Source organism: Tachypleus tridentatus, chromosome 6 (genome assembly GCF_004210375.1).
Source record: "Tachypleus tridentatus isolate NWPU-2018 chromosome 6, ASM421037v1, whole genome shotgun sequence".
Lineage (NCBI taxonomy): Eukaryota > Metazoa > Arthropoda > Merostomata > Xiphosura > Limulidae > Tachypleus > Tachypleus tridentatus.
The window spans coordinates 55,185,027-55,314,109 of record NC_134830.1 but is presented as its reverse complement, the minus strand read 5'-3'; the positions used below and the strand labels follow the sequence as shown (position 1 = coordinate 55,314,109).

Sequence of the window (129,083 nt, the reverse complement as noted above, 5' to 3'; positions counted from 1 at the left end):
AAATATCCATATTTTTGTAAATTTATTCTTTACAAATCAGAGATTGACCTAGTGGTTAGGACATTCGATAAGCAATCTGCGATCCACAAGTTCGAATCCCCTCACCAATACTGACATTATATAACAGTTTTTTGTGACATGAGAGAAATTTTCTAACTTTAGAAACAAACAGTGTCGTTCTTGTTTTTGTGGAATTAGAGATAAAACATCAGTGATGAATCCAAGCCAGAAAAGGTGTTTACCACAACCTGAAGAGCTTTATTGAAAGTTAGCATAATATAAAAAATGATCATCACAAAAGCAGCATTATCGGCACAATTGAATAAGATAAACATTAGCAACATGAAGAATATTCAATAGAATGAAATCCAGAGATACTCAAGAAGAGAAATTGAAAGAGAGAGAAAGATATTCCTTTTAAGAGAAATAGCTGATCGTTTTTTTCATGAAAATGAGTTGATGATTCGGATGTAGGTGAACAGGAGAATTAAGTTTCGAAGATGTTGGATCATGTTCTGCACATTGAATCCAAAATGATAATCATTGTTCTCTATTACGTAAGGAGTTTCCATAAATCATTGTATGTACTTTTAAATATAGTTTTGTACAAACGTGTTAGAACAAAGTCAAAAGTTAGATTTCAGGCTACTTTCAAAGAACAGTTGAAGGTAAATCACAGATAAAACATCACTATTTTATTACTCCTTGTATTTAGTACAACAGTAACTTAAGACATTTGAGTTCAGCAAATGATTCTAATATATTTTATAAAGTTTCTCTGGAACTAACTTTTGATTTGTAAAATATTTGATCTATCAAATCCCTGGTCTGATCAATTGAGTTGAGATAGGGGCTCTATGGGGCCATTGTATTATTTGAATGCCTCCAGCAGCTGCTTTCTCAGCTAAATAATTTTTGTATAGGCTGGATGAGTGTTTGGGGGTCATTATCTTCTTCGTAGTAGAATCCTGTACCAATAATACCCAAATAAATGGTTACACCATGACAAATCAGTATCCGATGGCACTTGCGCTGGTCCATTATTTCATTTATTTGCAAATATATCTTCAGCAAGAAAATACCCCCAAACTATCACACTGCCTCCCCAATGCTTCATGATAAGTGCTATGCATTGAGGTAAGTATTTTTCACTTTTCTTCCACCGAACATACAATCTATGCCTTGAACCAAACATTTCATACTTGGACTCATCCGCCCATAATACTCTTTTCCAGTTAAAAACAGTCCAGTTTTTGTACTCTTAAGTAAATTTAAGTCTCTTAACAATATTTGGAGATCGAAATAAATGTTTTATAACTGCTACACAATCAGATGTTTCGTTATCGTTGAGTCTTCTTCATATCTGTAGATCTGGACACTTTTCTGTCATTTGGAACATGGTTGTATATCTCTTGCTTGAGATCAATGACAGTCTTCCTTCTATCCTGAAGGCTGAATAAACAAACGTATTTAACATTAGTATCAGCGAGTTTAGGTGTTCTGCCTCTTCCTTTCCTATTTTCAAATTTACCTGTATCAGTATCACTGTCTAGGGTGGTCATGACAGTGTTTGGGGAACATTTTAACTCTGCGACAACTTATCGGAGAGTCCAGCCAGTATCACGTAAAACATATGTGCGCAGTCTCTGCTCTACTGATAATATATACCATATATTTCCGACATCAGAAGAAAAATAACCAACATTTAGCAAAAACTTACAACAAATTATGATTTTATTCTAAAACCAGACACATAACTAAGGTCTATACTATGTAAAAACTACACTGACAAACACAACACCAACATTATTTATAAAATACAATGTGATAACTGCCACGACGTCTATATTGGAGAAACAAGTAGAAAAATGGAAACCAGATTCAAAAGCATAAAAAGTCACCTTCACACGTTTTTGAACACTGCAAATCAAATAAACACAACATAACCATAGAAAACACCCAATTACTAAATAAACAAATATAAACAAACGCAAAATTAAAGAAGCCTTACTTATACAACAACTCAAGCCTAAAATAAACCAATACAAAGAAACACCTTTATACCTATATTAATAAATATAATCCAACATCTAAGCACGCCCTCTACATTCCTACACTCAATTACACAACCACCCTCAAACATGTGGTCAGCTATCGGTCAGTTACCTCTTTCTTTCTTTGTGAACCTGATGATGACAGAAGAAGGTCAAAACGTTGTTCGCTCCTCTACAAAGAGTTTTCTCTAGTCATACCAGCCGTTTTTACATATATATTTTTCTCTACAAGTGGGATTTCTCGTCATCACGGATTATTAAATTTGATTAGAGTATGTACGTATATATATATGTACACACACACATATATGTTCATTCAAGCAGAACCATTATGACATGCCCTTGGTACAAGTATATGCGGCCCAGCATGCCCAGGTGGATAAGACACTCGACTCGTAATCCGAGGGTGGCGGGCTCGAATTCCCGTCACACCAAACATTCTCGTTCTTTCAGCCGTGAGGGCGTTATAATGTTACGATCAATCCCATTATTCGTTGGTAAAAGAGTAGCCCAATAGTTGGCGGTAGGTGGTGATAACTAGTCTTCACTCTAGTCTTACACTGCTAAATTACGGACGGCTAGCGCATATAGCGCTCGTGTAGCTTTGCGCGAAATTAAAAAAAAAAATAAACAAAGAAGTATATAAAAAATCTAAAAAATGGTAAGTATTTTCACCCTGGCTTATTCATTTGTCAACAGGGATCAGTGAAATATTACCATAGTGTTATAAGTGAAAATAATGACAAAATATTCTCGTGTCCTAACAATTTTGCACAGTACCGTAAGTGAATCATTTTCGCTAAAATCGAATCACGTTTTATTATGTTTAAAATGTTGACAACCACTGGCTATATATTTCTCTTGACCAATCATGATGTGAGAGTCTCATCGATCAGTCTAAAACCCACGAAAAACACATCGCGAGTATATAAATGGTTAATAGGCCACATGGCGTGTCATTTCTGGATAATATTTGTTTGTAGATACACTTTGACATTATTTTTTATTTTCAATATTATTTCTTCGTCACTATGATAACAAGCGATTGTGTAAATGATCAAAATATGTTCTGTTATATATTATGCTAAATGTTTTGTACATTTGAACTAGGTAATAAGTTTTTTTTATTCTTCCCGGTTTGAAAAAAAAAATCCTTACATGATAGATAAAAATAAATGTGTAACATTTTCGAATTCTGCGAAGCTAAATTATGAAAATTTCGTCATCAGAACCAAAAGAAAGTTTACGAAGTTCAAATTCGTAGGCTTGTTGAATCAGTAATAGCGCTTTGGAGTCATTGAATTAAAAGTAAGCTGAAGGTTTTACTCCGAGCACTGTTAAGACTGTTAGGATGATAAGAACCAAAATAAGAACCAGAAAAGTAAAATAACAAGATTCTTCCAGGAATCGCAATAAAAAACCCAGAGTGAAAAGAAAACCAGAAAATAATAGATGAAAGAGAAGAAACATCAATGCAGCGTGTTTGGGGTGACATTATATGGTCTCATCTGGGCCATGAACAATGTTGTGCCAGCTCCTTAGGACCACTTAGATATCCTGCACTGTGACTAGGACATTCACATAACTGTCACCTAGGACTTGTGAAGTACTGTAAGTAAGTTCAAGAGAACAATTATCAATTAACATAAAAATATATTGTATCTTTGAAGTTGAGAGAAAGCAAAAAAGAGGTAAAGATATCAAATTTTCAAGCGATATAGTTGGTATATTACCATCATAAGTGAGAATTAGATATGTAGGGTAGCACTTTTATTCAGTCAGAGGTTCGAACCTGTTCAAGTATTGGGAAGAATTTCACGAACACCAAGACTGGTTGCAAACCTGGTGCCATCATTGCCTTTTTACTACTAATACATAATCATGGGAAGTCTGTTAGAGACTTCTATACAACACAGGCTTCACGACAGTGATGGTTTGGTTTGAATTTCGCGTAAAGCTGCACGAGGGCTATCTGCGCTAGTCATCTCTAATTTAACATTGTAAGAGTAGAGAGAGAACAGCAAGTCATCACGACCCACCGCCAACTCTTGAGCTATTCTTTGCCAAAGAATAATGAGATTGACCCTCACATTATAATGTTCCCACAGCTGAAAGAGCGAGCATGTTTAGTGTGACAGGGATACGAACTCGCGACCCTCAGATTGCGAGTTAAGCGTCCTAACCACCTGGCCGAAGTGTAATTGATAAGTTTTGATCCGTGAACACTTTTTGTTTCAGTTTGATTTTACAGGCTGTTAGTATATCACAGTTTATGCAAGTTTATCAGTTTGTTTTCAAATGTTCTTTATTTGTGTAAGTTTTATTTTTTAAAAACTTGAATGTTGTACTTCCTTTCATGTTGGTGAGATGGCAGGTTTTTTAGTTAATTATGTGGTATGATTTTTTGTATAAAATGTCTTTTTTAAGATAGTGACAGCAGGTTCATCTGTGTAGCGGGAAAGTACAAGGAAAAGCATTGAACTAATATATACAACATTTATGTACACAAAGTGTGTAAGACAAATATATTTAAAATCATAATACTTGAAGTCTTGAATTTCGCGCAAAGTTACACGAGAGCCATCTGCGCTAGCCTTCTCTAATTTTGCAGTGTAAGACAAGAGGGAAGGCAGCTAGTCATCACCACCCACTGCCAACTCTTTGGATACTCTTTTACCAACGAATAGTGGGTTTGACTGTCAATTATAATGCCCCCACGGCTGAAAGGGCGAGCATGTTTGGTGTGAATGGGATTCGAACCCGCAAGCTTCGGATTACGAATTGAGTGCTTTAACTACCTGGCCAATTAGGTTCCAAAACTTCTATGAAATTCTTCTTTACTCCATACCTAATTCCAGATCTTTGTTGCTGATACTTCCTTCTGGGGCTCACGACTCATGTGACTACCAATGTCTGATAGTTTTACTACTTTCATGTAAAAGGTTTACTTACTGTTGTCAAAGTTGGTCATTTTCATCAGACAGCAAGATAAATGGCTTTGTGTTCCCTATTCCAGTGACTCGTTCCGGAAATGATTTTGAACTGAGCTTGGTATGACTTCTATTATTATTCGTTAGTTTCTTTACTGACTAACTCTGAACTGGTCAACTAAATTCTACAATTGGTTTTGATAATGTACAGGAAGGTTCTTCTATAGCAGGTGCCACACCAGTAGTGTAATGAGCGTCCACCAAATAGGCTTTCTTAATCCATTTTTGGTAATAGATAATACTTGTTTGTTGGAACTGTTGGGACAGTTCAGAAAGAGGTGTAGCTAACTTAATATTTGAATTTAAAAATTAATTTTCCTGGTGTTTTGTTCTGTTACTGGTGTTCTTTTCTACTTCGATAATGGGTTATTTTAAATTGTGGTGTCGAAAATAATTCAAAGTATAGTCTACGTAACAATCACAAAGTAAATTGTTTCCACCTTTAACGTCTCTACATGAGTACATACTTGCACACTGTTATATTATAGGCCTACGTTACGAATTACGTTCAAATCACTCTCACAATACTAAAGTTAACACTAAATTACATATTTGTAGAGTAAAACAAAAAGCATAATAGCCAACACAGATCCAGATATTTCAATAAAACACTGACTGGTTCAACTATCTATCATGGTTCAACTCTACATACTACCCAGATATTTTATATTTATAACATTATTCCAAATGTACAAGAAAATTTTGATGTCCTTAAATTAGAACTTTCAAGGCTTTATAGGACTGCTTCAACATCGTGCGCCATCTAATATACAAACCACAACTCTATAAATATAACTCACAATTTACCTACAGGAATTTTGTCAGAGATAGAGTGATGTGACTGGGCAAAACATTAAGCAAAATAAATATTATTTTTGTTGTTGTTGATAACGTATCTTAACTTAAATGTGTTTTAATGGTTCCTCAGGCTTGTACAGCTTATAAGTTGTTTCGTATTTTGCAAAAGTAATCGAAATTGGTACTTATGTTTTATTTCGTATTTCATGTTAGCTGAACGAAATTCGAGTAGTTTTCTAGCTTGAACAACATGCTTTATTACAAAGACATCTACTTTTTTTACATTAGGCATACGAGTAAGGACAACCTTGAAAACTTCGATGTAAAGGACAGAGAGGAAAAGCTCCCACCCAGTGACAGAGCGACACGTCAGCAGATACACATCGCTAGAAACCGTGGAGGGTAGAGCACAGATAGCCAACTGTGTAGCTGTGTGCTTGATTTAAAAACAGAAAAAAATAAATTAAGAAACAAAAATTAAGGGAACACTTGTTTTAAAATATCGGTTAATTTGAAGCAAACGAAAGTATATTTTTGTTTCAAAATGTATGAAATGTTTAGGATTGTATGTAACAACAAGCGGAATTAGCTTGGTTTTCCAGTTTCGAACTGTCAAGTACAATTGTCTGTTATAAATTTCGCGTAAAGCTGCACGAGGGTTATCTGCGCTAGTCATCTCTAATTTAACATTGTAAGAGTAAAGAGAGAACAGCAAGTCATCACCACCCACCGCCAACTCTTGGGCTATTCTTTTTGTTAACGAATAGTGGGATTGACCTTTACATTATAGTGTTCCCACAGCTGAAAGAGCGAGCATGTTTGGTGTGACAGGGATACGAATTCGCGACCCTCAGATTGCGAGTTAAGCGCCTTAACCACCTGGCCGAAGTGTAATTGATAAGTTCTGATCCGTGAACACTTTTTTGTTTCAGTTTGATTTTACAGGCTGTTAATATATCACAGTTTATGCAAGTTTATCAACTTGTTTTAAAATGTTCTTTATTTGTGTAAGTTTTATTTTTTATAAAAACTTGAGTGTTGTAGTTCCTTTCATGTTAGTGAGATGGCAGGTTTTTTAGTTAATTATGTGGTATGATTTTTTGTATAAAATGTCTTTTTTTAAGATAGTGACAGCAGGTTCATCTGTGTAGCGGGAAAGTACAAGGAAAAGCATTGAACTAATATATACAACATTTATGTACACAAAGTGTGTAAGACAAATACATTTAAAATCATAATACTTGAAGTCTTGAATTTCACGCAAAGCTACACGAGGGCTATCTGCGCTAGCCTTATCTAATTTTGCAGTGTAAGACAAGAGGGAAGGCAGCTAGTCATCACCACCCACCGCCCCCACGGCTGAAAGGGCAAGCATATTTTGTGCGATGAGGATTCGAACCCGCGACCCTCGGATTACGAGTTGAACGCCTTAACGCACCTGGCCATGCCGGGCCGGGTTAATTTGAACTCAGGTGTTACAGACTACCATATATCTCACAGTTGTTACTGAGTCACTGTTTATGGTCAACGTAATGTTATTGAATAAGCATGCGTTTTGCAACAACGAATGGCTGCACACAGCCGCTCTTTCTGCGGATCATACAGTCCTCTCTAACAAATGTCGCTACTTAACTCTGAACTAACTTTCATTGGTATAATCTATTTGTTAGCTTTAGAGAAAAGCCATATTGGGCTAACCGCTCTCTCCAGTTCGAGTAATCGAACCCCAGATTTTAGTTTTGTAAACTTACCACTGGAGCACTTGTTATAATATTTGTGTTTTGTTTTACAATGAACTGCATTTTCGGTCAACCATAACAATACTTTTGGTACTTTGCACCTGATATTCACTAACTGCATTTGTTTGTTTGTTTTTCAGACATATTAATCCTAAAATCTACCAACTTGTTTTCATACCCTTCCCTATCGGCAATTGTATGTACTGCATCACGCAGTGTAAGTTATCTTTTTTCCTCCTGAACTATAAATAACTCACCAAAATCATCAAGTGAAATTAATCATTATCTTTATACAATACCTAAGAAATTCCATCACTAATTAATTGGATTAATTACAGTGCAGTGCTAATTTAAGAACGGCTAGCGCTGATAACCTTCATATAGACTTGCATGAAATTAAAAAAAAACTAAAACAAAACAAAATGCTCACCATGTTGTTCCTTAATATTATTTGAAAGTTCGCTCTCTCTTGTTTATATTTATTTGAAATAATCGTTGGTGTAGGTAATGTAAGGATTTTGGGATGCCGCAATGAGGTCTTGTTCTGACTTAAGAATGTGGGGTTTAATTATTTTTGTTTTGATCCTTATCTGTGTGGATATTTTAGGAAGCATATTTTTTTTACCACAGCAGCCAGTGACAACTCTACAGCGAATTAAAGACAGCTAGTAAATAAAAGACTCATTTACGCGCTTGTGAATGAAGATTTTGCTTTTTGTTTGTTTATTTCTGATAGCTGTTTTCCTTTGCTGTCCTTGTTCATTTTCGTGCTATAGCTGTGATTTTTTTAATGGTTCTTTGGACATATAAACTAGCTTGCTGTTCCTACAGCTCGTTTATAGAGTAAGTAGCTATACTACATTATAAAACGCCCCCAAATGAATCAGCGATAAGTCTAAACTAAACCCCTGCCAAAATTTCGTTTCAGCGGTAAGTCTGCGAACTTATAACACGATGTTTGTGGTGAACAAAGCACAGATAGCCCATTGTGTGACTTTGTGCTTAAGTACAAACAAAATCTTGTAAAACTTAGTAAATAGCATTCGATATTATTATTTATTTGATTATTGCTTGTAGTGTTATACAATATTATACCCGTTATCTACTTGTCTTCAATGCATAATTTAAAAAAAAATTAAGTTTTAAGGATTTAGATTTTGTAAATGGAACTTAGATATTGACAATGTTTAATCCATTGAAATTTGGGTCTTAGATTGTATCTGATTAACATAAAACCGAGAAAATGAAATTTCGGTGAACTCAATTGTCACCAAATCTATAATTCTTCCCCGATAGTACAGCGGTGAGTCTACGGATTTACAACGCTAAAATCAGGAGTTCGATTCCCCTCGGTGAGCTCAGCAAATAGCCCATGTGGCTTTGCTAAAAGAAAACACAAACTATAATTCTTGTATTTGTGTATATACATGTATATGAATATTCTGGTTGTTTCAATATTTCCTGCAAAGCTACACAAATTAATTTCGGCATATTCGTCCCTACGAGGCCTGACATGGCCAGGTGAGTTAAGGCGTTCCACTCATAATCCCTGTCGCACCAAACATGCTCGCCCTTTCAGCCGTAGGGGCGTTATAATGTAATGGTCAATCCCACTATTCGTTGGTAAAAGAGTAGTCCAAGAGTTGGCGGTGGGCGGTGATGACTAGCTGTCTTCCCTCAGGTCTTACACTGCTAAATTTGGGACGGCTAGCGCAGATAACCCTCGTGTAGCTTTGCGCGAAATTCAAAACAAACAAACAATCGTCCTTACGCTTAGACGGATTGACTAGAGATGATATAGTTAGTGAACAGTACCCACCAAGAATAGTCACGACATAGTTAATCAACAACACTCACCGAGACTAGAGATGATATACTTAGTGAACAGCACCAACCGAGAATAGAGTTGAGGTAGTCAGTCAACAGCACACAGCGAGACTAGAGACAACATATTCAATCAACAGCATTCACCAAGACTAGAGATGATATAGTTAGTGAACAGCACCCACCGAGACTAGAGATGATATAGTTAGTCAACAGCACCCACCCACAACTCTTGAACTACTCTTGTCTGATCAAGTAGTGGAATGTGAACGTCACTCTCATAACTTGCCCAAGACCTCAAAGTGCGGACTGCGTTTTTATGAAAACGGACACGAACTTTGAAACCTCGGATTCATGGTCTGTGTTTACTGAACACTGAGTCATTCCCGGCCATGGTTAGAATAGAATCCTGTTTGACTACAGCAACATTCATTCTCATGGAAAACAGAAAGTAGTGTCATGTTCCTGGGGATGCTCCTAACTGGTTACCCTTTAGCTGGTCAACAAACCTTAGATTCTAATATCTGATATCTACCTTAGGATCTGATATGGCAAGTTGTTCAATGTGATGTATAAGGTGTCAAATACGAAGGTTCGTACATTCTTGCTTAGGACTCTAGTCCCAGATCTTAAACCTTTTGTATTAATCCAGTCCGACAAGTTTAGTGGGTTTTTTTTAATCGATATAAACGCTCATAACTGATGTATTCACGTTAAGTTTCATGTTCTGATGAAATTAATAAAAAATATAACAAATATATTATTATCGTAATGTTTCGCATTTATTTGGGTCAAGGATTAACTTAACAGACTGCGAATCAAAGAGTTCTGAGTTCGAGTAGTGATGTCACTGAATAAAAATCTATACTTTCAGATAGGGTGCGTTATAAAAGTGACAGTCAATCCCATTATATGGTTCAAAAATCATAACAACATTATTGTGACAGCAGGTGCCGCTGCTGGCCACCTTCACTCCGATCAGGTCCGGCGTGGCTAGGTGGGTTAAGGCGTTCGACTCGTAATGTTAGGGTCGCGGGTTCGAATCCCCGTCCAACCAAACATGGTCGCCCTTTTAGCCGTGGGGGCACTATAATGTGACAGTCAACCCCACTATTCGTTGGTAAAAAGAGTCCAAGAGTTGGCTGTGGGTGGGGATGACTAGCTGCCTTCCATCTAGTCTTACACTAATAAATTTAGGACGACTAGCGCAGATAGCCCTCGTGTATCTTTGCGCAAAATTCAAAAATAAACAAACAAACACTCCGATCAGTAGTTCACAGCCATATGTGAATCCTAAAAATCTCTGATCTGGTCGCTTAAATCACATCCTCATAAAGCAATCGTTCACTTGAAAATTCAAAATCAGCTTTTTTGAGAGAATGTTTTAGTAGTTTCTTTTCGTATATCATCGACTTGACATGTCGTATCATTTCTGATATATTTCAGCTAAGTGATATTAGCCCTTCTAAGAACAGTGATCGACCTGACTAAAATCAACGCGTGGCCGTTTATAAAGTATGGGTTAAACTAGTGTCTTAAATACAATTGTAATAAATTTGACTGAGCTCGAAACACCTTCTCAAGGTCGTATGCATTCCCAACTTTCACACCTATATTATGGAAATAAACGAAAACCTCGTTATCAAAAACACTGCTGAAATTACGAACATTTTTTTTTAATTTTTGCAATGGCCTTTACAAACTGTATCATAAAATATTCAAATTTACTTCTATCTAACAGATCTCAGAGACTGGTTTATAAATATTCAAGACCGACCCACTTTTGATTTCGGTGGTAGTGACCACTGTTAAGGACTCCTGTCCATCATACTTCATTAAATAAATGTCCACAGTCTGTTTATAATTATATTTTATTCTTTATATGTCGTAACCATTCGTTTAACCGGTGTCTTGTGCACTGTCGTAAATATGCGAGAACACTTCGAATATTTTCGAATGCTTCGTGTATTACCGGTTAATCAGTGTGTATATATATATTAAAATAATGATTAACTGCTGCACTTACATTATTTTATTAATAATAACGAATTTTTCATAACCTTTATTATAGCGATATGAATGAATAATATTGATTTAAGTAGAACTGAAATGAGTTAACCAGTTAACTGTTGGGTCCTTAATCGAATATTCTCAGCTAATCAATTAACTTTTGAGTACATCAATCAAATATTCTGATGTAATTGATTCTACTACTTTCATTAGAGTTGTTTTAAAACAATCTCCAAGTTCCATTTATTTAATAATAATAAGACATATTGTTTCCGATGGCGGTCGCCATTTGTTCAATTTGCACACAACAGACCTGTTTTAGCGCAAACATTTGGCTTTGTTTATTTAGCAGTGTAAGTCTAGAGGAAAGTCAGCTAGTCATCATTACCCACCACCAATTCTTTGGCTACTCTTTTACCAACGAATAGTGGGATTTACCGTAACTTTATAACGCCCCCATGGCTGAAAGGGCAAGCATGTTTGGTGCGACGGAGATTCAAACCCGCGACCCTCATATATTACGAGTCAAGCGCCCTAACCACTTGGCCATGCCGGGACGTAAACTTTGGTACAATTTTTATTTTATTTTTTCAAAAGATGATCTGAAAGTTTCGTAGTGGACGAATGGTTGATGTAGAGACACCACGAAGTTTCCATTTCACTTGTTTTTAACACATGCAGTAATCCTACATTAATGTAGTGTGAATCAAACAAAGAAAACATTTCTTTATACTGTATTCTATTATTATCATTAAATGTTTAATGTTATTCTAAGTTTTTTTCGTATTCAAGCAGTGTACAAAACAAACTGGTAACTTAATCGTTTCTAATTAAAATCGTGATGTGTTTTAAACAAAAAATGAGTATTATTATAAATGTTAACTTTACAAAATATTCTGATGACGTCTTCTTACACGAATAAAATTTTCGTTGCTTTAAAATAATGACAATTTAAAACACATAGTTAACAAGTTTTACACAAAATGTTATCAAAACAGAATTATGATTCTCACGGATTAAATGGAAGAAGGGTGGGTGATTTACATGTATATTAATAATTTTAATAGTTAAAGTTCCTGATCTTAGGAATCGGTTTTTCTGCGAAAACGTTTTGGCGGATTCAGGATATAAAAATGTGTCGGTAAAGCATTATTCGTGGCATTTTTGGGTGTGACATTCGCTGATGTAACGCCATTATTACACACCTAATGATAATCTATGTAAATAGGTCGAAATGACGTACTTTGATAATGAAGGGAAATGTACCCTTGCCTATAAATTTACTTTTGTCGTTTTTCATTTATACAGTTAAACATATATGAAAATTGGCTAAATACAGATGACCAAAGGAAAAGTAAGACCATACCAGATCTAGCTAGCTAGAGTACTTAAACCTAAAAGATAGAGAAGTATTAAAAACCGATCGGTTCAAAAATTTGTGGTGCAAATCACGCTGTTTTTTTTACACATTCTTTAATTTTTCCATTCTAGATTCAACACATCATAAGTATTTAAAAATAGCGCTTTGAAGTGCACTTTTGTTATTTGTTTTGTTAATATTTACGCTGAAACCGAATGTGTTGCAAATACAGTTCGAAATGCAATACAAATTAAATTATAAGACAATTTATAATGAACCCAATATATTTCAGGTCATCCCGGTTAATGTCGTTAATTTTAATCGAGTACCTTAAACTTTCTCCTTATATTTTGATTTGTTACCATTCAAGGTAATTTGTAAATTATTTTTGTTGGTACGTATCTCATTCTTAACTACTGGAATTGTCCTCCAATGGCTCAGCAGTAAGTCTGCAGACCTATAAGGCTAAAAAGTTTTGGTTTCATTAACTGTAGTGGGTACAGCACATATAGGCCATTGTGTAGCTTTGCGTTTAGTATAAAATTAAATTTCATGATTTAATCCATGTTTTGATGGGATAAGCATAATATTTATTCATAGGTAATAACGTTTATTCATTATGTTTAATAAGTGTCTCACTGGAAGTTCTTAGTCAAATATACATGTTAATTGTTTAAACTTTATCTTTAATTAGTCTTATTATATGCTTCAGAATATTATTTTATGATTAAATAATTGGAATTATTTTTGTTGAGGAACTTTTAGGCCTAAATGAATTATAACATTTAGCATTACAATTGTTTCTTTGTTTCGTGCAAAGCTACACGGACAATCTGCGCTAGCTGTTCCTAATTTAACAGCGGAAACTAGAATTAAATTAGCTAGTCACAACCACCCACTCGCAACTATTGAGCTACTCTTTTACCAACGAACAGTCGGATCAACCGTAGCATGATAACACCCACAGCTGAAAAGGCGAGCATCTTGGTGTAACGGGGATTCGAACTCCCGATCGCGAAATTACGAGTCGAGCGCTTTAACCACCTGGCCATTTCGGACCTGCTATTTTAAATTGCAAATATTTTCACGTATTATTATTATCTATGCCCTCGTTATCATGAATACAGAATTTCATATTATTTTCATTTATTTTCATATTACTATTTAATTCAAAATGTATAATTGTAGTTACACTGATATATAATTTGCTTTCATAAAACACAATTTTTTGCTATTTGCTAGTCGTTTTTTAGTTTGAAGTTTTAATTCTATATAAGTACAACTAAATGTTAATCTTCATCATCAAAAACAGTAATTTTACGACTTGAGCCTAGGTCATACAAATCGTTTACGGATACTATAAAAAAATGGTTACAGATTTATCTTTTGTCTCCCACAAGGCCCCCCGCTAGTACAGCGGTAAGGCTACGGACTTATAACGCTAAAATCAGAATTCAATTCCCCTCGGTGGGCACAGTAGATAGCCCGATGTGGCTTTCCTATAAGAAAAACACACACACACCCTCCCACAAATCACTACCGAAGAGGCCTCTCCTTTCACACCAGACTACCTTCTTGAGAGGTTCTGTTATTAAAAGAAAGGTATTTTGGACAGTGATATGTGGGAGCCACAGGAGAGATCTAAAATGTTACTTTTACACGCCTTTCATGTTGAAATCAAAATGGACTCATCTGCAGTGATAGTGGAGTACTTATGTTAAACATTTTTCACACGCCAAAAACAAAGATTGTTTTGTTTGTTTTTTGAATTTCGCACAAAGCTACTCGATAGCTATCTGCACTAGCCGTCCCTAATTTAGTAGTGTAAGACTACAGGGAAGGCAGCTAGTCATCATCACCCACTGTCAACTCTTGGACTACTCTTTTACCAACGAATAGTGGGATTGACCGTCACATTATAACGCCCCCACGGCTGAAAGGGCGAGCATGTTTGGCGCGAAGGGGATGCGAACCCGCAACTCTCAGATTATGAGTCGCACGCCTTAACACGCTTGGCCATGCCGGACCCAAAAACAAAGAACGGTTTGTTCATTAATAGTTTGTGTTTGAACAATATTTAAGTCATCTACTCCATCTAGTGAGCATAGATGTTTTGTTTATTCTTTCTACATGTATCAGTTACTATTGTTGGTCGAATTTCATGCATTCTTGAAAATAATTATATTTCCAACAGTAAATTGAACTGAGCAGATAGCCCAAGGTGGCTTTGCTATAAGAAAATATATACACACAAATACACTCCAACATTAAAAGATATGTTTAATTAACTGACACCACATGGAAGCATATGTTTCTTGTTGTTTTTTTTTATATTTTATTTGTCAGGGTTGTTTTAAGCTAATACAATTTATCAACTTGGTATAAAAGTTGTTCCAAGATGTCTTTCAGTTCTCTCAGAACATTAAGTTGTTATGATGTGTACATCTTTTACAAGCTAGTGAAGAATGACTACAGTTAAGCCTAATGCTAATATCTTATGACAAGTAAAATTGTTTGTTTAGAGCAAAGCGATATTAGGTTATTTGCAGTTTATATCACGATGAATTGAGCACCAAATTTTAGCGTTATTACTCGCAAATTTACCGTGAAATTGTAGAAGACTAAGTTGTTTAAATAATGTGCCAATTGATTATAAATTAGAAAAAAAACTAAATTTAACAGTGACTGTAACAGATTACTAGTAGACACGGTGCTAACATAAGTCACATGCATAAGTGTATCGCAAAAAGTAATCACGTGGTTAATGAAAAGTATACACACACGACTGCATTCAAACAATCAAACATCTGGGTACCAAGATTCTTCTTCGTCATACAAAGGAATGACAAGTTTACCAGAAGAAGAGATAATATAGATATAGAATTAATCGTTAGTTTATACATAAAAATATTCTAGTGCGAAGTAAGCCAATAATTTATTATTTTGAATCATCAAAATGTTGATTCCATATTTTATTTCCACATTAAAGTGCAAACAAGTGTGTTTACGGTAGGATTGCCTGGAAGAGATACCATTGCTTGATAGTTGTTGCGTATTGAAGCTGGAAAGTTACTTAATGCCGTTAAACCTAATAATTTATTGAGTGGCAAGACAAATATAGTTTGTAGTTCACTATTCCACCATATCTGGAGATTATTTCCAACTTATCTAGATCAGTCTACCATGACATCTTCCCATCAGAGTCATTTAAGGTCTTTATTGGGTGATGTTACTAATGATTTAGTAGTACCATGGTTGTAGCAGTTCTGGAAAGTTCTGCAGCCAAAAACTGCACACCTGGTGTGGACAAACCATGTTCTCCTTTTTTCTGTATTTTATAGCAAATACTGCTTTAGTTTGAAATCTTTGAATAGATGCAGAAAGAGACACAAGTGGCAGATCTGACTTTTGCATTTACCAATTCATTTTCCAAATGTATTAATTTTATCATTGGTTTTCTCTTCTACATCACTGGTTCTGTGGTTATAATCTCTTTGTACTTCTTTATATTTGTCATTAAAATCTTCGTGTACTTTGGTGACGTCCTTTTGTTCTTCGATACAGCCTTCGTGTACTTTGGTGACTTTCTTTTGTTCTTCGATACAGCCTTCGTATACTTTGGTGACGTCTTTTTTTATTCGATACAGCCTTCGTGTACTTTGGTGGCGTTTTTTGTTCTTCGATTCAGCCTGCTTGCACTTTGGTGACGTCCTTTTGTTCTTTGACAGAATCTTTCTCTTCTTGTTGATGTCTTGTTTCTATGCTTCTTCAATTTCATTGTTGTAATACCTATAACGTTCCCAATAGCCTCATGGGTCTTGTCTTCAATCAGATTTATTGTTGTTGTGGTGTAAACGCTTATCTAATATTGCGAAAGGGTTATTATAATTAATTTTCTTGTCATTGGGCATTATTAATAATTCTATCATATTTTTAACACTGCATTCTATATCTTGTCTCTACTGGAATTTAAAGAATTAGAAGTGTGCGTAATAACAGCTTCCCAACCACACTATATTGGATATTCATTCATTCAATCCAAAGGTCATCAAACTGGCTGGAACATAACAAACGCAGTGGGAGGTCGGAACACTATTTGTTATGACAACGATAGCTTAGTAATGGAACTTGGGGAAAAAAAGTGAAAAATCACACAAAAATACTAGGATGTAATACAAAATAAGTTTTTCAATGAAATTTATTAAAAAATCCAGCATGATAACAATAGAATAAAACACAATTATAGTTTAATATAAAATGATTAATGTAGATATGTTGCCTAAAATAATTTCAAGTTAATTCCATAAAACGTGGCTTTCATTACTAAACTTGTTCACACAAATAACAGGGGTGGAAAATCCAGTTACATCATCTAAACGTTATTGGAAGAAGTTTGTCTTTTTGTAGTTAAGAACAAAGCTACATTAGTCTACTTGTGCTGTGCCGACCACGAGTATCGAAATCCGGATTTTAACCTCATGAGCCTTCATATTTCTCTCTGTATTGATGTTTGGCACGGTGAAAAGGCATAAAACGTTTAAGGTCAGTGGTGGAACTGCAAAAACAGTTTTTAACCCTTCCGCCTTATGAAGGTTGTATAATAATCACAGCATGTTTATATACAATCAGTCGTGGAATACGTTTTATAATATTTTTCTATGTAAGTAGAATATATTAGAACATTTATGTCAAGCTTTTCCTTCGTTGCTTTAATAAAATGATTTATACTTCTTAATTTAATGCTATATTAATTTATTCATTTTGTTATTGTTTATTGAAAATCGATTGTTACACCTGGTAGTTTACTACATGGTTAAAAGGTTGCAGAGAGAACAGGTCCCTAAAAAGCGCGAGGGAAAGGTAATGTTGGTATACTTTTTTACTACCAACCAAGAAGCCAGGTAGTGTCTTACACCATTTGAAGAGAATATTTTTCGGTGTCATTGTCTCTATTTCAAGAGCTTTAACTCATTTTGCGAGCTGTCATTGTCCCTGCTACACACCACTGAACTGAATGAAATATTTTATAGCTATATTGTATAATTGTTTTTACTTGTATCGTTGACTTACCATGTGGACTTGATTAAAGGTTTAAAAATATTATTCGTGTCATAATCAGTTATCCAACTAAGAGAGTTTATTTGTTATTACGCACAAAACTACACAAAAGGTTATCTGTGGGAGTAACGATCATATTATAATGCCCCCAGGGCAAGCATATTCAGGACGGTATCCGAACCTGCAACCCTCACGTTGAGAGTTCAGGATCCCATCCATCAGTAAAGGAAAAGATTCAGAATGTAACTTACAAATGATAATTATAACATTAATTTAACAATGACTGACTCTAAATTTTTAAAGAGTTGGTATATATCATTTTGCAATATTAATTTATTGCAATTTGGAAAGAAAAAATAATACAACTTTCACTTCTGCCCACTTCAGAAAAGTCTCGCCAATAAACAACGCATTTATAGATTTTCCTACAAAGTATAGATTTATATTTGCTAAAAAACTTTCTATATTTTGTTTCTCAAGTGATTTTCGTTTCATATCAGATGTTTCATCATGTGACGCAACAGTATTTCGTATGAAGAGTTAATTCCTCAGAAAGCTGAGCTCTGATAATAGGTTAAACAAACACATTAGGTGACAGTAGAACACTCCAGTGAATCACATCTTTCTTGATTAAATACCAGCTCACTAACCTATTCAAAGAAGGCAAAGGAGCTCCAAGGTTTTACGTAGGGGTCAAATCTAGTCGTATACTTCATCAGAAATGACAATTTCTTTCTTTAGTTTTAATAGCAGAACTTAATTTTTTCTTTCTTGTTTGTGTTTAATGGGTTCTTTATCTAATACAAAATAAAGTTTATTTTCTCTATGTTTGATGGGTTATTTATCTAACACAAAATAAAGTTTATTTTCTCTAAGTTTGGTGGTTCTTTATCTAACACAAAATGAACTTTATTTTTTCTATGTTTGGTGGGTTCTTTATCTAACACAAAATAAACTTTATTTTTTCTATGTTTGGTGGGTTCTTTATCTAACACAAAATAAACTTTATTTTCTCTATGTTTAATAGGTTTTTCATTTCACACAAAATAAAGTTTATTTTCTCTATGTTTGGTGGATTCTTTATCTAACACAAAATAAAGTTTATTTTCTATATGTTTGACGGGTTCTTTATCTGACACAAAATAAAGTTTATTTTCTCTATGTTTGTTGAGTTCTTTATCTAACACAAAATAAATTTTACTTTCTCTATGTTTGGGGGAGTTCTTTATCTGACACAAAATAAAGTTTCTTTTCTTTATGTTTAGTGAGTTCTTTATCTAACACAAAATAAAGTGTATTTTCTTTATGTTTGGTGGGTTTTTATTCAACACAAAACAAAGTTTATTTTCTCTATGTTTAGTGGGTTATTTATCCAACACAAAGTGAATAAAGGTTTTATTCACAATAAACAAGACTAACATGGTAAAATCGATGCTATCTTAAGTGACTCCAGTGCGTTTAAAATGTGTCAAATGTGAATGGCCACCTCTCATTGTGAGGTAGCGTAAAAATACCTTATCAAAAAGCAGTAGAATAACATGAAGTGTATACAAAGTGCCCTGACGGATAACTTGGGTTACACTGAAACGCCAATCCCCTTTGTCATTTCTAGTAGACCGCATGCCAGTTTTGTTGTCAAACAAAATGGTTTTGGCAGTTATAAGCAACTGCATACTTGTGTATGTGTATGTGTGTGTGTTTTTTATAGCAAAGACATATCGGGCTATCTGCTGTGTCCACCAGTAGAATCAAACCCCCGATTTTAACATTGTAAATCCGAAGACTTGCCACTGACCCTGCGAGGGACAAATATAAGCGGTCACACACACAGACTGTTTTTCAAAACACTTACGGATGTATAATACATGTTTAACTATATGTAGTTATTATGTATAAATTGTTACCACCCAAAAATGTTGCTAGCAAAATAACCAGCATCAAGTCTGACAAAAGTAATGACGAAACCATTGTGAATGCTGTATCCTACGTCAGTGATAAATATTTGTCGGCTTATGTTATATAAATATATAATTTGTAATTTGAAGTAGTGATGGCTATGCAATAACACTAGGTAACAAAGTTTTTACTTTTTCTTGTTCCTGGGCATAAAGTGTTATTTCCCAATTGCTTATACCTAAAGTAAATGGAAAAGACTTATTTTTCTCTTCAAACTTTGCTTTTGTGACCTGGGAGCGTATGACGAAACATGACGGAAGACTATATTTAGCGGCTAATACGTGAAAGTGATTTACATTACAGTCAGAAATCTCGAAAAACTACTCACTTCTAAACATTTCTGTATAACTTTAGTATAAATATATGTAAGTCTTTATTCATATGTTGTTTTATTTAGACCTTATGTAAATGAAAATGTGCAAATTTGTCCATTTTTACACATAAAAAATAGGTTAATTTCTAAATTCATTATCCAACTTACAAAAGCAAAGTTTGAAGGGAATAATGGCCAGGTTCTGTACTTTTACAACATAAGCAATTAAGAGCTAACACATACTATCAGGAACAAAACTTGTGTTACATAGTGTAATAAAAATAATGTGTCAATGAAATATGCTAACGAACACAAATCAACTTGAAGCAGGCTGGATATATAAAACTACATTCTCAATTTCGCAATTGAAAATTTTGAAATTCTAAACCGAAGTGAGTATTTTAATGTTTCTTCAAAACCGTTTCCCACAACAAAATAATAGAATTTTCAACATCTGACTTACAAAAGAAATCTAAATCAAATCATGTAAACTATTAAACCAAACTTGTAAGTTGACACTAGTTTTCAAACAGTCCCCAGCTATGACAGCTGCAAGTCTTCGAATTTACAACGGTCGATTCCTCTCGGTGAACACAGTAGCTCGCCCGATGTCTCTTTACTATAAGAAATTACATGTAATTTAATTTATTTAAGTATATCTACTGAGAGAATGAATAAATTGGAAAATATAAGCGATATTCAGACAAGGAATAACAATACTTTCACGCTAATGTTTATTATTTTATTATGTAACTGGTAAACGTTACATAATAAAACGTCTTTAATGGCTGTTGTAATTTAACTTTATTATGTTGCCCTCTTTATTCCCCTAACTTACTGAAAGACTTTGTTTCTGAAAAGCCTAAATAGGAATCCAAACTTTCAGTCTCTACTAGTGCCTAAACTGTTAGACATTTAGCCTGATTGTTCCAATATACTAAGACATTTCTCTACGTCTGTGTGTGACGTCTAGATTTTTTTTTATTCCCAGTTTCAAGAATATTATTCTGCTTCAAACACTAAAAGTGCTCAGAAACAGAAAAATAAGTAAGTCGATCCCACATTCACTAACACCCGTACTATCTGCTGTTTTGTAATTATGAGAACTAATGTCAGCTTTATCACTGTGTTTATAGGGCTGATCTGCAACGTTGTCACTGTGTTTATATGGGCTAATCTCCAATTTTGTCACTGTGTTTATGTGGACTGATATCCAACTTTGTCACTGTTTTTATATGGGCTGATATCCAAATTTGTCACTGTGTTTATATGGACTGATATCCAACTTTGTCACTGTGTTTATATGGGCTGATATCCAACTTTGTCACTGTGTTTATAGGGCTGATCTTCAACTTTGTCACTGTGTTTATATGAGCTGATCAACTTTATTGCTGTTTTTATAGAAGCAGAGATTTAGTTTGACTACAGATAATTAAGAGCTGACCCCCTAGCTTTATTATTATGTACATATGAACTATTCTTCTGTGGTATACAAGATTATCACGAACACGAGTACTTAATTTAGAAAGTCGGTCAAGAAAGACTCCTCAGTTACTTTGCTCAAAGAACTAGGTCACTAAAGTAAGTCATGACATGTGCTTCCTCTTAGGAAGGAATCCTTAAGGATTCCGTATATCTTTTCTACTAGTAATTTAGTGATGCCTAAGGGATACAACAGCACTTGTTTTTGCAGTGAGAGTGTTCCGGTCATATAAATATTATCTTTCACACTACTAACATGAAAACCGTAAAACACAACACCGATAACTTGATTTAATTTCTTGAAGTATTTTATTTTGGTTTTTGCCTGTTTAACCTTCACAGAGCATACCGCCATATCAATGTGAACAACAATTTGAAGCACGTGTTGTTTCGATTTTACGCCCTAACTTTAAAATTCTCTATTCAAGCGTGTTATTGCAGTAATTACTTTAAACCTTTTTTTTTATTATTCAGTATGCTCTCCAGTGGCACAGCGGTGTATCGGCGGGCTTACAACGCTAAAAACCGAGTTTCAATACCCGTATTAGTTTGTACTTAACTTGAAATAAACGTAACAGTCCCCAGTGACAAAGCAGTATGTCTACGGAAAAATTGTGTTCAGTATTGTTGATATTAAGTAACAATATTGTATCTGTTAATAATCGATCGAACTGGTCTTGAAACAAAAACATTTTAACTATCTTTATGTCTTAAAATTGACGGAGGTTATGTAAATTCATAATTACTGAAAGATCATCGTACGACATGAAAAGTTGCTTGCCTTATATGTAACTGTAATAAAAAAAACGCCCATAAAAAACTGCAAAACACAAAATGTGAAACGCAAATCTGTATGTATCTCCTCATGGACCCAATGACCTTAATGACCTTTCATACTAAATTTTGTGAATGCTCATCTAAAGAGTGCAAAGAAAAAACGCCCATTAGAACCACAAGACGCAAAATTCAAAACTGATAGACCTAATGAATGTCATACCAATTTTGGTGAAGATCCATCCACACCATGCAAAATAGCTTCACGGACATACAACAGACAGTGCTGTTATATTTACACACATGATTATTATTGTAACTAAAAAAATCTCAACCCTTTCGAACAATGTTACGACATCGACATTCTTTGTTGTCACTTTCAAGAGAAATATTGTTGGTAATTATTTATAAGTGTCTTCGTTACCCCACATTTTTATTTATGCTTAATTTCAAGCATTGAGTAGTTAATAAACCGCTCTTGCTCCTTGTTTGGGTGTTAACGCTGATGTTAATTTCCTTGTGTTTGAACGCGAAACTGCATAACGGGCTATATGTGATGTACTCGTCGCAGGAACTAATCCTGAGATTTAGCATTATGAACCCTCAAGTTTATACGTGAGCCACTGAGAAGTTTAACAAATGTATTATTTATTTTCCTTTGAAAATTTAAATACGATGAAGAAAAGAGTTTCTAAAACATAACTCCTGGACTGGGCGTGGCCCAGTTGTCAATGAGCTAGACTGTGAATCGAAGGATCCATGGTTAACGTGTTAATGGAACAAAAACGACAGACTAGCGCTACCTACCATCTACTCGGGTCCCCCGCTGAGAAAACGGTTAGTTTTTAGATTTACAACGCAAAAATTAAGAGTTCGATTCCCCACGGTGGACACAGCAGATCGCCCGAAGTGGCTTTGCAATAAGAAAAGAAACACACACACAGACACTCTACTTGGGTAAGGTTAGTGCAGACAGCCCTTTGTTTAGCTGATCCCTTCTCCACAAATGGCACAACGATATGTCTGTGGACTTACAATGTTAGAATTCAGATTTCGATACCCGAGGTGAGAGGAGCACAGACAGCCCATTGTCGCTTTAAAAAATATCTAATTAAACGAACATGGATTTCCGAAACTTATGAAAATTTTTGTTTTTTTAAGATAGGAACACCACCCTTCAATGTTTCCCACCACATTTTTTTTGTGTTTCTTAAAATTTTTAAAAAGACCTTACACAGTTTTTCTAATCATATGGTAGAGGTATTGTGGGACTGGCAATTTATTTTTACATGTAGCGTAACCAAAAGATTTATTTCGAAGAAAAACCGGTTCGTGATTTAGTAACAGAGTTGAGAGAACGTAAAGGCTCACACAGCCCGAAAGTTTGGTTGTTTACCACTGTATAAAGCAGACTGCGTAGTAAGCGTTGGAATAGTATTTCGTTTTATTTGTCATGGCGGAGGATAACCGGGCTTTTCAGCTCAGTGTGAGTAAACTTTTGTTTTATCGATGTTATTTGAAACTTTAACTGGACCTCGATCGTTGCGAGTTGTCTTCGTAACTGTCGTGGAACATGCGTTTTGTGTGTTTTTTTTTCTTATAGCAAAGCCACATCAGGCTATCTGCTCAGCCCACCGAGGGGAATCGAACCCGTGATTTTAGCGTTGTAAATCCGGAGACATACCGCTGTATTAACGGGGGGCATGCGTTTTGTAGCACCACAGACTTGTACGTTAAATATGTCGTACACATTTGAGACAAATGTAGAGCTACAGATTTACAAACTTTCTGATGTTAAAATGTTAAAGTTAAAATGTATTATACGTTGTAGTTCACTCGCGCACACATTCTCTCAGAATTATTAATCACTTACCGAGAAATAGAAGGGTGGCACGGATGTTAATATTTGACCTAATTCAGTTTGTTGAGCTTTTCTTTGCCCTACTTCCTTACTCAGAGTAGCATGAAGAATGTATATCTAAATATCTATTAAGTATTTTCAACTTATCTGTAAACTGTTGTAATCGAAATTTATACACAGTAGGACAAGAATATATACCCAAAAAATCTGTCAAGCATTTTCAACTTATCTGTAAACCGTTGCAATCGAAACTCAACAATCCAAGTCGAGTTACTTGATGTACATTTTTAGACAACTTCTTGAATATAATGTAAGCACATGCGACAACTGCTTCAGTTATATAATAACGTGTTTTTCTTGAGTAATCTGGTATGGCAGTATTTATTTTTGTGCTTTGCTGTCTAAAAGCGACTTCACTGTTTAAAATATCAAAATATACTGAAATGGTGCCCCCGCTAGTACAGCGGCATGCCTCCGGATTTACAACGTTAAAATCAGGGGGTTCGATTCCCCTCGGTGGGCTGAGCAGATAGCTCTTTGTGGCTTTGCTATACGAAAAACACACACACTAAAATGGTAAAATAGTGTTTGTTTATTTTAGTGCAAGTGAAATGAATGGGCTACCTATACTTTTTCCATCACAGGGAATCACACCCTGGACTCAAGCCTTTTAGAAAATAATTAACAAATAGTTGTTTGCTTGTTTTAGTGTGAATACATATTGTTCTATGTGCTGGGTCAACAACGGGGAATCAAACATCAGAATTTAGCGTTGTAATTCCATAAACTTACCGAAATCCCTATCGGAGGACTAAACAAATCTAATTAAAGTATGCTGGGGGCACACAAAACTTTATTGTTCGGTTTAGGTGTAAAGTATTTTATTTAGGTCCTTAGTGAAAAGTAAAGAACTATACATCAAACCAAACAAATTTACTACAATCCACTCCTGTTCACTTCACTTCTTCAAGTTAGCAGTGATGAGACGTGAAGTCAGCGAAACTAGCCTGTTGCAGCATAAAAATCAAAGAACTGTGCATTTTCTTCAACGAAATTCACGTTTTGGGTGAAAGAAAGAGTACAAGAAATACGCAAGACATCAATTTTATTATCAGCATAGTTCTTGTTGTTTAAAGGGCAGAATTAGCAGTAAAGTTGAAGTGGGCAACCAATTTGGTTAGCTAATGAATAGACAACATTTAGATACAATGATGACACGTGGAAGTCCCATCATTGTTATTCCGATTTTAACAATAATTCTCTATATGCGCACTCTCGGAACATATTTCAGTCCCTAATCCAATAAGGTTTAAGACTAACTGAGATACATGTTTTGTTTTTATTTTCTATCTTAAAACTTTGCTATCGCATGGAGAAAATACCAAAGCTTTTCTGAATTTCTTTTACCGCCTATTCCACTGTACATGCAGATATAAGTTTATCTCGTTCAATTATAATCGCTACTACATTTTTATAGCGGGAAATATGGAATTAAATAAGAGTAATAAGAAATTAAGCAATATTAGTAATATAAGTTATCACATCATGATGTGACTGAAAGTAAAAGTAGGATAAAATATTTTTAAAAATGAAACAAAATCTTCTACATATGTATTCATACGCACACCTGCATACAAAAAACAGCAACAGCGAAAACATGTACATATACAGGGTGTTCGGAAAGTCACTGTGCAGTTTTGTAATCATATTTTATTCAGTCTATTTCTTTTATTCAGTCTATTTCAAGCCAGCAACTGATAGTGGTGTTTAGAAACAAAATAAGAAGGATCCAGGCCTGTATTGATGTCAACGGGTGTCACTTTCAACACAGTTTATAATTGTCATTCATATTTACCTCCTGTGTTCTATACTGAAACATGTCTGTTAATAAATATATAAGTGCACAGTGACTTTCCGAACACCCTGTATAAATATGTGGTAGTTTAGAATAGTCGTGATTAGAAATGCAATCTCACGAATCATGTTTAAAACACTAGAGAAATCAGGGTCAAGAATTAGAGGAAAAAGTCGCCAAAACTGGGAAATTGGGACCAAAAAAGCCCAACTCTTTCGAATTTGATTTGATAGGCGAGGTTTGGAACTGAAGTTCCCCACTTTCACCGGGTTGGCCCGGCATGGCCAAGCGCGTAAGGCGTGCGACTCGTAATCCGAGGGTCGCGGGTTCGCGCCCGCGTCGCGCTAAACATGCTCGCCCTCCCAGCCGTGGGGGCGTATAATGTTACGGTCAATCCCACTATTCGTTGGTAAAAGAGTAGCCCAAGAGTTGGCGGTGGGTGGTGATGACTAGCTGCCTTCCCTCTAGTCTTACACTGCAAAATTAGGGACGGCTAGCACAGATAGCCCTCGAGTAGCTTTGTGCGAAATTCAAAACAAACAAACAAACAAACAATTCACCGGGTTGGCGCTAAAAGTAAAAAATTTACGATATACGTTGTACGATTGTCATTTTATTTCAAGCTCATTCCCATGTACCTGTATATACATGTTTTCCACAAACAGTCAGAGAAAATATTATGCGCTTTCGTGTTTGTCCATACATACGTGTTTGTAATTTAAGTCTTTAGGGCTAGAAGAACCACGTAGGATTATAATAATGCATAAGAGAGTGGTCGGACTGTATAAGAGTACTAAATCACAAGATAGGATAAACAAAATTAATCCGCTCGGAAACTACTAATCAAAGCAAATAGTTCTTATGATGCTGGGGAGGCCTGGCATAGCCGAGCGCGTAAGGCGTGCGACTCGTAATCCGAGGGTCGCGGATTCGCGCCCGCGTCGCGCTAAACATGCTCGCCCTCCCAGCCGTGGGGGTGTAAAATGTGACGGTCAATCTCACTATTCGTTGGTAAAAGAGTAGCCCAAGAGTTGGTGGTGGGTGGTGATGACTAGCTGCCTTCCCTCTAGTCTTACACTGCTAAATTAGGGACGGCTAGCACAGATAGCCCTCGAGTAGCTTTATGCGAAATTCCAAAAAACAAACAAACAAACAAACAATGATGCTGGGGAGTTTGAAAAACTACGTTCCTTCGAAAATAGTGTACATAGTGCGTCTAACAATGTTCATAATTATATGCCGTTAAAGACACCATTGTTAAACGTTGCTTAGTCACACTATTGGAGCTGATGAAGTCACATGACATTACGAATCTCGAATATACATCGTGTAGCAAACACCGGGTAATTTCAAACTTACTTTGTTAACTCAGTTTGAAATTAAAAAAAAAAAGAGCTTTCTTTTAGTTTTAAGGGGTGATAATGGATCAGAGAAGCACGAATTACAAAACGTTATCTATGATGTTTTACGACACAGGTTTTCATAATGAAAAGTGTTTCATTCAATACTTTATATCCCTGATCGAAAAAATCCAGGAAGGGATATAATGATGGCACTGCCCTACGTTAGTCTGTAGACTTCTACTTTCACTTTCTGTAGAATAGCTAGAAATCTTAACGATATGTTTTAACCAAGTAATACTAGTCGCTTTCTTTGGTATTGGGAAATAACACCAGTGATTTAAAAGCTAAAAGACGAAAGTTCAAGGTCACCAAAGCCTAATAAAAAGCTAATGATCAGCCAATCAATTGACGTCTACTTTCAGTGAAACAGATGAGTAACGAGAAAAGATATTGAGCTACGTAGATTCTATCTTTCAAATACAGATAATCTTGTGATACGTTTGGTTTTAGGGAACTTTCATTAAGACAAAATTAGTAAGGAGATGAACACAGACAAAAGTTGAAAAAAAAAACAACTAACAGACACATGCTGTATAACTGTTATTAAAATGCAAATAGTGTTAAACTTAGGAATGGACAAAATAAATACAAGATAGAAGGTGGTTTGTTTTTTTTTAATTTCGCAAAAAGCTACTCGATGGCTATCTGTGCTAGCTGCCCCTAATTTAGCAGTGTAAGACTAGAGGGAAAGCAGTTAGTCATCACCACCCACCGCCAACTCTTGGGCTACTCTTTTAGCAACGAATAGTGGGATTGACCGTAACATTATAACGCCACCACGGCTGAAAGGGCGAGCATGTTTGGTGCGACCGGGATTCGAACCCGCGACCCTCAAATTACGAATCGAACGCCTTAATTCACCTGGCCATGCCGGGCCTCAAGATAGGAGAATGTAAGAAAACATTTAAATTAGAATTTCCTAGACATTCAGAAAAACTGTTATTTTTCGAAAGGCGGGGGATTATGGGAAATTATTGCAACGTAATATCAACAAAGAGTTTGAAAAGCGTTTTTTCTAACATCCCGAGACGAAATATGTTTGTTGGATTACGCGTAAGTCTATTTAACGTCTATCCGGAACAGGCCAGTGGATACAGCAATGTTATCCAAAGACAGACCCAATTCATCCAACTGTGCATGGATAAGAAGGCCAAAAGGAGCAATGACAGATCGTCTGTTCTGAAAAAGCATGGCCCACCGATGAAGGAAAACACAACCCCAGGTGGGAAGCTTTGGTAAGGAATGAAGTTTCGAAGCATACAGTAAAGACACTTGTAAACGGCGGAGGTGCAAAGAAGGTTCATTGGGCTTTCCACACTTCCCCAGTTCAGAGCCGAAGTCCTTGATGATGAACGGGGTCCAGCATCTCTAAGACCGAGGTCCTGGCACAGCCATAGACCAGTGATCCATAGCCGAGTTTCGATCGAATAAGAGCACGATATATCTTTAGCACAGAATATCGATCAGTGGTGGAAGAGAGGACACGGATAATGTTCAGTGCTCTTGTACATTTGACTCGTAGCTGCTTGATGTGTGGTATAAAGGTCAGCTTACGGTCAAGTATAAGCCCCAAGAACTTTGTCTCAGAGACCATAGACAGCACAACTTCACCAAAACAGAGTTCAGGATCTGGGTGAATACTTAATATACCTCATGTTCGACAACTGACATGAGATGTGAAAGTCGTTGACATAGATCCCGTTTGCAACAGTGAAAGGGAGTTGTTCAGTGATGGCATTAATATTTATACTGAAAAATGTGACACTCAAAACACAGCCCTGAGAGACTCCAAATTCCTGTAGAAAAGAACGGGAAAGTGTCGAACCCACTCAAACTTGGAATTGCCTGCCCATTAAAAAATTAATAAAAATGGGCAAATGGCCAAGTAACCATGTTGTATCATAAGCCTTCTCAATGTCAAAGAATATTGATACAAGATGATGATGTTTGAGAAAGGCTTCTCTGATTGGCGTTTCAAGTCGCATCAGATGGTCTATGGTGAAGCGCTGTCGTCGGTACCCACACTGGGTGGGCCAGAGGAGGATTTTTGATTCGCGTAACCAAACGAGACGAGCATTAACCATCCTCTCTAAGGTTTTACAGAGACAGCTCGTCAGAGCAATTTGACAGTAGTTTCAAGGAATCTTGGAATCCTTCCCAGGCTTAGAGAAAGGTGGGACAATAGCCTAGCACCAGGCATCAGGAAAAACATTATCCTGCTAGATCCGATTAAAAACAATCAGAATAATAGCAAGAGAAGCAGAGGGTAGATGGCACAGCATTTCATAGTGTACATCATCAGGTTCGACCGATGTACTGACAGACCTATGAAGGACCAGTTTAAGTTCCACCAGTCTTAAGGGACGACTATAATCATACAGATAATCAGCTCGAAAGAAAATAGGTGATCGCTCTACCCGAGTTTTGATGGCTAAGAAGGTGGAGGAAGTGCTAGATACCCAGCAAAAGCTTTCACCTAGAGTATCGGCGATGCTACAGGTATCAGCTACTTCCTGGCTATTAGAGAGCAAGATCGAGAGGGGGACAGAATTATATTGCCCATCAACCTTTCGAATCTTATCCCATGTGACTTTGGAACTGGTGGTAGAAGATATACTGGTTGTGAACTTAATCCAAGAGTCCTTCTGGCTTTGACCTCTTCCCAACCGAGCAAGTGCACGGGCCTGCTGGAAAGCGATGCTGTGCGAGATGGGATACCTACAAAAAGTATCCCAGGCTCGTTTTTCAGTTTTCCGTGTCATGTGGCAGGCAGGACTCCACCACGGACGAGGATATCGTGGAAAACGTGTCGAGGTTTTAGGAATACATTGAGCAGCTGCCTGTATAATACAGTCAGTTACTGCTGCCACACAGTCGTCTGTTGATGACATTTTCCTCTAATTTTGAGAGAGAGTGGCCGTGGTCGATGCCACCCGCTTGCTTTGGTGGAAGCTGGTTCAAGCAAACTGATCATTGCCTAGTGGATTATTGTCAATCCTCCATGAAAAGTGGGAGAATAGTGAAGGGGAGCAAACAGAGAGATCAATAGCAGTAAGGGACTGACTAGGTGCATGAAAATAAGTAGAACTGCTTTTGAAAAAAGAAAGGTTATGATCAGAGAGCATACGCTCTACAGAACGACCCCTCCTATCAATATCACCACTTCCTTAAAGGGGATGATTATCCATTAAAGTCCCCCAGGATTAAAAAGGGAGATAACAACTGTTCAATAAGAGCATTAAGGTCTCATTAATCTCTCCAGGCGACAGGTAGAGAAAACAAACAGTGATTGTACAACCCAAGGAAATACTGATGGCTACGGCCTCCAAGGGTGTGTCGAGTGGCAGACAGGATGGCCACAGGCTGATCAACCAACAGTGCCACCTCTCCATGCATTCGTCCATCACACAAACTGTCATTTTTGTACAAAGAAAACCGTCGAAAGGTGACTGTATTAGCAAATTTCATAAATGTTTCCTGTAAGGAAAAACATACAGGATGGTATGAAACAATCAGTATTTTGATGTCATCCAAATTATAACATAAACCTCGACAGTTCCATTGTATCAAGGTGACCATTTTTATTTTTGTGTAGGCGAATTAGGTGGAGAACCCTTCTGTTTACCACCACGTCTTTTTCTTTACTGTCTTCATTCGAGGGATGTCTATCGACCTCCATGGATCCTGCCCTGGATCGATTGGGCAGATCTTTGCTCTTGGAAGAAGATTCCAGCGACTGAGGACGTGAACGAATGATCGTTTTGCGTCTTGGGGTGGGAGAAGAAGATGTACCCGAGAAAATGCCAGAACCTGCAACCAAAGGAAGTGGGTCTTAGGATTTGCTGGAATGTATGTTAGGGACAGAGATGGATGCTGAAGTTGATTCATCAACTCTTTTAACCATGGAGGTCAAAAGACTTTTCATTTGGTTTGAGAAAGATTCTTTTGGAGGCACAGAGAGATCCGTATGCACTCCCACTGTAGTAGTGGAACGAAGTACAGTCACATACGTCCGAGATGAAGTGGTGGACAGCAACTTTCGAGCCTCAGGGTGAGTAATGTTTCGAATAGTTTTCAAACGCTGCAACTCTTTTTCTTCCAACCATTTAGGGCAAGAACGAAAGTAGGACGGGTGAGATCCATTGCAATTGACGCAATGTGTGTTCATTTTATACTCATAGGCATCGTGGTCCTTGACACCACAACGAGCACACGTCAAGGAACCACGACATGACGTCTTCGAATAGCCGAACCTCTGACACTGGTCATGCCGTGCAATTAAGATAACCTGCCTTGATGGTTGCAGGTGCAGGTGGTGATGTAAATGTCAGAAGGAGGACACTGGTCGGCATCGTAATTCCATCTTTGTGAATGGAGATACGCCTCACTGCAGAAACTCCTTGGGTGGAGAAACCAGCAAGAATCTCTTACTCTGGGATGTTCTTAAATTCCTCTCAAGAATAACTCCTGATGATGAATTGAAAGTAGCATGAGGTGTAACCTCAGTAGATATATCCCCAGTCGCCTTTGAATGCAAAAAGAGTTTACTGTGTTGAGATGTGGATGTTTCTACTAATATGCCACCAGAACAAAGCTTCTTTACTGACTTTGGAGAGCCAGCAAGTCCCTCTAGTCCATTCTGAATTAAAAGGGCAGACATTTGCTCTAAAGGTTTGTCTCAAAGTGAATGTAGTATACGAAAATGAGGTACAGGTGTTACAGATGTTGAAGATTGCTGCTCAGAATCTTCAAGATGTGGTCGTTTACTTATGGACTGTTTTTCACTATTGTATTTAAGCTTTTATTTGGAGAATCCATAGTAAAAAAAGAATATTTCAGTGCCTACTGACTCCATCCACTATGGAGCCGTAAGAGGGTACGCACTACAATGCCAAACAAGGACACTACAGCAATGCCAGGGTTTCGTGAGCGCTATACCAAAACACCAGCATCAGATATAATGTCCGCAACATCTGTTGAGAACATCCAACACTGGAACTTGGTTGACCCTAGCCCAAGTGGACCAGCCAACTGATTCAAGGGGAGCAATCCCAAAGCCGCCCGTCTACCGGAATTTAAGGCCAAAGTAGTGTATTAGGGTTGGACCCCTCAACCACCAAAATTCTCTCCTCCCTTCACGGATCACCACGCACGGCAAACACGTGGGTGGATGTTTAGATCCTAGAGGAAGTAAACTCAAAAAACAGAACCTTCCCTGGGAGGTCCCCTTACCACGTACAGGAATCCATACCGACGAGGTTTACAAAGGTCAGAAGTATTAGTCATCAGCTGAAGACACTAGTTACAAAGTTGAGAGGTATTGGTCAACAACTGGAAACTAGTTACGAAAGTAAAAGGTATTGGTCATTGTTAGTCTTACAAAATGTTATGATAGAATGAGATAAGTGGCTTTGCTAGTTGTTTTATTATGTTCGTTTTCACATTTTGTTGGTAACATTAGTCGCGAAAATCTGTTATGTTTAAGCTGTTAAATGAGGCTTAGGAGTAAGAAAAAAAATGCATTAATGTGCTTTAGTGCACTTCTAGATCACGTACAAGATAAATTAGCCAAGACAGGTGCAACTGTAAACATCCGTTAAGATATTATTGGAAAACTGAGAGGTATTAACAAGATGCGTTAGACTGAGATTAATATTTATTAAACTCCGGAAAGCTGTTTATAGTGGGTAAGGAATAATTATTAAGAATATACAAATTTAAGGTAAACCATCCTCCATCATAACATATCTTACATATAACGTTATTTTATCTTGCATTCTTGTGTTGGGATATGTACAATGAATTTGATAAATAGGTCGCTAGAGAACTAAATCAGTCTGGTTGTGGTTAGGCACAAAGCTAGGTAATGAGCTATGTGTGGTATGCCTACCATGGGTATCGAAACCTGGTTTTCAGCGTCGTAAGTCTGAACCACTGAGGACTCATAATATTGTGTATCAACATTTTCTTATCGTATCTGGTTAATGTATTGATCACCAAAGTGTAAACTGTCACCCAAAACCCACCACTATACTCTCTCATACGACATCATATTATTTTTATGTTTTCAGGAGGAGCCCTATTTACAGGAGAAAAAAACAAACGAAGAGGAGATAAAGGAGACGTATTGTTCAGGAGAAAGATCAAGAAAGGTCACTGTGTATTTAAACATTTTTATTGTGTGTGTGTGCATATTTTAGAATACATGTATTGTTCAAATATCTGAGTTATTAATTATTTGGATATAACAAAGTGTCTTAGAACACGTAATACTCGACTTCGTTTATGAGCAATGATGAGAAACGTTATTACTCAGAGACAAGAAGCTTACAATTTCTACCTAGACGACCTGTCAAACGAGACAAATTTTGGTCTTCTAGAGGTGTATAAGCTGAATAAACGTCACACATGTATTAGAAATTCTTTACCATAATCAAATCATCCCTTAACTTCTGAATTCTTAAGTAAAGTAAGATCATAAATTCCAGATAAAGTACATCAGTCTAAACTATTGTCTTTAGTCGCTAAAACTTTTCAAATTTTAACGGTCTTGTATAGACTTCTGTTGATAAATGCATTCAAGAATTACAAAATATACACTCTACAAAACTTTACGGCTATCTTCGTAGAATTAATAGCTTCCACACAGAATCATATTCATAAGTCTATACCGCTATAGGTTTTTGGTACCGAAAGTATAAGATGTATGGAATACCAACAAAACTGATTTAAACTGAACTCAAATTACCTGATCTTCTGAGGCCAAAACTAACCAAGCACTATTCTACACGCTCTTCGGATAATATTTTACACAGATATTTGAAGAGTGTTTTCTTTCCTTCTTTTTGATGTCAAATAATTGTAAATTTCATAAATTAATAGGTTTCTGTTGTGGAGTTACCTCCTCCGACAAGTGGCATCACTACAGATGTTGTCTACAGAGTCGACGAAACACCTCGTTGGTATCTTTGTATTCTTCTGGGAATCCAGGTGAGAGAGAACGACCAATCATTCCTCTCAACTCTTTCGGATACACGAAATTTTGCCTGTAGAAGGGATCCACTGTTTTTAATGCATTTAGTAATTGAGGCTAATGATTTAGAAATAAAATGTGAATACTTTATGCGCAATGTAGAGAACTGCATTTGAAGATTTAATCTTTGGTTTGGTTTGTTTTGAATTTCGCGCAAAGCTACACGAGGGTTATCCGCGCTAGCCTTCCCTAATTTAGCAGTGTAAGACTAGAGGAAAGACACCTAGTCATCACCACCAACCTACAACTTTTGAGCTACTCTTGATTGACTGTCACATTAAATGTCTCCAGGATAGAAAGGGCGAGAATGTTTGGTGTTACGGGGATTCAAACCCGTGACCTTCATATTACGAGTCGAGTGCCTTAACGACCTGGCCATGCCGAGCCAAGATTTAATCTAAATACATTTTGCGTTGCATAAATAATCACACAAATATTTAATTAATACGATGCTTTCCTACTTTTCATGTGAAATAAAAGTGCTAAATTCCACTTCCATACACTTGCTTATTGAACTACAAATTTCATATGTAGTTATTTGCCCGACTTTGCGTTTCTTACATGGAACTATATTTGTTACACTTCTTGTAGCTGGCCTTAAAATATCAGTTATGAGCTCTGTATTCATAGTTTCTGATTAATTTAGAATACCAAATAACACTGAATTGTTGAAAGCATGTCAAGTCATAATTAATCCACATGTCGAATAATGTTTATATGTAGTCGAAGTAGTTATATAAACATCAATAATATTAATTAATATAATTAAAATAATTTTATATCAATATTTCGAAAGCTTGGATTGATATTTTTGTACAGTATAGAGAGATAGGCCTAATCTACGTATTGCAAGCAAACCTAATTTCATGAGATTTTGCTTGGTTTAGGCCTATCTATAAAAACATAGAAGCGAATGTATTCTACTGATAGTTTAATAAAATGTAACCACTCTAAATGTCATACTTACCTTTACCGCATTATCTTTTGAAGACATTAGTTGTGTTATATTAAAATTATTTTTATGGTTACTTTAAATAATACAACTTACACTATAATTTGATCTATCCTAACTATAAACTGAAATTAAGTCTAACTTAATGTAAGACGTATTGTTTTTTATCTACTATTAAGTTCACTAGGGCAGTGTGAATCAGTGGTTGTAAGTTCGGGACTTCATCGTGACCTTTAGCCCGCTTGTTCCACCCCGCTGTATGATGGGAAACTAGCTATTAGATAGGGTTAACCTGAGATGGACTAACATCCCGTTATCTTTCCCACACATTTGTGTCATTGAAGCCAGTGTTTTAAAGCACTGACCTTGTTTGACTCATTTAACTAACTTTCTCCTTAAACTTTAGTTATAAATTATAATTATTTGACTGACTGTTAATAACTATACTCAGTTTTATATTATTTTCCAGGCACTGCATATTATTTAAATGTAATAACATGCATATAATTTATATTTATGTAAGAATGTTCATGCTTGTGTGTGTATATTTTAGTAATTATGTATACTAACATTAGCTATTTATATTTAGTTGTCGTGAATAAATAACAAATCAACTAAGCATTCTTAAAATTGTTTAAGCTCAAAGACTAGGCCTAGCATGGCCAGCTGGTTAAGACACTCGACTCGTAATCTGAGGGTCGCAGATTCGAATCCCCGTCACACCAAACATGCTCACCCTTTCATCTGTGGGGGCGTTATAATGTGACAGTCAACCCCACTATTCGTTGGTAAAAGAGTAGCCCAAGAGTTGGCGATGGATGTGATGACTAGCTGCCTTCACTTTAGACTTACATTGCAAAATTATGGACGCAGGGGAGTGCGGTGATTGATCCTGATGGGGAAGCAAAAGCATAAATTGTACAAGACGGCTAATAAAGTTATAATTTATTACTTGAAGTCATTAATCATATTTAATATTAAGTACTTCCAATTAAAGATAAAAACATTAAATATTCGGTTATTTACTTTACTTATATGTTAATTCCATCCTCTTTTCCTTTTGCCTGAATTAATTTATTACAACTTCTTATAGTTGTATCACTAGAGTCTGTTAATTGGGGCAATCATGTGGAATTGATAAATTTGTGCAAGATCCATTATTGAAATTACATTTAGAGGAATTGAGTGCTCCATCATGACCTATAAATGCTAATTGTTGCTCACCCAAATACCATACTACGCCGATTTTCATTGTGCATTTCCACATTTGTTTTATGCTGACAATTTAGTTGGAATTATATCCGTGATTTTCCAAATTTAGCTAGGCCTAAAGTTAAAAATATATGACTGGAGGAATTTTCATGCCTTTTAATTGCCTAATGCACGTTATCTAAATCATCAAATCTGATTGAGTTTCCTGTCCCAAATTAATTGTTAAATAATAAACACTGCTAGCAGAGAAGTTTTTACAAATTAGGACAAGCAATTAACCAAGATGTCCTCTCATATTGGTTTACCTTGAATTTTCGAACGCACTGCTTTGTTCTTCCAGTCAGGCGTAGAGCTGGCATCGGTCCACCATTTCTATTAATGCTTTCTTTATTAGTAAAATTCTTTGTACCAAACTTGTTCACTAATAACCTTTCTATAATACAGTTACAAGTTTTCCTATTATCTTTTGAATCCATATTTAAATCTAAATGGTGAGACTTCACGAAAAAAGTAACAGAATCATTTAATACATTGCCCAAAGTACTTGCAAGTCACGTAACATTAGATAACAAACAACCACGAGATAGATGTGCATATCATGAAAAAACAAAAGTTTCCAAATGTTATAAATTAAAATAGTAATTACGAAACGCTAACTTATTTATAAATTATTTATTTCGCTTAAACGTTTTTAGTGATTTAAATAATTTAATATATAGACTATAAATTGTCAGTAAGTTCCAATTTTGCGTGTATGTTGAAATAAGATGGACTAGTAATTGTTTCCTTTATGCCACAATGTCAATACAACATTCAAGTTATGTTGTTTTTTTTAAATACAAGTATAAATTTGAAATTTTATTAAGAAAATAATTTAAGTAAGAAGCATTTTATAGTTTAAAGAATATATTATGTAACAAAAATGTTTTAGTTATAAATAAACCCTTTTCTTATAGGTTAAAACTCAAATCAACTAAAAAAAAAGCATTTTATGAATTGTAGTTCAGATTCTTCCCATCAGAGCTTTCGCCCTACAAGATGATCACTGATTGTGTACGTTATAGTAAAGTGCTTCTGCATGAATCAGTTGCAAGCTCATAACGTCATATTTGGCTGATACTTAAAAATTAATTCTACTTAACAAGCCTTTGGAGCCATATTGGGCTATTTGCGGAGAATCGAACCCCAAATTTAGCTTTATGAGTCCATAAACTTACGCCGTGAAATAAACGTTTCATTTGTTTCGAATGACAGGTTTTAAGTAATATTTCTTAAGATAAAAAGACGAGTCGTTGTTTATCTTATATATTTGTTTTACTGATTAATTAGCAATATCTGACGATGTTTGGAGCGACTGTAGCATATCCTTACCTGATATCTCCCAAATTTTGTATTGGTGAGAATGACCCTGCTCGTGGCTATATCACATCTACAACGTTCTTTGTTTCAGGTCTTGGTACATTGATTCAATCAATTTTTGGTACGAGGTAAGTGTACTATATTTCTTACAATTCACAGAATAATAAATTTTTAGCTATTACTTTAAGTCTTAAGATAATTTAATGTAAAACAGTTTCGTAAGCACTGGATGTAACGAGGAACATTTCCTGGCTAAGCAAATATGTTTTTGGTTTTAGTCGTTATTAAGCAACTGAAGAAAAAATGATGAAACTGGTTTAGCTCATAATGTAATTAATTATTAGCAATGTATTTTGAAGCTGAAATAAAATACTTTGTTTTTTATCTCTCGTTTTACGTGCCCAAACACCTAAATAATTCCTTCATTCTATACGATACTGGTTATTACTATTATTTTCATTTTCAAATAAATGCAATTATAAATTTGAAACATAAAGATATTTATTTTAAACTTATTAGTGCTCATAGACAACCAGCGTAACAGTCATTTCCAAATAACACAAATAACAAGGTTAAGTGAGACAGATTCTTTTTTTCCTCAGGTAAAATCCGGAAATACTGAAACTTGAAATAGAGTTCGATCCTTTGTAAACCTTCAAATCTTTCAGTCCTAAGCATTTTTAAGGCAATTCTATCTTAAACACTTTTCGCTTGGAGAAGATTGGTTGTAACTAAAGGTTTTGTTTGTTTGTGTATAAGTTACGTATAATGCCTCAGGGTGTCTAGGTAAAGTTCTTGTACACTAAACATTAATGAAATACTACGATCAATCCATGGATGTGCAGGTCCTCAAATCTGACCTCTTGAAAGATGGATTTAAAATCAACTCAAAGTTTAAGTACACTAATCAAATTTTATATTGATCTATACATGATTAAGATAGGTGGCATGAATGAGACACAATCTTAAGACGTCCATCGTGTTTTTTTTCACGTTCATAACCACAATGAGTTTGGATTTGATATGTTGTGAAACATCTCAAACATTCACATAATCAATGCTACATCCAATAGATGCTTGTTTGTCAAGATCCACTCATCTGTGAACTGTCCTCACTCCGATGGGGGTATATTAGTCAAGAAACACAGTGTTAAGAGTTATTATGTTGCATTTATATGTTTCCTACAGACTTTAATCGTCTTCGCTTGTAAAAATGTATCAATGAAAAATATAACAGCACAATTTTTCATCTCACTCTAATGTTTGTTTAAAAAAAAAACTTCATACAAATAATTTATATTGGACCAGTCAAGAAGTATACAAGTATATATATATATAAATTTATATGAAGGTTTAATAGTCTGATTTTGACAAAATGTCCGTTCTAAAACAGGATGAAAAACTTTGAAATTACAAGGTCTCTATGTGTACTGAAAAAATAAAAATATTCTTACATATTTTTAATATTTTTGAATAACATACTAACCTGATCAAGGTAGATATAAAACAATAAATTGTCTCTTGAATTCATTTCCACTGCTATATCATACACAGTGCATCTTTTTGTTATATTTCTTATTATACTTTAATAGGCTTCCCATAATACAGGGTTCGTCATTCACCTTTCTAGTGCCTACATTTGCAATTCTGGGTTTACCTCAATGGGAATGTCCGAGTGAAGAGGCTATCATTGCCGCTAGAAGTCCAGGAGTTAGTAAGTCGTTACCCGTAACAGAAGAAGAGCTACGAGAAGTCTGGCAATCAAGATTAAGGGAGGTGAGGGACGTTTATATTTATTCCGGGTTCGAATGTTTGCATATTTCAAAACGTGTGTTCCGATTAATAAAATAAATTTCCTTTGTTGGGTTAGTTGCTGCTGATTGTAGTCAAGCACAAAGTTACACAATGGGTTATCTATGCTCTACTCACCACGGGTATTGAAACACGAAGTCTAGAGGCGTAAATCAGCACACGTACTGCTGTACCACTAGCCGGAGGGAGGGCGTCGGTAAGTCAGCGGAAAGTTTAACGAAATACAACACTAATATTCAACGCTAAGTTCGATTTTCGCCGGTGTACAGGTTGCAAAAAGCCCCTTGTCTAGCTATGTGCTAAAAAAACGAACAAACAAAATAAACAGCAAATTATTTAATTAAAAGTGAAACAGATGTTTGGCTTATGTTCAATCACAATCACAAAGTGTTACTCGCGAGTTTTAAGGGAGAAGCTTCTTGTAAACAGAGAGCAACATGTTTTAAGAAACAGATGAAAATACTGGTTACCTTCTTTGTTTGGCAATAAATACAATCCATAACTTTGGTTTTGTATGGAAACATCATGATTAATATAGAATCTTGGTGTGTTTTGAGATCTTGTTCACTGGTATGGTACAACTGTGTTTTACTTGAAAGAATCAGACACTGCAAGGAGTGACGTGTGTATTCCTTGGAGAGAACTAAGTACAACAAACCTTTACCGTTAATGTCTTTAAAAATATCTATAAGTAAAAAGTATAGAAAAGAACGATATAAAAGAGCTTTCAATATCAAATATACATTTCTGTGTAAAAGTGTTAAGACAAAGTAAAAAATCAAATTTCAAGCTACTTTTAAAGAACAGTTGAAGGTGAAACATCAAAGTTTTATTATTTTTCACACTTAGTACAACAAAAACTCAGTAGCAGTACTTGAGTTCAGCAAACAGTAAATATTTTCTGTGTCCCCTTTTTGCTTTAATAACCATGAAAAGTCTTTCAGGCATTTTTGCAAGATATTTAATTAAAGTGTCCTTTGCGATTTTACTCAAAATGTCATTAATACACTCGCATAAAGCTTCTTTGAAAGTTACATTTAATTTTTCAAGTGTTTGATCTATCAACTCCTAGATCTGCTCAATTGAGTTGAGATTGGGGTTCTGTGGGGGCATTGTACCATTTGAATGAGTCCAGCAGCTTCTTTCTTAGCTAAATAATTTCTGCATATGTTGGATAAGTGTTTGGGGTCATTATCTCCTTGGTAGTAGAATCCTTTACCAATAATACTTAAACCACTGGACGGATCAGTATCTGACTTGTCCACTATTCCATCTGTTTCTCAAATATCTCGTGTTGCCTCAGCAGAAAAAAAAAACACAAAATACAAACCATCACACTCTCTTCCCCATGCTTCGTGATAGGTGTTATGCATTGAAGTAGGTATATTTGACCTTTCTTCAGCCGGACGTACGTCGTACACTTTAAACCAAATATCTCACACTTGGACACATCTGTCCATAACACCCTTTTCAAATCATTAACAGTCCAGCTTTTGCACTTTTTAGCACATTTCAGTCTCCTGACAATAGTTGGAGATCGAAGTAAAGGTTTTTAAACTGTTATATAACCAAATATTCCATTCTCGTTGACTCATCTTGATATCTGTAGATCTGGACACTTTTCTGTCATTTGGAACATGGTTGTATATCTCTTGCTTGAGATCAATGACAGTTTTTATTCTGTACTGAAGGCTGAGTAAACAAACGTATTTAACATTAGTATCAGCGAGTTTAGGTGTTCTGCCTCTTCCTTTCCTATTTTCAAATTTACCTGTATCAGCCTCACTGTCTAGGGTGGTCATGACAGTGTTTGAAGAACATTTTAAGTCTGCGACAGCTCGGAGAGTCCAGCCAGCATCACGTAAAATATTTATGCGAAGTTTCTGCTCCACTGACAATTCTTTACGTTGTTATTTTCTGGGGGGCTGTGGCATAACAATAAAATTTAATATGTATTGTCAAGCACTGTTTTTATAAATGTTTATTTGTGGAGTGCTATTAAAACGATTTCTAACATATACCTGTGCCATATGCTGGCTCCTAGTATCTTCTTTCTATATAGTTAAAAAACTGCAGTGGGTACCAGAACACTTATTTCAGACCCTAAATTTTAACAGTATATATATATATGTGTGTGTTTTCATTTAAGCAGAACCATTTTAACGTGTCTTTGGTACAAGCATATGGGAATTCTAATGAATGACAAGTATTCTCACCTTATCTCATTCAATTATCAACAAAAATCAGTGATGCATTACCATAGTGTTGAAATTTACAATCAGTAATGACATGGAATAATTAGTCTTATAAACTGGAAAGAATAACAAAATATTCTCTTGCCCTAACGGTTTTGCACAGTACTTTATAAATAGAAAATATTAACGCTAGTATCAGTAGTAAAAAACAACACCAGATGGAGAATAACCATAACAAAGTAATGACCAAAAGATAGTGGATTTATAATCAGTAACAAAAAAATAAACCAAGTAGTAGTAAAGTTAATAAGAATAAGTGATAACTAGAAGGTAAAGAAGCAACAATGGACAAAACATTTAATAAGCAGAAGAAATCACTGATAAGATATTTATGACAAGTCAAAATTATTATTCTAAAATGTCAACCTTTCCGTTCGTTTTTTTTTTTTAATTTTGCGCAAAGCTACACGAGGCCTATCTGCGCTAGCTGTCCCTAGTTTAGCAATGTAAGAAGGCAACTAGTTATCATCACCCACCGCCAATTCTTGGGCTACTCTTTTATCAACGAATTGACCATGAGATTGACCGTCACCTTATAATGCCTCACGGCTGAAAGGGCGAACATGTTTGATGTGACGGGGATTCGAACCCGCGACCCTCGGACTACGAGTCGAGCACCTTAAACACGTGGCCATGCCGGGCCCAGTTTATAGTTATGCAAATATTGACGTTTCTAAATGTAAAACAAAGTGCACACCAGTTGCTTCCTATGCTAAATGAACGTATAAATCCTATATGTTTGCTTCTGAGCAAAGCCACAGTGGGTTATCTGCTATGTTTACCGTGGGGAATCAAACCCCAGGTTTTAGCATCTTAAATCTGTAAACTTAGTGCTATTCCATCAAGGAACAATCTTAAATGAATAGCTTATTCCATCATTGACTTAGTCTGACTTAAGAGAGTTGACGTAACTCGAAAATGTAGAATTTTACTTATAAAAAAAAAAACATTCTATACTAATCAAGATGTTTCATTATTTTAGTTCTCCTTTATCAGTTGTTTGTTTCCCACGACAACTTTAGGGCTAATACATACATTAATAACATATTTTTAACAATTTACTGTTTACTTCGAATTGCTTTCATTTGTTTGTCTTATTTTTTGCGCAAAGATTCACGAGGGCTATCTGCGCTAGCTGTCCCTAATTTAGCAGTGATAGACCAGAGGGAGGCGTTTAGAGAAGATCCCATCTCCGACTTTTTGGTTACTCTTTTACTAATAAATAGTGGAATTGGCTGTAGAATTATAACACCTCCACGGTTAAGAATGCAAGCATGTTCATTGATAGGGTTTGAACTCGCAGCCTGCAGACTGCGACCTAATCATCAAGTTCAAGTTGGTTATAAAATAAGACTTTCTACAAAAAACGTCTGATGGATTATACCTGAAATACTCGAAACACGTGACTCTGCTACCCTTGGAAACAGCCTAAACGTAGTTCATTATATCCCACACTTAATGTACTTTACACAGATATATACAAAACCGTGCTCAATAAAGAAGACAGTCCTATTTTTGTGAGCAATGAAATATTAGCTTTCCATCTAGTCTTAACAGATGCGATACGTTTTCTCCAACTTTCTGTAAGTTTGACCATACCAGTACATAGAAATATTTAAAGTTAGAAAACGTCTTATCTAAAAGTCAGTGTTTACCCAAATTATCATGAAGATAAATACGGTGTTTTCACTCTTTCAATGTCTGTTCTTAAGAGTTCGATTACAGCTTGTTTTGGTTGTTTTTTAAATTAATCTCACTCACAGCTACCAGTTTGTAATTGTGTTGCTTTTCCTAATCATCTGTTATACAAGGGTAATAGATGATGTAGTAAACAGCAGATTAATATGAGTTATTTACTGGTACCTAAAATACAGGATAAAAATATTGTGGCTATTTCTGAACATCTACGTTATTTGAGACATCTTAACATCTCACCCTTAATGGATTATTATTACCTGAAATTTCTCATGCATAAGTGCAATAATATAAGGCATCTTGCATTTGTCACTTGATGTGTATATATATAAATATATATGTACTCTATTTTTAACATAAAAATATCAAACTTTGAATGTTATTTTAATTACGACATTACAAACCGAATATCCTGTACAATCACTTGAGGTTTCCGGACTTAGTACTTTGTATTCACTGCTAATATGATTGAAATTGTATTTATTATAAACACCTATTTAAGTCCAAGGTGATTTGTATTGCATTTATTTGAACACCTATGTAGATCTGAGGTTATTTATAAATGTCATGATCACCTACTTAAATCCAAGGTGATTTATATTTACTCTGAGCACCTATTTAGACCTAACGTGATTTATATTTCATTTACCATAAACACTTGTTTAGATCCGAGGTAATTTATACTGCATTTATCCCGAACGCCTATTTAGATTCAAGGTGCTATCATCGTGGCATCTTTCTTTGAAGTGGCCATCGGATTCACTGGGATTATTGGATTTCTTCTTCAATGGATAACCCCTCTCGCTATCGTTCCGACCGTAGCTTTGATAGGACTCTCACTTTTTGAGGAAGCTGCATTTTCGGCTAGTAAAAACTGGGGAATAGCAATTCTGTAAGTACGAATATTGAAAGAGATCTTTATTGAAACTGATGTCGCTCTATTTAGTGAATACTTCTGATAAAACTGTTTATTTCTAACATTCTTGTATAATAATTAGTAGACCGGGTTTTACAAGGTTCAGTGTTATATGTGCAAGAGTTAATGTTTTTATTTTATCGTTTTCCTTTCAGATTTATAATAAAAATAAGAAGGAATCCTCAATAGTTGCAACTGTATTTAGATCTCAAATTTGTCAAGAGATAAAGCTATGAACTAAAAGTTTTCACTTGAAAAACAAATAAACTCGGAACTATTTTACCAGCCGCAGTGTCACATCTAGTAATGAGTTTAATTACGTTTCTTTTTATTTGTTTTCGGATATTTGGACATAATTGCTCATAGATGGTGGTAGCCATCCTTTATTTTCAACTAATAAACAAAGGTAAGGCAGGTAGACAAGAGTGCCCGAGTTTAGGGCTATTATTGTCTCAGTGTGAGAAGATTTGTCTGTCACCTTTATAAAGCACTCATGGTTCTAAAGTACGGAACGCACATTTTTTTTTATATTTGTTGATAACGGTACGCGAACATTAAATCCCACGATCCGTAATTCGGCACACTAACCAGTAACTAGGTTGTTCGTAAAAACAAGTTTCGTAGATTTAAATACAGGGTTATTTTAAAGTTTCTTCATTGACAAAATGAATGTTTCCTCATGAAGTAATAATTCATGACGGATACACCAATGAGACCATAGAGAATGTAAATTCTTGATAGTCAGAGGGTATAATCTGCTCCATATGGACACCATCCACGTCAACGGTGGAGTACATAGGTTTGCTTGCTAGTTGTTGTTGTTTTTTTTATTTAAGGGATTCCGAATTTTACTACTGAGTTATGAGTTTGTGTGTGTTACTATCACCTGTCCGTTGTTTAGGTGACAGTTTTACAAATCAATGTGTCGGTTGTCCTGGTAACTTACCAGAATATGTTTATAATTCTTAATTATCTAAACTATATTCTCACTTTTTTCTATTTGTTTTTGTTGTATATTTGTAAGCACTCTTCTTTTTTACATATAATTTCTGTTTATGTTATGCACAGCCTCGTCTAAAACTTTAAAATAGCTTAGTGTTATACAATTTCACCATTAGTTCGCGAGCTACAGGGAGTTTGAAAGGAGTTTAAGACAGAATCTTTAAAATAAATTAAAATTAGTAGCACTAGGTGACAGAAACTAAACTGAAGTGACAGCGATGTTTTGCCCTTGTCACCAAACGTACAATAAAGAAGCAACACTGCAAAATGCATAATTAGAGGAAGACATAATTGTTGTAGCTTTATCAAAATTCATTCATTTCCATTCCAGGAACGTTGCAGTGTTTCTAGAATGTAAAGCTGTTATTGTAGTGTAATATTGTTCTCCATTTATATCCTAGAACAATAATTCTGCTCGCCCTGTTCTCACAATACCTACGAAACATCGACATTATTTGCTGTAGTTACAGTAAAGATAAAGGTTGGAAGAAGAAAGGATTTCCTTTCTTTAAGCTCTTTCCGGTAAGTAACCCCAAATTTTGCGGTTTTTTTTTTCCTTTAAGCTCTTTCCGGTAAATAACCCAAAATTTTGCGGTTTTTTTCCTTTCCGGCAAGTTACCAACATTTTTTTTTTTTCAGAAACAAGTCATCAACTGAATTTCACACTGATGAATTTTCTTTCAATGAAATCCAGCGCTTATTAACAGTTACAAAAGAAGATTCAAAGCTATTCATATGTGTTTCTCTAGCATACTCATGTCTGGTGATCTATTTTATGTAATACTAAATACATACCACATAATTTTTCATCTTTCTCAGAAAGTTAACTTTCATAGTTTTGTTTGTTCGCCTTAATGGCACCTTGTGCCAACAATGAATTTAAGACCAGGTCACTGATCCCAATGGCTCAAGCACAGCCAAACTAAATTTTGAAATGTCGACCAATAAACAAAAGCCATTGCCTTAAAACTGGATGTTCTAAACGAAATAGTGCAATTAGCTGTAACTCTTATAGTACATACACAGATAAAATTGCAAAGTGTGCTTAGTAGCATAACGTCTCGAACCCTGGAACTTAGTACCTCGAATCCCAAACATGATAATCATCTTTAGAAAGGCAGCAATGACCTCTATGAGCGTAGTGCTTTCTGGTATACTATCGGTGATTCTAGCAAATACGAGGCCGGGCATGGCCAGGTGGTTAAGACACTTGACTCGTAATCCGAGGGTCGCGGGTTCGAATTCCCGTCACAACAAACATACTCGCCCTTTTAGCCGTGGAAGTGTTATAATGTGACGGTCAATCCCACTATTCTTTGGTAAAAAAAGTAGCCCAAGAGTTGGCGGAGGGTGGTGATGACTAGCTTCCTTCCCTCTAGTCTTACACTGCTAAATTAGGGACGGCTAGTGCAGATAGTCCTCAAGTAGCTTTGCGCGAAATTCAAAACAAACCAATCTAGCAAATATGAAACTCTAAACAGGAATTTAAAGCAACGTATTAATATTACATATCAAAATACAATATCAATCTTTTAACATATTATTCTTATCATCTTACTAAACAACTGAAACGTCTAGCAAGTTCCGAGCTTTTAACTATTTTGTAATGAAATATTTATGTATTTCAATCTTATTCCATTAGCCTATATCTTCTGCTGGGGCAGTGGTAAGTCTTCGGATTTACAACGCTAAAATAAGCGGTTCGATTCCCTCTCGGAGAGCACAGAAGATAGCCTGGTGTGGCTTTGCTGTAAGAAAAACACAAACAAACCATATGATGTCTGTAGCATTCAATGAAAGGAAAGTGTTGTGGTGGCTGCAATTAGTTTCTTATACAGTAAAACTGTACATTAGTAGATTTTACGCGATTTATTAGATCAAGAAGTACTTACAAGAAGCACTGAAATTACGCTTAACCCTAATTTCAGTTCGATATTTCACAGGAACAGAGAGTTCATGTAATATGAAGAAAATGTTACTCTAGAAAAAAGTACATGCAACTAAGAGATGAACAAAAATGCAACAAAACTTATCAGTTTATTATTTTAAATGTTGTCAACAATTATTCATGTTCCATAATCTAAATGACATATCATGCCATTATCTTCACATAAATAATTTTGCGTAAACCAATGGCATATGCAATATAAATAGAATAATATACATTGATTTATTATATTAAGAAGCATCATAATATTTCTATGCGTTTTCACGTAACTTTCAACACGTTTCAGTGTGACGATTTTTCGATATTTGTTACACTTTATACTTATGTCTCAACAATAAAGACCGTTATTCAGATAAGTTTCATACACATCAGTGTCAAGGATAAGTGTGGTGGTATATAATGTCAACTGATCTGTCTTGATGTCTAGGATAAGTGTGGTGGTATATAATGTCAACTGATCTGTTTTGATGTCTAGGATAAGTATGGTGATATGTAATGTTAACTGATCTGTTTGATGTCTAGGATAAGTGTGGTGGTATATAATGTTAACTGATCTGTTCTGATGTCCAGGATAAGTGTGGTGGTATATAATGTCAACTGATCTGTTTTGATGTCTAGGATAAGTGTGGTGGTATATAATGTCAACTGATCTGTTTTGATGTCTAGGATAAGTGTGGTGGTATATAATGTCAACTGATCTGTCTTGATGTATAGGATAAGTGTAGTGATATGTAATGTTAACTGATCTGTTTTGATGTCTAGGATAAGTGTGGTGATATGTAATGTTAACTGATCTGTTTTGATGTCTAGGATAAGTGTGGTGATATGTAATGTTAACTGATCTGTTTTGATGTCTAGGATAAGTATGGTGATATGTAATGTTAACTGATCTGTTTTGATGTCCAGGATAAGTGTGGTGGTATATAATGTTAACTGATCTGTTTGATGTCTAGGATAAATGTGGTGGTACGTAATGTTAAGCGATTTCTCTTGATCAAAACAGTTTCATTCTTTATGGTATTTTTGTCTTCTCTTGTACGACGCCTTATAAAAACAGTGAGCTAAACAAACAGGGCAATGCGTTTGTTTATTTGACTTGTTTCTGAATTTTGCGCAAAGGTACACCAGGGCTACCTGTGCTAGTCTTCCCTAATTTTGCAGTGTAAGACTAGAGAGAAGGCAGCTAGCTAGTCACCACCACCCACCGCTAACTCTTGGGATACGCTTTTACCAATGAATAGTGGTATTGATCGTAATATTATAACGCCCCTACGGTTGAAAGGGCGAGCATGTTTGGAGTTATGGGGATTTGAAGCCGCGACCCCCAGATTGCGGGTCAAGCGCCATAACCACCTGGTCATGAAGAACGCTGATTATTTGAAGTTAAGCACAAAACTACACAAAAGCTCATCTGTGCTCTGCAAATCATGGATATCGAAATCAGTTTTTTAGCGTTTTAAGTCTGTAAATATGCCGCTGTACTACTGGAGGACCCATGTCAGTGACCCTATGGTTCAAATTTAATCGTGAATGAAGTATTTCTCGAAATGTCTTTTTATCCATTTGTAATCCTATGAGCATTAGTTCGGTAAAAATCGACTTTTAGAATGGCCTTGTGTTGTAAGAAGAGTAAATAAGAGGTAGTAAGATGCTGATTGATAATGAAGTTTGTATTAATAAGTTCAGTACTGAAAATTTTGATTTTCTGTTTCAGTGAAAAACTGAAGCATTTGCAGACATGGAATAATTTTGCATTTGTGAAGCTAGGCCTATCAGTTGTTTATAGCTAACTAAGTTAGTTAGGCCCGGCACGGCCAGGTTGTGGTTAAGGCACTCGACTTGTAATCCGAGAGTCGCGGGTTTGAATCCCTTTCATACCAAACATGCTCGTCCTTTCAGCCGTGGAAGCGTTATAATATGACGGTCAATTCCACTATTCATTGGCAAAAGAGTAGCCCAAGAGTTGACGGTCAGTGGTGATGACTAGCTGCCTTACCTCAGGTTTTACACTGCTAAATTCGGGAAGGCTAACGCAGATAGCTCTCGTGTAACTTTGCGCGAAATTCAAACCAAACCTGTCCCGGCATGGCCAAGCGTGTTAAGGCGTGCGACTCGTAATCTGAGGGTCGCGAGTTTGCATCCCCGTCGCGCCAAACATGCTCACCATTTCAGCCGTGGGGGCGTTATAATGTCACGGTCAATCCCACTATTCGTTGGTAAAAGAGTAGCCCAAGAATTGGCGGTGGGTGGTGATAACCAGCTGCCTTCCCTCTAGTCTTACACTGCTAAATTAGGGACGGCTAGCACAGATAGCCCTCGAGTAGCTTTGTGCGAAATTCAAAAATAAACAAACAAACAAAATCAAACCAAAGATTAAATCTTCAAATGCAGTTCTCTACATTGCGCATAAAATATTCACATTGTCTTTCTGTATCGTTAGCCTCAATTATTAAATGCATTAAAAACAGTAGATCCCTTTTACAGACAAAATGTCGTGTAATTGAAAGATTTAGGAGGAATGTTTGGATGCTGGACAAACAATTAAATTTAGTTCATGAGTATCTTTGAAAACGTTTGGTTAACTCATTTTGTATTTCTTTGCTCACATTTTTACCACATAAGATGTCAATGAAATATTTTTCACACATTTGTATTTAAAACGTTATGATAATTGAAAATAGTCACTGAGCATTTAATAGCAAATAATTGATTCTAGATAAACTAAGAGAAATATTTCAGTTTTAAATATAAATTGATTTGTATTTGAAATTTTATGATGAATGTCATAGTTTTTTACACATTGGTTTTGTTGATTTTGTATATGTCTGTATGCGTAGAAACTAGGGTTAGTTTGATAATCAATCAGTGGCATCATTTAATTTTTTTCTTCTCCAATATTTAGCTGATAATTCTCGATACATAAAAAACTTATGCACCACAATCCTGTTAAATAGCAAATATTTATTCAAACACCTGTAGGTTTTACTGACAATTATCATCGCTTGGGTCTTCTGTGCTATCCTGACAGTATCTGGTGCTTTAGGTCCAACTGACCCAGCTAGGACTGATTTACGATTACAGGCCCTTTACTCCAGCCCTTGGTTTAGGTTTCCTTATCCAGGTTAGTTAACAATATTTGATAAAACAGATGTTATTTACAACAAAAATTATTTCAAATTCATCATGGGAATAATTGCATAACGATAATTAGAGTAATGTCATAAAATCCAAATAGATCTTAAATATTTGTCTACCAACAGAAACTGATCAGTAAGTAAAGTGCGTCTTAAAAAAGTTTGAAACATTTATTTTTGTATGACAACAAAAACACTTTTCATTATTCCTGTACCTGTTCTTATAATTGATTTGGTTGATTCAGCAAACTTTACTTTGACTTTGGATACTTTTATCTAACGTAACAAATCCTAAAAGAAGTCTCGAAACATTTCAATATGACCGATAACTACTTATTGACTTTATAAGACTGAGGCCTGCCATTCAAGGGTCGTGGGTTCGAATCCCCATCTCACCAAACATGCTCGCTCTTTCACCCGTGGGGGCGTTATAAGTTGACGGACAATACCACTATTCGTTGGTAAAAGAGTAGCCCAAGAGATGGCGGTTGGTGGTGATGACTAGCTGCCTTCCCTCTAGTCTTACACTGCTAAATTATGGACGGCTAGCTCAGATAGCCATCGTGTAGCTTTGCGCGAAATTCAAAAACAAACAAACAATCGTAAGACTGAAGAAACTTGTTATTAAACACAGATACGGAGAGCTTAAGACGTTCCCGTTTAAGAACAAAAACGAGCTTACTTTATGTAGGGACTTTTGAATATGTTGTCACATGCATTTCCAACATTTTGATCGAGATTTTAAAGAAAAGCATTAAAGATAAAACATTTAATAAATATTCCTCTCATTTTTAGAAATGTAAATTATCCTAATCTTCTTTAATGACATGTTATCTTTTATCCTAATCCACTTTAATGACGTGTTATCTTTTATTCTAATCCACTTTAAAAAATATTTATATTTCATAACTGGTGCGTTTTAAAGTGTTTTTTATTTCTTTTTCTTTTTTTTATTAATTTTTTCGCAGGACAATGGGGTTTACCAACAGTAAGCACAGGGGCAGTTTTTGGAATATTAGCTGGAATATTAGCTTCAGTAGTGGAATCAGTTGGTGATTACTACGCATGCGCCCGACTAGCTGGAGCTCCCCATCCTCCAACTAGCGCCATAAATCGTGGAATATTCGCAGAAGGAATTTCCTGTATTCTATCTGGAATATGGGGATCTGGCGGTGGTTTGACGTCGTACAGTGAAAATATTGGGGCAATTGGAGTAACGAAAGTAGGCCTTATTTTTATATATAATTTGATGGTTTAACTCAAGAACAATATATATGTAAAAACGGCTGGTTTAGGTTCAGAAAAGAGGAGCGAACAACGTTTCGACCTTCTTCGGTCATCGTCAGGTTCACAGAGAAAGAAAGAGGTAACTGACCGATAGATAACCACATGTTTGAAGGGGGTTGTGTAACTGAGTGTAAGAATATAGAGGGCGTGCTTAGATGTTTGATTATATTTGTTAATATAGGTATAAAGGTGTTTCTTTGTATTGGTTTATTTTGGGCTTGAGTTGTTGTATAAGTGAGGCTTCTTTAATTTTGCGTTTGTTTATGTTTGTTTCTTTATTTGGTATTTAAGTGTTTTCTATGGTTATGTTGTGTTTATTTGATTTGCAGTGTTCGAAAACGTATGAAGTTGACTTTTGTGTTCTTTGAATCTGGTTTCTTCAAATATAGAACCCCCTTCAAACATGTGGTCAACTATCGGTTAGTTACCTCTTTCTTTCTTTGTGAACCTGACGATAACCGAAGAAGGTCGAAGCATTGTTCTCTCCTCTACATAAAATATTTTTCAACCCAAACCAGACTTTTTTACATATATATTTTTCTCTACAAGTGAGTTTTCTCGTCATCACTGATTATAACTCAAGAACAGTTTTGTCATTACGATTGGCTAAATATCCAAGTCAGAGACATATCTAGGGCTTATGTATAGTTGTATCTAGTTTTGAGTAAAAGAAAAAAGGACAGCCAGCATTATCCGTCACAAGGTTATTGTTTAGTTTTTTCAAGTGAATAATAAGAATGTCTGTTACCTTTGAAAACTCGCAGTGTAAAAGAGTTTGTTTGTTTCTAATTGGGTTAAGGCGTTCAACTCTTAATCTGAGAGTCGCGGGTTCGAATCCCGGGCGCAACAAACATGCTCGCCTTTTCAGCCGTGGGGGCGTTATAATGTGACAGTCAATACCACTATTCGTTGGTAAAAGAGTAGCCCAAGGGTCGACGGTGGGTAATGATGACTAGCTGCCTTCCCTCTAGTTTTATACTGCTAAATTAGAGACGGCTACTGCACATACCCCTCGTGTAGCTTTTAGCGAAATTCGAAAACAAACAAATACTTAACAGATCGTCCTCTTCAGTTCTTCACGACAAGAAAGGTGGAGTCAATCAGTTTATAAAAGATATGTACAAGAATTATTCAGTCAGTGGGTTCCAAACGATTTTTTTATTTAATTTCCTCTAACTCATTATGTTGTTGGGTTTTTTTATAGTGTTTCTTGATTATCTGCTTGATTGTCCTATTGCAAAATTAATTTGTGGCATCAGGAAGAGTTTTTTTAGATGTTTTAAGGTTTCCCATACTCAACAGTATTTACATAAATTTTTCCATTAATAATTTCTATAGTTTTCCTATTGGACACCTATTGAGCTGAATTTTGTCTCATTGGTCTACAACACACAGTTCCACAAAGAATTTTCCTTGAGCACATAGAGGGAACTGTAGGCTGCCTTGCCTTTAATCTAGCGGTATTAAGAACGGCTTTTGTTTGGTTTGGTTTGAATTTCGCGCAAACCTACACGAGGACTATCTGCGCTAGCCATCCCTAATTTAGCAGTGTAAGACTAGAGAGAAGGCAGCTAGTCATCATAACCACAGCCAGCTCTTGGGCTACTCTTCTTCCAAAGAATAGTGGAATTGACCGTCACATTATAACGTCACCTCGGCTGAAAGACGAGCATATTTGGTGTGAAAAGGATTTGAACCCGCGATCATCGGATTACGAGTAAAGCGGATTTTTTTTTCTTTTTTTCTAGGTGGCCAGTAGACGTGTTGTCCAGTGTGGAGCAGTTGCCATGTTACTGTTTGGAGTTTTGGGAAAATTTGGAGCATTTTTCAATACCATTCCAGAACCAGTTATTGGTGGTATCTTTTGTGTTATGTTTGCCATCGTAACTGGTGTAGGGCTTTCAAATTTGCAATGCATTGATCTTCATTCTTCGAGAAACATATTCATTCTGGGCTTGTCCTTATTTATGGGACTTACAATTCCAAAATGGGTTAAGGCTCATCCTGATGCAGTGGACGTCGGTACGTACATTAATGAAGAGAGCTGTTGTTTAAATTTGTGTCATTTCACAAGTAACAGACGTATAAGGATACTCACTCATTAAATGAGATTTCAATGAACAAATGTCTATCAAAACGTAGTTTCACGTACAAGCTTTATTATTTTTAAACGATGTCCGAAAGAAATAATTCCATACAAAAATATGGTTGGAAATTATTCATGATCTGAAATATCTTTAGGTATATATTGTTTATTTAGATGTTTTTGTTTCTTTTAACTAAATAATTGATATATTTATTCTATTTTGTTTTAGAGAACATTTAATATGTTTCATGTACTTTAACAATTGAACCCATTGAACTACAAGTCTGTGTTATGCTGTTCTGTGATATTTTCCCACACTTCTAAAATGTAAGGTAGCATTTATAAAACGAATTAAAATACTCTTCTACTTGGCTAGTTTTTGTATCTATACTTTTTTGTTCTAGCTAGGTAGATTTGTTTGTTTGTTTTTGGAATTTCGCGCAAAGCTACACGAGAGCTATCTGCGCTAGCCGTCCCTAATTTAGCAGTGTAATCCTAGAGGGAAGGCAGCTGGTTATCACCACCCACCGCCAATTATTGGGCTACTCTTTTACCAACGAATAGTGGGATTGACCGTCACAGTATAACGCCAGCACGGCTGGAAGGATTCGAACCCGCGACTTTCAGATTACAAGTCGAACGCCTTAACCCATCTGACCATGTCGGGCTAGCTAGGTTCAACAAAATATAAGTTGATTCAAGATATGGTTTTAATCTAGACAACACATTAAATAAAAGTTTGCTATCAACTATCACTTACACGAAAGACGTAAAAGATATATTGTAGTAGTGTCCTATTTCACCCACGTTGATATAACACGAATATAATGTTAATTTCCAGGCTTAAATCATAAATAGATACTTAGGAGATAATCTTGAAGATATTAATTATCATAACAGTAGTGACAGCTGTTTGTGAAACAAATTACTTGCCTGTATGTACCTTTTAAGTAAATTTATATTACACTCTTTCTGTTGATTTCTAAACAGTATTGATTTAAATATTACCGGGATTACGGCCGAAAATGTCGTTAACAGCGACGATACACAAGTGATGAATTTGGGCATTTTAATTGTTATAAGTTTTTGGTTCTATGACACAGCATGCTCCCGGTTGAACCAGCTTGATAATCTAAAAAAAATTATTTATGTCGGTTGTTTCATCTCTAATCTATGTGGATAGCTTACATTTATCAAAAGTTATTTATAATAAAAAATAAGGCGTCTTTAGGGACAATGGCTAAAATAGGTCTATTTCTATATTATACATTCTTGACATGCATTTATTCTTGTAGTACTAACGCGTCTTTTATAAAATGAACCGTAAAAATACGTTACCAATTTACCAGAAAAAATTTATGTCTCCTGAGAACATTAGAAGTCAATGAACCTGTCTAGCCTCTTATAACTTTGTCATATTATATTCCTTGACGAGGTACTCACTTTTTTACAGTCATAATACGTATTCATTCCACATAGTGAGTACCGTGTTTTTTTCGTTCTTAGTTTCCACTTTGATCCATCGATCCATGCCCGGCCCTGAATTGGCCCGTTTGTGTATTGTTCATGTTTTATCCGGCCTGTTTTCGTCGTCTCTTCTCGTTTCCTTTTCAGTTCGGAGTTCGCTTTACCTTCGCTTTGTCGCCTGCCACGCCTACCAGACTAACATTTACGCGAATAAAATCACACTCATTAATCTGTTTATCCTAATTATCTATTCATTTAGTCAAGCTGCCTTTTCTCCATTTCTACCAAGTGCGGGGTTGAAGGAGGACTGTTTAGTCTTCGAGCACCCCAGGGGATTAATGTTTCGTTAGAAATGTTAATCTTATGCCTGAACATCTGCTGCAATTGTGTGAAACTGTCTATTCTTCAAAAATTTTTGCAAAATTTTTTTAACGCGATAGAGTTAAACAGAACGCAAATTTACGTATAAAAATAAAATTTATATTATTATTACTCATAATCTTTTTAAGTCTTTTTAGTGAAAAATTACAAATTGGTTAAACGCGCTTTGGCCAGTGAGGGAAATCGATTGTTTGTTTTGAAATTTCGCACAAAGCTACTCGAGGGCTATCTGTGCTAGCTGTCCCTAATTTAGCAGTGTAAGGCTAGAGGGAAGGCAGCTAGTCATCACCACCCACCGCCAACTCTTGGGCTACTATTTTACCAACGAATAGTGGGATTGACCGTCACATTATAACGCCCCCACGGCTGAAAGGGCAAGCATGTTTGACGCGACGGGGATGCGAACCCGCGACCCTCGGATTACGAGTCACACGCCATGCCGGGCCTTTTCTATTAATAAACACGGTCTAACAAACTTATTGATACTACTAAAAATGCTAACATTTTAGAAATATAGCCTCGTTGGTTTCATGCTGGTAATATTTAAGTGTATAAGTCCCCCCAGTGACACAGCAATTATGTCTACAGACTCACACTGCGAGAAACCGTGTTTCGATACCCGTGGTAAGCAGAGCACAGAGAGTCTATTGTGTAGCTTTGTGCTTAATTCCAAACAAACAAGTGTAGTAAAAAAAAAAGAAAAAATTGTGTAATTACTTCTGTTTGCTCTGCGGAAGTTGAGCACATTATCTGAAAACAATCCTGGAGCCTCACCACGTCGTAACAGTTCAAGTCACCGCATCCGGCTATGCTTCATCAGACAATAATGCAACTTTACAGTACACTTAAGACGTATTTTCCACTTTTCCGTGCCGAAAATGTCATGTGAAAAACGCATAACTGTTCCCTGCATGTTTTCCATTAACCGTATGGTGTACAAGATGACAAGGTTTTCTCGAAAGCGTTTGAACAGTCCAATCGCAAAGAAATCCATAGTAACTGAATCTGATGATTTGAGTAATATTTCTTCATACGGAATAGCATGAATAGCAATTTTATTCTCCAACTGCTTAAGGTACATCAAGGTTTAATGAATATGTTATGAAAGTAACTAGGGTACAAGTGCCTTGTGTCACTTTTCTAGATGGAGATCTTGCTTAGTCGTGTTGTGTACTGTTGTCTGGACTAAATGGATGGCTTTTGCCATTGACCATTGTACATATGAATTTATATACGTTATAAGCCACAGCGTTTTGCTTACCACAGCAGGCGTGCAATGTTTTGGTCTCTTTCTTGATAGTTCTGTTGACCCAAACTGATCCACATTCCTTTCTTTTGCACTGCCATTATATACAAGGGATATCCCTGTCTTGTAAATTGTAAATTCCTGATCAATACACTTATTTATAACCTAAGTATGATTATTTCGAGTCAAAAAGGGCTATTGTTTTAGCATAGCCCTTCCTATGAAACACCAGAAACCTAAAAATAAAGTTATGATACATCAGTTACCTCGCTCAGTTCCCTCGCATCTTTAGATCGGTGTAGTTGTCACGTGACTTCCTTCTTTATATATTGAAAAACAAACTGTTACTTATTTTCATCCTTTCATCCAGCTTATAGTAAACATTACTGCTTATTTCTATTCAAATTAATATAATATTTATTTGTTAATGTGTTTATCTTAATAATAAAAAAATATTATTTAAACAATCTTCGTGCGTATATTTCACGTTCAAGCTTCTTATAGTAACTCTTCTTACATAAGTTGTTTCGTTTCCTAGGAAACGACATAGCAACACAACTCATCAAGATTCTTCTGAACACCAGTATGTTCGTAGGGGGATTTATCGGATTTTTACTGGATAACACCATCCCGGGTAAGAGTAACAGCGCCATCTATAGTTATCATTGTTTACTTTATAGGAAAAGAAAAAGGGTGAGTGTTACATGAGGTTTATAGCCTGAGAAAAATTGTTGTTACTCCGTTTAAAAACATTCTATATCAGTTTGATTTGGCAACGTATCTAACAAAACCTTCAAGAAGCTGATCTTAAAAAATAAATTAATAAAAACGTTTGAAACCAAAAAGTTTTATTATATTTTATAGTAATCTTTCGCTGGTCTTTACGGAGAAGCAGATATATGTTTAGAAAATGTCATGCCTCGCTTTTTCTTGTTATTTTTCTCTCTTTTATCTCCGTGGTTTTTCTTTCTTTTCATATGGTAGTTTTGTTATTGATTGTTTAACCTGCTTGATAACATAAGTAGATTTTCTTTACATCTAAATAGATGAATTAAGAAGATTTAATCAACATAAGAAGGACATCTGGTTTTTGATATTATAATTATAAATATTATTTCCAGGAACGGCGGAAGAGAGGGGCCTTAATAGTTGGAGAAACGAAAGACCCGAAAGTAACACTTGTGATGTCGAAGGCTCTTCCTATACAACATACGACTTTCCTTTCGGGATGAAGTTCATCAGAAAATATAAAGTGTTTAGCTACATTCCAATAAGTCCTACATACGACGAAAATATCGTTGTTGGTAAAATGAAGTCTGTTATTAAACTTAAAGGACTTCTACCACAAAAGAAGAGCACAAAATACAACATCAATACCTAAATCCGGGATATTTATCTCTCCTCCCTTTAATATGGTTAAATGTGATAAGCTGTATTTGTTCTAGAGGTATAGGTACTTAGATTTCCAACCTAAGATTCTTTTACATGATAAAAACTGTTTATTTGCAGCCAGTGTCTTTTCACTCTCTCTTACGTAACTTGACAGTTTTTGTTTTTTTTTATTAACAGAGAAAATCTTAACAACCAGCACTATATCAGGTGTATGTTTTGAATTTCGTGCAAAGCTACACGAGGGCTATCTGCGCTAGCCGTCCATAATTTTACAATGTAAGACTAGAGGGAAGGCAGCTAGTCCTCACCGCCCACCACTAACTCATGGGCTACTCTTTTGCCAACAAATAGTGGGATGACCCTAACTTTATAACGCCCCCACAGCTGAAAGGATGAGCATGTTTGGTGTGACGGGGATTTCAATCTGCGACCTTCAGATTACAAGTCAAGTACTTTAACCAACTGGCCATACCAGGCCCTATCAATCTAAACTTACGTAAACGTTGATGAATATTTCACTCGTATTAATATAAAACGATATCTTGTACTTAACTTCTGTCGTTCATTATTTCATCAAAAAGCGCTAATCATCACATATAAAAGTGGCAAGTAATAATGTAAGTGATTAATTATATGATTGCGACAAGTTTCTTTCCGATATATGCCCCTCAGTGGCACGATGGTACGTCAGTAAAATCACACCGTTGAAAACCGGATTTCGATACACATAGGTGGGCGTAGCACAGATGTGCTATTAGACAGCTTTGTGCTTAATTACGAACAAACAAACTTTCCGATACGCGAGCAGAGCTACACATGCTATTTGTTAGCCCTCTATTGAAGACTTATACCGCTAGAAACAAGGGTTACGATACCCTTGACGGACCCAGAAGAGATAACCTGTTGTTTAGCTTTGCGGCTAACAACAACAACAACAAAAGACCTATCTGCGCTAGACAGTTCTAATGATGAACAGCTAGACAACAGCTCTTTGGCTACTTTAAGTAATAGAATGTCACACTCACTCTTACAACAGATTCACGGCTCTAATGCGCAGCAATAACAGAAAAAAAATGAAGTCTCTAATTCACGGTCCGACACGTTGCTATACAGGCCACATGTTATAATAAATAATTTTATTGGATTAATTGTTGTTGTTTTTATTATTTTCTGCGCTAGCCGTCCCTAATTTAGTATTTTAAGACAGTTAGGGAAGGCAGCAAGTATTACCACCCTCCGCCAATTTTTGGGCTACTCTTTCACCAACGAATAATGGGCGAGTATCTTTGGTGTAACGGAGAATCGAACCCGCAACCCTAACCACCTGGTCATGCCTGATTCTGGTTGGATTAATAAGGTACGCGATATATAGTAGCTTACGCCAGTCACCGTAAGTTTATCACTATAATCTCTCTTACACTTTGGTCGAGTGTGGATAGTACTTAGCGCGTTAGGTTGAGGATATGTGGATCTAATGTTCATATCCCTTTACTGGGGGAAGAAAAACAAAATTCTGCTCTGCATCTTGGGTAGTAGATGGGTTATAAAGACGTTATAAAGTTCGGTGTAAGAATCGGTTGTTGTCAGATTTTGGTCAGATCCTAAAGGTATTAGGGGATTATAGCACTCTAAGCCGTTAGAAAATTAGCGGGGGGTAGCATCCACTCTTGTAAGTTCAGCCCAGTTTGGAAGCTACAAGACTCAATATTATTACGGCATACATGCAAGATCATGAAATAAAAAGGCCTGTAGGCGTAGGTTTCTGAGACAAGGACATCAAGTTGGATAACATACTACTGTGAGTTGTTAAAACAAGTATTACCTCCAGCCGGCTTTCAGCACCATTTCAGAAAAATACTCCCAATTAGAAATAGGTCTAAAATGATGTATCTCAGAACGACTGGTATGGGTATTAACACTTTTAACAAAATAAAGCAGAGAACAACGTTTCGACCTTCTTAGGTCATCTTCAGGTTAAGAAAGAGATTTAAAATAAATTATTTTACGTTACTCTTTACGATGAGACAAACCTGGTTATTTTTTAAGATATTTTTCCGTCGTGTCATAACTGTCAGTGTACTCGTTCACTTTTGTTTAAAGATTAGCTCTTGGCACATTTCCATTAAATCATTTTAACGCTGCCTAATTGCCTAGAGCTACACAAAGGCTGTCTGCAGTAGATGTCCCTACTTTTGAAATGACTGGTTTGGTTTGTTTTGAATTTCGAACAAAGTTACACGAGAATTATCTGTGTTAGCCGTCCTAAGTTAGCAGAGTAAGTCTAGAGAGAAGACAGCTACTTTCTACCACCCACCGCCAACTCTAGGGCTACTCTTTTACCAAGGAATAGTGAGATTGACAGTCACATTATAACGCCCCAACGGCTGAAAGGGCGAGCATGTTTGGTGTGACGGGGATTTGAACCCGCGACCCTCGGATTACGAGTCGAGAACCTTAACCACACGGCCATGCCGGGCCCTTTTGAAACGATCGACAAAAGGGAAGCCAACTAGTCAACCGTACTCAGTGACGACGAGAAAACTCACTTGTAGAGAAAAATGTATATGTAAAAACGGCTTGTTTGGGTTGAGAAAATTTTTATATAGAGGAGCGAACAACCTTTCGACCTTCTTCGGTTATAATCAGGGTATTGAAACCTGGTTTTTAGCGTTGCAAGTAGTTAAATAAGAATAAGTTGAACTGGTACTTTTAAAGCCTAGTGTACATGAAATATTGGTACAGTTATTTAATATAATAGTAATAGCTTTAATATTTTAAAATATATGACAACCGAAGAAGGTCGAAACGTTGTTCGCTTCTCTACATAAAAATTTTCAATCCAAACCAGCCGTTTTTACATGTATAGTCAACCGTACATTATCTTCCAGTGGGCTGTTCTTATCAAATTTTAGGATTTGACCCTCACTCTTCAACGCACCCACTGCCCCAGAGTGCGGAACACGATTTTTTTTTTCTTTTGTATGTGTGTTTACCAAAACAGTTTTTGATCTACAGTTCGATACTTCAGCAACTGGATGTTAGTATAAAAAACGTATCGTATTGTTTGCAAAGTATTACTTTGCTTACATAAACCTTGCATTTCTTTTAATATTTCGGCAAACACATATACGTATACACATTTATATGTGTAAAGTTTGAAGGCAAAACGCTGAATAGTATACATTTTAAAACAATACATTTTGTACTGTTAAAATATAGAAAATTAATAAATTCAGATACACAAACATATATACAGATGTTTAAATCGGTAGCGTCATTATTCATATACAGTGACCTGGCATGGCCTAGCGCGTTAAGGCGTGCATTTCGTAATCTGAGGGTCGCGAGTTCGCACCCGATTCGCGCCAAAACATGCTCGCCCTCCCAGCCGTGGGGGCGTTATAATGTTACGTTCAATCCCACTTTTTGTTGGTAAAAGAGTAGCCCAAGAGTTGGCGGTGGGTGGTGATGACTAGCTGCTTTCCCTCTAGTCTTACACTACTAAATTAGGGACGGCTAGCACAGATAGCCCTCGAGTAGCTTTGTGCGAAATTCCAAAACAAACAAACAAAAAAAATTCATATACAGATAGCCCATTGTGTATTTTGGTGCTTAAAGAGAGAAAAAGAGAATTAATTTGAGAACAAAGATTAATGTGAACATAAAGTAGATTTTGAACTTAGTTTGATAAATTAAAGTATTTAAATATGACACGCATTTCTTCTTATAGGCCTGGTATGCACACAATGTTTTTAATTTAATTCATAAAGCACATTTAGAGATAGCTAAAATAATGTTTATTTTATAATCACGATAATAACAGCTGACAGAAAGAACTGTTACTTGCGATTTGTTTGGCTTGCAACACATCAAAATTACATATATATATATATATATACAATTACCATTACCAGTTTGCTTTTGTAACTAAACTTACACAGATGAAGTGATTTTTGAAAAACGCGATCCTCTGGTCCTCAAAGGTCGCGTGATTCAGTTATGTCACAATCGCTGCAAGTGAATTTCCCAGAGCTTGAGAGGTGAAACCCTTGGTTTGAGTGAAGGTTGTAATTGAGAAAGAACAGCAAACACGGTTTATTGACCTTAGGAGAAGGGAAACTCCTGTTCTAGTAAGTACGTTGTTGAAGAAAAAAAATCCAGGGTTTATTGACCTTAGGAAAAGGAAAAACCCTGAGTTAGTAAACACGTTGCTGAACAAAGAAAATGAAAACCTAATGAGTTTTTTAACAAACTGATGGAGAAATCATAAATTTCAGAGGAGTTATTATTTTTGTGAATGTTATTTAATTTTTCATCACTACAGAATTAATTTCAATTCTTTAAAATGCCTCCCTCTTTAAATAATGTTTTACTTACTCGCAGATAGGAATTATAACAAACGTTCCACATTCTATACTGAGATAATAAGTTGTGATAAGAGTTTTCCATGAACTCTAACGTAAAACTTTAAGTATGTGATATTCAGATATATCATGCGTTTTATATCTTCTTTAGTAACATAGAAGTTTTCCTTAATTTCAAATTATTTAGTTTCATCTTTGCCATGCAGCCACATAAGGTCCACAGAATTATTACCTTTGCTTTATTGTAGTCCCTGTGTTTCTTTATTATCTCCTCTGTCCTCCATAGGTGTTTCAGTAATGTATGTAGAAACCGAGCTAAACAGGTTAGCACCAAAAAAAACCTTGGCTCGCCAATTATGATATTGATTGAAACAGACAACCGATCAATGACATCAAGACTCAAGGAGACGCTGTCCACTGGATAAAGAAAGCGAGTTTACATTGTAAATCAAAGCACGTTTTCTCTATTCAGTTAAACTTTGATTTCATCGTGACTAATTCGGAAAAAGCCCATCTTGACAGAAGAGACTGATGAGTTATTCTCTAATTCCCCAGAAACGATTGTATACGTAGATATATTAGCTGTTTTATTTCTTTGTTTGTTCTTGTTAATATATCTAAATAAATATTGTTTTAATTTTCTTTCAAATGTGTCTAATCTCCTTACTTCTCTTGCAATTTAACATTCAGTTAAATTATCAACTGCAGAACACTTATGCTTAGACCTTGATTGATTTTGCTGTTATTGTAAGTTTACCTGTCGGTAAATCGGTTTTACTTAAAAAATACAAAAAGAATTTTTGTATAAGGTCCAAATATTTAAGTTTTTGCTGTTTGAAATCCTATAATTTATTCTTGAAAATTTAAAACGTTAAAACGTTTTTTATTTCTCTTCTATGGCCTGGCATGGCCAGGTGAGTTAAGGTGTTCGACATGTAATCTGATGATCGCGGGTTCGAATCCCGGTCGCACCAAACATGGTCGCCCTTTCAGGCGTCGGGGCGTTATAATGTTTCGGTCAATCCCACTATTTGTTGGGTGGTGATGACTAGCTGCCTTCCCTCTAGTCTTACACTGCTAAATTAGGAACGGCTAGCACAGATAGCCCTCGAGTCGCTTTGTGCGAAATTAAAAAGAAAACAAACTCCCTTCTATCGAAATAAAAAAAAAATACGTAAGTGTGGAATTTGAAATATCTATGCTACCAAATAGTAATGCTAAGAGTGTATGAAGTTCAATAGAGTTAGTAATATGGATTTTAAGTGTACAGTAATAAAACGCAAGAATAAGAAAATGATTGCCTTAAACTAGTTTACAAGGACTGCTTTTCATTTCTTCCCTCAAAGCTTTACATTACCTTCACTTGTTACAAAGACTGCTTTTCATTTCTTCCCCATAGCTTTACATTACCTTCACTTGTTACAAATTCTGCTTTTCATTTCTTCCCCCAAAGCTTTACATTACCTTTACTTGTTACAAAGACTGCTTTTCATTTCTTTCCCCAAAGCTTTAAATTACCTTCACTTGTTACAAAGGAATTCTGAAGTTATGCAATGTTTGCATCACTTTGTATTTCCAGAATCCAGTTTTAACATTCCCTTGCACTTTTTAACAGAGTGTTATGTCTAATGCTAAACAGCATGAAAGCCTGGCTCACATTTTTGTCATACACATTCATACAAACAACCGTTTATTAACACAGTGGCTTAGCAGTAACATTTAAGGTCTATAATAATGATAGTCACGGACTTTGTTAAACACCAAGTTTAATCACCAGTTATGTCATAATGAAAGTCACGGACTTTGTTACACACCAAGTTTATTCACCAGTTATGTCATAATGAAAGTCACAGACTTTGTTACACACCAAGTTTATTCACCCACATATAAATTAATAGAAGTCATGAACCTCATGTACACCAAAATAACTAATTAGAAAGTGTTATCGTCTTGGAGATAAAAAATCACATTCATGTCTAGATTTTTTTTAAATCATTGCTTTATTCTTTATTATTCAGCACGGTTAAGACTTCCACTAAAGTATATAAACTGTGAATTTACATTTATGTAGACTATACCTAATATTAAACTGAGAAGCAATTAAACTAATTTTGTTGTGTAAAATAAATAGCTTTTATTTCCCTTGTTTGCCTTCCATTCACTATTTAAGTTCCCAAATATAGTTTCCGAATCCAAAGCACAACGCTTACTTTATTCCTTAGAAATTCAATAAACAAAGTTGAAATACAAGTTCATTTAGATAAACGTGTTTATAGTAACTGCAATGGATGGATTTCTCTTTCTTTGATTATCACCGTACCTTTTAATACTTAGCGTTCTTGCAAATGTTTCAGGAAAGTCATAATAGCGATACAAGTACTATCTCTTCAATGGCCAATCAGAGCCTCGACATCGTGACTTCTATGATACAATGGTTTTGCTCTCTGGATCTGTATGTGCTGTGCTTTTAAGCGTATCTGAATTATTATGGTAGGCTCGAGTCACTTTTCAACACCATTACAGCTGTTATTAACAATTCCTTCTGTGTGTGTGTGTGTGTGTGTGTTTTATTTTGGTTATGCAGTACACGTGCTGTCTTCCAATTACCATCTCGAACTCCAGACCTTTCCATCCGCAGCCCGGACCAAGGTTTATGGAACGTTTGCTTATCTATAAGAGTGGAGGTATAGTTATGCCTTTTCTGTACACAGTTCTAATAAGCGCAATGATATAAACCAAATGATTAGATAAAATAAAAACTAAATATCACCATTTTCTTACGCTATTCGTTCTCCGGCATGACCAGATGATTAAGGCGCTCGGGTCGTAATCTGAGGGTCGCGGGTTCAAATCCCCGTCATAACAAACATACTTTCCCTTTCAGTCGTGGGGGCGTTATAATGTTACGATCAATCCCACTATTCGTTAGTAAAAGAGTAGCCCAAGAGTTGGCGGTGGGTGGTAATGACTAGCTGCCTTCCCTCTAGTTTACACTGCAAAATTAGGGACGGCCAGTGCAGACAGCCCTCGTGTAGCTTTGCGCGAAATTCAAAACATACCAAATCAAAACTCAGTACTGGTCGATAAACCACTGCCCTGAACTGTTTTAGTTGGAATATGGTATTTTAAGAGGATGCTACACGTATAAGTACATTTTATTACTGCTAACAAGACTTAAAAAAATAAATCTTCGTGTGAATTACCCCACCACACCCTGTGACACAGCGGTATGTTCGTGGACGTACAACATTAGAAACCGGGTTTCGATACCTGTGCTGGACAGAGTAAAGATAGTCCATTGTGTAAATTTGTGCTTAACTTCAAACAAACAAACTCACGTAAATTTTTATATTAATGTAGATTCTGCCGCGAAAACATAAGATTTGTAGAATAAAAACTGAATATAGTTAAAAACGACTGTAAAATTCTTAACTTAATATCTGTAAAACTTTTAACTTAATATCTGTAAAACTCTTAACTTAATATCTATAAAACTCTTAACTTTCTGGAGAAAATAACACCATTTTTGATTTTGAAAAGTGATATCAATATATCAAAATAATGCGATAATTCTTTATTTCCTATTAATATAGTCATTCTAAACGTTCTGAACTACAACGCTAAGATTAGGGGATTCGATTTTTCTTGGTCGACAATGCCTAGTTTGTTTGAAGTTAAGCACAAAACTACACGATGGGCTCTCTGTGCTCTCCTCGCCAAGGGTATCGTAACCAATGGCGGCGCCAAGATATTTTCGTTAGGGGGGCTGAGGTAAACTGTGGAGGAGCTTCCCCAAGTGCCATCAATATGAAGTATAGATGGTAAATTATAATAATGTAAATACCAAGGTACATTTCAAAAAGATGTGCTATTTTGAACTGCGTTTTCAATGCAGTTTTCATTGGAAACTTATACTCTGATTAATAATTCATTATTACACATTAGAAATAATCTGTTTATAAAAATATGCGTACATGTAAAAGAGGAAGCTCACCTAAATTCCACCCAAGGTAATACATAATAATAGAGAAAAGCAAGATTAGCTTAGATTGAACATTTAATATACCATTAAGAATTAAGCTACAAATCAGAAGAAATATAACATAAAGACATAGTTTACATAGCAGAAACGAATTATCCCATGTGAAGTTAATACACTCTGAGGAAAAGTAAGGTCACTATCAGACTAACTATCTTTTATCATGTTGTGTTTATAGTCAATATTACTTCAAAACAATGCGCCTATTCTGTTGTAACTTGAAATCAACGTGTTTGTCTAATTTTCATCAAAGCTAAAGATAGAATGGCATTACACAGGGAGTGGCAATACAGCGCATGAGTTTCAGGGCATTCAGTTCGTTGTTATGGGACGAGTGACACATACTTCCATCTTAGTGAAGACGTTGAGTTCTACAGATCTATGTTTCTGATGTTAATTGTTAAGCAACAACGACGATTATGTTTTCCATATATTATGAATATATGTAGGTAACAATAGTGGGGAGCTGAGGGGAACTTGGCTCATTTGGGGGGTTCAAGCCCCCCCTTGGCGCCGCCACTGATTGTAACACTGTTTCTAGCGTTATAAGTCCGCAGATATTCTGCTGTGTCACTTAGTGGTCACAGTGCCTAGATGATCCATTATATAGTTTTGCACTAAGGATATAAGAAAAACATGTATACTTAAGAAAGTCTTGAGATCCACAATAAATATATTCGTAAATGGTCCAAATGTGTTGACAAACGTATAGAATATAAGTCCATAAACTTTGAACCTAAACCAACATAACAGGTAATATAATTTATTCATCATTTTCGCAAGTTTCATTGCGAAAAGAAAATATAATATTATATACAATTACGCAAAATCAAACAGTTTTTTATTTTGATTTTTACAAAATAATGAAGACTAGCATTTATCATAATATATTAAAGCTCTACAATAAAATTATTATTAAATTTGTGGGAAATAATACATAAATAAATACCGTTAAAAACAACGACCCCTACTGGTTATAAAATAAATATATTTTAGTTGATGGGTAGTTTTGATCCAACAGTAACATTTGTTAACTCGGTAGCACCGAATTAGCGCTTGTTAAGCTTTACCAATAATACTTATTTAAACTTAGAAATAACGGTCATTAAACCTAAATAAAAACAGTTATATTAACAGTAACACTTGTTCTGTCTTATTAATAACCCTTGTTAGGCCTTAGTAATAGCGCTTGTTATGCTTCAGTAATAACACTTGGTATATTGTAGTAGTAACACTTGTTATGCCTTATTAGTAACATTTGTCATAACTTAATAATATTTGTTACCTCTTGGGAATAATTCTTAATCTTAGGAATCGGGCTTATTAAGTATTATCAATAATACTTACTGTGTTTTAGTGACAGCACTTATATCTCAGCAATAGCACTTGTTATATCTTAGTAATGATACTTGTTAAGTCTGAGTACTAACGCCTGCGTTTTAGTATCAAAATTGTTGTGCTTTAATAACTCTTCAATTATTACTGAAGATTACTTGCTAGTATGAAAATGAAAACAATAAGAGGCTGATTCCAGGATAAAATATACTCACAAAAATAAATATCTACACAAGAGAGGGCGCTACAAACATTCAATCGTAGAACGATAATTTTGATCACTTGAGTCTTCCAGCAAGTAAATAGTAGAATCCATGGTGCGATATCATGATGTCGGTTTGTGATAACACAGAAAAATGAATATTAGTTTTGTATTTAAATTGTTAGTTTCTTTTCTTCATGAAGATGTAAATTTCAGTAAAGGAAAGATGGCATTGTGGTTTAATCAATTTTTGGCTCTCTACTTCCGCTGTCGCAGCCGATTTCCACAGAATTCGAAACTTAACACAGATGCTTGGAAGGGCGAAACAAGTAAATAAAGTACGACACCTATAGCGAATAAAAAATATATTACGTCATCTTTCTTCACTGAAATTCACGGTTTGGCGAGAAAAAGATATTAACAACTCACCAAGTAAACAGTGAATCTGTTGAATAACAGTGAATGGTTATTTTAAATAAATAAATAATCCGCTGTATAATAATAGGATAATTAACTGTGACGTATGTCACCTGCTATTTATGTCACCTGTCGGAAATATTTTATGATATTAAGTAACGAAAAAATGGCCGTGAACACGAATTGATGAAAATATGATGACGTTATTTCACTTAGCAACCTGAAAAATACAACTTAATTTTCAGTAATAGAGGTACTTTGGTTCAACTATTCGTAAACTTGGCCTTAGAAACAGTGCTTCAGGTCTTCTCTCCGTATAACTGACTCTTAGAAACAATGGTTCAGCTCTTCCCTCCGTATGACTGACTCTTAGAAACAGTGGTTCAGCTATTCCCTCCGTATGACTGACTCTTAGAAACAGTGGTTCAGCTATTCCCTCCGTATGACTGACTCTTAGAAACAGTGCTTTAAATCTTTTCTCCGTGTAACTGACTCTTAGTAACAGTGCTTCAGCTCTTCCCTTCGTATGACTGACTCTTAGAAACAGTGCTTTAAATCTTTTCTCCGTGTAACTGACTCTTAGTAACAGTGCTTCAGCTCTTCCCTCCGTATGACTGACTCTTAGAAACAGTGCTTTAAATCATTTCTCCGTGTAACTGACTCTTAGTAACAGTGCTTCAACTCTTTTTTTTTGTTAACTGACTCTTAGAAACAGTGCTTCAACTCTTCTCTCTGTATGACTGGCTCTTAGAAACAGAGTTTAATGGACTTTATAAACTGACAAATATTTTGTAAACAATATAAACAACATTAAAAATATAATAATATAAACAACATTCTAAAATGTATAATGGTTATTAGAAGTTGAAATAAACCTAAAATATTTCGGAGATACTGCCGTAAGGGAAATAACTTGTAATTTTATTATTTATATTATCAAGAGTGTAAATTTTGTCTTCTTAGTCAAAAACACTTTCCAATAATTCATAGTTCTCAATTAGCGATATATATTTAGTATTAAATACAAAGTCCCTGTCATTGTTGTTAAGGCCTATTTAGTATCAAACACAGTCTGTCAAGGTCAGCCACAAACAATAGTTGTAGTGTTGAAACAGAACTTTTGTGTAATGTTGGCACAACTTTTATCGCGTTCTTAATATTATAACCTGAATTATTGGCCCTTGAATAACGTTGGATCTAACGATTTCAGTCTGTCTCCAACAAGAGTTCTTAAGAAATTTTGCACACACCCAAATGTTTGTAAAGTTTCGCAGTGAAACGTAGTTCCTGTTAAACGTGTTTGATGTCGTAATGTAACGTTCCTGCTGCATCACTCAGATACATAAATTTCGCCAGATGATTGGCTATGGTGTTTTTTGTTTGGTTTCTGATAATGCAAGGTAAAATATTTATATGGTATAGAAATATATATAATTTATTTTCCAATGTAAAGCTAGAATAATTTTAAGGTCATGCAACAGACAGTGAATGTCTAAAGTGCGTCGACACCAAAGTGTAATCTACAGCCTAGAAACCATGGCCAACAGGCAAAGTACGTGTTTCTGTAAATCTGGGTCAGGTGTTACGTGTCCTAGTTAAGGTTCTGCAACTTATTCTTCTAAAGTCATCAAATATTAAGTCTTTTATAGTGGAATGGAGTGTCAAACGAAACGAAAGCCATGTTTTATTTAGCTCACTTTCACTTTAGAGCTGTTTACACAAGTTAGCCTTTTAAGCCTCCAAACAGCACAGTGGACATGTCTGTGGACTTGCAACACTGAACACCGGGTTTCGATACGCGTAGTGGGCAGAGCAAACATAGCCCTTTGTGTAGTTTTGTGCTTAACTTAAAAATGAACTAATAAATTTAGCCTTTTGAAGAAAAAAAAGAGAGAATATACATAGCTTTTATCGTTAGAGGATATGTCATCACAGGCCAATCTTTCAATTACTTTAAAGCTATGGGCTCATATCTTTGTTTTTTTATAAATAATAATTTATATATTATTGTTTGTTTCAGAATTTTCGCATAAAACTAAATAAAGTACTATCTGTCTATAACCCTCTCTAATTAACTGATAAACCAGAGGAAAGGCTTACCGAATAGTGTGACTTTATATATAGTGAACCCCCGACCCCAAAAGAGCGGAGCACAATTTTGGGAGAGTGAGGTGAGAATCATAAACCCCAGAATTAATAACTCGATACGCTAAATACACACCGAAATTTTTATATTAAATTTTAAGAAAAACGTTTAATCAGTTATAAATAACTTTTACATTCACAGTCGTAGGCACATCTGGCCTGTTATGTTAAACTGTCAAAGAGAAAAGATAGAGGAAGCGCGTAAGGCGTGCGACTCGTAATCCGAGGGTCGCGGGTTCGCTATGTCGGGACTAAGAGATGGAAGTATTTTAATAAGGTTGTGTTGTTTTAAGCCTCGTAGCATTATAACTGAATGCTAATAAGCTACCAGCTAATGAGATAAACTTGCTGAGAAAGACATTTGAGACCTCGATATCATACGTTTTAACAGTAAGTGACAAAATAAAACAGTTCAAGCCCTTTTATTTTAGCATTAAATCCACTTGAAAATTAATTCAACTCCTGCTATTAGGTCGCATTATATAATGATTATGTGCATTTCTATTTCTAAATTTAAGCTATCAGGAAAATATTCCTTACGTACGATGACAGGTTTAAAAATCGCCATGAACAGTCTGAATTTAGTGTAGCTGAGCTTCTAACAACAATTCTGAAAGACATCAATGAAAAATCAGTTTATCAGGAGCAGATAAAGATATTTATTCATCCGTAACTCCATAGTGACCTCTTGAGAGAAAAAATGTGTTAGCACAAAAATAAATCAGTAGAATGACTCCTGATACTTCGAGACTGGTCAAATATAATGTTGATTACTAGAAAATAAGACTTTCAAAATCATATGAGTGCTCCTTACTCGTCGATAAGTCTGTAGACATATAACACTTCATTGATAAAACGGGTTTCGATACTTGCGATACGCAGACCACATATAATCGTTTCTCTAGCTTTCTGCTTAATAAAAGGTTCGGTATAGCCAGGTGGTTAGGCCACTCGACTCGTAACCTGAGGGTTGCGTGTTCGAATCCCCGACACACCCAACATACTCGTCCTTTCAGCCGTGAGAGCGTTATAATATGGCAGTCAATCTTACCATTCGTTGATAAAAGAATATACCAAGTGTCTCAGTGGGTGGTGATAACTAATTGCCTTCCCTCTAGTCTTTCACTGCTAAATTAGGAAAGGCTGGCGCAGATAGCCCTTGTGTAGCTTTAAGCGAAATGTAAAACAAACACACCAGAAAAAACGACTTCACAGAAATTTAATACGCGTAACCGTTTTTTCAATAAATCGATTTTGAAATACATCAACAATTGCAACAGAAAATATTATTTATAGCTATGAGACTTGATTTGTTTTAGAATTTTTGCATAAAGCTTCTCGGTCTTCCTTAAGTTAGAACTAATAAGCATATTTCCTCTAGTGAGGCCCGCCATGGCCAGGTGGTGGCTAAGGTACTCGACTCCCCGTCACACTATTCGTTGGTAAAAGAGTACTCCAAGAGGTGGCAGGGGGTGGTGATGACTATCTGCCTTCCCTATAGTCTTACACTGCTAAATTATGGTCGGCTAGCGCAGATAGCCCTGGTGTAACTTTGCGCGAAACTCAACAAACAAACAAACAATCTGGTTAATAATGAACAAACACAATAAAACATACAACAATACTCCTGAACAAGAGTGGAAACATAAATCCAGAAAGTACTCGTAATTTTCATTTTAGGGATAGATATGCTTAAAGTTAAAGTTTTTAAATACATTTCGTGCTTAATTATGTTTCAAATATGAACTAAACTTTGAAGTTTATCTGGACTGACATTCAACCAATGATCGTTTGTTATGGTTCGATTCCCTGTATTAAAAGGGAGTGAAAACATATTCGATTTTATCACATTATACACTTTTTTAAACGCTCTAAGAGACTACTTAACTAATGTACGTCTTCCTAATTTACACCAGCGAATTCTCACTCGTGGTTCTGACAAACAGATATTTATATATTCTTTTCAGTTTGTGACTTGTAGGCTAAGAAACGCCAAAAAGGTTTTGGAAACATGAGTAAACTGTAAGAATATTTCTGACTCTTCACGGCATCATCTTACAACTTTCTACCTGTATGTTCTTGAATATAAATATCTTCACTTGTCACTTTGTCCCTTAATCCTCGGGTCATTGAGACATCATTAATAACTTTGCAACCAGTTTTCTCCATCTTTCGCCCCCTCCCGTGGCACAGTGGTATGTTTGTGGATTTGAAACGCTAGGAACTGGGTTTCGATACCTGTGGTGGACAGAGCACAGATAGCACATTGTGTAGCTTTGTGCTTAACTTCAAACAAAATTTTCATCCTTCCTGGTTTTCTACCGACATCTGTAAGCTGACGAACTTCAAGCTTGTCAACCCCTTGATGTTGTCTTCCCATCCCTTCTTCTCTCTGCCTTCTCTTCTATTCCCTTTTACTATGTCTTGCAAGATGGTCTTTGCCAATCCAGATGACCGTGAGACGTAATCATACCACTTCAGTTTGCGTTTCTTGACAATGATTAATAGATCTTTTTATGGTCAAATAACTTGTTAGATTTTGTTTCCAATCTTCTCATTGGCAACACGACAGATATGCAAGATCATTCTGTAATAACGTATTTCCATGGTCTGTATTCTTCTTTCTAGATCTCCTGTGAGGATCCATGTTTCACAGTTTATTTTATTATTATATGTATTATAAACTAGATGTACTTCCGCAAAGTCTTTGAAAGTGTTCCGTTTCAAGGGTCAACAAAACCAAAATTAAGAATAACAAATATTTTATTATTTCTTGCCTTTGAAGTTCATATGTTATACTGTGTTGTGGCTTACAGAATGCATAATTCTTCTCGAGATTCATCGCATACTCTCGTGTTACTGACGTAATTTTAGTGTCTGCTGACTGACTGATTGACAGCACACTACTGTTTAGTTGTGCGTGTTGTTAAAACAAGTAACTCCTCCAGATGGCTTTCGGTCCCACTTCGGGGAAATAATCCTTAATTTTACAGATTGCAATGCAGTGTCTCAGGATATTTCTGCGAAACATTAAAACCTTCGATAAGGTTATACTTACGTTTTTATTAAGTATGCAATGCTTTCTCTCTTTTTCAATGTAAACATTCTAAAGTTAAATGACACTCTGTATGCTAGCTTATAGTCTATGAAAAAACTATTATGAAAAACGTCATGGCATTTTTTAGGTGTAGGCTACACTTTATATTAAAAATAAATGTTATTAATATTATCATTATTCACCTATTTTAGAAATTTTGTGTTAAACAGTATAGAGTGCTATGTGCTCTAGCCGATTTTTAGGCTGCTCTTATCTAACTGAATAGTATGTTTGACAGGCAAAGGAAAGTAAGCAATAAATCCTCGAATTCTTGACTCGAGCATGCTAATTACACTTTGCCACACACGACCCTAATATTATCACAGGTAAGAAGTATCGTTATTTCATAAAGTTCGAGTAAGATATTGAACGATGTGTGTTTTGTTTGTTTGTTTTTTGGAATTTCGCACAAAGCTACTCGAGGGCTATCTGTGCTAGCCGTCCCTAATTTAGCAGTGTAAGACTAGAGGGAAGGCAGCTAGTCATCATCACCCACCGCCAACTCTTGGGCTACTCTTTTACCAACGAATAGTGGGATTGATCGTCACATTATAACGTCCCCACGGCTGGGAGGGCGAGCATGTTTGGCGCGAATCGGGCGCGAAACCGCGACCCTCAGATTACGAAGCGCACGCCTTAACGCGCTAGGCCATGCCAACACTGATTTATGAATCTAGTTTACTAAAGAATAAGAAAACATTTAGAATATCTGTACGTAAACAGGTTAAGAAATGCATGTTACAAGTTCAAGGCATAGATAAATTATTTTACATGTCATAACTTGAAAGAATAATCTCAAATAAAGAGTTCTAAAGTTGCACTTTTTGATGCAAAAAATATGTTTTGTTAAATATTTGGATTTACAATGATTTTAATTTTGCACTGAATTTGATGCATTTTTTAAAAAACAAAGCCACACTGGGCTACTCTGCTCTGTCTATCATGGTTGATCGAAGCATGAATTTTAGCATTGGAAGTCTATGGACGTCCGTTGTCCTATAGGGGGCGTGCAGTTAGTTAGTATAAACGTCATCATTTTTCTTCTGACCTTCATAAAATGCAGAAGTTTTGACAAAATAAATGCCTTTTAAAAACGGGATAATATATATAAAATAATATGATTTAACACTATACAACCACGTATTCAAACCTAAAGCAACAAAAAATTCAATCACCAAAAAACACAAACCCAAGTATAGCTTATTTTTAGAAACCTCAACTCAACTGAGTCAGCCGTGGGATATTGATAAGAGCACACAAGATTCTAGGTTCGTGTCGCAGTCGTCCATAAAAGAAACAGTGTCACAGCGGTATGTCTGTGGACTTACAACGCTAAAAACCGAGTTTCGATAGCCGTGGTAGGTAGAGCGCAGATAGCCCTTTGTGAAGCAAGCTTTCTGCTGAATTCAAAGACAGCAACAACCATAAAAAAAAAGATTATTCACCCCAGAGAGCGCGTTATAAGAGTTAAAGTCAAGCACGTTATTACCTTCAAAGCTGAAGAAAATTTTCATGACTGTTTTCTTTCCAGACAGTAGTTGAAATTTAGGAATGATATACCCCAACTATAGAATGACCTGGCCGTTTCTCCTATATGTCGCACAAAGTGCCTCTTAGACTTGAAACACCGAGTATCAACTTAATAACTAGGTATAGAATCTCTGTCAGTCAACCATCTTCTGTTTACGGTTATCTATAATATATGATACATGATTTATTGCAACGGATATATACTGTAGTTAAATCACACAGTATCTTAATGTTTATTTTCTAGATAACTCTCCAACATTGTTGTCAAGCAATTTGCTAATATAAATAGTGTCTCAATTATTAGTATATCTGTCGCATCTCAGCAGGCCTGAAGAACCTTGGTGTTGAGAGAAAAGCCCTGTTAGCAGTGGATGTAGCAGATATAGAAGTGTTGAAGTATTATATACTGTTCCGGGATCCGGCATGGTCAGGTGGTTTAGACACTCGACTTGTAATCTGAGGGGCGGGGGCTCAAGTCCCCGTCATACCAAACATGCTCGCCCTTTCAGCCATGGTGGCGTTATAATGTGACGGTAATCCAACTATTCGTTGGTAAAAGAGCAATCCAAGAGTTGGCGGTGGGTGATGATGACTAGTTGCCTTCCCTCTAGTCTTACACTGCTAAATTAGGGTCGGCTAGCGCAGATAGCCCTCGTGTAGCTTTGCGCGTAAAAAAATACTGTTCCTTACTTTAACTCAGCTCTTATTAATAATATCCACCAGTGACACAAGGGCAATCATCTTGACTTTTAACGAATGCTAAAAATAAGGTTTCGGTTCTTTGTTGAGTAACAACAAAAAGCCAACCAAAAACTGTGTACAGGTGTAAACATAATTACAAATAGTAAATATTTAATACATGTTTAACTGAACTTTAATATGTTAATAAAAGTAGAATTATAAACAAACTTATGAATCCAGAGTTTAGTTGGAATATGTAGCTAAGTGGAGTTTGTAGTTAAGTATACTATAAATTACTTTCCTTATTTGAATAACGCTTAATCAAATAAGTAATCTGTTCTTAGCGTCTAGTTCAAACTTTAGTTTGGTATAAACACGCTAGGTTCACTCTTTAGGTCAATGACACTTTATCTCTGACATGGTATTTTTATTTTTACTTTCAAGGTTACGAAAACGACGTCGTCCTTTGTTGGCTTCATTTTTGTTTGGAGGATCAGGAGAAAAATTTGTTGTCATATAATACTTTTACGAAGTCAAGATAAAATATAAAAAATTAATGCCAAATTTTATTCATGTTCTAAGATCGATACAACATCTCATGTTGTATACAAATGAAACCAAATTTTTTTTTTATAAAATGATATAAATATAACAAAATAGTTTATTCTAAGTGTCAAAAGAAGCGCAACGGTTTAGGTATGTCTTACCACCCACCGCCAACTGCTGGTGATGACTAGTTACCTTCCATCTAGTCTTGCACTACTAAATTCCCTAGGGACGACTAGCGCAGATAGCCCTCATGTAGCTTTGCGACGAAATTCACGAACAAACAAAACAATTATCAGGGGGTTAAAAAGTATAAAATAAATAATGTATAACTGATTTAATAACATAAAGCTTGCAAAATTAACTCAATAAGCTTAGAATCTAATTTATATCTTGTTACAAAATTATCGTTTGACGTGTTTTTAATATTTCAGTAAGTTTAATGGTGTTTCTTTAACAAACTCTAAACCGTAACGAAGGATTTTATTCTAGTCCAATAGTTATAAGAATTAATATAAACTCCTATTTTCTCAAGTAAATATAATGTTTCATACAAACAGGTTGCATTTACCTACGAAATTAATGAAGGTAAAACAATGAGCTAAATACTGCTCAATAGGACTAAAGACGAAATTAATAAAGACAAAACCAAAAATATAAATAATGCTCACTAGGACTAAAGACGAAACTGATAAAGGTAACACGAGAGCTGAACTGTATCAGCTTCACTTGACGTAAGTCATACAATAGATTCAGGTGAAAGTGAGTGTTTACCACAATTCTTGTTTCGGCGTTTTGTTTTTACTACTTTCTACGTTCTATTTCGGACCATTTCAGGGAAACATAAAGCTATTCGGATGAGGCCCAAAAACGGTTAAGCCCTAGGGCGTTATTTGTGGCACACAGTGTTCCACTTCTAGGTTAATGGTTACTGAATTCTATTTTTGTCGAGGTCACTTCGAGAGTCTGTACAGTTGAGGATTAGAAATATTTCCTATTTCGACATGACTGATAATGTCCAGTGGATCCACCAATCATAGTTAACATAGCATTTGATATTTCAGAGTTCGCAGTTCTATTTATCGAAAAGTGATTGTCATGACTTAGTAACTAGATGAGCGATGAATTACGTCAAGGCCATTAGTTTTTATTATTATTACAAACACCTATACTCGAAGTTAACTTCAAGATCAGAAAACTATTTGAGATGTGGACTTTTTTTTTCTTGCCCGGCCTAGCCAGGTGGTTAGGGCTTTCGACTCGCGATCTGAGGGTCGCGGGTTCGGATCCCCGTCTTACCGACCTTCTCACTCCTTACAACCGTGGGGTATTATAATGTAATGATTAATTCCACTATTCGTTGGTAAAAGAGTATCCCAAGAGTTGGCGGTTCCCTCTAGTCTTGCACTGCTAAGTTAGGGACAGTTAACGCAGATAGCTCTCATGTAGCTTTGCAAACTTGTGATAAAGTAGGCCTAACAAAAGTGACTTGCTAAATGCTACTTAAATTCATAATAATGAAAGTTTTTATTGAAATGCTGAAATAGTGTTGTATGTAGTTACATGTCAAGTACAGTGGTTGATTTCAGAGAGTAATTTTAAAATCATGGTATTAATATCAAGATGTGCTTAAGATAGCGATGGAAATAATAAAAATCTACTAGTCTCTGGCGTAATATGAATGTTGTCGTTGTTTTCATAAAAAAAAAAACAACAATTTACTGATCAGCTAGTATGAAATATGTAACTAACGCTTTTCTCTTGCTTTCATGGGCGGGAAGAAAGGCGTCATACCAAAAGTTCCTCTCAACAAATATTAAACTGGGCCGAATCTGACGAGATGGCTAGGGTGCTGTCCTTTGTATCTGAGATACCATTATTCTCTTTCCATTACTGGCCAAAAAATATCACGTTCCGCACTCTAAAGCCATGAGTAAGTTATAAGTCAGACGAGACCATTCAAAATGTTGGCGGTGGGTGGTGTTGGTTTGCTGCCTTCTCTTTATAAGGCCGTCACTTCCAAACTAGGGATGGCTAACAGATAGCCCCGTATGCAGCTTGGGATACGGACAATGTCTCACCGGACAATGACTCGCTATATTTTGTAAAAAAAAAAAAAAACAATGTTTCACCCAAATATTTTTATATACCTTTTTATTTAGTTTTATTACTCTTTTGAAGACATCTTGAAAGTTTGTTTGTTTGCAATTTGAAGTTTGTTTGTTTCAAATTGAGAACTTAATTATGTCAGGCAAATTACTTCAAAAGAATGTTTGTTTGCAAGTGAGAATCTAATTAAGTAGATAATTTGGTAATTATAACTTTATTTTTCAAGATGGAAAAATACACATTGTTGCAAATAATTCGCCACTTTGTTACATAAAATTGATGTCTCATTAGAAAGAAATAGTTTCATTTGAATAAAACAATTGTCAAACACATTTTTCAGTCGAATACAAGAGACTAAAATTTTTCATAAAATAATTGAAAAATATAAAAGACGTACGAAAACAAATTTGTCTAAACACAAAACAAAAAAATATGACGATTCGATCCATGTAAGGAAAAACCTGGTCAACCCTCAAGGAAATGTATGAGGCGTGCCAATACTGACCATCAGAACAAACTCCCTCCACTTTGGCAGGATTACAATTTTTGACGCAAAGCATTGAAAGAATTACTGCGTGATATAGGACACATTATTAGATTCAGAATTCACATTGTGAAATATATAATCCGCTAGCTCTTCTAGTGATAACTATGTGTTATTGTGCTATTATATATTGTAACGTGCTGTAATATGTGTGTTATTATATATGACATATCCTGTGAGATCATATAATGATTATTTTTGTAATACAAAATTTAAGAAATAAATAAAACAACAAAAACATCTAATGTATTTTCGTAATTTCTTACGAACCTTTTTTACCTGTTGATTCTCCATTTAACTATATTATATACCCTATTTAATTATATTACACATCGTATCTGAAAAGTAAATAACAGTAAATAACGTCTTCACAACGTAGGGGGCCTACTGATGGTCGTCGTCAAATAACCTAAATTAACGTTGTGTCAGAGCTGCGATAAAGAAACTGTTGCTTATTATCTTATATTTATCTTTTGCTGTTTATGTGTGTGAAGAAAAAAAAAGGTCTTAAGGTATATGAAATATTTAATTGCTTCGAATCTGAGATTATAGTATTCTTAGCGCCACATGTTAAAAGAAGTTTTCTAAGAAAATGAAACTCCTGATACTTAGGCCTCGGTGGACCCAGCAGATCGCCTGATGTGGCTTTGCTATAAGAAAACACACACACATATACATATTTAGGCTTTGATAATCACTTTTAGGCTTTAATCGTTTGTTTGTTGTAGTTTTTAACTTACTTGGACATCTACTGCATGCAATAATGAACCAGCCGAAATACCTACTGGAGCATTTTAATAGTTCGTTTTATGTCTCGAATGTAACATCTGTTACAGCAGAAAACTTTGAAAGATATCAATCGCGAGGTTTTAGTAGAGTAATAGTGAATGTACATTTTAATGATTTGGATCATTTTGTTTTTTTAATAATTTGTCTATTTATACATATCTTTAATCAGATTAACGTCAGCGGTAAAGGCTGTTACAAGTCATTTGTGATATTATTTTTGAATAGTTGACATTATTATAACGTTATAAAAGAAGGCCTTTATTTTTTAATTTAAATTTTGATAAAGTTTTTTGTTTTAGAAATTGCTTCAGTTGTTTTTCGACATAATTGTATTATCCGTTGCTATGAAAATGAAACAAAAGAGCATAATTTCGTTATGCTTCACAAAAACTGTCATCCTTACATAATACACCCGGCATAGCCAGGTGGTTAAGGCACTCGACTCGTAATCCGAGAATCACGACTTCGAATCCCTGTCACACTAAATGGGAGTGTTATAAAGTGATGGTCAATCCCACTATTCGTTGGTAAAAGAGTAGCCCAAAAGTTGGCGGTGGGTGGTGATGACTAGCTGCTTTCCTTCTGGTCTTACACTGCTAAGTTATGGACGGCTAACGCAGATAGCCTTCGAGTAGCGTTGCGCGAAATTAAAAACAAACCAAATCTGATGTAATATTCCTGGATATTTATTCCAGATTCTTAGCCAATCATTTTTGAACCCTAGACAAGTTTCACGAAAAGCGCCTCTCCTTTCCTTTTCTATATGGCTCACTGGCCTGACGATGTTCTATATAGCGTTTTGGGCTTTCTTATGTAAGGCTAACCTTTTCACAGCACACATTACTAGAGAACAAAATTATTATTCCATCAAAATCAAGTGTTTTCATAGCACAGTATAGTTAATTAATGTATTTCAAAGATAGTTACTAGAACATAAATAAATATGCTTAATAAATCAATGTTCCACATTTAATTGTACTAAGTTTCAATTTTTACTTTCTTGCAATGACAGATACAGTAAAAACTCCAATAACCTGTCGAGCACGCTGCCAGCAGACTTTAGAAACATCTAGCGCAGATAGTCCCATGCAGCTTTGCAAGAAATTTAAAACAAATCAAATAATGTTTGTTTATTTTAAAGCAAAGCAACTTTAGGCTATATATATTGTGTCCAATGCGAGGAATCAAACCCAGAAATTTTGTATTATGAGTTCGCAGGCTTATCACTGTCCCACCGGGGTACAAAAAAAAACCATTAAATACTAGAAACTTTGACAAAAATCGGAAAAAAGAGATAATTTAAAAGAATAAAAAAATGTTATTTTTGAAACCTTGAGGTATTACTTCTATCATGTTTTAATGAAACATGTTTTTCACATTTCTTATTAGTACATCAAATGTCTTTCTGACTGACGTGCAAAACTGCTTTTTCTTCGTGAGTGTTTGTATGTGAATTTCTTTTCTGCAGTAAAATGTGGATTTCAATGAAAAAATATGACATAGAGATCTTAACTTTGATTGGCTACTTACGTTTCAGCAAACCAGTTTCGCTGATATCTCAGCTAATCAGTACTAATTGGAAGAGCGAACCAAATAAATAGTTCTCATACTGTAGTGAAATGTAAGCGATTTTATCTGGTTATGATGCATACTGTTATCAAAACTAATACTTCGAGTTTGTTTACCTTAACAATAATTCAGTACATGCCTGTAGTGAAGATAAAAACGAAGCTCGATATATATATTGTAAAACTTAATACACTGAAATATTTTGTTAATTGAAATTTGCACGTACTGCATGTTCACTTAAGAAAATAATTAATTTTAAAATCTAGAACTTTTAGAAATACTGTAGGTCTTTTACTATTTTACATGCTCAAGAAATCTTGGGTACAACAAGTAAAATTGTTTATTATTCGGAGCATTTGCATCAGTATAACTTGTGACTCAATAGTTTGTAGAAGTTAAATGCAAACTTTTAATTTTGTCAAAAATGAATTAATAATACTTTATTATAGCTAAAAATGTTATGTGATATATTGTATATTAGTGTTAATGTTGTTAAGTATTATAATTTCAAACAGCCGGAAATTTTAAGTTTAAGTTAGAAGTTAAGTAAATGTTAATATTTATCAAATTTATGATATTTATCAACAAGATTAATACAAATATATTTTGATATATAAACAATAATACAATTTATAATAACGGTTATTACAAATAATGATTTATATACAGCAGTTTTACAAACTTACAGAAAATACTGTGTCTAGAACTGAATATTTTACCGACGATTCAGGTACACTACAGGCAAATTAATTTTGATTTGATATTTTTACACCTCCCTTAAGCTAGTTAGCTTGGTCGGCCTCACGTTGCTGACGTTTTTACTGATGAAGATAGTTAATATCCTTGGAAAAAAAAATAACGTCCGAAGCAATTCACTGTAATTGAGTGGTTTGTAACGTTCGAAACCTATAAACATTCCTGGTCCAGTTCTGTAATTTTCTTATTAATAAGAGTTAATCACGTTTATAGTTTCCGAGACTCATAGTATACTAACTATATCTGACCAATAATAATAACTGTCTCTTAGCGTGTCGGTTTTATATACCAAACAGGCGAGATTCTTGAACTTTCAAAAATGTTCTAAAACTTGGTAGCATTTTCGTAAAACAAATATTATTGATTCTTATTCTCAAGAGTCTTCAACAAATTTAGAGAACTGGCGGTTCTTGCGTAATACACATCCAACAATCTACGTCACATACTTCAAACTGAAATAGACGTAGTTACTAAAATAAACGTATAACGGTAATTTTGTTACAATATAAGCGTCTGAAATGATTCTGAATAATTCCTTCAACAAGTTAAAAAAAAATGTGTTCACCCAGTTAAATAAAGTTTCGTGATCCGTTCTTACAGATTATTATGTACAATACTGTTTAAACTTTGTGTCAAAAACAATTAGTATGGTGCGAACTTCCTTTAAAAGCTCGCGAAACACAATTATAATTAATTATTCTTGTCATACAACATTTTTATTGTATGTTAATTATCTGTGTCCTAAGGGAGTTTCAAGGGTTAGTAGAGTCTCTAATAATAACATTCCAACCATACCATATTTGCCATATTCATTGCTGATGACACGTTTTGCTTGATAAAGTTACACACTTATTTAAATATTAAAAATCCCAAGGGGACGAGATAAAAAAATGTTGTGTTTAAGAATGATAATAGGCCTAGTATTAATATCTCTGTACAATAATTTCATTTAAACACTCCCAAATCATGTTGATCTAAAGACTATCTCAGTGCTTTCTCAGTACTGTTTTAAACACTATTTATTTGTTTACCGATAACTAGATTAATATTTTTAAAAACCCTTTTCTTTTAAGCTCTACTTCACTAAATTTACCTCCCCTTCCTTTCCTCAGCAACACAGAGATATTTCTACTGACCTACAACGTTTAAATCAGGCTTTCGATACCCGTGTTTGGCACAGCACAGATAGACCATTGTGTTGCTTAGTGTTTAACTTCCAATAAACCCTACATTTACATAGAGTCATCATCTAGTAAGCTTTGAATAGAATCACACAGGAATTTAAACTTTTACATGTTACAATATCAGAATGATATTACACCATTAAACAATAATGAAATATAATCTAACAACAAATCTAGCAGTCCTCCGGTGGAACAACGAATTTACAATCCTAAAATCAGAGGTTCGATTCTCCTCATTGGACACAGCAGATAGCTCGATGTGATTTAGAAAATACGCATAGATCTAGTAAGGATTGTTTGTTTGTTTTTTAATTTCGTGCAAAGCTACACAAGGGTTATCTGCGCTAGCTGCCCTGACTTAGCAGTATAAGACTAGTAGGAGGAAAGCTAATCATCATTACCCACAATCAAACTCTTGGACAACTTTTTTGCCAACGAATAGTGAGATTGACCGTCCTATCATAACGCCCCCACTGCTGTGAGGTGAGTATGTTTTATGTGACGAGAATTCGAACCCGCGACCCTCAAATTACGAGTTGAATGCACTGACCATTTGACGATGCTGGGCCTTCAAGTAAGGAAAACAAATATCATAATAGACGTATTTATTACTGTTAATACTTTGAAAGGAAAGGCTAGTTAAGTTGTCTATTATTTATATTCAGTTCTTTGCCAATGATATTAACTTCTGTGATTGTCTTGTCAAATAAACGAGGAGTTTTCAAGTGTTCTTTCAATGGGCATCATTCGGAGCGGGTGCGCAAGAGGGGTACTTGTCTTCACATACATGGAAAATGAGAAACATAATTCTTTCTTTATTCTTATGTATATGAATTTTTAAATTCAATCCAGAGTTTTATACCATTTTCCCGCCCATGTTTTAGTCTTGTTGAAATCTCTCAGTTTTCTTTCATGTACGAAGCATCACTTATCCTGAAGTGTCATTGTTAGGTTATCTTTGTTCCAGTGAAAGAATTAAAACTTCCAATTTCTCTGAACCTCAAGGTTAGTTTCATACATATGGTTTGCCATTATACACGGTTCCTTCAAGTTTATATTTGGAGAATCAATTGACAAAAGCAGATCACACGGTCCGGTGTTTTCTTCGTCTCTGCTCCGTTTTTCTTAACCTAATTTGTCATTGGGCAGTTGCAGGAAGTGAGATTTGAAGACCTGCCCTGGTGCAAAAGCAAAGAAATGTAAACGAAGAAGTAACATTCAAGAAAACTCAGGTTTGTTTTTATTTCATTGATTATTATTTTTAGATAGATAGGCTTTGAACAAATATCGTTTGTCTCTGGATTTAAAACGTGGCGTAATAATTGTCACATTCTTTATTAAATAGCAAAAGATGTAAACAATTCCAGTTGTGTTAAAATCATAGTAACCCTATTTATCGTCAGCAGATAGTGTTGTCTTAAGATGGCGTAATTTTTCACTGATAGGATTGTTTTGGTTTTTGTTTGAATTTCGCGCAAAGCTACTCGGGGGCTATCTGCGCTAGCCGTCCCTAATTTAGCAGTGTAAGACTAGAGGGAAGGCAGCTAGTCATCACCACCCACCGCCAACTCTTGGGCTACTCTTTTATCAATTAATAGTGGGATTGATTGTAACATTATAACGCCCCCACGGCTGATAGGGCGGGCATGTTTGGTGCGACCGGGATTCGAACTCGCGACCCTCGAATTACGAGTCGAACGCTTTAACACGCTTGGCCATGACGGACCCGATGATAGGAAAGAAAAAATGTTTAGTGAAATGCATTTTACAGACTTTAATCATTTTTGTGTACATTTTCTGGAAGAGGTTGTTTTCTCAATTTGTAACACTTGTATTTGAAATTGTAATTGAGTTTCTAAGGACGAAAATGTTGTATTTATAATTTCGTGATGAAATTTGAGATTTCAAGATATTTTTCTCAATGATAAAAGTCTACTGAGATTGACAGTTAGTCTTATACAGATGAGGTGAACCTTACCATCGCCATGTTATTTAGGATAAGCATTTAGGAAGGGAATTCCGATGTGTTTTATTACAGAAAAAAATGGCGAGAAATTCAGTTATTTTTTTATTTTTTTGCACTAAAATTTAATATCGACATTCATTTTGAATCGTTAACTTAATGTTATGATGGATTACGCTCATTTGAAAAGAAAACTGTCAATAGAACTTGAATCTTTAAAAAGCCGTGAAACATGCAATCCGCATAAACAAGAGAATGCTGGGAAGTGGAAATAACAATTTCTCGGTTTTGATCATACAAATATATTGACTAAAACAGAAAAGTTATTTTACCATACTTATACCTTTAAATTGATCATAATGAGAACCTTGAAAAAGGAAATTTACATCGGTTTCTGAAAAATAACAGGATCTGGAACTGGAGTCATTCTGATAACATTTCATCACAGTGTTACTTGTTTTCTCAACCATTACATGTGTGAAACGTGTTTATGTGTTTTTGCAACTCAAATTTCTTTATTATCATTATTTACAAAACCACATGAAGATTTTATAAAATAAAAAAAACCTTTGTGATATGAAATCCAAATGTCCAAGCTACGAGTTTTAAGCTTTATAAGTGCAAAACAAGAGGAGGTAATGGAACAGTCGAGTTATGAACTCTCTGCAAACCATATATTTCAGAAGTACGAGAAATTTAAAGTCGTAACAAATTAAACAGCTCAATGAATCAAATTAGCATCTACTTTATTAAAGGGAAACAAATCGTTTAGAATCATGCTTGTATTGCTAAGATGGTTAAAACGATTCGTTACTACAACAAATTTGTCTTTTTGAGTTTTACTATAACTGTGACTTTACCATTTATTAAAAATTTCAATATTTTTATTTCCTCAGACATTATAATTCGTTTCGAAGCTCGACGCCGGTCAATCATTTTAGTGACTTTTGAAGAGAAAATTTGAAATGATTTTAAAGTTTGATGATTCTTCAGAAACAAACACGAGGTCGTTTGAAAAATTGTTAGTATTTTAAAAAGATTTAGAATCGACTGAATTATAAACCATTTTTTCGGAAACAGAATTACTTCTAAACCGTTTTTGAATGGACGTATTTGTAATTAGATCTTCTAGTCTTTTTATTAGTTCTATAATTGGAAACTAATCAAAATCTTTTTTCGCAAGAATTCGATTTTACTTAAATTTTGGTTTCTTCAAATGATCATATTGATGAGAGACAGAGTTTTATTAGATAAAGTCCATTTTTCTTGATACCACAGAGTTTTACTGAATAAAATCCAGTTCTTCTTGATACCACAGAGTTTTGCAAGGTAATATCTAGTTCTTCTCGATACCACAGAGTTTTAGAAGGTAATATCTAGTTCTTCTCAATACCACAGAGTTTTACAAGGTAATATCTAGTTTTTCTCAATACCACAGAGTTTTGCAAGGTAATATCTAGTTCTTCTCGATACCACATGGTTTTACAAGGTAAAGTCCATTTCTTCTCAATGCCTCCAAATACTCAAATACTGCAAAAACATTAAATTTGGCCAAGGTATGTGACTCTTCCAGTCACTACAAAGCCATGGGTGAGGGAATGTAAGTAAAAGTCTTATAATGGAAGGAAATCAATTGAAAAACCAGGTGCAGAGAGAAGTCAATTAGAAAACCAGGTGTAGAGAGAAGTCAATTGGAAAACCAGGTGTAGATAGAAGTCAATTGGAAAACCAGGTGTAGATAGAAGTCAATTGGAAAACCAGGTGTAGAGAGAAGTCAATTGGAAAACCAGGTGTAGAGAGAAGTCAATTGGAAAACCAGGTGTAGATAGAAGTCAATTGGAAAACCAGGTGTAGAGAGAAGTCAATTGGAAAACCAGGTGTAGAGAAAAGTCAATTAGAAAACCAGGTGTAGAGAGAAGTCAATTCATATCAAAGATATAAAATGTTTTATCGATCTATGATTTATATCTCTTAATTTGTAAGCTTTGGAAACCACGAACCGTAGACATATAAAAGAGAAAATTTGGGTACAGTACATGGTTTATTAGAGACTAAAATTTGCTGTTCAGTAACAAACAAACAAACAATCGTAAGACTGAAGAAACTTGTTATTAAACACAGATACGGAGAGCTTAAGACGTTCCCGTTTAAGAACAAAAACGAGCTTACTTTATGTAGGGACTTTTGAATATGTTGTCACATGCATTTCCAAAATCTTGATTGAGATTTTAAAGAAAAGCATTAAAGATAAAACATTTATTAAATATTCCTCTCATTTTTAGAAATGTAAATTATCCTAATTTTCTTTAATGACGTGTTATCTTTTATCTTAATCCACTTTAATGACGTGTTATCTTTTATCCTAGTCCACTTTAATAACGTGTTATCTTTTATCCTAATCCATTTTAATGACGTGTACAGCGGTATGTCTCCGGATATACAACGCTAAAATCAGGGGTTCGATTCCCCTCGGTGGGCTCAGTAGATAGCTTAATGTGGCTTTACTATAAGAAAAAAACAAAATCTTTTATTCTAAACCACTTTAATAAATATTTATATTTCATAACTGGTGCGTTTAAAGTATTTTTTTATTTCTTTTTCTTTTTTTTATTAATTTTTTCACAGGACAATGGAGTTTATCAACAGTAAGCACAGGGGCAGTTTTGGAATATTAGCTGGAATATTAGCTTTAGTCGTGGAATCAGTTGGTGATTACTACGCATGCGCCCGACTAGCTGGAGCTCCCCATTCTCCAACTAGCGCCATAAATCGTGGAATATTCGCAGAAGGAATTTCCTGTATTCTATCTGGAATATGGGGATCTGGCGGTGGTTTGACGTCGTACAGTGAAAATATTGGGGCAATTGGAGTAACGAAAGTAGGCCTTATTTTTATATATAATTTGATGGTTTAACTCAAGAACAATATATATGTAAAAACGGCTGGTTTAGGTTCAGAAAAGAGGAGCGAACAACGTTTCGACCTTCTTCGGTCATCGTCAGGTTCACAGAGAAAGAAAGAGGTAAGTGACCGATAGCTAACCACATGTTTGAAGGGGGTTGTGTAACTGAGTGTAAGAATAGAGGGCGTGCTTAGATGTTTGATTATATTTGTTAATATAGGTATAAAGGTGTTTCTTTGTATTGGTTTATTTTGGGCTTGAGTTGTTGTATAAGTGAGGCTTCTTTAATTTTGCGTTTGTTTATGTTTGTTTCTTTATCTAGTATTTGAGTGTTTTCTATGGTTATGTTGTGTTTATTTGATTTGCAGTGTTCGAAAACGTATGAAGTTGACTTTTGTGTTCTTTGAATCTGGTTTCTTCAATATAGAACCCCCTTCAAACATGTGGTCAACTATCGGTCAGTTACCTCTTTCTTTCTTTGTGAACCTGACGATAACCGAAGAAGGTCGAAGCATTGTTTTCTCCTCTACATAAAATATTTTTCAACCCAAACCAGACTTTTTTACATATATATTTTTATTTACAAGTGAGTTTTCTCGTCATCACTGATTATAACTTAAGAACAGTTTTGTCATTACGATTGGCTAAATATTCAATGTGCGAAATTCAAAAACAGACAAACCTATATCTAATGCAAAGTATATCTTTAGTTGGACATATTCGGGTAATTTTTCTAAACTTGTTTACACATGTTCTGCAAGTAGCTATATAATACTCGTGTTAATCGTATGTCAAAATGTGGTAAATATGTGTTAATCCGTTTACTTAGATACAGGTTGTGTCAATGACTCGAAGACCTCGTGTCACTTTGATCCATTCTCTTGGGGAGATCGGGCAAACGCATAACAAAAGGTGGCAGAGATAGGTGCACAGATTGATAAAAGCTAAAAATTTTCTCCAGTAGTATCTGGATAGTAGCTATTAAACATATGAACTCCATTAAATAGATGTAATAGTAGTATCTGGATAGTAGCTATTAAACATATGAACTCCATTAAATAAACATCTTGTTCGTTTGTTTATTTGTGTTTGTTTTGACTTCGCAGTCTCTGTTAGGAATTATTTTCTGCAGTGGATTTTCTAAGCCAAACTACCTCGCTAAGCCTAAACTGGAACTGAAAATAAATAACACGGATTAAATAATTATTTCAAATAAATTTGCTTCTGTTTATCAGATTTCGTTATTTGTTGTTACTTTTTTCTAGTTTTCAATTATTCATGGTTTTCTGCATGCAGAATATTGAAATGTCGAACGCCAGGATCGACGTTTATGAATTTTCCCAATTAAATACGCGTTTACGTTTAGTGTCGGTGTAAAAAGTATTAATCATTATAAAAATGATTGATGGTGAAATATCTTTATACAATAGAAAGTCCTTAAACTCTTTTCTCTACCCAATTGGAAGTCCTTAAATTCCTTCCGCTATACAACAGAAAGTTCTTAAACGCTTTCCTTTACTCAACAGAGAGCTCCTAAACAAATTGAAAGTTTAACAACTAAATTATGTTTAAAGATTAAAATAATAAAGTTATCATCTTAATATTGATTAACAGAATTTGTCTCACAAACCTGAGTTAATATTAGTAAGTTTGGCTTTGTCGTTAGTGATGAACTATAAAAGTAGAATTATTATACAATGTGTTAAGCCTGATTTAGTAGCAAAAAGAAGCATTTTGTTTGAATTTAACATTAATGACCGCACAAGTTATACGTATACCAATATTTAAAAATACGATTGGAACAAAAAAATCCTACTGTCAAGCGTGAGAATATTTAAAATTACGAATAAAAGGTATACTTTAATATTATTAATAAACTGACTGAAGAACTATAGTTTTACTATGATAAATAAATGTGACTTTCAACTAATTGACTGAGGTACTTTACCTGCCATTAAACAAACATTTGAAACTTTCACTCATTGACAGAGGTACTCTTACTGTCATTAACAAACATTTGAAATTTTTGCTGATTCAATAAATTACTCTTATTGCTACATCTGAAGCCTTCAACTGATTTCTGACCGTTGTCCGAAACAACTAGTAACATGATAATTTTTCAATTTAGGATATTATATAATCTTTAAGTGACTCACTTTCTTTAGTTTTGACTTTCATGTTTCAATACTTTTTTGTAGGCTACGTATATATCGATTCCTACTTGTTTCTACAAAATTTACAATTTTATATTATATTTCTTGATTTTTCCTTTTAATTATCTATTTTTTTGTACGCCAGCAATACTAAGCGTAGGGAGAGAGTATACCCGATTCAATTTTTTTACTCATTTCTACCAATCTAGCCTCATATCTAATTATATAGCGAAAGTAGAACATCCTTAGTTTCATACATATGTGTGTGTGTATATATATATATATACTCTAGTATCCTTTTGAACATAAGAACGGAATTATTGGAAACATAGATGGAAGAGTTCTTTGAAATATTAAAATTTTCATTCACTTCATGAACACGTATTTAATTATTAAGGCGGCTGTATAAGTACAGTAAGTTTTAGTTTTGCTTATCCAATACTGTGAAATTGTTATTGTTAACATTCAGACATTTTAAAGGTGGTTTCAAAAGGACGATTTTTATGGCCACCATTTTGCTTCATCACGATCTTTACTACCATGTTCTACCGCACTTAATGACATATGTACAAAGTTTTCTTGGTTTAATGTACCAGTTAGAGAATTTTTCTTAAATCTTACTGTTTATTGAAGTGAAAAGTTCCTTTGTAAGTGAACAAAAATTAAAATCGGGTAAGTTTTGAGCCTTCAGTTTACTTGGCAAATAATTAGTCAACCAAAATACCAATCCAGGTGTTCATATTGTAATTCAGTTTATTGGCTCGAAATCTGTAAACAAACGTGATGATTTTGTTAATGTTTTGTTTATTTCTTTGTTTGAATCCACATTCACAGGATTAAGTTTTAGTTTGTCTCTAATATTTTCGGATTTTGCAATATAACAAAAATTGGTATTAAAAAGATGACCCATTTCTTACATCATCACAAAAAGGTTTGTCTGTTCGTTATAGATTTCGTGGTGGCTTTCCCTAATTTAACAGTGAAAGACTAGAGGGAAGGCAGCTAGTCATCACCACCCACCGTCACCTCTTAGGCTATTCATTTACCAACGAATAGTGGGATTGGCCGTAACCCCATGTTTCCACGGCTGAATCATTAAAAGTAACCCGAAAGAAGTTAATTGTCATCAGAAAATGTTTTCTGCTGTAAATATATCCATGGAAGTTAGCAGAAGTTTTTTGTTTTTTTTTCCAAGAGGGAAAGAAAGTAATTAGTGTAGAATTGTGAAATAAACAAAAATGCACATACATATGCCGAATAAATAAAGAAAAAATATTTTCTCACTTTCCAGGGGTAGGAGGACAAAGACACGATGGACCCATGCAAACACTCATGAACTGTACATAACTTCAATGTTACGAATAGCGATACAATTAGATGGGTTAATTTGCATATACGACTTAAGTTGAACATACGGTGTTATTAAAAATTTAATATATTGCCCAAGCAATTAAGTTTTAGGCCCTGTATGTCCAGGCGGTTAGGGCATTCAAATCGTAATCTGAGTGTCGCGGGTTCGCCACACCAAACACGCTCACCCTTTCAGTTCTGGAGACGTTATAATGTGACAGTCGATCGCACTATTCGTTGGTAAAAGAGTAGCCCAAGAGTTACGAGTGGGTGGTGAGGAATAGCTGCTTTCCCTTTAGTATTATTACACTGACTGCTAAATTAGGGACGACTAGCGCAGATAGCCCTCGTGTGGCTGTGCACAAAATTCAAAACAAATCAAACCAAAATTTATTATTTTATACCACAAGTTAAATTGAGTCAAACCGTTCTGTCAAACCCTGCGAAGAAACGTGCACAGTATGAAAACGCGTTTACTGTTTTGGGAAAATTTCTGATCATCAGACAGTAAGTGTAGAAAATCTGTGTAAATTAGTGAACATTCGTCAAGCTTGTGGTCAAGGACTTGGCTTATGATTTATGTTACTGTAAAGTGAAGATCTGGGCCATAACATGGTTTGACCTTGATAAATTCCTAGATCAACCAACCAGGGTTACATACAATATAGAAAAGTCTTTCTCTCGTAAACGTAAATATGCTAACCTCTAAGTGCATATATCACGAAACTAAGTGAAGCGTGTAACACACTTCCATTTCATTGCAAATTATTTTGGATGCTGTGATCACAGTTATATATATATATATATATATATATCCATAAATAGACATAAAAATCACGTACGGATGAGCAAACCAATAATTTTATAAGCATGAAGACGTGCCCATTAATCCTGCTAATCACAGATCTGGTCAAACGGGTATTATTAGTGTTATTTGTTCAGAAGCTATATCTGTTACACGTGCTGTGAAGAGACGGAATCAACTACACACTTTGAAATAAAATTCAGAATTGCACCTTTTTTTAAAAGGATTGTTTATTTCGTTAAAACGTTTCGAATAAAGTTAAACTAGAGTACATCGAAATAATCAATCCACTCAGTAGTGACTCTTTTCATTCCCACCTGAATCACAATATTCAGATGAAACATTAAGATGACCTGTTATTTTAAAGAAATAGTAGTTGTAGTTGTTAGAGCTCTCACAAGAGGGCAAGCTCAACAATAGGTGTTTTTGAAACTTAGAAACCACTACGTCACAAGTTGGGGAGAAATAACATCGAGAGCGTCTATTGGAGATTAGTGAGATATAAGGAAAGCGCTTTCACCCAGAAGGAGAACCTGCTGTCCCGAGCGCTAGCGAGGCGGTTCAACACTGTATCACACCAACTGGAGTCTCCTTTATTTAATATTCACTCATGCGTAGTTGATACCGAGCTGAAATAACACTGAGAAACGGAAAGAAGATACGGTTTTGATTCCAGCAACAAATCTGTAGTTGCAACAATGTAAGCATGTTTTTGTTATTTTGAGGGAAAACTCATAATTTCGTTTTCGTTACGCTTATGATCGACTATTTCGAGCCTTTATGGAACAACTGAAATATCATAGCTAACAAAAACTCTTTCAGTTGACGAAAAATTGTTGGTGTGTCTACAATTTCAAAGTTTTCATAGTTAAGATTCAAAGAAAGATAAAGTTCTAGCTAAATTAATATTCATCCAATTAAATCAGCTAAATCTGGCTTCGTCACTAAAAGGAAACAACGTTTTCTTTTCTCTTCTACTTCAGCTTTCATTTATAGATCTTTTAATACAAAGACAGGAAATTTGTGATGAACCCACTTTAACTGAAAATGTTTCTCAGGACGGCTGGTATGGGTATTAACATATTTATTAAAATGAAGTTGAGAACAACGTTTTGACCTTCTTAGGTCATCTTGAGATCAACCTCTGCTTTATTTTGATAAAAGTGTTAATACCAATATCAGCCATCATGAGATACAAAGACAGGAAATGGTTCGTATGAAAATTTCTTGTACCTTTCTTTGATGGTCTTACTAACTTCAGTGAGACAACGTTGTTTTTCTTTTATTCTACTCTTAGAAACAGCACTTTTATCATGAAGTACAACTGTGTGGATCGCCTGGTATCTTGGGCTTTTGGTCGACTGGGATACTACGTCGGTTCTTATCCTGGGTATTTCATTATTGTACCGTTTCTAGTAGGCCTTCTCTTAGCCACAGGCCTTCAAAGAATAGTATACGAAGACAACCCGGAATATTTATTCAGCCCTGTTGATGGACGATCACACACCGAAAGAAATATTATTGAAACCTTTTTCCCGATGAACACATCGAGAAAGTTCGATTTGGGCAGAATGACTCGAATTGGAAGACTCGGTCGAGTGATTATTGACGCTAAAGATGGAAGGACAGTTTTGCGTGAGTACATATTCAACGAGATGCAAAAGTTGGATACAATCATTCAAAACATAACGATCACCTGGGACGGAGGCATGTACAAGTATAAAGATTTGTGTGCTAGAACTAAACGGGGTTGTTTCCACAATGATATATTAGATTTTAAAGGAAGAATTCGAGACATTGAAAGTCGTAAGTACCTACTGGAATATCCAATCATGTTTAACCGAGCCACTCAAAAAATATATCACATGCTTGGTGCTCTTGGAGGAGTGACAGTGGATGAATTAGGTTTCGTCCAAAGCGCTTTAGCTTATAGCCTGATTTACCCGTTAGACGTAGACATCAAACATGGTATTGAAAGAGCACAACTCTGGGAGAACCAGTTTTTATTGACCATGAAAGACATTGAGATGGAAAACATTACAATTGGTTACTTTGTGTCAAATTCTTTGGAATCAGAATTAGAGAAAAACACCCAGAGTGTAATACCATTCTTTAGCATTACCATGATTATCATGTTGGGATTCTCGGTCGTCACGTGCATGATGTCAGACTGTGTGAGAAGTAAACCATGGCTTGGAATCCTAGGAAGTTTATCCACAATCATCGCAGTAGCTGGTGCCTTCGGATTGGTCGTCTATTGTGGAATGGTTTTCATTGGTATCAATTTGGCAGCTCCCTTCCTCATGCTTGGTAAGTCGCAATGTTTCATATTGGTTCTCGAATCCAAAGGGTTAACTTTAGATTATCTATATATAAGTAGCCCTTTTATTATACTTTAGTATTAGACTGATTATGTTATCTAACACCATACTCTTTTTATTCAGTCCATTACACCCCCCCCCCCTCAGTAGTACAGTGGTATGTCTGTAGACTTACATGCGGACAAAATGGCTTGTTAGTTGAACTAATAAAATCCAAATAAACCTGAATTGCATCATTTCCACCTTCCAAAGTGATTATTGTCAGTAATCTCACAATTTCAACCTTGAGGTTACTCATTCTTCAACAGACCAATGAAAAGACAAAAAAGATCCAAACTGTGGTGTCAAAAAACAATTATGATGGAAGGCGGTCATTTGCAGGCTTCTTATTCTGATCCCAAATGATGCAATTCTATATCTAATGCAAAAATTACACAAACGTAAAATTTATGATACAATCTCACCACGGTCACAATTAGCTTAGAACTAGTCATTCCGTAGGTCATTTTAGGATAGGAGTTGCAATATATGTCAAAGAAAGCTTAGATTAAGCTGTTCTGTAGGTCGTTTCAGGATAGGAGTTACAATGGAAGTTAAAGAAAGTTTAGAACTAGTCATTCCGTAGGTTATTTTAGGATATGTGTTTAAATGTGTGTCAAAGATAAGTACGTTTGGCGGACAGCACTTCTATTAAAACATTTAAAATTTGCTAAAGGCTGATGTAATGGTATTGTTAATCTGGAAAGTACAGAGTTAAACTTGTCTAATAAATGGAGTGAAATGTTTGAGACTTTCAGAAAATAATGATGACAAAATATTTTTTTGGCTGTTTGTCAACCTACAAAAATTGTCCGTTATCACATTGACTACACCAAAAACATCAACCCCTTTTCCTTCCATTTTGTAATTCAAGGTATGCTCATTATGGATTATTTGATTGAAACTGTCCTTTTAGAATCAACATATTTGTTATATTTGTCTCTTTAAGACAATATATTTACTGGTACCTGTCTTTTTTAAAACAGTATATTTACTGGTATCTGTCTTTTTTTAAAGACTATATTTACTGGTGTCTGTCTTCTCTTTAAGACAATATATTTACTGGTATCTGTGTTCTCTTTAAAACAATATATTTACTGGTATCTGTGTTCTCTTTAAAACAATATATTTGCTGGTATCTGTCTTCTTTTTAGGATGAGTATACTTGATGATATCTGTCTTCTTTAAGACCAGAATATTCTTTGTATCTACTGTGATAAGTGAAAATCATCTAATCCATTACAAGCAACGATATACTAGTGAAACCTGTACCAGAAAATCAGTTAACATGATCACTCAGAAACCAGCCCAAAAACAAAATATTGTTGCAAATTCCATAACCTAACTCAATATTTTTATGTGGTTTAAATATCATTTACTTTTACTATGTAAATTTACTCAGAATGTATGTGACATCTAAACATTTAGGGCAGTAGAGTTAACTTGTTCAATTTTGTATGCATTTATGCATCAAACATTTTTAGTGTGATAAACTATTACATGAATTTCCTAATGTTCCTAAGTGTATGTTACGCAATTAATAACTACTGATTGGTTTCATTGACAGTGACGTATGAGCTTCTAAAATACTAGTCATGCTTAAGTGTGAGGACAATATATTGATACACGGGGTTAGAATTTCTTTTCTATAAAGCTCCTTTCTCGTGGGCCCGATATGACGAGGTGGTTAAGGCACTCGACTCGTAATCTAAGGGTCGCTGGTTCGAATCTCCGTAACACCAAATATGCTGGCCCTTTCAGCCGTGGGGGTGTTATAATTTGACGGTCAATCCCTATATTCGTTGGTAAAAGAGTATCCCAAGAGCTGGCGATGAGTGGTTGTGACTAACTGCCTTCCTTCTAGTCTTACACTGCAAAATTAGGGACGGCTAGCGCAGATAACCCTCGTGTAGCTTTGCGCGAAATTTAAAAATAAACAAACAAACAAATAGGTTCCTCTCTGCAGACACAGCAGATGGCCTGACATAGCTTTTGCTGTAAAACACATCCACCCATAGACCTTCTTTGATAGGTAGTATTCTAGGCGAGTGACCAAAGTAGCCAGTCCAAAGAATATATTATTTACCTCTGTTAATTGGTTGATAAGACTTATGGATTCGTCATGTGATGTACAGTTTATTTGTTTCGTCCCGTTATAACAATGTTCAAATAATTTCGTCGAGTATAAGCGAGGTCTACAAATTTAACATCTTGTGTATACTACATATGCAACCTGTTCTAAAACTAAATGTCCTAAATGCGTTGTATAACCTGTCTTTCAGCAACACTATATGTCTTTAACATAAGCAAGTACGCCTATACCAGTATAATATCTAAATTATGTTAACAATCACACTGACATGATTTAGGTTTTGGAGACAACAGGATTTGAAAAGAGAAACCGTACACTAACGACTATATATCAAAATTAATATACTAATGATAATATACTTTATTTGTAAAGTGTATTATTCTCAACTATTCTTAATTTGTTGTACAAAGCGTTCTGCGGTAACATTTTTGCGTCGCAAACATTTTACGTTTAAAATATCAGACTCTGATGAGTATTATCACAGTGTTGTTCTTGTATATACTCCAACAATTCTATAACCACGTCGCTGACACTCCCACGCTTTTCTAATGACACAAAAAGAAAGAGATAGAAATGAATGCACTCTGTGAACTTTGGGCGCGTTCGCTCTACACCTGCCCATTTAGCATGTTTAAACTTAAGTAAGTAAGTGCACACTTGTTGAAACTGTACTCTGATTTTTAATTAAATAAAAAGTGCACTAAATCGAGCTTTTCTTGTTAATTATTATATCCACCACCAGATAGAGCTTTGGAGAGAATCAGAGCTCTTTAACAGATTAAATGAGTCAAAATCGAGTTCCTTCGCAACATTATTTGGACCAGAAGAAAAAGTCCTTTTCTGACGCTTGTTTGGTTTAAACGTGTAGTCATTTCAGTTTTGGTGAGTCATTTAATTTTGTGACATGTTTTCAATTTAGTAATATAGTCGTTTCAGGTTTGGGTGAAAAAATAATAATTTTTATGACATGTTTTAAATCTAGAGATGTAGTCCTTCCGGCTTTGGTGAAAAAAATACTTTTATGGTATGTTTGTAATTTAGATGTGTGGTCCTTTCAGGTTTTGGTAAATAAATTAATTTAATGACGTTGTTTTTTTAATTTAGATGTGCAGATCTTTTAGGTTTTTATTACTCCTTCCTTTCTGACAAAGATCTACTGACTGTTTTACTTGACTCCTTCCTTTCTGACAAAGATCTTCTGACTGTTTTACTTGACTCCTTCCTTTCTGACAAAGATGTACTGACTGTTTTACTTGACTCCTTTCTTTCTGACAAAGAGCTACTGACTGTTTTACTTGACTCCTTCCTTTCTGACAAAGATCTTCTGACTGTTTTACTTGACTCCTTTCTTTCTGACAAAGATCTACTGACTGTTTTACTTGACTTCTTCCTTTCTAACAAAGATCTACTTACTGTTTTACTTGACTTCTTCCTTTCTAACAAAGATCTACTTACTGTTTTACTTGACTTCTTCCTTTCTAACAAAGATCTACTGACTGTTTTACTTGACTTCTTCCTTTCTAACAAAGATCTACTTACTGTTTTACTTGACTCCTTCCTTTCTGACAAAGATATTCTGACTGTTTTACTTCCTCCTTCCTTTCTGACAAAGATGAACTGATTGTTTTACTTAATTTCTTCCTTTCTGACAAAGATGTACTGACTGTTTTACTTGACTCTTTCCTTTCTGACAAAGACCAACTGATTGTTTCACTTGACTCCTTCCTTTATGACAAAGACCAACTGACTGGTTTTAACTGACTCTTGCTTCATCAGAGGAAACTGCCGTCTCTTACTCGTAGGCTCCAGAGAAATCAATCAAAATTAATATATGGCAATACCCATAGCCGTGAGTCAATGTAAAAAGCGTGAAAGGAAATATCTTATCTACTATTTATTGCTGTTAACATTTTAGATAAATACAATTAAGATTAACATTAACTAAATGTTAACTGATATTTTTTGTAATCCATCAAACAGAAAGAGCTTAGGACAGTTGCAATGATTTACCAGAACGAGTAACATTTCTCATCTATAAAGAAAGAAATAACCCAATTAAAGCTCAACCAATTAACATGTTTATCATATTCACTCTAGTTTAGTCGAGCTACAACTATCCGCCATTTTTATTTTCCCTCTTCCGGCAAATATATTATTTTTCTGGTAAGACTTGGTAGGTGCCAGGTAGAGATGGCTTGGAACTGATAGATTAGAGAACAGACAACTCATCGCCAACACTTGGTTACTTTTGGCTGGCCTACACATGGCCTCAAAGTATGGAATGCGTTTTTGTATTAAAGAATCCTGAGACTCACAGTATGGGCACAAGAGATATTGAAACAGTAATCTGGAAGAAAAAAAAGTACTTAAACATTTAAATACGATTGTTTGGATCAGAGCTTTTTACATTACCGTTAACTTATAAGATTATTATCCACCAGTGTACTAGCCGTACTATTTTATTACAAGTTACACCTTTTACACTAATTTAAATTAGTTTTAGAAGAGGTTACAACGTTTCGATCACTGGTGCGATCATTAAGTTTTTACAGTGAAGAACGTTTTAGTATTTGAGTCAACATTTAAAATACAGCAATGTATTTAAGTTCTAGAACTGGTTATTTAATTATGTAAATATCAATCCGCCTGGCCTTTACAGATTATTCATTTATAAATAAAAAACAATATAAATATGAAAAAGCTATGGAATATTTTACGCAAAATATTTGCATTAGTTTAGGAATGTGTGGGTAATTGACGATCAAAGATATATGGAGATGAACCTGGGAATTCTTAATTGTGGAATTATTTGATTCTATTAATAAAGCTTCTCTGATTTTAATTCCATTTATACCATGCTCATATTTTAGTTCTGTTTAGGAATACAGAAATACTGTTCGTTTTTGCTTACATGATCGTGGACTTGTGAATGAGGTTTTTGGTATTCGTTTAACATATCTTCAAGTTATGTCCTGTTTCACCTACGTAAAAGATTGGACATCTATTACACTGTATTTTGTAAATGTTTTCTGGTGTAGTAGTTTCATTATACAACTTTCTTAACATGTTATTAATTTTCATACCAGGGGTTAAAACAAATGTAGGTGTTATGTCAAAGTTATATTTATGTGCTACTGCTAGTCACTTTGAATTCGAATCCCCGTCGCACCAAACCTGCTCTTCTTTTCAGCCGTCGGAGCATTATAACGTAATGGTAAATCCCACTATTCGTTGGTAAAAGAGTAGCTCAAGAGTTGGCGGTGGGTGGTGATGATTAGCTGCCTTCCATCTAGTCTTCCACTGCAAAATGTGGGACGACTAGCGGAGATAACCTTCGTGTAGCTTTGCGCAAAATGCGAAACAAATTAAATCAAACTCACCTGAGTTCCTTTTCCACATTTCCACATAATTATTTCCGCTATTTGTTCACGCGACTTCGAGACGTAAAGACACGAGACAGACAGACGAAAAACTTCTTGATATACAAAATTATTAAAACGTTCTTCGATTGTTCCATAACTTTGAATGAAATTCATTTTATTTTTTGAACACTTAAAAATACAATTTTCTTTGCACTTCCGAACAGACACTGCTGTGGTTACACACACTGTAAGAGCCTGATATGACCTAGTAAGGATCTCGTATTGAAATATGTAGCTCGCCGGTTTGAATCTCCGTCACCGAACATGATCCTTTTGTTAGCTGTGGGAGAATTGTAATGTGACAGTCAATCCTACTAATCGTTGGTAAAAGAATAGCTCAAGAGTTGGCAGTGGGTGGTGATGATTAGCTGCCTTCCATCTAATCTTCCACTGTTAAATTTGAGACGACTAGCGGAGATAGCCCAAACAAACCAAACCTAATACTTTTGCTGTGTGAGAAGCAGAAATTCAATAGAGGAGGAAATTTTTGGAATCCCCATACGTTTATGAGTATTAGGAAATCATTTAATATTATTGTTTAATAGTATTCATTCCTGTTTGTTTGATTTAATATTGAACCCCAAGGTGCAACGAAATTTCAAATATTAGTGAATTTGGTAAGGTTGGTAACACCACCATCCTTCCGTTTACACGTTAGACTTGTTTGCTTTAGAGCAAACTCGCACTGAACTATTTGATGTGCCCACCACGGAGAATTGATCCCCGGATGTTAGCATTGTAGGTCCACGACATTATCGCTATTCCATTGTTTGACGGTTAAGATTGTTTTCTGTTTTGCACTTTTGAACCGCCTGCTTCGTGTAACAGCACTATGCCTCAGATTAACAACACTAAAAACCGGGTTTCGATACTTATAGTGGATAGAGCACAGATAAATCACCGTGTAGCCTTGTGCTTAATTACAAACAAAGAAATTAACAAGAATTTTTGGCATATTAATTACATCATCAAGTCACTTAATAAGTATTTGTTATGATCTTGGTCTGAGGATCTCCAACGCTCTTAATTTGGTACAATAATAACTTAAGAGCCTAAGGAAGTCGTATCTAACAACACTCACGTTTGTATAAAGCATGTACATGATGACTAGTTGTTGCCTTACCAGAACATGTGAAATCAAGTTTTAACTGTGGTTCGCCCACCTGTTGTGGTTCATCATGTACACATCTCGCTGCTACGTAATTCGAAGTTAAAAACTTTTTTTTTTTAAGAACGACTTCTTTCAACAATCGAAAATGCGTGATTACGAGATTTTTAACAATATTTAAAGGATGACGAAACAACCTGTTTCCAACACTATTTGTTGAAATGTGTATCTAATTGTTGACACGTAATCAGAATATTCATATTATACAGCTTGTCTTTTGTTTGTACAAGCACAACAACAGTAAGTGCTTGCTGGAACTGTTTGTTTTAAAATTTTCGTGTGACGCTACACAAGGGCTACCTGCCTATACTGAGTATGAGTTTAGAGTTTAGACTGATCAATTAGAAGTTAGGGGTAGCTAGTCAACAGCACCTATCGCAAATTATTGGGATACTTTTTATTTCAAAGAACAACGGGTCTTAACGATCATTCTAATAGCGCACCTATAGTCTCAAAGTATTATGCGCGCCTTTGAGGCAACAGGGATCAAATAGTGAATCCTCGGATTTACAGTCCGTGTCCGTTAAGAGCTTTGTCACACCCGGCTATAGAGCAACTGTTAAAGTCACACAGTCATCTCTGCTGCCCTTCTTACTAATAACCTTGCAACAAGATTCACTGTCATATCAATACATCATCGCGTCAGTTATTAAATATTTTGTTATATGGAAGATCCTCAACTCGCTCGATTTGGCACAATAATAGACTAGGGAGGTGTCTATATTATTACAACACTTCCTGCCCAAACAGCACTGCTATTAACAAAAAGTTTGATACCTTTACACAAGAAATCAAGTTTGGACTATAGTGGTTGTTTCTCTGCGCCTCTCCCTGGTACGTAACTTAAAAATTACACACTGAAAAAAGAAATTAAAAAGAAGGAATTCCCTCGATACTGGAAAGTGCCCCACACTGATACCAAGGATAGATACAGAGGGGGATGGGGGATGCATCCCCTCACTGGCCATACCAAAATTGTGTAGGTTAATGGGATATCAGAAATATAAAGTACTGATCGTCTCAATTAGTATATTTTTGATTACGTAGACCACTGAGTAGGATTTCCTCAGGAACAAGGAGCTACTGTCTCATCATCACTAAATTGACGTCAGACCTAGTGACTTTATAGTATTGGCCAGATCAACCCACTAGGCCGTCACTTACTCTCAGAAATGTTTTGGAATAAATGAGAGTACATGATCATATGTACTGTGGTGTTAAAGAGTTCATGTTAATATGTTGTGTGCGTGATTCGATATACTGCTATAGGCCTAAGTGCTGTACGTTTATTTGTAACATGTTATTTAGGAATATATGAAAGTTCATTGTCACATGCACTGTGTTGTGTGATTCAGTATAGTGCTGTACGATTACTTGTAACTTGATATTTTAGAATAAAATCAATAAATGAGAGTTCATAGTCATATGTGTTTCTTTTCTTTGTTTCTAAATTAATTCCATGTAATTTACATTGCAGTAACAAAGAAAAGATTACTTGGGGTCAGGTTTAAGTCACTGTTACTTAGTCGATCATACCCCCCACCAAAAAATCCTGTATCCATCCCTGACTAACGCAAAGGTATATTTGTGGACTTAAAGGCTAAAAACCGGTTTTGCATACCTGTGATGGGCAATGCACAGATAGCCCGTTATGTAGCTTTGTGCTTAACTCCAAACAAAGGAGAAACTAATTAATTAAACATACATGTTGAGGAGATTTAGTTACGTAATTTATTAATTATTTATATTTTTATAATACGTATATAAATTTGTCAACAGCTTTGCGTCAGGTGTTTGTTTTTAATTTCGTGCAAAGCTACATGAGGGCTATCTGCACTAGCCGTCCCTAATTTAGCAGTGTAAGACGAGAGGGAAGGCAGCTAGTCATCACCACCCACCGTAAACTCTTGGGCTACTCTTTTACTAACGAATAGTGGGATTGACCGTGATATTATAACGCCCCCACGGCTGAAAAAGCGAGCAATGTTGTGACGGAGATTCGAACCCGCGATCCTCAGATTACAAGTTGAGTACCTTAACCACCTGGCCATGCCGGGCCTACGCGTCAGGTGTACAATGACCTTTTATTAAATTTTAACAAAATTAGACAAAAACGGAATTCTGTTTCGTACTTATAGTAGAATATGGATATATTAATATTCTAGTGTTACTGGTCGTATGAAACGCAGCGTGTATCTTTTTAAAAAGAAAGTCATTATATAGAAAAATATTGAAATAAATTTTTAAAACTTTTATCATCTGATTGTTTTCTATGTAACTCAATTATCGCATAAATATATGATCGAAACATCCAAAAGAGACATGTTATTAGTTCACTCAAAGGTTTTGTTGGAAGCTTCAGTGGTGTATCTTAAACGTTGTACGTGGTCGCGTTTAGAGACGAGACGTTCTGCAGAAATATTCTGTTACCTCACAAACGCTACCGGATTAACTCATAGACCGCCTAGGGCCCCGGCCATACAGGAGTCATGGCAGTTACGTTATGGTTTGTGAAATTAGCAGAATAGAGGCAAGAGTGAGTTCTCATTATAACTAAATATCACCTGTGCCTAGGGCGCCACTATACCTTTATCCTGTCCTACCCACAAATAGTTGTTTCAAAACAGAACCTTGTTTCTAACTTCTACACCTGTGATGTAGAGAAATAACATACTGTTGAATAGAATATGCTTACAAACACGTGGAAAACGCAGTAATAACAGTTTTAACGCCGTTGGTTTAGATGCCGCGTGTGTTCGCGAACCAAAAAGGTTAGTTTTTTGTTCAGCAAAAAGCTATTTAATGAGCCATTTGTGGTCTGCCAACTTCAGGTATCAAAACTCGAATTTTAGTGCCTTAAGCTTGCAGAGGTATCACTGAGCCACTGGGTGGAGGCAAACAAAAGATCCTTTACAAAGCCAACAAAAATAATATTACAGTATTGTATAATACAATACTGTGTCAAGTATAAATCGAGAGATATTCTTTAAATTTCTGAATTTCTGTTAACGTTGTATAATGTGTCAAGTGTGAACCGAGAGATGTTTTTAAAGATTGTGAATTTTTGTTGAGATTGTATAATTTTGCGTCAAGTGTGAACCGGGAGATGTTCATAAAGGTTCCATGTTTTTGCTAACATTGTATAATGTGTCAAGTGTGAACCGAGAGATGTTCTTAAATATTCTGAATTTTTGTCGACGTTCTATAATTTTGTGTCAAAGTGAACCGGGAGATGTTCATAAAAGTTCTGAGTTTTTGTTGATGTTCTTTTTTAAAAACATTTTCAAAATAAGACAGACCAAAGTTTCCTTCGTATTATGAAATGAACATTTTCATCATAGTCTGAAACTTAAAAGTTGAAACTTCATAAAGAAAACTAAGCAAATTACATTTTTTTATATTCTTTATGGACATGTTTCCGAATTTTCTGCTTAACAATGAAACAATCAAACAAGCGTACGTACTTTCATTCATGATCTCCCTGTGATAATAGGTTAACACTGGAGTCTGTAAACAAATAAAGCATTATATAATTTTAAAAAATGTTTAGGAAAGTGTCTCTAATACTTTTGAATCACTGAGACAATTGTTTGTTTTGGAATTAGACAATTGTTTGTTTTGGAATTTCGCACAAAGCTACTCGAGGGGTATCTGTGCTAGCCGTCCCTAATTTAGCAGTGTAAGACAAGAGGGAAGGCAGCTAGTCATCACCACCCACCGCCAACTTTTACCAACGAATAGTGGGTTTGACCGTCACATTATAACGCCCCCACGGCTGGGAGGGCGAGCATGTCTCGGATTACGAGTCGCGCGCCTTACGCGCTTGGCCATGCCGGGCCCACTGAAACAAACAAACTAAAAGTACGTATGTTAACTCATGATTCCACTGTGGCAGAAGTTGAAACTAGCGAAACCTACAGCACAAATGAGACACAGTTAACATAGTCCAGTTGTTTCTTTGATACTAAACTCTAGAAATTTTTCAAATTTCAGTGAATGGTCATAGCACAAAAGCGTAGCCCAGGAGGGGGTTAGCCTCCCCATAGACCCCAACTTTTTAGACAAGTTCAGTTGCCACCTTGTAAAGTTTCATAAAGATCCGTGATTTAATGGCAGATAATTTCACACACAACAAATGGTCAAATGCAAATTTCTGATTGAACACTCTTCTAATACAGCAAATTTTGTCAGAATTAGAGAAATATAATCGAATAGCTATGAAAGGCTCAAACGCTTGTTCGTTCTTGCCAGGACATCTATAACACAGTTTGGTTCAACTTTAATATCACGGTAAATGTAAAATGAGGCCAGGCCATTCAATCGATCTTCAGTGGTGGTATTTCTCAAATACGTTTTGAGTTTTCTGAGAATTGAAAACGAACGCTCCACTGAGCTCGTTGACACAGGCAGCGTGACAAATACTTTCAACAGTCTAGAAATGACTGGGAACATTTCTGCATTGCACATTGCATATGCATCTATGACATTTTTTGGTCTGTTGTTCGCAAGTGATTTTTACCAAACCATAAGTTCACCTGCTGCAGCTAGTGAAGTGCTGTCAATGTCAGCATTGTATATATTGACCAACTCTTTAATTTGGTCACATAGTCGTGCTGTAGGTTCTGACTGTTCTGTGGTAGATCCTGATGGTAGTAGACACATGAAGTTTGCAAGGAGAGTTTTGTGACTGAACAGACGGTCACATATTTGTGAAAGAAAGTGATCAACAAATGGTACAAATACAACAATACGAAAGTACTCCTCAGGGCTAGTGATTTTTGGGTTACCACGGTACATCTGTCTTTCAGCCTGCCTTGGCATTATGATGTCAGTTTGAAGCTCAGTACACAGAGTTTGAGCCTCACAGAAAATGTTGTTAAATTCATTCACAATATTATTTCTGATTGAAATTCCACTATTTCTGCGTGATGCATTGCAGCACCTAAATTAATGTTCTGTTGCTGCAGTAAGTTGCACAGAGGTAAACTGAAGGAAAACAATTTAGCAATGGTAAGTAGAGTGATGATGAATTCTGGCTGTGTTATAGAACACAATTGATTGGCTTGCGTGGCAGAATCTCTGTCTTGCCAACTTGATATGGTCTCAAGGGCATCTGCAACTGCATGGATTAATTCTAGAAAGACAATGACTGAGTCATGCCTCTCAACCCACCGGGTGGGGCAGAGACCTTTCAAACTTTTTTTTTCGATTCAGATGCTTTATTCTCCACCGAAAGAGCCAAAATGTACTTTCGTTTGGGTGTATTGAGAAAGTTTTCAATGCTAGAAATTACTCCCATGCATTTTCGCACAGGAACTTCTTTATAGGCATTAGAAATTGCCAAGTTTAGGAAATAGGCACTGCAGTGTACATAGGGTACAAGTGGGAATTTATCAGTTATGTGTCTCTGGACACCATTGAATTTCCCACTCATAGAGGTAGCACCGTCGTACCCTTGTCCTCGCAGGTAAGCCATGTCAATACCATATTTTGTCAAATTGGTTATGATAGCATCAGCCAAGTTTCTGCCTGCCACATCATAAACAGGTATATATTGCAAAAAATCTTCTCTCATTGCAACAGAGTTGTCATTGACATACAAATATGTAACACATAGTGAAAACTATTCAATGTCTGAAATATCTGTTGTTTCATCAGCTGATATTGAGAAACACTTTGCAGCATTAACCCTGTTGACCAAAGCATCAAGAACATGAGTATTACAGGCATCGATGGTTTCATTTTGAATATGAGGACTCAGATACGTAGCATTCCTCTTTGTACTCTTAAGGCTTGCTAAAAGCTTGACATAACCCTTTGCCCTGTAGTGCAAAATTGCCCGAAAATTCCCATCATTATTGATGGGCTCCTCATCAGTTTCATCAACAAACATTGGACCAGAATTATATTTTTCCCTCAAAGCTAAACCTTGTCTCCCACACAGCAATACAGTATCAATAATAGGCATTAAATATTGCCGGTTCTGTTCAATTTCTTGCTTGTAAGTTGCATCAAGCTGCAAGTGCACAGATGAACTTGTGTTTACGACCTGTAGAAAATTGTTAGCTTTTTCTTTGCTGTCTTGGTGGTACTGTTTCTATTCATGTGCCTTGAAGTCTTCAACAGCCTTCTTACAGTTTGTGTATGGAAATTTCACTAGTTCTTCCAATTTCTGGCTTCCAACACCAGCATCATCAGGAGCAAAAATACAGCAGTGCTTGCAAAAAGCACCCTTTGCATGTTGACTGTAGAGTAGCCATCTCCACTGTGAAAGCTAACGATGCAGAGTGTTTGCATGATTTTTAATACAAAATTAATATAATGAGGAGTCGACTTGTTTACCAATGCTGACATCATCAGAAATGTAATTTCCAATGTCCCAGACTGGACCTGAGGTGGTAGTGGTAGCACTGGTAGAAGGCCACTGTGATGACTCTGACAATTCTGATTCAACCTGAGTGGCTGCAGCAGATTGATCAGGTTCAGCCTCATGAATGGGTTTAAAGAACCCATGCAGTGTCTTTTGCTTTTTCAGGCTTGACGTGAATGATTGTTTATCGCAACTTCTGTTTGTCAACGTCACACTCACAGTGCCATTGGCGCCATCTATAGTGAATGATTCACTATAGATAACGCCAATGGTACCAGGTTAGTGCCATGGTGCTGCCAGCCTGCCACGGTGCCACCCACTGTTTATTTGTGAAGCTAATTCTTGAAATCCAGGGAATCTGAACATATACTGTCTATGATATTTTAATACAGATTATAGACACTATACATATATTTTGTATTATCCTGAGTGACTCTATATTTTATATGTTGATGACAGGACTGTAGGACAACTTTGCTGGGCCTGATAACTTCAAGTTATATATTATGTATATAGGCCTATATATTGATTTATGATTAAAAAAATAAGACAAATACCTCAGTGTGCCATTCTGAAATTTGTCAAAAAGGTGATCTCAGAATGCATAATTCAGGCTTTTATTTTATGTTTTTATTGAAAATTTTCCCGGGGGAGCATACCCCGGACTCCCCTAGCATGGCTTCTTGCTTGCGGCGCTTGCATCAAGCACACAAACTAAATCCCCCCAATGGCCATTTCTAGCTACGCCCCCTGTCATAGCAAGTATTATAACTAAAACAAAGTTACCTAATTTTAAGACTAAACTACCTCATCGACATACAGTCATGTGAAAAAGTTAAGACACCCTATGAAAGCCTGTGTATTTTTGTAACATTTTTGGATATATAGATATTTAATCTCAATTTCAACAATACTGAGAGATTATCGGAATAATCGGAATAACTAAACAATTAAAACTGAAAAAAAGACTTTTCAAGATCTTCTGTAAATGTAATTCTACAAAAATGCATATTCTAACTGAGGTAAAAGTTAGGACACCCTACCCCCTAATAGCTAGTGTTTCCCCCTTTGGCTGAAATAACTGCAGTGAGATGCTTCTTGTAGCCATCTACCAGTCTCTGACATCGGTCTGACAAAAGTTTGCCCCACTCCTCAATGCAGAATTCTTTCAACTGTGAGATGTTTGAGGGGTTTCTTGCATGTACAGCCCGTTTCAAGTCACCCCACAGCATCTCAATGGGATTATGATCTGGGCTTTGACTCGGCCATTCCAGGACTCTCCATTTCTTAATTTTTAGCCTATCCTTGGTGGATTTACTGGTATGTTTTGGGTCATTGTCGTGTTGCAGGGTCCAGTTCCACTTCAGCTTTAATTTTCGTACAGATGGTCTCACATGATCCACAAGCACTCTCTGATACACAGTAGCATTCATGGTGGATTCTATGATTGTGAGCTGTCCAGGTCCTGCTACAGCAAAGCAGCCCCAAATCATAACACTTCCATCTCCATGCTTCACAGTTCGTATGGGGCTCTTTTCCTGGAATGCTGTATTTGGTTTACGCTAAACATGTCTTCGATTCTAGTGTCCAAATAATTCAATTTTGGACTCATCTGTTTAAAGAACATTATTCCAAATGTCCTGGTATTTGTCTACATTCTCTCTTGCAAACTTCAGTCTGGCCTTGATGTTTCTATTAGAGAGCAAAGGTTTCCTCCTTGCACACCTCCCATGCAAGTTAAACTTGTGCAGTCTGTTTCTGATTGTAGAGACATGCACTTTCACATCAACAGTAGCCAGAGCCTGCTGTAGGTCTCGTGATGACATGTTAGGGTGTTTGGAGACCTTTCAGCATCTTGCGGTCTGCTCTCGGGGTGATCTTGCTTGGACGACCAAACCTGAGGCATGTTGGCAGTTGTTTTGAAAGCCCTCCAGATGTTGACTATTTTCCGGACAGTAGAATAACTGATTTCAAAATCTTTTGGGATCTTTTTAAATCTCTTACCAGACTCATAAGCTGCTACAATTTTCTTTCTGAGACAGCTCATTTGCTCTCACCATGGTGCTCACTCTCACTTCAACAGTTAGGAGCACACCAAACTAAATGTTTGAGGTTTAAATAGGGCAAGCCTCATTCAAAATGCTAAGTAAAATGCTGTGCACCTGGTGTGATACACTTGTGTGTGAGTTGAACCATTTTAAGTGGGAATAAATGTGGGGGTGTTCTAACTATTTCCTCAGTTAGAATATGCATTTTTGTAGAATTACATTTACAGAAGATCTTGAAAAGTCTTTTCTTCAGTTTTAATTGTTTAGTTATATTCTTGTAATCTCCCAGTCTTGTTGAAATATAGATTAAATATCTATATATTCAAAAATGTTACAAAAATGCACAGGCTTTTATAGGGTGTCCTACCTTTTTCATATGACTGAATGTCATGATGTATCTCTTAGCACTACTGCTTTTTTAAAAACATTTCGCGTGGTTAAGAGCCATAAAGAACAGACAGTGACGTATCTTTTTTTGGTACAAACCTAAACCAGTTGTAAAAGAACAAAAAACGGTGAAGGAATTATTGAGTAGTTATGGCTACTTGAGGTTGTTCGCATCTTCTGGTAACACAGTATTTTAAAAACCACCTCAGCTTTGTTCGATATTTATAAGGTTATATGAAAATTATTTTCAAAATAAGTAAATCTATACATAACATTTAAAATTAGTCTTTTGATATCAACTTTATCAAATGGAAAACGTTTAACTACTACTTTACCGAAATAATAATAATTAAAAATTGCAATGAGTACATTACAAGTGGCCTGGCATGGCCAAGCGCCTAAGGCGTGCGACTCGTAATCCGAGGGTCGCGGGTTCGAATCACGGTCGCGCCAAACATACTCGCCCTCCCACCCGTGAGGGCGTTATAATGTAACGGTCAATCCCACTATTCGTTGGTAAAAGAGTAGCCTAAGAGTTGGTGGTGGGTGGTGATGACTAGCTGCCTTCCCTCTAGTCTTACACTGCTAAATTAGGGACGGCTCGGTGCAGTGAGCTAACAACCTGCTCGCTTAAATACTTGAAGAATCCACAAGCGATTGCGGCCCTATGTTACTAACATTACAAGTGATTCGTTTATTCATTTAAATACCAAATAATACAGTACAAAGAAGGCTGAAAATTAATACATAGATTTCAGGATTAAAGTACATTCAATCATCTACATATACATTTAGTTCATCGCTCTGCGTCTGTCTTTTTCAGTGTCACAAATTATTGTGACAAGCTAGCTAAATAAGTTTCGATAAAATTTGATAGAAGATCTCAGATGGACTCCTAATTGAGTTTAAATTGGCAAGAAAACAGTTCGAGTTTGGCAACCATTTCAATTTAATGGAGCAAGGAGGTCAATATCGTGAAGACGATATACATGAAATACATGTGACGTTCAATCACACCTATAGCATGGAGTACCTTTCTGTCATGCTAACTGTTGGTGGAAAATGACTCAAAACAATGGAAGAGGACGACACCGCCCCCATTTAAAGATTTAGACAGTAAGCCTAACATTATCATGCACTCTTAATACTCATTTATGCATTCAAAGTACTTAAGACATATTGTGGTTCTAGTTCCACTTACCTTTTCAATATTCAGTCACACCTGTCTGCCAAGTTCTAAGAATAAACTATGAGACAAAGAAATATATTTACTTTATTCTTGATGACGAGAAACCCACCTAAAATAAAAATGTATCTCAGAACGGCTGGTGTGGGTATTAACACTTTTATTGATAAGTGTTAACACCTATACCAGCTGTTCTGAGATACACATTCGCTTTATACTTAGAATTAAGACATCTTAATTATATAAGTATAAATAGAGTAATTGCGAGAAAAGCTTTAATGTAATAGGTAAAGAAAGCTTTTATTTATATTTCTAGTAAAAGTAATATATTTTACAACTTGAAGACCACACTTTGATACCTGTCTGGTTAACTTTCCAAGAGAGGTCATCCACTTTGTTGTTAGACGAGCAGAGAGATTTCCAAGAATGTCTCCTATTGTGACGGCTACATTTTGCGACATTAATTCCCCCTCAGCTATTTAATCCTAAATTATCGGTGGTCAGCTGTTGCTCCTAGCAACTGTATGCTTGATCCACTGGTTCTCACTTTCCTTATTCTAGTAACCTAGAAACTTCAGCACACCACTCGTTGCTAAACTGAGCTAACATCAAATACACATGCCCTGCAACAAATAGAACTGGGTTGGGGTGGGCAAATCTCCCATCCATATGTCCAAAAGTGTCATTTCAAGTATGTCTAAATAAAATAACAATGAAGGGGTGAAAACTATGAACGGGGCATGTGCACATAGAAGAGAAAGTTAGATTTTTAAAATACCAAAAGTTGACTTAAACATATAAATATACATAGTAATATTTTATATACCACACTATAGCCAGCACCCCAAAGTTCCTTTTAATTTATGCATCGTGTATAATTTAATTTTGTTTTGGCTTGTTTTTGTAATTTATCACAGGTTTAGGTTTGCTTTTCTTAGTTTAATCCTTCCTTTTGATTGCATATTGCTTGACTGGTTAAGTATTATTTTTCTATATATGAGTTTGTAAGATATCATCAAAACTAAAACTCGATATGGTAATCATTAAATATAGTGATACGATCATAAATTCTAACAGGATTTTTTGCGTTAGTGTGACGACTTATGTCATCTATGAATGAAATCGATGTCGTGTTAGTTTTCGAACGATCTTTAACATTCCGTACGATTCATGTTTTCATGTGTTTCAGTTCAAATTCAACTTTATTAGTGAACTTATAAGAAGATTTCGACAGTGAAGCTGTAATATTAGGCTAATAAAGATGCGTTTTGGAGATATGGATCGTTATTTTATTTACCTCAATGCAAATGTCTTATAATAAATTTCGGTTTGCGTTCAACGAAGTTAAAAATTAAACGTACTGTTGTGTGCCCTGTTTCAAGAGTAAATAGAACCAAAACCAAGAGTAAAAAAAATATTTTTATTTCTTGTTTTGAAGATCATATATCATGCAGTGTTGCAGTGTACAGACTAAATACTTTTTCCCCGTGATTCGTGGCAAGCGCACGTTTTACTAACGTTACGACAATACAAACTGCAACATTTAACGTTCCTTATTTACCGGCATTTTCGGGTCTACATGTTGACTGACAGACAACACATTAATGTATCGTGGTACGAGTGGTAAAAACAGGCGCTCCTACCAGGTAACATCAGGCCCTCTTTCGGGGAAAATAATAATTCGTTGGACAACCTTTTCCAGTGTAATTTAACTGCTTCTTGAACCTAACAGTCGGGATAAATATTTCGCTGTAAAGCAGATATCACGAATATTAGGCTTATTGGTGCTATTGCTTCGCAAGCTCTCGACAATTAACACTGTAAGATTATAGTATTAATATGGTAGTCAATACCTATCAATACCGGTGTCTATTTTATGTTCTTTCTCTGAAGAAATATATATATATGTGGTATAAAGAAAGAATAGCACAAATGGTACAAATGGTATAATTCAGATTCCAAATTACAAATTATTATAGGCTAAGGTATGATGACAGACAGAATAAATGAAAAACATTACTGGCATAGTTATACTGTCGGAGCTGTTTGTTTAATGGTTTTTCAAGAGATTCAACACATGTTTATACTAATAAGCTTTTAACGAACGTTAAATCTACGTTACTTCTTTAAGCTAACAGCTGGAGTTCGTGTTTTCCATAAGTAAAGTATACTCTATTATCTATTTTTGTTACTTTCATCAACAGCCCCGCCCCCAAGTAGCACAGCAAGTAGACATGCGTCTGTAGATTTACAGGACTAGAAACTGAGGTTTGATACCTGTGGTGGGCAGAACACAGTCCATTGTGTAGCTTTGTGTCTGACTTCAAACAAACAAGCCATTAACACCATTGTTTACAATTTTCGATGACGAGAAACCCACTTGAAATAAAAATGTATCTCAGAATGGCTTGTATGGGTATTAACACTTTTACTGATAAGGAGAGAACAACGTTTTGACTTTCTAGGTCATCTTTAGGTTTGTTTCTGTAGGTCATTTAGTTCTTTACATTTCGAGTTTAACATGGCTTTTAGTAGGGTTTTTTCTTTTCTGTAAATTATAGATGTTTGTACATTGGTTAAATTTCTTTGATAGTTTTATCTTCACAAAACTAGGGATTAGTTTTTCCTTTCTACACTGTTGGATGATATAAACATTATTTCTTCTAATGATGATTTAAGTTTCTTAGTTTCGTTAGGATTGCACGAGCATGTGCGGTTAGCAATGGCGTAATGTAGGTAAGTTCAGGCATAATGGCGTTTAAACAGATAACACATCACACAAAGAAACACGAAAGACTTGCACTTCTCGTATTGTCGCCGTGGTGAAGTAATTCTTGATGACGAGAAACCCACTTGAAATAAAAATGTATCTCAGAACTGATAGTGAAGGTATTAACACTTATTGATTTCATTTGATTGGTAACCTGAAAATGACCTAGGAAGGTTGAAACCTTGTTCCTTGCTTATCAGTAAAAATATTAATACCAATATCAGTCGTTCTTGTTGGTTGGTTTTGTGTTTTATGGTGAAAAGCGACCTGGCTATTTGCGTCCCAGCTGTTCTGAGATACATTGTTTACAGTATTTCATATATTTCTTCTTATTACATTTTCCATTATAGAAATTGTTTTACACACATGTGTTTTGAATTTGGTGCAAAGTTACACGAGGACTATCCGCACTAGTCGTCCCTAATTTAGCAGTGGAAAACTAGGCGGAAGGCACCTAGTCATCACCATCCACCGCCAACTCTTGGGCTACTCTTTCACCAACGAATAGGATCGATTGTCACATAATAACATCCCCATGGCCAAAAATGCGAGGAAATGTGATGAGATGGGGATTCGAACTCGCGGCCCTCAGACTGTAATTCGAATGCCTTAACCATCTGATCATGCCGGGCTGTACACAAAAATAATATACATAGATTTAGAAGTAACCTTAATGCCGTAAGCTCGTAAGATGATATTGGGTTTAGGGTAGAAAATACCATTAACAGTGAGTGATAGAAATCCTAAACTGGGAAACAGTTTGCCCCTGAAAAAGAAAGGTCCATCTTTCTTAAGCACTTGAGTAATGGAGCTTTTATCATTTTGTATTAACATGTCTCGAATCTACGCGTGTTTGTTTTTTGACGTCATGAATCGTAAACAGTTAGAGTGCCCAATCAACCAAATAATTTTTAATGATTTTCGTAAACAAGAATATAAGAAAAGTATATTTAGTTAGGTTCATTCAGTACCATTTTCGTATTAGGTAATCTCTAAATAGATAAGTTTGTTCGGACCGAGAATTAATATTAATAATTTATAAAAATAAAACGAAAAGGTTATATATATTATTTTAATATTTTGCACTGTTTTTCTGAACAATAAGGCTCATTTATCAGTGTGAATTACGCAACTGATTATTGTAACATGTAAACACGTACATTTTTATTATGTAAAATCTTATAAAATGAATCACAAACATTGTGTTACATTACGTTTTGTTTTTATCCCACGATGTGCTGTCTTTAATTTAATTGGCGTCGTAACCATTCGTAAACAAGTTTCTTCTCCAATGTAATACACCTTTTGTTTCTGATGTAAAGTTTTTGACCATGTAAGTTCAAAACTGCAAGAAAAATTCGTAAAAATAGAGTATAAGTGTTCTATCTGGTAATCTTCGAAGGTGACTCCAAACTGGATAAATCCCATATTGTCCGGGTGACTTGGGATCTTGTGACTAGCGTATCGGGCCCGGCATGGCCTAGCGTGTTAAGGCGTTCGACTCGTAATCTGAGGGTCGCGGGTTCGAATCCCGGTCGCACCGAATATGCTCACCCTTTCAGCCATGGGGGCGTTATAATGTTACGGTCAATCCCACTATTCGTTTGTAAAAGTGTAGCCCAAGAGTTGGCGGTGGGTGGTGATGACTAGCTGTCTTCCCTCCAGTCTTACACTGCTAAATTAGGGACGGCTAGCGCAGATAGCCCTCGAGTAGCTTTGCGCGAAATTCAAAACAAACAAACTAGCTTATCTATCTGATGAGTTAGGATTTGGACTCGAATGCAAAGTACGTTACAAAAACCTGGTTATTTAGGTAGAGTGTAACATCGAATGTCGTGATTAGAATATTTTTCCTATTACCAGCGACATGTTCGAATCCTATTCTATTTCCAAATGCTGCTTTTTGTTTCTTTTTTCGTCACACAGTAATAGCATGTTATTATCTAAGATTATTTGTATCAAACCTAATCCTGTGATATAAAACATTGCAATTATAGTGTTATTTTACTTCACTACTCCCACCCTCAGGAATTGGAATGGACGACACGTTTGTCCTGTTGGCGGCGTGGCGACGCACGGATCGGAAGAAGCCGGTGGAAGAAAGAATGTCGGAGGCGTACATGGACGCTGCCGTATCCATAACGATAACATCTCTCACGAACTTTATATCTTTTTTAATCGGAGTCATTACGCCTTTTCCGTCCGTCCAGATTTTTTGCACCTATACAGCTGTGAGCGTGCTCTTTGCCTACATCTGGCAAATAACTTTCTTTGGAGGATGCATGACGGTTTGTGGATATGCCGAAAATAGAAACCTTAACAATATTTTCTGCGTCCCAGCAATTCCCAGATCTGTTGCAAGTGAGTATTTACTGTAAAAGGTAAACGTACTACAAAATGAGGATGGTAACCCTTTATTCGTTCTGTGTGGCTCAGGAACTTCATAGAAAAATAATACATGAAACCGAATTGTGTTGAAAACAAAACTGCTTTCTTTGTTGTAATGTGTAAGAAAAAATCGCTATAGAGAAATATCTAACATCCATCAGTCAATGTATGTTTACAATAATCTAAGTTTCAAGAATTAATAATTTAAGGTAACACTTTTTTAGCATCATCCAGTGGAGGTGTTAATAAACATTCGTCTGTGTTTTAAAATACAATAGCATTTGTTTCTAGCTTGCAAGTGTTCAAATGTATACATGTTTTTCTTACAAAGAAAACGCGATAGTAATTTACATTATGATGACCACAAACGTGAATACAGGTCGCAACTTATATGAGTTGTTTTGGAAATGTCATCTTCGAAACATCGGAGACAAACTAGTGAAACGATCAGTAAACCGTCTTAAAATATAAAATTAATGAAATCGAGGCACACTGATCAAAATTGAATTCTAAAAATTAATGTCATTCCCCGTTATTCAAGCAAAATGACGAAATCCTTTTGAATTATTAAAATTTATCTAAAAAGAATTGGTTACACTTGGAAAATCAAGTCATTATCATTGACAACATAGCAATAGATTTGTCTTTTTTACTATACACCTTAATGATGGCATCTCTACAAAGGTTAACTACTGATTTCGTCACCTTATGACACTACTAAATAAAAACTGAATTAAAATAGATACTGGGAATCTAATCATTTTCTTCATGTACGTGGGCCCGGTATAGCATAACCAGGTGGTTAAGGTACTGGACTCGTAATCTGAAAGTCGCGGGTTCGAATCCTCGTCACATCAAATATGCTCACCCTTTCAGCGATGGGGGCATTATAATGTGACGGTCAATCCCACTATTCGTTGGTGAAAGAGTAGTCCAAGAGTTGGCGGTGGGTGGTGATGACGACTAGCTGCCTTCCCTCTAGTCTTACACTGCTAAATTAGGGATGGCTGGTGCAGATAGCCTTCGAGTAGCTTTACGCGAAACCAAAATCAAATCGTGTACGTGTGAATAAGTTACGTTAAAATAGTCGAATTTTTTGAGCAACTAAATATAAAAAATTCTTGCGAATAATAACTAGCTAAACAAAATGAATTATTGGAATGTAATGGTTACTTTGTTAAATTTAAATGACCGGAACCAAAATTTTGTTGCAATAAAATCGTTAACCCTAATTTGTTACATTGTCCAAAATTAAATTTATGAAATAGCCAAGTTCTTCAAGCTTATGTTATTTTACTGATGCTTTTACTGTGTATGATTATGTTGATTTTCTACTAGTTCGTGTGTCGTGAGAGGAAGAGAACTGGGGAGATAAACTTTGAGGTTTATATTCAAACTGGCGAGTTGTTTGACTCATTGCTGATAAGTATTATATAACGTTACTGTTGTAGCTGTTACTTTGATATTATTATTGAATACGCATAAAACATGTGGAACCAAATTCAAGGCTTGTGTTATGGTCAAGTAGTAATACCACAAAGAATTAATGCACAAAACTCGCTTAACACACTAAATAATAAGATTCACAAAAGCTTCAATGTTCGTTAGTGGATATTTGTTTGATCCAGAGCTCTCACGTAGAGTATATATATATCTATATCACCGTTTTGTATTTAATGACAGGTAACTTCAAATATAAATAATGAATTACTCAGTATTCATCAGCTTGAAATACTTATTTCTTATTATCTATAAGTTTATTAGTTATCAAAATTAAAGAGCTATCATAATACCTGGTATAAAAAGTAATGTAAGGTTCTACATTCTAGATTTTTTCTTAAGTTTCAGAAAAGAAGAATGCAATATTTAGACTCTTGTGTGCCGGTGGAGTTAATCCAGACGATCCAGATAACCTAGAAGATAACAAGGATCATATATTCATGGTCTTTTTTCGAGACTCATTTGGTAAATTCCTCAGCAACAAGTCAGTAAAGATGTCGGTACTTTTGATGTTTTTTATCTACCTAGGAGTTGGAATTTGGGGTTGTACGATGGTCAAAGAAGGCCTAGAGAGACAGAGACTTTCACGGTACGATTCATACTCCGTTACCTTTTACAACATGGAAGACAAATATTTCCGGAAGTATCCATACCGTATTCAAATCGTAGTTGCGGACGAATTAAACTATGCAGACCCTGAAATACAAGAGAACATTGAGAAAATGCTCAAGAAGTTTGAAAGTGCCAACTTTATTGCGAACTCTTCACTGACTGAATCATGGCTAAGAGCTTACTTGGAGTTTCAGAAGGACGATAGATCTTTTTTCTTGTTAGATGGTTTTAACTTGACTAAAAAGGAAGATTTCATTGAAGCCCTCCGAAGTATATTTTTCAGAATGCCACACTTAGACAATTTTGAGAAAGATATAGTATTTAATGAGAACGGGACATCCATCGTGTCTTCTAGATTTATGATACAGTCCCAAGATGTCCTAAATGCCAATGAAGAAAAAGATATGGTTCTGAAGCTGCGTGAAATTGCTGACAGTTTTCCTTTTAATGTGATTGTATTCCAGCAATATTTTATCTTCTGGGACCAGTTTATTCTGGTTCGAGGAACATCGATACAATCTATTTCAGTTGCTGCTGCTGTTATGATGGTAATATTATTGATTTTCATTCCCAAACCCGTCTGTGCGATGTGGGTGGCTTTTTCCATAGTGTCTATTGAAATTGGAGTCATTGGGTATATGACTCTCTGGAATGTCAACTTAGACTCTATTTCCATGATAAATCTTATCATGTGCATTGGATTTTCTGTCGACTACTCAGCTCATATTTCGTACGCCTACATATCCTCAGAAAAGAAGATGGCGGATGAACGGATGCGGTATGCTCTCTATTCCCTTGGAATGCCGATTCTACAGGGCAGTTTGTCAACCATCTTAGGAATAATATCCCTTGCCTTTGCGCCTTCTTACATTTTTCTTACCTTTTTTAAGACTGTCTTTCTTGTCATTTTATTTGGAGCACTCCATGGCACTCTGCTCCTTCCAGTTTTGCTTTCACTTTCGGACTTCTGTTATTCAAAAAAGAAAAGCTCTATCCCAGAGCTTTGGGAAATTCCGCATACCCTATATCAGCTAGAAAAACCTGGATTGTCTCCTGCACCACTGTCACTAAAAGATAGTATAAAAATTCCTCGACCGTCTCACGTAGTGATGTTAGGAATCACTGACCTACAATGTGCACAAGTAGATAGTGAGAAAGGATCTAGAGAGACATCTAGTTGTAATAACAGTGGAGACAAAGACTTTGGTATTGGTACTAGTGGAGAGGAGAGTAGTGAGAACAGCTGGAAGGGAAGAGACATGAATCCATTTTCTCAAACCCAACAGTTCATAGGATATTCGAGCCATGATTCTATTGACAAAGGTGAATGCGACAATCCAGCCTTTGAAGCGGAAGAAGAAATCGTTGCATACGAACAACTACATCCAACACTATCTTCGCGAAATTCCTCCAGAATGACTTTGTACCACATTGATAGTCGAACTGGTCTTTTTGACGCTCAGAGAAATGGAGAACAGTATTTTTCCAGAAACAATTGTTCGGTGTTATCAGCAAGAAGCCTTAGGGAGTGGAACCATTCCGGGTCCAGGACAAGGGACAGTATATCTGATGATCCTCTTTCATTTGCGACAGGCCACACGAACAAAGGCTATTAGCAATAGAATAACAATCCATTTTGACAAAACTAAATGTATTAATACCAACTTGAGGTTCCACACAAAGCCTTATTTGGGGTCCATAGCAGGCTTAGGTCTGAAAAGATCTTTAATTTTTCATAATAAATTACTCGTCGATTCTTCTCATTTGTACCTTCTAACGCGACCCATTACGAATACTAAAATAATAGTAGTTATTAACCATATAAATTAATCATATAAATAATTTATATCTGTAATGTAAACCTTTGTAGTCATATTCTGTTTCTAGTTTTAACACTGAAGTAATAGGATTTATGACATTTCCTAGTCAGATTCAACCAGGACGTTCCTTTAAAAAATAAAAACTGGAACCCCCAAAACATTTTGATGTGGAAATATCTTTGATTCTTCAGAAGAGGTAAAAACCACATTTTCTGAGAAAAAAAAATGTTTTATTCGTCGTTTTATTAGAAAGGTGCATTTCATTGATTCAGCAGGATGTGGTAATTGTTGGTGTCAGTGACACTGTTGTCATTGTCCTATTTCCTTACATTCGTTTTTTCCCAGTTAAAATTAAAATAACTAGAAAAACACATACTTTAATATTTCATTCTGAAACTAGAAAGTGGTAGAATTTTTCTTTTGGGTGGTACAAAATTCCAGAATGTTTCAGGAAAGAAATGACAGTAAAACTCATCAGAGCCGTTGCTGTGGAAATTCTTAGTGCTTAAATCGCAGGCATTGTTAACAGTTTAGCAACAAACACGCTGAAAGTTACCACATATAACTGATGAGATCTATGTTTACGTTGCGAGCATTTATTGCAAGATGGGTGTTTTATATTGTTTAAATTTAGAATTCAAGTTGTTGCTTTGTTATTTGGTCTAATAACATATAACATGTTAGAACAGCTACGGACGCTTCATGTTTGTTTGTGTAATTTAATTTCAATTAAATGTTTTGCTTCGTCAGTAAAAGACCAGCTCATAAGAAACGTCACTGTCCTTTTTATATAAGGGTAGGCTCGAAATACGTTAAACAATTAATAAATATGTTTCATAACTAGGTGAAAATATAAAGATAATCGATTTTTCCCATTTTATTTTCTCAGTACGTTTGAAGGCCCGGCCTGGCCAGGAGGTTAAGACACTCAACTCGTAATCTTAGAGTAGCGAGTTCATATCCCCGTCACACCAAACATGCTCGCCCTTTCAGCCGTGGGGACGTTATAATGTGATGATCAATCCCACTTTTCTTCAGTAAAAATGTAGCCCAAGAGTCGGCGGTGGGTGGTGATTACTAGCTAGCTTCCCTGTAGTCATATACTGCTAAATTAGGGACGGATAGCGCAGATAGCCCTCATGTAGCTTTGCGCGAAATTCAAAACAAACCAAACCAGTACGTTTGGTGTGTGTACACTGAAGGTTAATGTTACTATGTTTATGACAGGTTTGTTTGCCAACTATCTTGTGAATAAATTGTTGTTGAGACACAGCAGGGGACTTGAGATTGTTAAACGGGGTAAGTCCAGAGTACACTATTGCGAAGTAGGAGATCTCCAGTGTTCTCTATATGAACAGTAAATGAACAGCAAGTACAAGCTCTGAAATAACACGCAGCACAGCTAAATGAAAGGTACAGTTAAGAAAAGGGATTTTCCCATTCAAAAATCTGGGCTTATCTCCTGCTATTGTTAAGTTTGGTTTTGATTTGGTTTTTGAATTTCGAGCAAAGCTACACGAGGGTTAGCTGCGCAAGCCGTCCCTAATTTAGCAGTGTAAGACTGGAGGGAAGGCTACTCTTTTACCAACGAATAGGGATTGAGCGTCACATAATGCCCCCACGGCTGAAAGAGCAAGCATGTTTGTTGTGACGGGACTTCGAACTCCCGACCCTCGGATTACGAGTCGAGTGCCTTAACCACCTGGCCATGCCGAGTCTCCTTCTGTTAAGAAAATAATAAACAAGAAACTGTAGATTATGAAAGCCACAGACTAAGAGCTGAGAAGCTTCTAATCATCTCCGAATCAGCGGCTCTTTTTATAAGAAATATGAAGAATCTGAAACAGCCCAACAAGCTCCGAGAGTGTAAACGGTTACGGGAGTGTAGGGGGCGTTGCAGTTGGATCATCCAACATCAAACTCTCTTTGTTAACCTAAAGATGACCTAGGAATCCTTTTTTTAAAACTTCGTATATAATATATCATGCAATTGCACTTATCTTTAAAATTCAACTACGTTCTACAGTTTATTAACATTTTCTAGTGTCATTACTTCACAGTTTTGTAGAAGGAGTCGATTATTTAGTTCTTAGAGCGCTACGTCTTGCAGATCGCTGGATCGAAACCCGGCTCCGAATACAACTGTCCTTTCAGTCGTGAGGGTGTTTGACGATCAATCCAACTATTCACTGGTTATAAATAGTAGCCCGTGAAACGCTGTTGGGTGCCATTGACCTTCTCTCTGGTCAGTAATTCAAAATTATAAACTGCAACATTGCCATGCTCAAACATGTAAAGTCTCAAAGCTTAGTTGAACACTTCTGACCATGATGACGATAATATGACAACTACCAGTATCAGTATAGAATTAGTTAAATTATTCACTTATTACTTCATTAGTTTCTCGAAAATTGGATTGAATATGTTTCAAAAATCATCAATACTTAATTTAGTTGTTTTATTTAATGCCCAAACTTGGGTTTTTTTTATTTGAAATGCAATCACAATGCTACAAAAACAGCTGTAAGTCTACGGATTCATAACGTTAAAATCAGAGGTTCCATTCCCCTTGGTGGACTCAGCATATAGCCCGATGTGGCTTTCCTATAACAAAACACACGCGCTACTAAAATAATAAACTAGGATCATTTCGAGTATAAATTAAAAAAAAAAAAAAACAGTTTAATTGTCAATTTTAAATAGGTGTTTCCACATAACCTACAACAATTATACGAACGTAAAAAAACTTGATTATGGCTTAGAGCAAACCTACAAAATCAGGGTCGATGTTTAACCGTTATCAAAATTAGAAACTGATTGAAAGTAGTTTATAAAGATATGTCCCAACAGTGGGACAGTGGTATGTCTGTGTTTTCCCAACCCTAGAAATCGGGTTTCGATACTAGTGGTTGGCAGAGCACAAATGGCCCATTGTGTAGTTTTGTGTTTAACTTCCAAACAAATTGTAAAAATACAAAATTTTGGGTTATACTATATTTGTTCTATATTACAAGCAATTACTGTGAAATACTGTAATGTTCAAAAATTGATTTGTGGCTCTATTGTACTATCTATCTGGTTTGGTTTGTTGTTAAATTCGGCAAAGCTACTCGAGGGTTACTTGTAATAGCCGTCCCTAATTTACAACTAGTTTTTGGGCTACTCTACGAATTAATAGAGGAATTGCCATCACATGTTAATGCCGCTACGACTGAAAGGGTGAGCGTGTTCGACGTAATTTTCGAAGGTAAGAACGCATCATCTGTTTTGCCTGTGGAATTTTGAGTCACTTTCACGGGAAATGCTCATATTTTGCAAAGCAGCAAGATGGACAAGGCTACAATGTACAACAGGTCAGAAGAGCCAAATAATGTAACGAATACTGACGCTATAGATCTATGGAACATGAGAGACCCAGATCAAGTCTTGCCATCAGTTGACCCAGAAGACAAATGTTTTGTGATAAATGTAAATAAAATAGGAATAAATGGAAGGGTCATGTTTTGACTATGTCTAGGAGGCTTTCCTTGGGGAATAAACGTACTCAACGCCTTCCATTATTCTGGTATTAACGTCTTTATGATTGAAGCTTATCATTGAGTTTTGTCTATATAATTAAAACTATAGTAAACTAATATCTCCATAGTAGAATTATCAGATGTCTACAAGACTGGTCCCAGTAACAATGAATAGCTAGCTGAGGATTGTTTAGACGAGTCAAATTCGATACAGGATCAGCAACTCACTAATACGTTGGGAAAATATTCTGACGTATTTATGAGACTAAATGACTGGCTGAGTCAAAGAACAGACTACTAATGCTATAATTACAAGTGATGTACGACAATTAAACAACGCTTTGCAGGCTTTCCTGAAGCACTAGCGATATAGTCAGCATTGAAATACAGTTGATGTTAAAAAATGGAATCATACAGCCTCTAGAAAGTGCTTGATCATATCCAGTAGTGGTTGTCAGAAAAATGGACGGTGCATCCAGTTTTTGTACTGATTTTAGATAGGGGAATGCGATAACTTACGTTGATGTATTTCCATTATTGCAATCAGATGAATGTGTGGAATCACTGAAACAGCCTGGTAGTTTAGTAAGTTAGACCCAGTAGATGGATACTGGCTAGTTGAGCTGGATGGCAAAAACAGAACTATTACTACTTTCAGAATAATAGATGGCTTATATTACATTTGCACCATACTATTTCGGCCTTTGTACTTGTCCGCCACTTTTAAAAATTTAATGAAGTTTACACTCAAGGAGCTGCTATAGTAGAAACCTTTGGTCGATGTCAATGGTGCTTAGCGTTTGTAAATGCAAGTCTGCATCTGAGAATCTGATTTTAAAACAATATGTATATTCGAAACTAGTGTAATATGTACAAAATATTTTTACACTATAGTACTCATAGGGATATCACAAACATTCTATGGTTCTCTTATTGTCAAAAGTTCACTCAGGCCTATTCAGTTGCTTTATAATTACAGGTGACAAATGAAACTACCTTTCTCTATTTCTATGACATGTACAATACCCTTACAATTGTGGCGTGAATTACCGCTGTCGTATACTGCTTTTCAAATGATCATCCTGTCCTCGTATTTTAAATATAGTCTGTTCCTTTTGACATGGTGCACTCAGACTGGTACAGTTACTTTAGAACTCGCTTTGATATAATAAACTATACTTCTTGCCTCTTGTACAACTGTTATATTTATTATTAGGTTTATCATTTCTATGGTAGTTAACTTCACGCTGAACTTTTCCTTGGTCGTGACATTGCTCTCTTCTACCACTGCCTTCGTCAGTCTGTTGTTCCCACTCATAATACTTATATGTTTATGGAAGTATTTCCTTGCAAAACGAATAAACTGACAATAAACAAACTTTATATCCTGGCAAGTGTACATACCTAACAGCTGTGACTTTGATACATTGCTTAGGCAGAGTATTCATGATGAAACTGTGTGGAATGGACGACAACTGCCTGTTGTGGAGACACAGGTGTAGAGGACGACGTTTCGAAAGTCTTCTTAAAGACGAAAGGAAGAAGACTTTCGAAGCGTCCTTCTTTACACTTGTTTCTCCACAGCAGGCAGTTGCCGTCCATTCTACAAAATTTCATAAAAGCTGTGACCTAATAATATAGTTAAGGTTGGTATCGATAAAGATAAGACATTCATTGACTATAGGGTCACTGACAGAGAGGGAATGGCTGTCTTTAATCTGTGTACTTTGCGTAGTTTGATTACCGGGAAGTTAAAATAGCTAGTGCCAGTAGATGTAATGTCAAGGTGTTCCAAAGTTCAATTGAAAGGATGTTGTAGTCCTTGGTTTCTGAACTATTAGATGATATTGCAAAGTACAATTTATGCACTACATTGTATGATTATCACCATGTTATATAAACTTAGGACAGTTTGTCAATTGCTATACTCGTATTGAGTAAATCAAAAGGAATTTGCGACACTCACACTTCTGAGCTATCAAGCAAAGGATCAGTGTAAGAGATATCCAAATAATATCATGTGGTAGCTGCTCCGTTGAGGTGGTCAATCTTTGTAAATGTAATATTGATTGCATAAACAGTTTATAAAATTTATTATAGTTGTTATAAGCTCAAACACTCAACGGAAAGGACTTGATACCCATTGCTTTGCGAGGCCCTTAATTCTTTATTCGAAGGTAAAACATACTTTCGTGAGAATTGCCTAATGTACCCGAATGATAAGAACTGTATAGAGAATACCAGGTGGTCCCTGATCTTTTTCATTACACATGAAATCTATTCTTAATTATTTATTTCAAGGTGCCTGAAAAACAAAATAAAAGTTGAGTTTCATGGCTTACAGATGGCGGCACGTTACTAGACCCCATCTATCAAGTAGTAACTCGAAATGCTTTACAAACAAGTTAGTGTTGGAGTCAGAAAAAGTATTTTGCTAGCTATTAGTTTATGTGGCCACATGTAGTTGTAATATATGTTTATAAAAATGCATGTCTATAAAAATATGTGTGAGTAAGTGGTCTTCGATGTATTTTTAAATGTTAAATAAATTCATGCCGATTAACACATTAATGAATGAATCATCCTGGCTATTGAGGCACATGTGAATACAAAAAGGGAATTTGATATGAATTTTATGATTTAATGACATGAGATTAACTGTGTTTACTGAAATATAAGGTGTTATTTAAAGATGAAAAGTACATGAAATGCTATGGAGATTATGTTGATATTGAAATATTTGATAGGTGATGAATTTTTTCCTTCTAGAATAAGAGCATTCGAATAACTTGCATTACGTCTTAGAGAAAATATTTTATATGTAATGTAAAATATTTATGAGTGGGTGACATTATCAATATTATATGAAATTCACACACAGTAACTTAAGTTTCACAACAAATATAAGCTTGATGTACTCTGTGTTATATTTGGTTGCACTGCAATATTTTCCACAATGTAAACTGAAATGTTTAATAAAGCAAAGTTTTCTTAATACCTTCTTAACATTGTTTTAGTTCAAGATGTATGAAAACGCAGGGAAAGTAAGCTCCAGACGAGGGACGGTAACCCTTCAAACTGTGATGAGGACTTACCGAACCCATCAGCTATTTGGGCACACGGTAGGGAGTTGTAGCTCTACCCTGTATTAGCATTTTATAGGGACCTGGCCGACCATCTATCAGAGCAGATCATTTTCAAAATATGGATAGTCGTTTAATAGATAAAAACTATGGTTTGGCGTCCGTGGTGTACGAGGAAAGCGGCCAAACCCGAACTTCTTGGCACCTATCGGGGATGGTAGCTTCCGAGTGATTCTCCGGCGACGAGGGAGAGGATTGCCTAACATCAGAAGTAGAGGCATTGATATATATACCTATTCCGACACTGGCTTACATGCATGCTATCACTGGAGATAGTAGCTGAACCACACTCAGGTGGACGGCATAAGTTATATTACCTCGCTTTGCGAAGAGAGTATCGACCACACTACTACTGTGGATGGTACCTACACAATTAGTGATAGTCGCCGAATCACTCAGGCGGACGGCTTAAGTTATATAATCTCGCTCACCGAAAAAATTGCAGCTATATCACTACTGTGGATGGCAATCATGAATCAAAAGAAGGAACGGGCATCAATATAGAACGGGTTGACCAGCTCAAGTGTTTTTTGACCTACCCGTAAGAAAAATAGCACGTGATCTGTGTCCACACGAGTTGACACCCACATGACATAAACATAACTAGTGGGCACAAGTACGATGTAAATACTGTGGAAGAGACGATAGTAACCATCACGCTATCGCTTGTCATGTTTCCAAATGTCTCAATAAGCGAACTTTTACTTTCGCAGCAGATTCTAACAGCTTCGGTTGCGAAATATGCGAAACGAAATTTAAGACCAGGTCGGGCTTATCTCAGCATAAGAGACATCGGCATCCTACTATCAGAAATGTCGAACAAATACTATTTCGAGGAGTCAAGGCGCCGTCGGAGCGCCACCGTCGGGTAGTATGGGCCGAGTATGAAATACGAACCATCCGGGATTTTAAAGTAGTATACTCGGGCCGTAAGAATATCAATATCCTCTGTTCGGGACATCTACCCGGAAAGACTCGGATAAGCGCCGCGACCTTAGTGAAGTACAACCATCTGATTCAAATAACACCATGGGTCGTGGAGATCCTGTTGATATCGTACAGTTTGAGGAACTAAATTGGGAAGGGAAACTTCTCCCTGAACAAAGTTCTAAATTATGTTCGTACCTCAATCAACTGAGAGATCAGAAGGGACTCGATGAAGCAG

The 129,083-nt window shown here is 35.6% G+C and overlaps 3 protein-coding genes across 3 annotated transcripts; all 3 read left to right on the top strand.

Moving 5' to 3' along the window:
• Nucleotides 1-23,696: 23,696 nt before the first annotated feature.
• On the top strand, nucleotides 23,697-58,769 carry LOC143252558 (solute carrier family 23 member 1-like). Its single transcript, XM_076504892.1, has 12 exons — nucleotides 23,697-23,844; nucleotides 33,549-33,629; nucleotides 34,360-34,467; nucleotides 38,004-38,161; nucleotides 39,626-39,809; nucleotides 44,506-44,687; nucleotides 46,115-46,235; nucleotides 50,641-50,782; nucleotides 51,764-52,017; nucleotides 53,831-54,104; nucleotides 57,801-57,896; nucleotides 58,384-58,769. The coding sequence occupies exons 1-12, from the start codon at nucleotides 23,812-23,814 to the stop codon at nucleotides 58,641-58,643; spliced, it is 1,893 nt and encodes a 630-aa protein (XP_076361007.1). The 5' UTR covers nucleotides 23,697-23,811; the 3' UTR covers nucleotides 58,644-58,769.
• Nucleotides 58,770-70,290: 11,521 nt separating this feature from the next.
• On the top strand, nucleotides 70,291-88,885 carry LOC143254551 (solute carrier family 23 member 2-like). Its single transcript, XM_076509714.1, has 2 exons — nucleotides 70,291-70,411; nucleotides 88,550-88,885. Exons 1-2 carry the CDS (start codon nucleotides 70,368-70,370, stop codon nucleotides 88,836-88,838), a joined length of 333 nt encoding a protein of 110 aa, XP_076365829.1. The 5' UTR covers nucleotides 70,291-70,367; the 3' UTR covers nucleotides 88,839-88,885.
• Nucleotides 88,886-93,597: 4,712 nt separating this feature from the next.
• Nucleotides 93,598-127,762, top strand: LOC143252556 (patched domain-containing protein 3-like). The gene is made up of 4 exons (XM_076504890.1): nucleotides 93,598-93,834; nucleotides 94,432-95,444; nucleotides 116,966-117,298; nucleotides 119,168-127,762. Exons 2-4 carry the CDS (start codon nucleotides 94,448-94,450, stop codon nucleotides 121,051-121,053), a joined length of 3,216 nt encoding a protein of 1,071 aa, XP_076361005.1. The 5' UTR covers nucleotides 93,598-93,834; nucleotides 94,432-94,447; the 3' UTR covers nucleotides 121,054-127,762.
• The last annotated feature ends 1,321 nt before the right edge of the window (nucleotides 127,763-129,083 follow it).

Excerpts from the sequence above, each read along its gene's own strand:
- LOC143252558 (XM_076504892.1), top strand. The coding sequence starts at position 23,812 with ATGGCGGAGGATAACCGGGCTTTTCAGCTCAGT. Across the intron at positions 46,236-50,640 it reads CTTTCTTTAAGCTCTTTCCG|GTTTTACTGACAATTATCAT; the intron begins GTAAGTAACCCC and ends AAACACCTGTAG. Across the intron at positions 50,783-51,763 it reads GTTTAGGTTTCCTTATCCAG|GACAATGGGGTTTACCAACA; the intron begins GTTAGTTAACAA and ends ATTTTTTCGCAG.
- LOC143254551 (XM_076509714.1), top strand. The coding sequence starts at position 70,368 with ATGATTGGCTATGGTGTTTTTTGTTTGGTTTCTGATAATGCAAG. Across the intron at positions 70,412-88,549 it reads TTGGTTTCTGATAATGCAAG|GACAATGGAGTTTATCAACA; the intron begins GTAAAATATTTA and ends ATTTTTTCACAG.
- LOC143252556 (XM_076504890.1), top strand. The coding sequence starts at position 94,448 with ATGAAGTACAACTGTGTGGATCGCCTGGTATCTTGGGCTTTTGGTCGA. Across the intron at positions 95,445-116,965 it reads AGCTCCCTTCCTCATGCTTG|GAATTGGAATGGACGACACG; the intron begins GTAAGTCGCAAT and ends TCCCACCCTCAG. Across the intron at positions 117,299-119,167 it reads AATTCCCAGATCTGTTGCAA|TTTCAGAAAAGAAGAATGCA; the intron begins GTGAGTATTTAC and ends TTTTTTCTTAAG.